At 38.0% G+C, this 121,890-nt stretch overlaps 10 protein-coding genes, 1 long non-coding RNA gene and 6 pseudogenes across 16 annotated transcripts; 12 read left to right on the forward strand and 5 right to left on the reverse strand.

Annotated features, from left to right (window-relative positions):
* Window positions 1-953: 953 nt before the first annotated feature.
* LOC137715595 (uncharacterized) lies at window positions 954-2,463 on the forward strand. Its single transcript, XM_068454936.1, has 3 exons — window positions 954-1,353; window positions 1,413-1,673; window positions 2,111-2,463. The coding sequence occupies exons 1-3, from the start codon at window positions 954-956 to the stop codon at window positions 2,461-2,463; spliced, it is 1,014 nt and encodes a 337-aa protein (XP_068311037.1).
* Window positions 2,464-4,733: 2,270 nt separating this feature from the next.
* On the reverse strand, window positions 4,734-11,396 carry LOC137715176 (putative disease resistance RPP13-like protein 1; annotated as a pseudogene).
* A 7,618-nt stretch (window positions 11,397-19,014) lies between these two features.
* Window positions 19,015-21,328, reverse strand: LOC137715179 (uncharacterized). Of its 2 annotated transcripts, none has more exons than XR_011065544.1 (6): window positions 21,239-21,328; window positions 21,045-21,113; window positions 20,809-20,934; window positions 20,396-20,593; window positions 20,160-20,256; window positions 19,015-20,077 (listed from the first exon to the last, which is right to left on the reverse strand). It is a non-coding gene; the product is annotated as an uncharacterized lncRNA (long non-coding RNA). The 2 variants fall into 2 exon arrangements; XR_011065543.1 differs by having other exon boundaries at window positions 19,016-20,077; window positions 20,396-20,702.
* Window positions 21,329-21,382: 54 nt separating this feature from the next.
* Window positions 21,383-25,454, reverse strand: LOC137715178 (putative disease resistance RPP13-like protein 1). The gene is made up of 2 exons (XM_068454416.1): window positions 21,530-25,454; window positions 21,383-21,421 (listed from the first exon to the last, which is right to left on the reverse strand). Exon 1 carries the CDS (start codon window positions 25,338-25,340, stop codon window positions 21,564-21,566), a length of 3,777 nt encoding a protein of 1,258 aa, XP_068310517.1. The 5' UTR covers window positions 25,341-25,454; the 3' UTR covers window positions 21,383-21,421; window positions 21,530-21,563.
* A 2,420-nt stretch (window positions 25,455-27,874) lies between these two features.
* LOC137716386 (probable L-type lectin-domain containing receptor kinase S.7) lies at window positions 27,875-30,211 on the forward strand. The gene has a single exon (XM_068455833.1). It carries the CDS (start codon window positions 27,964-27,966, stop codon window positions 29,995-29,997), a length of 2,034 nt encoding a protein of 677 aa, XP_068311934.1. The 5' UTR covers window positions 27,875-27,963; the 3' UTR covers window positions 29,998-30,211.
* A 9,435-nt stretch (window positions 30,212-39,646) lies between these two features.
* On the reverse strand, window positions 39,647-44,056 carry LOC137716282 (poly(A)-specific ribonuclease PARN-like). 3 transcript variants are annotated; one of them, XM_068455709.1, is made up of 7 exons: window positions 43,643-44,056; window positions 43,026-43,156; window positions 42,572-42,897; window positions 42,140-42,253; window positions 41,674-41,800; window positions 41,327-41,597; window positions 39,647-40,841 (listed from the first exon to the last, which is right to left on the reverse strand). In XM_068455709.1, exons 1-7 carry the CDS (start codon window positions 44,002-44,004, stop codon window positions 40,001-40,003), a joined length of 2,172 nt encoding a protein of 723 aa, XP_068311810.1. In that variant the 5' UTR covers window positions 44,005-44,056; the 3' UTR covers window positions 39,647-40,000. The 3 variants fall into 3 exon arrangements, with proteins under 3 accessions (XP_068311810.1, XP_068311812.1, XP_068311811.1); XM_068455711.1 differs by having other exon boundaries at window positions 43,026-43,127; window positions 43,643-43,743; XM_068455710.1 differs by lacking the exon at window positions 43,026-43,156 and having other exon boundaries at window positions 42,572-42,878.
* A 435-nt stretch (window positions 44,057-44,491) lies between these two features.
* Window positions 44,492-49,934, reverse strand: LOC137715737 (uncharacterized). Of its 2 annotated transcripts, none has more exons than XR_011065579.1 (18): window positions 49,737-49,934; window positions 49,259-49,321; window positions 48,957-49,111; window positions 48,724-48,837; window positions 48,310-48,375; window positions 47,975-48,058; window positions 47,805-47,891; window positions 47,400-47,491; window positions 47,257-47,317; window positions 47,058-47,117; window positions 46,738-46,798; window positions 46,373-46,480; window positions 46,089-46,207; window positions 45,942-46,013; window positions 45,767-45,845; window positions 45,532-45,628; window positions 44,986-45,119; window positions 44,492-44,898 (listed from the first exon to the last, which is right to left on the reverse strand). XR_011065579.1 is itself a non-coding variant. In XM_068455079.1 (18 exons), the coding sequence occupies exons 1-17, from the start codon at window positions 49,864-49,866 to the stop codon at window positions 44,988-44,990; spliced, it is 1,587 nt and encodes a 528-aa protein (XP_068311180.1). In that variant the 5' UTR covers window positions 49,867-49,934; the 3' UTR covers window positions 44,492-44,898; window positions 44,986-44,987. The 2 variants fall into 2 exon arrangements, 1 of the variants encoding a protein (XP_068311180.1); XM_068455079.1 differs by having other exon boundaries at window positions 45,767-45,852.
* A 3,235-nt stretch (window positions 49,935-53,169) lies between these two features.
* Window positions 53,170-69,525, forward strand: LOC137714988 (E3 ubiquitin-protein ligase UPL1-like). 2 transcript variants are annotated; one of them, XM_068454181.1, is made up of 17 exons: window positions 53,170-53,478; window positions 55,070-55,165; window positions 55,247-55,453; window positions 55,722-63,174; window positions 63,283-63,644; window positions 63,725-64,042; window positions 64,424-64,625; window positions 64,721-65,007; window positions 65,436-65,707; window positions 65,921-67,046; window positions 67,140-67,286; window positions 67,487-67,567; window positions 67,779-68,004; window positions 68,094-68,233; window positions 68,630-68,736; window positions 68,857-69,029; window positions 69,145-69,525. In XM_068454181.1, exons 1-16 carry the CDS (start codon window positions 53,446-53,448, stop codon window positions 68,957-68,959), a joined length of 11,160 nt encoding a protein of 3,719 aa, XP_068310282.1. In that variant the 5' UTR covers window positions 53,170-53,445; the 3' UTR covers window positions 68,960-69,029; window positions 69,145-69,525. The 2 variants fall into 2 exon arrangements, with proteins under 2 accessions (XP_068310282.1, XP_068310283.1); XM_068454182.1 differs by having other exon boundaries at window positions 55,725-63,174.
* Window positions 69,526-74,909: 5,384 nt separating this feature from the next.
* On the forward strand, window positions 74,910-76,094 carry LOC137714836 (F-box/kelch-repeat protein At3g06240-like). The gene has a single exon (XM_068453967.1). It carries the CDS (start codon window positions 74,910-74,912, stop codon window positions 76,092-76,094), a length of 1,185 nt encoding a protein of 394 aa, XP_068310068.1.
* Window positions 76,095-77,936: 1,842 nt separating this feature from the next.
* Window positions 77,937-79,971, forward strand: LOC137714142 (F-box protein CPR1-like). Its single transcript, XM_068453422.1, has 2 exons — window positions 77,937-79,221; window positions 79,674-79,971. The coding sequence occupies exon 1, from the start codon at window positions 77,953-77,955 to the stop codon at window positions 79,207-79,209; it is 1,257 nt and encodes a 418-aa protein (XP_068309523.1). The 5' UTR covers window positions 77,937-77,952; the 3' UTR covers window positions 79,210-79,221; window positions 79,674-79,971.
* A 1,774-nt stretch (window positions 79,972-81,745) lies between these two features.
* On the forward strand, window positions 81,746-82,951 carry LOC137714907 (F-box/kelch-repeat protein At3g06240-like; annotated as a pseudogene).
* Window positions 82,952-85,528: 2,577 nt separating this feature from the next.
* Window positions 85,529-89,605, forward strand: LOC137714901 (F-box/kelch-repeat protein At3g23880-like; annotated as a pseudogene).
* A 3,249-nt stretch (window positions 89,606-92,854) lies between these two features.
* On the forward strand, window positions 92,855-94,054 carry LOC137715039 (F-box protein CPR1-like; annotated as a pseudogene).
* A 4,304-nt stretch (window positions 94,055-98,358) lies between these two features.
* LOC137715597 (F-box protein At4g22390-like) lies at window positions 98,359-105,145 on the forward strand (annotated as a pseudogene).
* A 3,809-nt stretch (window positions 105,146-108,954) lies between these two features.
* LOC137716350 (F-box protein CPR1-like) lies at window positions 108,955-111,506 on the forward strand. Its single transcript, XM_068455789.1, has 3 exons — window positions 108,955-109,075; window positions 109,387-110,619; window positions 111,105-111,506. The coding sequence occupies exon 2, from the start codon at window positions 109,411-109,413 to the stop codon at window positions 110,605-110,607; it is 1,197 nt and encodes a 398-aa protein (XP_068311890.1). The 5' UTR covers window positions 108,955-109,075; window positions 109,387-109,410; the 3' UTR covers window positions 110,608-110,619; window positions 111,105-111,506.
* A 1,574-nt stretch (window positions 111,507-113,080) lies between these two features.
* LOC137714992 (F-box/kelch-repeat protein At3g23880-like) lies at window positions 113,081-114,209 on the forward strand (annotated as a pseudogene).
* A 1,342-nt stretch (window positions 114,210-115,551) lies between these two features.
* On the forward strand, window positions 115,552-120,589 carry LOC137715935 (pentatricopeptide repeat-containing protein At5g55840). Its single transcript, XM_068455299.1, has 5 exons — window positions 115,552-115,731; window positions 116,136-119,616; window positions 119,736-120,003; window positions 120,093-120,154; window positions 120,260-120,589. The coding sequence occupies exons 1-2, from the start codon at window positions 115,575-115,577 to the stop codon at window positions 119,408-119,410; spliced, it is 3,432 nt and encodes a 1,143-aa protein (XP_068311400.1). The 5' UTR covers window positions 115,552-115,574; the 3' UTR covers window positions 119,411-119,616; window positions 119,736-120,003; window positions 120,093-120,154; window positions 120,260-120,589.
* The last annotated feature ends 1,301 nt before the right edge of the window (window positions 120,590-121,890 follow it).

Below are 121,890 nucleotides of genomic sequence, written 5' to 3' on the forward strand. Positions count from 1 at the left end.
TTTGTTACCCGATAAGCGCCTAGCATCCTTTAGAACCATGAGAATTAGTGTGTGTTTTTATTCAGTTTCATAAATAGTATATAATTTTGCGATAGTTTCAGCAATAGTGTGCATTATTTTTGAACCAAATCCAGAATTGGTGTGAGTTATTTTGTATTAGTTCCAGAAATAGTGTTTATTTTGTTATTTTTCATAAATAGTGTGAGTTATTTTACTTTAAAAAATAATACGAGTCATTATGATGTAGTTTCAAGAAATAGTGTGGATTATTTTAGTTCACTTTCAAAAGTAGTGTGGGTTATAATGTTGTGATTTCAGAAATAATGCAGGTTAGTTTTGTTCTCTTATATCAGACAGGTTGCTTGTCTACTTTTATTTGATCTTTTCTAATGCATAAGATTGTGTCTCACAGGGTAGAATCAGCTTGGGATGCGGGGATACAAGTGGTAATGCACCTTTCGTTTTCACGGATAAAGAATTTGAAGCTTCAATCCTAAGTTTGATGAAGCAGACTGGTATGATGGAGGAAACAGGAAGTCAATGCATGGAAGAGACTACTGTTTCACTAACTCGTGAGGATAATCTTACAACAGGAAATGCTGAACATTTGACTTGCGCTGGAAGAGCAATGCAGGAAATGAGATTTGATCTCGGAGGGACCAGCAATTTTGGATCTCCACATGGCCAATCCTTGGATTTGATTGGTTCGGATGATAGAACGCCTGAGCTTGAGGGGTTCGTTATGCAGACAGATGATGAACCAACAAGCATTGCTGGAAAGGGAATTAGCTTTGACGAGGGGAACCTTCCAAGCACTGCAATTGAACATGCCAGCATTCTGGAGCACCGTGCCAATCTGCTTGCATGCAAACCTTTCAAATAAGTTGCACAAAATTCCAAATCTCTACCAATCCGTTCCAACTGGGCTTCTAGAGGGTGTGGATATGAGGACCATGAATGATGCTGTCAGACAATTAAAGGATAGTCATAGTTACTCGAGTGAGGAAGTTGGCCAGGCGTTTTATGGAAGGTCCTATTCTGATTGCCTCTTAAATCATAGTGGTCAATCTGGTTGGGATACTAAGAAACCTTATCTGTCTCCAGTTGGGAAACTCTGGGATATAACTGGTTCAAGGACTAGCAGTTCAAGGAAGCGAGGAAGCTTAAATCTGGAGCTTCCCTGCATTAGTGAAGAAAATGAGAATGCAGATGAGGCAGCTGATACTTTCCAAGATGAAAGTGTTTCAAATGCATTAGATTGGTCAATACAAAGAGTACCACTTGCTGACATTACTGAGATTCCAAACCCTCCTGCATCAGTTTCTAAAGCTGAGCCATATGCAGATAGACTTGGTCTAGATTCCGTCAACACTGAATTCAGCTTAACAGGCACTCATAAGAGCTTCAAACAGAGGATTGGAATCCAAAACCGCAGCAAGAGAAGAATAACAATAAGGAGAACCTGAGCATGTCACGAGGAACAAACGATATTAAGAGGACCACTGGATCACTTCATAGCAGGTTCAGTAAACCAAAATTATCTGGAAAAACAAGTTTGAGAAAAGGTGGTTCAAGTTTATCAGAGCAGGAGCCGAAGCGTAACAATATTGTGTCCAGCATGACTTCTTTCATTCCACTTGTTCAACAGAAACAAGCAGCTGCAGTTGTAACAGGTAATTTCTTACTAGTAATCTTAATCTTTGAACTTTAGATGTTGCATTACATGTACATATTCCATATGATTGTTTTTCTGAGTGTGGATCATAATTGTATGTCTAAACTGGGTTACAGTATGGATGATGGTTTTATTTTTACTGAATTAGGGTATATTTTATTTGGAATGTAAATTAGCCATGAATGTCTGGGATCATCGAGTAAAAATTAAAGTGCATATTTGAAAGTCCCATGAAAACTGAATTGCCCCATTATCATCAATAAGTATTTTATAGGTGACTTCATCTTGTCATAAGGAGCTTGATAGTGATTCATTTGTTTTTTTTTATTGTATCATTGTCATTGTGAGCATTCTGGGATATATTTCTTCTCTTTGTTTCTTCTTTTTCTCCAATGACTTGATCCAGTATTTTGACCTATTTGTGCTTTCTTGCAGGGAAGAGGGACATCAAAGTGAAGGCCCTGGAGGCAGCTGAAGCTGCAAAGTGTCAGGCAGAAAAGAAAGAGAATGAACGCAAGATGAAGAAGGAAGCCTTGAAACTTGAGCGGTCAAGAATGGAGCAGGAGAATATCAAGCAGTTGGAGTTGCAGAAGAAAAAGAAGGAAGAAGAGAGGAAGAAAAAAGAGGCAGATATGGTATCAAAGAAGAGACAAAGGGAAGAGGAAGAAAGGAAGGAGAAGGAAAGAAAAAGAATGCGTATTGAAGCACGTAGAAACAAGAGAGAACATGAAGACAAGGTACCTGCAGAAAAGGTAGAGAAAGAAATGAAAACCCAGGCCATTGTATGATTCTTTATGGTCTGCCTCATTTCATTATATCTATCTTTTTGTAATGTTAGATATCACGTTGTATATTGGGCTGTCTTGTGTAGGATGGAAGAGGCCCTGGGGGTAAGGAATATAAGGATGAAATGGCAAGTAAGAAAATGGAGGAAGAAAAGGGTTATGACAATAACAGAAATATTTCGGAGACTAAGCCTAGTACTTCCAGGATTTCAATAAGCAATGCTGGAAAAGAAAGTATTGTCCACGAAGAGTTCCACGAGGCCTCGAGTAATTATGGATATAAAGCAGAGGTAAATGCAAATGATTTTTTAACAACCAATACCCACCATATCTTAAGATATGGTGAGTGCTTTTACTTGTGTAGGCTGGAGCAATTATGGATATAAAGCAGAGGATCTACTTGCATATGTTGAGTGCTTTTACTTGTGTAGGCTGGAGCATGGTGATAATCCTCTGTTATTGTAGTTTGCATGGGACCTTTAAACTTGTTGGGGTTTAACTATTATGAGGCCTTCACCTTTGCTGTCTTTATACCGCAATATAGGAAAGAAGGCTACACCAGTCTAATTGCAAGACTTATCTTCTGTTAAAACTACTAGTAGCTTATTGTAAACTCAAATATGAACCACCGTTAGAAAGTCTTCTTATGCATGATTAGCTCCATACTTTCGTTTCGTGCACTTTTACTTTCTTTGTGAAGCCTCGTGCTGACATTTCCTGTGATATTTAAGGTACTGAGCAATTCAGACAGAGCAATGAAGAATTCAGTTGCCATTACAAGTCAAGAACAGTCTTATGACATCTCACCATACAAAGAATCAGATGATGAGAATGACGATGACGACAATATCATACCAAATAATAAATTTATTCCTTCGTGGTCAAGGTATTTTTTTTTAAATTGTTGTTATAGATGGAATATGATCTTCAAATTATAGAGCATCGCAATAATCCTAGCGATGTGTATCTTAAGGAATGGCATATATTGCGTACCCTTTGGAACTGTCAACTCGGATGCACTTCTCTAAATTGGTTCTGTTTTGTACAGTAAAAACTGCCTGGCTTTCGCTGCTTCTTCCCAGAATAGAGCAGACCCAGAGACGATCTTCCCCCCGGAAAGCTTTTGCTGCATATCTGAAGGTACTTTTATGGTTTAAAGCCATGGTCTTAGTAGCTACTGCTTTGTCCTTTTGGCTAGTCAATGTTTAGGTACTGCTGGACTAAGTTCGAAAATGCTCATTTGCAGTCCTCTTGCCCCGAAAGCATCAATTGAACAACAGCGGAATGTGTTAATCTATGTTCAGTTATATTCTTCAGTCACCTAGAATATGAGCTTTCGGTCAAGAAGAGGTAATGTTACCTTCTCCTTTTCCCTTTCGGTCTCCTAAACTAAGTTTATGCTGGCAGTTTCGTTGTTAAAAGAGCAATTTTCCTTCTGCAAAATGTAAAATGCCTTCAGTTACCGCCTATCAAAACCAAAATACTTGTAATAATTGGTTTTCGTTTCTCCTTGCAGATTTTCAAAGTCTATTTGTGAACAGTTTCTTGAGCAGGCGACACCCCTTCAGGCCGAAATGTAGCTGAAATGCGCAGGGCTTTTTTCTTATGTATGGGATTCTGTCGTAATTGTTATGCCAGATAATTTGCAGATTGATTGTAGTTGAGAAGAGTAACAAGTTCCATTGGCAGAAGGGCAATCGCCTGAGCTACCGAGTAATTTGGTCAGCATCTCCTGCTGCTGCTGCATTTTTTGGCACCATACCTGGTTTTACTTTTAACCTCCCAATCATCTTCCTTAAGGATGAAATGTATATATTTTCGTATGGGCGTGTTGTAAGATTAAGTATAGCATATACAAATTTAACCATTACAAGATGGCTCAGTGGTTAGGAACGAATTTTAGATCCATATTTCACAAGACATGTTCTAAGTTCGATTTTTTATGCTGGTGAATCACACAATGATGGTCGGGGGAGGTCGAAACACCTTTGTGAGTCCTAGCCCCCGAAAGAGTGGACATGGCAAAGCCACTAGCTAGTTCCTCTTTTAATAAGATAAAAAATATATATACAAATTTGCTACACCAACTAGCATAGAGCAGTGTTCTTTCTCTTTTACACCCAAGTTCGAGTTTCTGTTTTTATATTCATAATTTAGATGAATTTAGTGTAGATTATCTTATCCTTTTTTTTTTAAATCCCGCTTCATAAATAATTTGATCTGCAATGTTTAAACTCAAAACTTGAGCGAAACACCGTGAATCGATTCGGAACTACCTCCACCACAAATCTTTAACAAAAACGATGGAAAAGAAAAGGTACAAACGTTTACACGAGAGAAATTGTAAGGACTTGGACAGTGAGGATCATCTCCACTTTGAAAGTAATAGCTGAAAGTTGGAAGTTCAGGCAGCCTAAACCATTCGCCATTGATGAACAGCTCCAAAGAGGGATAAACAGGGAAACCAGCCCTGCTGAAGGTTTTAAGTACAAAATTTAAAAAAAAAAAAAAAAAAAAAAAAAAAAAGCAGTTCAACGTTCTGACTTTGATTTCCATCAATTAAAGTTGCAAGGAATGTGAACCATATTGCCTCAATCTTTTCCATTCATATTCTTTGCACACCTCTTGTTCAGAGAAGAACAAACATTTTGGTGGTCCTCGAAAAAGAAAGAGATGGCGGCAAATCCTCTTCTGGCAGGAATGCAAGACAATCGATGATGCATTGCTGCTGTGGTCCTTCTCCGGGCAGGAATTCCGAGAGTACGTGGTGTTTTGATCCACAGATTTCAAACTTGATCGTCCAGACGGTGTGAGTGGAAGAGAGCCGCAGTTGTTTGAGCAATGTCTCCAACAGATCCTCACTTCCCCTGATCTGAAATTCTCCAAGGGGGACATAGCATAGTTCGATTCCACTGTTAAAAAAATACCCGATATTATAAATGCAAATATAGACAAGGCAAAATGAAGAAAGCAAAAGAAAAGGAAGGTAAATTACAATTTACAAATCATCAGTGTTCAACCGAAGATCGATATATCCTTGTGGGGAAATCTGTAGAGGAACAACCAGCATCCTTGTCAGCCTCCTTGTATAGTAACGCAATGTACTGGCATTCGTCCAAACACAGTTAAGTGGTGCTAAATACAGATAAGTGTCAAATTGACAATCAATTTAACATAGCAACAGATAAGTTGTACTAAATACGTACCTGGCTTTGTCTTGAGAGTTGAGAGTTGGAGAGAGTGAAATGAAGGCTCATATGGTCATTTCATCATCTATCTTTATGCAAGGAATGCGAGATATGTTTCTCCAATCTTTTCCCTTCTTGTTCCGATTCTTCAGAGATGGACAACCCCAGATGCTCAGATAAGAAAGAAATGCCGGCAAACCCTCTTCCGGCAGGAATTCGAGACTCTCGCAGCTTGAAATTTGTAGCTGTTGAAGAGAAGTGAGATGCTCAAGTCCCTTTAGTCCAAAGATTTCAGATTTGAAAGTATAGAGATCCAGAGATTGTGAAGAGTGGCAAGGAGCAGCTGTTCCCAGAGCAACATCTCCAACGGATCCTTGTTTCCTTGGACCCGAAATTCTGGGAGAGAGGCAAGTCCTTGCAATCCCCACTCCACTGAAGGCCTCAGTCTCTCACAATTTTCGATCCAAAATGTTCGTAGGTTGGGAGGCAAAACCCCTTGTGCAGGTGACCCCAGATTTGGAAGATTTTGTATCCACAAATGTTGAAGGGCGGTGAGGGTGTGCATTTGGGCCAGCAGCAACTTCAAATTCTCGCATTTGGCAGCACAGTCCAGCCAACAACAACTTCAACGCAGAATAATGCTTCTCCTTTTGCTACAGTCCTGCCAAAGATAGAGTGGAATTATATCCACTTCCATAGCAGCAGCCTCCAAATCAACCGCCATTGGCAGCCAACGACGTAGTGTCATGGCCTAAAATGTACATGGTAGAGAAAAATGAACCCCTGTGCGCGCACTTGGCTGCACAGGCAGCAACAAAGTGTGTGGCTGCATATGAATCAGAAAAACAATGAATGGACCCCTTAGCGACTGGGAAATCCTGCTATGTGCTATCATGTACAGGAAGCACTACCATGGTTGAGTTGGTACTTACCAAGAAGGTTTCTAAATTTGAGAGCTGGCTGCTCCAACTTTCACCATCAAACTTGGGTTAAGGCTTATCATCATCTATTTCTCCATGGCATCTTCCTCTAGAGCAGTTAACGAATCAAATGATTACCTGCATACATAGTGAGGACATCTGCAATGTTTAAATAATTTTTTTCTTCGTTTGTTAACTTGCTACATCACACACGCTAATATATAGAAAACAAACCTCCAAGTCCAGATGCAACTTTGAATATTCTCTTGATTGCTCATGAAATCCACAATGGTGAGAAGAATGCTAATATATAGAAAACAAGCCGACAAATATGTTAGTCCCATCGTGCTGTCCCGACTGATTGCATGGTTGAATTATATTGATCCATAAAGGAAGAACAAAAATTACGCTCAAGTGTTCAACTACTTACACTGAAATCTGTAGGCGCAGCAGCTGGCCACCAAGTCTATTTACACTGGCATTCTAGCAAGCGGTGCCAATAAGCCACGCTCTCTTCAACCATGGTGTTTGTAGACAAACATATGTATATATGCACCTACCACAAGATGACAGAGGCATTGAAAGATGAGTAAGCATTCCGCCATATGGAAACTGCAGCAGTATATATATACACAAGTACCTGCAGGAGAATCATATATATCGACCCCAAGTAGTTCCACAGTATCAGACTAGAAATAATTCACTCCCCTCGCACTCTCCTGTAATTTCATCGTAATTAGACTCTTAAGCTTTAATTTAAGCTGGAATATTGCCGAGGACAATCAATTTAAGAATAAATAATAAAAGTACCTGGTTTTTTTCTTGAGAGTTGAGAGTTAGAGAGTGAAATGAAAGCTCATATGATGGTGATTTCATCATTTATCTCTATGCAAGGAATGCGAGCTATGTTACTCCAATCTTTTCCCTTCTTCAAACAAGGGCAATCTCTGATGCTGACATTAGAAAGAGATGCCGGAAAACCCTCTTTTGGCAGGAATTCGAGACTCTCGCACATTTCAATTTGTAGGTGTTGAAGAGAAGTGAGGTGCTCAAATCCCTTTCCGTCCAAAGATTTCAGATTCGATACATATTCGATTTGGAGAGTGTGGAGAGTGGCAGGGAGCAGCTGTTCATTGAGCAACGTCTCCACCAGATCCTTGTTTCCTGAGATGTAAAATGATTGTAGGTTGGGAGGTAAACCCCCATTTGGAAGACGGTCTATCGACAAATGTTGAAGGGCGGTGAGGGTGTGCATTCGGTCCGGCAACAACTTCAAATTCTCGCAGACCAAGACTTGAAAGGAAGAGAGGTTGCGAGTGGGCAATCCCCCGTCGGGAAAAGAGACAAGATTTGGACATCCACAAATAAACAGGGAGTTGAGATGGCTGAGATTTTCATCTGCTCCTCCTTCAACGGAAAGGGATTCCAGATTCTGACAACCAACGATAGAAAGAGATGAAAGGTTGGGGAAAATGCCCAAAGGGAACGACCTCAGAGAATCACAGCTCGATTCAAGATCCAAAGACTGAAGGGAAGTCAATTTGGCCATCATCTCACGTGATAGGAATTCTAATTTCTTGCAATATGATATACGGAGTGACGTGAGCGTGGTGGGCAGACCATTTGTAGGGAACGACAAGAGTGAGGAACATCTATATAAACTCAAACTTTGAAGACGATTGCTGTTGTGCACCATTTGCGGCAACCACTCTCTCCCATCACAATAAATATCAAGCATCTGAAGCGACGGCAGCGTCTCCGTCGACTCTAGTAACAATGAGAGACCCGGGCATCCCTGTATTGTCAGTTTTTCAAGAGATCCTCGTAAGGACTCCGTGTTCAGGGTATTACTGGCCCTGTTTTCATGTAGAACCTCACAATAGATTACCTTAAGTATTTTCAAGGAAGGAAGATGAGTGGGCAAGTTTCCTCTCAGCTTCGGACAATTGCATAATGTCAACTCCTTAAGACAAGGAAAGTTTGGACTTTCACCTCCACTTGGACTTGGCTGCCATTCCTCCCACTCTGGCATATCCCCAAACACTAGCTTCTCTAAACATTGAAATTGTTGATTTCCCCCGTACAACTCAACACCAACACTCACAACTGATTTCATCCTTTCTACGTAGAGCTCTTTCAGAGCAGGTAGCTGACCAACTGGGGGCAATGAAATGCAATTACCACAACCAATGAGACGCATCACTTGTAAGTTGGAGAAGGAAGAGTCTCCCACCCAATTCGGGAAACTGGTTCCGCCATAACGCTTGATGGTTAGTTTCACCAAATTTACCCAAGGTTGTAGTCTTTCGAGTACATGTCTCTCTTTTACGGAATCATCGGAAACTTCAGGACCCCATGCCAACTGTACCTCTTTGAGATCTTTCTTATCCTTCAGCAAGGCATCAATTGCACCGACTGCATTTTGCAGATTCAAGATAGAAATTTTTCCTCCAAGGTGCGACAACTCCCTCAGTTCTGCAATGCTTGACCCAGTAGATTTCCCCAACACAAAAGCTGTCAGTGTTCTCAGACTTTTTAGTCTACCCATATGCACAGGCATCTCTTTTATGAAAGTTTCACCAATATCAAGATGACGCAAATGAATCAATCTCATCATCTCTGCAGGCAATTCAACAAGAGAAGAACAACCTTTCAACAACAGAGTTTGTAAATTGTAGAGGGAACACACTGTATCTGGTAACCTTTTAATTGTCGTATAAGAGAGATCAATGTAGCGCAAGTGTATGTGGTTACCAATGGAATCAGGTAAGTGAGTGATGTTTTTGTATCTTGACAATGAAAATGCCCGTAAATATTTTTGTGCTGGTAGTAAATCATCTAGAACCTTATTGCTTACATATCCATGACCCCAAGGATAATATGGTGCTAAAGATGCTGGAAAGAAGGTACGCAAACACTTGACTCCTTTTAATGGCTCAAATTTTGAAGATGTATCAAATTCTCCTCGCATATATGACAAGTGGCGAACTCTTTCAGGAACTTCATGCGAATTTTTCTGATCCAACCTAAAACAAAACTTTCGAGACACAAACATGGCCAAGTCATTGATAAGATCATGCATTGTGAACATTGGTTCATCCAATCTTGGTCTTTGAAATAGTGACCACGATAACAGTTCATCAAAGTATCTTCCACCAACCTCCTCCATAGCTTTCTCGTTCTCTGCATGTGGAATTAAACCTTCTGCCATCCATAGTAGAATTACATTTTCCTTTTCAAATTCATAGTCCTTCGGAAAAATTGAGCAATAAGCAAAGCATCGTTTCAAGTGAGCTGGAAGATAGTGGTAGCTCAATCTTAGAGAAGGAAGAACACTATCAGCATGTTGTAGATCCCAAAGATTGCTATTCAATATGTGATTCCATTCCTTGTAGTCTAGGTTGCAACTTAAGAGACCCCCTAGCGTTTTTGCAGCTAGAGGCAAACCATTACACTTACGTGCAATTTCCTTACCAATTTCAACCAAGTCTGGATGTGCACCAGGGTTTTCATTTCTAAATGCATGTTTTGCTAGTAACAACCAACAATCTCCATCCGACAACTTTTCTAAGTCGTGAATAATAGTATTGCACACGATGGCTGCAACACGTCTTTTCCTTGTTGTCACAATGACCTTGCTTCCCTTTGCCCCATGCGTGAAAAGAGTGCGTAGCCGATCCCAGTCACCATAGTTTTCATTCCAAAGGTCATCCAGGACAAATAAGAATCTCTTTCCCATCAATTGTTGCCTTAGTTGAACTTCAAGGGAATTCATCTCCAAATTGTCACAAGGCTTTTTCGTGATTTCCTCAATAAGGGTCTTAATAACCCTCAAAGCCTCATACTGTTCGGAAACACATACCCAGGCATTAGTATCAAAGAGCCCTTTAACTTGTTCATCGTTGTAAAGCAGTTGAGCAAGAGTCGTCTTGCCAACCCCACCCATTCCGACGACAGGGACTACAGAAAAATTACTGCTACTTTCATTGTCAGATAGCAGCAGCAGAGCTTTTAACTTTTCCTTATCTCCTTCCCTTCCGTAGGTACAAAATCCGTCCTCAACAACAGAAGTTGTGGGAGTTCTTTGTGAAACCTTGCCCACAACACCTCCCCTAAGACCGAGGATGTCTTTTTGTTTTGCAAGGTGTTCCAACTCGTTGAATAAATCTTTTATTCTACCATTCAAGCCTTTATAATGAAAAGGATTAAGAGAGGTAGAAAGGATGTCCCACACCTGGGTTTTCTTAGTCTGATCTTCCGCCTTGCAACGCAAAGCTTCCGCATCGATCTCATCCACCAAGTCCTCGGCATCGAACACAGCATGTTTGAGCTCGTCCAGCCACATCCCAACGTCAGGATTGACGATCTGCTTCTCCTCTGCATCGTTGAGCACTGCACGAAGGATCATCAACGTCGCCTTCAGTTTGCCCATGAGTGAATGGTCGAGTCTTGTTGCCCGGAAGAAGTCCACGAACTGTCCGGAGGCGATCTTGTCGCACAGCACCTGGATCGAACCGGAGAGCAAAGCCTCTCCAACCAAAGCCATTTTCTCTCTTCGTGGCCAAAGGATTAATTCTGATCAAGTATTTGAAGTTGGGAAGCTGAAAATTGTTCTTGGCAAAGGCTGTTAAGATTACTTCATGTTCATGACTGGTGAGACGACTTGATAATTTTTTGATCAATAATGCAGGGGACCACACACGGCAAACATAAAGTAGTAATTGGTGGAGTTCGGAAAAACACACTAAAAAGAATCACGCAATGCATTTGGATCTCAACATTTTTCCATATGATATGATCACATGTTCCCACCATCCTCTTGTCACATGGCATCGTCTTTTCACATGGCATCGTCTTGTCACCATCTTGTCATTATTTCTACTTCCAAGGGGAACGTCTTCGTGTGAAAAATAAAGTAAAAGTTTCGAGCATCTTTTCACATGGCGTCGTCTAATTCCAAGGGGAACATCTTCGCGTGGAAAATAAAGTAAAAGTTTCGGGCAGGACCTCAATGTCGGGTTCAATTTCTACAATTATTATTTACATTTTATACTTTTAATTTCTATAATTATTATTTACATTTTATACTTTTAATCTCGCTATGGAAAAAAAATTTTGAAAAGTTTCTTACTTTTTCTTGCTTTGCCTATATTTTCAACATTTATGGGACCATTCGTGTTTTGGATTTGCTTTGCCTGTATATTCAACATTCATGGGACCATTCTGCTTTGCCTATATTTTCTTGCGTTAACCAATTTTGAGTGAAGGTTAACATGTTTTTGCACAAAACTAATTAAGAACACACTCGAGCTGCACACTTATATTGTCAAATTATCGAATTTGATGCCGCATAATTATACAAAAGTATACGTTTATCGCTTCTTAATTTAGATTAACATTGCACTCCCTCTTTTACATATAAATTTGAACCTCTATTTTTATCTCTGTAATTTAATCAAATTGGTTAAAGTTGAGTGACCATTGCTCCAATTGGGTTAAAGTTAAATGATCATTTCTCCATTTGAATTAAAGCTAAAGGACCATAGCCGCAGGTTTTGATGGGTTGAGGGACCAATGGTAATGGATTTGTAGTTGAGAAACCATTGCTTCAATTGAGTTAAAGTTAAGAGATCATTGCTACAATTTACTCATAAATAAAACAAGGGCAATAAGAGATTTGAAATATTGCAGAAGAATTGTTATTGGCACTCTAAAAAAATCATTGTGCACTTGTGTAACGAAGTTATCAAGGATGGATTGAGTGCACGACAACTTTCCTTTGCTAATAGCAAATTCCTAAAGTGGATTTCATTAAAACTAAAGTTTTTTTGAACTTTTCGTTAGTTTTCCTTAAAATTAAATCAATCACAAAACCCTAATAGCAATTGATTAACATGAGATTAATAAATTTCATTGAAAATAAAATTAGATAATACCTTTAATTAACCACAAAAATAACAAAACTGCATCAAAATTCCAATTTTCAATTCCACTGCAGAGAGAAATTGAGTAGATCCCCAGATCCCCCAATAAAATGAAACATGCAAATGAGAATTCAATAATTACAACTCAAATTAAAAGCTTCTGCTTTCATTGACATTTGTTTTACTAGACATCTTCTTTCAAACGAGTGTGAGAGACTCATGTAGAACAAGGTATGGGTTAATTTCGACGACATGCATCACATGATAAACTATTAGAACTGGATATCTAATGTTCCCTCGGTTTGGCTCTAGGCTTTACCAAAACAATAATAATTGGATGTTGTTATTGGAACTGACAATCAAAATATAATTATCATTCATTTTTCTCTCTTCATGGCCAAAGGATTAATTCTGATCAAGTATTTGAAGTTGGAACTTTGTCCAAAAAAAAAAAAGTATTTGAAGTTGGGAAACTGAAAGTTGTTCTTAGCAAAGGCTATTAAGATTACTTCATAACTGGGGAGACGATTTAGGCCATTTCCAACCGAGAGCTGGCCAGAGGGCTCGTTTTAATCCTCTGACCCTCTAAAATATTAATATTTTAATGAATAGTACATGGTCATATTTGCCTCCGTCTCTAACTGAGGACCAGAGGGCTCGTTTTAGCCTTGTCACAAAAAACCGTCTCCAACCAAGGGCCATAAGGCCAAACATAATTTATTATTTAAAAACCACAACTTAAATGTTGTTTAAGTTTCATGTTGTAAAATGTTTTTTTTATGTTATATAATTTTTATGTTGGTTAATGTTATTAATGTTGTTTCATGTTACTTAATTTAATTTAGGGGTGTGATATCCACACACGCCATTTTACTTCTCATACACATTTTTAATATTCGGTCGTCGGATCGGATGAATTGAAGAAGATCAACGGACAAAAATTATCAAGGGGTGTGTGGATAGCACACCCCTTAATTTAATGTTGTATAATGACTTAGGAAATTATAGGAAAAAAATAGAATTAAAAAAATATATGAAACAAATTTTGTGAAATCGAAATTATAGGAAAAAAATAAAATTTAAAATAAAATGAAACAAATTTTGTGAAATAGAAATTATAGGAAAAAATGGAATTTAAAAAAAATATGAAACAAATTTTGTAAAATAAAAGTTATTGGAAAAAATAGAATTTAAAAAAAATGAAAAATAGAAGTTATAAGAAAAATTTTGTAAATAAAAAATAATAATAAAACTGTAAAAAAAAAAAATCAAAGCATTATTGTTGATTATAACAGACAGGATTTCCAGTTTTCCTGGCCAACCCTCCAGCCATTTGGCCTTTTTAGATTCTAGTGGGCCCTCTCAAATTCACAAGCCCTCTGGTATAGCCCTCGATTGGAGATGATTTTCGAACTATTTTCAATCTTCTGACTTTCTAAACCTTTCAGTTGAAGATGATCTTAATATTTTTTTGGTCAATAATACGGTGGACCACTCGAGGCAAACATAAAGTAGTAATTGGTGGTGTTTGGAAAAATACAGCAGAAAAAATCATGCAATATATTTGGATTTGACCATTTTTCCATATGATATTATCACATGGGCCCCACCATTCTCTTGTCACCTCCCTCTTGGCATCGTCTTGTCACCATCTTCTACGAAGATGGATTGTCTGCCCCTCTCCTTCCCATACCTTCCTCATGTTTTTCTGTTTTGTACGATCATCGTTAAATTACGTTAACATTTTATATTAAATTTTTTATAAAAATAATAAGACAAAAAATAAATGTTGACATGACTTAACCGTAATTGCATAAAATAAGAGGGCATGTAGAAAGTATGGGGAGAAGGGCAGACAATCCATCTCTATCTTCTACATATATACAGTCAAAAGGAAAAACAGGTGAAACATTTAATATTTCAAAATTACCCTTTCATTACATGTTATATATAAGTAAAAAAGTAAGGACATGATGGTAAAAGGAGGCAAGGAGAGAAAGTGGAGGAAAAAACTAGAACGTGCTTAGGGAAATAAATTGTATTTGAAGCATCCGCTTGGTTGCCCAGCCAAGAAAAGAAAAAATAACCACAATTAAATCTACAAACAACGGAAATTTGAAGCATGAAGTGCGAACCAATAGGTGGAAATGTGACATTGATGTTAGCAAACTTTATGGTCTTCAATCTTGATAATCTATGCGCCTTGGAATCCGTACTTAATATTTTACTTGTATTTGTTGATCTCTTGGCACATCTATACTAAAGGGATGTAGTCAAACTTGGATTTGAGAGGATTTTAAAAGATTTTAAAATTCTAGTGTAGTTAATTAAAAGATTTTAAAGGATTTTAGAATTCATTCAAATCTAGGTGTAGTCAATTAAAGAATTTTAGAATCCTTTAAAATCTAGGTGTAGTCAATTAAAAGATTTTAAAGGATTTTAAAATCCATCCAAATCCAAGCGTATTAAAAAAATTAAGATTTTGGAGGATTTCAATAAGTTGTGGATTTTGTAGAATTTGAGAGCCAAAAGTATATATAACCACTATTAAAAAGAATCCAACCTCACCCTCTAGGATTTCAAATCCTTCCACCACAATCCTTTCAAATTCTTTAAAAATCCATATGAATTTTGTAGTAGTCTTTAATCCTCTTAAATCCTATCAAATCTATCACTTTTAAAATCCTTTAAAATCTTAGTTTGACTACACTCTCCTAAATTGTTTGATATTAGCAGTTTTGTTTGATTCATATTTCAGTTTTGTAAGTAGCAAGAGTATCTTAGTAAATGAAAATATCAAAAATAAAATAAACATTTGTAAATAGTTCCAAGCGCATGTAATTATAAATTTGTAAGTCAAGCGTAGCACGCCTGATTAAAGACCTCTAATCCATGTACTATTGTTAGCACGCTTGATTAAATGCCTCTAATCCATGTACCAATTGTTAACAATGATAAATAACTAATGCGACACATTTTAGGGGTGGGTAACACCTATGATTAAAAAAAATACATAACGCGCATGCAGAGATGTTAGTTTAGAGTAAATAAAGAAGATTGTATACGCAAATGTGGAATAAACTAGGGGTGGATACGAACCAGGCCAGACTCAAAATTGAAGCAAACAGACCGAACCCGTTTGTAAATGAAATGTGGTGGGGCAGGACGGGTCCTGTTAGCTGAGAAATGAAATCGGACTTAACTTGGCTCGTTTGAAACGAGCCGATTCCTATAGGTCCACGGGTCTTTTTTTTTATATATAAATTTTTTGTTAATAAACTATGACTGTTGTGCTTGAAGTGAAAGCTGGTGTGCTTGAACAAAATAGCTGTTGTGCTCCAAGTAAAAGCACAATAAATTATAGTGGAGTAGCCTCCCATTACTTCAATTTTCATAAGTTCCCAGTGAGCCGAAGCCAAAGGCTAACAGTCAACCAAAATGCCCAGCTGAAAATATAACACAAACAGCAAGTTACAAAATGATTATCCTTTAAACCAAATCATGGTGACTGAAAATTGCCACAAACCAACTTGCAAATTTGAATTCTTCAAATCTAGAAGACAATCTTAACGCAACCTCCCTAATAAAATTAAATCAATCACAAAACCCTAATAGCAATTGATTAACATGAGATTAATAAATTTCATCGAAAATATAATTAAATAATACCTTTAAATTAACCACAAAAATAACAAAGACGCATCAAAATCCCAAATTTTAATTCCACTGCAGAGAGAAATCGAGTAGATCCCAAATCCCCCAATAAAATGAAAGGAAAATTAATGAAAATGGTTTGAAAACTTTGAGTTTAAAAAAAATAATAAAATAAAGGGTAAAGTGAATATTACCAAGATTGACTTTTTAGTGTAAAAATATGGTTTTTCGTTAAAGTAAACAGTAACATGAGTTTTTCGTTAAGAGAATTCAATAATTACAACTCAAATTAAAAGCTTCTGCTTTCATAGACATCTGAATTCTTGAAAATTTACCCATGTTGCCCCAATTAGTCGAAATTGATCAAGCATGAGAGATTTTCTTTCATAGACATTTGTTTTACTAGACATGTGCTTTCAAACGAGAGTGAGATACTCATGTAGAACAAGATATGAGTTAATTTCGACGACAAGCATCGCATGGTAAACTATTAGAATTGGATATCTACTTTTCCCTCGTTTTGGCTCTAAGCTTTACCAAAACAACAATAATTGAGTGTTGTTATTAGAACTCACAATCAAAATATAATTATCATTCGTTTTTCTCTCTTCGTGGCCAAAGGACTAATTTTGATCAAGTATTTGAAGTTGGGAAACTGAAAATTGTTCTTGGCAAAGGCTGTTAAGATTACTTCATGACTAGTGAGAACTCTGTAATTTTTCGGTCAATAATGCAGCGGACCACAAAATAAAGTAGTTCGTAGAGTTTGGACCACAGACTGCTTTTTCTCCTTACCATCCTCTTGTCACATGGCATCATCTTGTGAGATTACTTCATGACGGGTGAGTGGTGAGACGACTTGATATTTTTCTTGGTCAATAATGCAGTGGGACGACCACACACGGCAGACTTAAAGTAGAAATTGGTGGAGGTTGGAAAAATACAGTAGAAAAAAATCATGCAATATATTTGGATTTCACCATTTTTCCATATGATATTATCACATGGACCCCACCATTATCTTGTCACTACCCTTTTGGCATCGTATTGTCACCATCCTCCACCATCCTCTTGTCATTATTCTCCTCTAATGCCAAAACATCTACTTGTAAAAAAAATATAAAAAGATCAATTGCCACATCACGATGAAACATTCAATATCTCAAGATTGCCCCTTTTATTACAGATTATAAAATAAAAAATAAAAAAGTAAGGACATGATGGTGAAACGTGGCAAGGAGAGAAAGTGGAGGAAAGAAACTAGAACGTGCTTAAAGAAATAAAAGTGTATTTGAAGCAGTAGTCGTAGTAACATCTCATTCCAATATCACTTCTCCCTTGCGCTCCAACTTCTCCCGTTCCCTGCTTTCCTCCAGTTTCTCTCTATGGGTCTTACTTTTCCATACAAAAACGGAATCTTTACCTTCACCAAAATGGTTAATCTCACGAATTCAACATTGAGAACAATTAATGGGTTCGTTTCCCAAATTATAACTTCCCGTTCTCCGTTACCGAAACCCTTGTCCCGATTCCCAAACCGAAATTTTTGGGAATCCCAAATTCAATACCAATCCCAAACCAAATTTTCGGGAATCCCGAAATAATTTCGGGATTTCGGGACAAATCGGGAATCCCGAAATGTTTTTGGGCTTTTGGACTAAAATTTGACATATTATGTTTTTGGGCTAAAATTTGACATATTATGTTTTTGGGCTAAAATTAAGTTTCAATCTACCCACTACCCATTTGTGCACAAAGTTTTTGGGCTAATGCCATCTCACCCCACATTCCAACTTTGATTCCTCCTCCACATAATTGTAATTAAATGAAAATTTTGGCGGCGCCCATGTCTGAAAGAACAACTATATTATGTACTCGAAAACAAAAGAAAAAAATTTGAGCTCAACTAATTGCATGCCCTGTACCCACCTTGTCCGTGTATATATATACAATATATGTATACTGATATGTTCATGCATGCATAATGGTCTTTGCTCCTTTGTTTCCTTGATTTGCCTAGGTATGCAGGAAACTAATATCCACATATTAATCACACTAGTGGCTAGGTATGCAGGAAACTAATATCCAAAGATTAATCACATTAGTTGAGACAACTGGAATATAGAAACAAACAAATTGAACAAACAAACATTAGTTATTTAGTTGAGACAAAGATTAATCACACTAGTGGCTACCAATACCATTAATTAAAAAATAATTCTCTTATAATTAAAAAATAATATATATATATATAATATTTATTTCTATTCGGTATGGGAATACCGAAAAAATGGAGATGTAGTCCCGAATCCCATACCGAAAATTTCGGTTTGGTTCGGGATGACATACCGAAATTTTCGGGAATTTTGGTTTGGGATTTTTTTGGTTTGGGATCGGGATTTTTTTGGTTTGGTTTGGGATTTTTGGGATTTTTTTCCAGCCCTACGTTTGATTGTCCATAAAAGAAAAACAAAAAAAAAAGCGCTATTAAATCTACAAACAACGGAAATTTGAAATATGAAGTGCGAACCAATGGGTGGAAATGTGACACTGATGTTGGCAAACTTTATGGTCTTCAATCTTGATAATTTATGCACACATTGGAATCCATACTTCATATGTTCACTTATATTTGTTGATCTCTTGGCACATCTGTACTAAATTGTTTGGTATTAGTCATTTTGTTTGATTCATATTTCAATCTTGCAAGTAGCAAGAGTATCTTATTAAATAAAAATATCAAAAATAAAATAGAAATTGTAAACAATGCCAAGCACATGTCATTATAAATTTGTAAGTCACGCGTAACACGTCTAATTAAAAGCCTTAATCCTACCAATTGTTAACAATGATAAACAACTAACGCAACATATTTGAGGGGCGCGTAGCGCCCATGATTTAAAAATATCTCTCGCATAAAGTGAACATACCGTATCAAAATCCATGCAACCTCCTAATAAAATTAAGGAAGCTTTAATGAAAAGGATTTGGGGCTAAGCTATTATTTAACCAAAAACCACCATAAGCCATTATTTAACTAAAAAAAGTTTCATATTTAATCATAAAGACACACTAACTTATATTAGACCCTACAAACAGTAAAAGATATGGGCTGAATTAAAAGCCCAAAATGCAATAAATTTTTTTTTTCAGCCATTCATTCTGTCAGCCCAATTCCGTTGGAAATAAATTTTTCTTTATTTACAAGTATGCCACTACCTCATTAAAGCCTAAATATCATATGAAAATTTTAAAAGTTTCCAAGAATTCTCGTATCAGGACGTCCCTGATTGTAGCATCACACAATAGTAGCCAGGTGGAGGTCGAAACGTCTCTGTGAGTCCTAACCTCAGAAAGGTTGGACATGACAAAGCCACTAGCTAGTTTCTTTTTTAATAAGATAAAAAATATATATACAAATTTGCCACACCAACTAGTATAGAGCAGTGTGCTTTCTCTTTTACACCCAAGTTCGAATTTCCCTTTTTATATTCATAATTTAGATGAATTTAGTACAGATAATCTTATTGTTTTTTTTAAAATCCAATTTTATAAATAATTTGATTTGCAATGTTTAAAAGCAAAACTTGAGCGCAACACAATGAAACGATTCGAAACTACCTCCACCACAAATAAGCGGTTCAAAGTTCCGAGAAGAACAAACATTTTGGTGATCCTCGGAAAAGAAAGAGATGGCAGCAAATCCTCTTCCGGCAGGAATGCAAGACAATCGATGATGCATAGCTGCTGAGGTCCTTCTCCGGGCAGGAATTCCGAGAGTGTGTGGTGTTTTGATCCACAGATTTCAAACTTGATCGTCCAGATGGTGTGGGTGGAAGAGAGCCGCTGTCGTTTGAGCAATGTCCCCAACAGATCCTCACTTCCCCTGATCTGAAATTCTCCAAGGGGGGCATAGCATACTTCGATTCCACTATTAAAAAATACCCGATATTATAAATGCAAATATAGACAAGGTAAAATGAAGAAAGCAAAAGAAAAGGAAGGTAAATTACAATTTACAAATCATCAGTGTTCAACCGAAGATTGATATATCCTTGTGGTGAAATCTGTAGCGGAACAACCAGCCTCCTTGTATAGTAATGCAATGTACTGGCATTCATCCAAACACAGTTAAGTGGTGCTAAATACAGATAAGTGTCAAATTAAATTTGAAGACAATCAATTTTGTTGGAAAATTTGAGGACAATCAATTTAACATAGATACAGATAAGTGGTACTAAATACGTACCTGGCTTTGTCTTGAGAGTTGAGAGTTGGAGAGAGTGAAATGAAGGCTCATATGATGATTTCATCATCTATCTTTATGCAAGGAATGCAAGATATGTTTCTCCAATCTTTTCCCTTCTTGTTCCGATACCTCTTCTACAGTCCTGCCAAAGATAGAGTGGAATTATATCCACTTCCACAGCAGCAGCCTCCAAATCATCTGCCATCGGGAGCCAACGATGTAGTGTTATGGCCTAAAATGTACATGGTAGAGAAAAATGAACCCCCGTGCGCGCACTTGGCTGCACAAGCAGCAACAAAGTGTGTGGCTGCATATGAATCAGAAAAACAATGAATGGACCCCTTAGCAACTGGGAAATCCTGCTATGTGCTATCATGTACATGAAGCACTACCACGGTTGAGTTGCTACTTACCAAGAAGGTTTCTAAATTTGAGAGCCTGCTGCTAAAACTTTCACCATCAAACTTGGGTTAAGGTTTGTCATCATCTATTTCTCCACAGCATCTTCCTCTAGAGCAGTTAACGAATCAAATGATTACCTGCATATATAGTGAGCAAATCTTCAATGTTTAAATAATTTTTTTCTTCGTTTGTTAACTTGCTATGTGAGTCACACGACATCACACACGCTAATATATAGAAAACAAACCTCCAAGTCCAGATGCAACTTTGAATATTCTCTTGATTGCTCATGAAATCGAAAATGGTGAGAAGAATGCTAATATATAGAAAACAAGCCGACAAATACGTTAGTCCCATCGTGTTGTCCTGACTGATTGCACAGTTGAATTACATTGATCCATAAAGGAAGAATAAATTACAGTCAAGTGTTCAACTACTTACACTGAAATCCGTAGGCGCAGCAGCTAGCCACCAAGTGTATTTACACTGGCATTCTAGCAAGCGGTGCCAATAAGCCATGCTCTCTTCAACCATGGCGTTTGTAGACAAACATATGTATATATGCACCTACCACAAGATGACAATTTTGGTAATCCTATCTTTACAGGTTTGCTTGCTCGCTCGCTGCATCAATTAAACCGATATATCTGTTAGTACCATCACACCTACCAGAAGATTACAGTTATGTCGCAAACGAGACAAGTATGACAAAAGTATCATCCAGGGTTTTACCTCTTGTCATGCAGTAGAATCATATTAGAAAAGCTCATATGGTGATTTCATCATCTATCTCTATGCAAGGAATGCGAGCTATGTTTCTCCAATCTTTTCCCTTCTTGTTCCGATACCTCTTCTTCAGAGAAGGACAATCACAGATCCTCAGATAAGAAAGAGATGCCGGCAAACCCTCTTTTGGCAGGAATTTGAGACTCCTGCACCGTTCAATTTGTAGGTGTTGAAGAGAAGTGAGGTGCTCAAGTCCCTTTCCGTCCAAAGATTTCAGATTCCATACAGAAGAGATTTCGAGAGTGTGAAGAGTGGCAGGGAGCAGCTGTTCATTGAGCAACGTCTCCACCAGATCCTTGTTTCCTGAGATCCGAAATTGTTGAAGAGAGGCAAGTCCTCGCAATCTCCACTCCACTGAAGGCCTCAGTCTGTCACACCAGCTGATCCGAAATGATTGTAGGTTGGGAGGCAAACCCCCTTGTGCAAATGACACCACATTTGGAAGATCATGTATCTCCAAATCTTGAAGGGCGGTGAGGGTGTGCATTCGGTCCGGCAACAACTTCAAGGAGGTGAGGTTGGGAGTGGGCAATCCCCCGTCGGCAAAAGAGACAAGATTTGGACAATGCCAAATAGACAGGGAGTTGAGATGGCTGAGATTTTCATCTGCTCCTCCTTCAACGGAAAGGGATTCCAGATTCTGACAACATTGGATAAAAAGAGATGAAAGGTTGGGGAAAATGCCCAAAGGGAACGACCTCAGAGAATCACAGCTCCATTCAAGATCCAAAGACTGAAGGGAAGTCAATTTGGCCATCATCTCACGTGATAAGAATTCTAATTTCTCGCATTGTAGAATAGTGAGTGACGTCAGCGTGGTTGGCAGACCATTTGTAGGGAACGACAAGAGTGAGGAACATCCATATAAACTCAAACTTTGAAGACGATTGCATTTGTGCACCATTTCCAACAACCACTCTCTCCCACCAGGATCAGAAATATTAAACGTCTGAAGCGACGGCAGCGTCTCCGTCGACTCTAGTAACAATGAGAGACCCGGGCATCCAGCTGTTTTCAGTTCTTCAAGAGATCCTCGTAAAGATTCCGCGTTCAGGGTATTACTGGCCCTATTTTCATGTAGAACCTTACATCCATCGACCCGAAGGATTTTCAAGGAAGGAAGATGAGTGGGCAAGTTTCCTCTCAGCTTCGGACATCCAGATAAAGTCAACTCCTTAAGACGAGGAAAGTTTGGACTTTCACCTCCACTTGGACTTGGCTGCCATTCCTCCCACTCTGGCATATCCCAAAACTCTAGCTTCTCTAAACATTGAAATTGTTGATTTCCCCCGTACAACTCACCACCAACACTCACAACTGATTCCATGCTTTCTACGTAGAGCTCTTTCAGAGCAGGTAGCTGACCAACTGGTGGCAATGAACTGCAATTACCACAGCCACTGAGACGCATCACTTGTAAGTTGGAGAAGGACGAGTCTCCCACCCAATTCGGGAAACTGATCCCGCCATAACACCTGATGGTTAGTGTCACCAAATTTACCGAAGGTTGAAGCCTTTCAAGCACATGTCTCCCTTTTACAAAATCATCGGAAGCTTCAGGACCCCATGCCAACTCTACCTCCTTGAGATCTTTCTTATCCTTCAGCAAGGCATCAATAGCACCGACCACATTTTGCAGATTCAAGATAGAAAATTTTCCTCCAAGGTGCGACAACTCCCTCAGTTCTCCAATATTGGACCCAGTATATTTCCCCAGCACAAAATCTGTCAGTGTTCTCAAACTTTTTAGTCTACCCATATGCACAGGCATCTCTTTTATGTTGGTTCTACCAATATCAAGGTGACGCAAATGAATCAATTTCCTCATGTCTGCAGGCAATTCAACAAGAGAAGAACAACCTTTCAACAAGAGAGTTTGTAAATTGTAGAGGGTACACACTGTATCTGGTAACCTTTTAATTGCCGTATAAGAGAGATCAATGTAGCGCAAGTGTATGTGGTTACCAATGGAATCAGGTAAGTGGGTGATGTTTTGGTATATTGATAATGAAAATGCCCGTAAATATTTTTGTGCTGGTAGTAAATCATCTAGAACCTTATTGCTTACATATCCTTGATTCCAATAATATGGTGTTAAAGACACTGGAAAGAAGGTACGCAAAAACTTGACTCCTTCTATTGGCTCAAATTTTGGAGATGTATCAAATTTTCCTTGCATATACGACAAGTGGCGAACTCTTTCGGGAACTTCATGCGAATTTTTCTGACCCAACCTAAAACAAAACTCTCCAGACACAAACATAGCCAAGTCATTGATAAGATCATGCATTGTGAAACTTGGTCGATCCAATCTTGGCCCTTGAAATAGTGACCGCGATAACAGTTCATCAAAGTATCCTTCACCAACCTCCTCCATTGCTTTCTCGTTCTCTGCTTGTGGAATTAAACCTTCTGCCATCCATAGTAGAATTACATTTTCCTTTTCAAATTCATAGTCTTTTGGAAAAATTGAGCAATAGGCAAAGCATCGTTTCAAGTAAGTTGGAAGATAGTGGTAGCTCAATCTTAGAGAAGGAAGAACACTATCAGCATGTGGTGGATCCCAAAGATTGCTATTCAATATGTGATTCCACTCCTTGTAGTCTAGGTTGCAACTTAAGAGACCCCCTAGTGTTTTTGCAGCTAGAGGTAAACCATCGCACTTACGTGCAATTTGCTTACCAATTTCAACCAAGTCTGGATGTGCACCGGGGTTTTCATTTCTAAATGCATGTTTTGCTAGTAACAGCCAACAATCTTCATCCGACAATTTTTCTAAGTCATGAATAGGAATAGTATTGTGCACGATGGATGCAACACGTCTACTCCTTGTTGTTACAATGACCTTACTTCCCTTTGCCCCATACGTGAAAAGAGTACGTAGCCGATCCCAGTCACCATAGTTTTCATTCCAAATGTCATCCAGGACAAGTAAGAATCTCTTTCCCATCAATTGTTGCCTTAGTTGAACTTCAAGTAAATTCATCTCCAAATTGTCGCAAGGCTTTTTAGTGATTTCCTCAATAAGGGTCTTAATAACCCTCAAAGCCTCATACTGTTCGGAAACACAAACCCAGGCATTAGTATCAAAGAGCTCTTTAACTTGTTCATCGTTGTAAAGCAGTTGAGCAAGAGTCGTCTTACCAACCCCACCCATTCCGACGACAGGGACTACAGAAAAATTACTGCTACTTTCATTGTCAGATAGCAGCAGTAGAGCCTTTAACTTTTCTTTACATCCATCCCTTCCGTAGGTACAAAATCCGTCCTCAACAACAGAAGTTGTGGGAGTTCTTTGTGAAACCTTGCCCACTACACCTCCCCTGAGACCGAGGATGTCTTTTTGATTTGCAAGGTCTTCCAACTTGTTGAATAAAACTTCTATCCTACCATTCATGCCTTTATAATTAAAAGGTTTACGAGAGGTAGAAAGGAAGTTCCGCACCTGGGTTTTCATGGTCTGATCTTTCGCCTTGCGACGCGAAGCTTCAGTATCGATCTCATCCACCAAGTCCTCGGCATCGAACACAGCATGTTTGAGCTCGTCAAGCCACATCCCGACGGCACGGTTGACAATCTGCTTCTCCTCTGCGTCGTTGAGCACTGCATGGAGGGTCATCAACTTCACCTTCAGTCTGTCCACGAGTGAATGGTCGAGTCTTCTTGCCCGGAAGAAGTCCATGAACTGTCCGGAGGCAATCTTGTCGCACATCACCTTGATTGAACCGGAGAGCAAAGCCTCTCCAACCAAAGCCATTTTCTCTTCTTGGCCAAAGGACTAATTTTGATCAAGTATTTGGAGTTGAGAAACCGAAAATTATTCTTGGCAAAGCCTGTTATGATTACTTCATGACGAGAGAGACGACTTGATCTTTTTCTTGGTCAATAACGCAGTGGACCACACACGGCAAACATAAAGTAGAAATTGGTGGAGGTTGGAAAACGTTACCATCCAACATTAATTTATTATTTATTGAGCAATGATATTCATAATATATTTTTATACCACATTTCTATACGATGCAGCATTTAATGTGGACAACCACATCATTTGAAAAATTTGCAAAACCCAAGGAAATGAACGGGAAAAACTCCTCGTATACCATAATCATCATTTAATTAACCAGTTTTTCTTAATTATTAGTTTATTAAATAATGAACTAAATTTAAAATCTGATTAATTCAAATGATGTGGCTGTTCACATCAAATGCCACTTAAAATGGTATGAAAATGTGGTATAAAAATACAGTATGAACAACATTATTCATATTTATTTTCTTTGAGGAAAAATCATATTGGTTATGAATTAAATTACCAAACACATTCTTACAACAGGTGGGCCTTAGTGATTTCGGATTGGACAAAGTTCATGGATCACGACAAGAGCCCAGTTTCTATACAAACAGTTTGGGAGCTGGAAGTATAGAGTGTTTGATATGAAACCAAGAGCCCAAAAAAAAAACGGTTGAATTTATCTAAATCTTATTTAGTTAAATCTCAATGGTTAATTCCTGAAAAAACATGTTTCGAGTAGAATTTTTATTGAAACCAATAGCCCAAGCAAGTATTGATGGAGAGACGTAAAATAAAAAAATAAAAATAAAAATCATGCAGTATATTTGGATCTCAACATTTTTCCCTTGTCTTAATTAAAAGAATAGAAAACGTTGGGGTAAATTAGAGAAAAACTAATGTGGTTTGATAATTGATAAATAAATAAATGAAATGTATTTTGTGTACCTTCCAATCGTTGTAACGGCTACATTTGGATCTTTGAGCCATATGACATGATCACATGGCCTCCACTATCCTCTTGTCATGATTGAAATCTCCAAAACCACATCTTGGTACTACTATATGTATTCTACTCTAATTCCAAATGATCTATCTTCATCTTTGTGTATAAAAAAGTAAGAAAGTTTCGGGCGTGACTTTAATGTTATGTAGCACTTAGTATTATGTATTAGTTGTTAGATTTGATCTTCATAATTAGTGGCACATTCAGAATTCGGATTTTGGAAGGTCACGATGTTAAAGTACAAGTTTTTTTAGATAGAAACAGAGCGCGAAGTGCACAAACAACATTTCAATTTATCGATTGAGCGATTTCATTGGACACTTGGTTGGCTTGTTATCGTCAGCCAAATCATGTTACGCACATATCAACAGATATCGACATATGCCGAAGCAATATAATGAGTAACATTAAGAGAATTTGTCAAGTGTTATTGATTTAACCTGTCGAGATATGTCTAGCATATATTACATCAAACACTTGGTAGACATAAAAGACACTCATACCAAACATTTAGAGAATCCTCAAAAAATCTTGACATGTATATTTTCAAAATTCTAAGTGATCTTAAGACCACCTTAGTCTCAATGTACTTTTTCCTTGTTCACAACTATTATGTATTATATTTTCCGTCCAAACCGTTCATTTTGCTACTGAAGAAAAATTGAAAAGTTACTTGCATTATCTTGATTTGCCTATATATTCAACATTCACGGGACCCATTCATGTGTAGGACTTGGTTTGAACCAGCCATGCACTCATGATGAATCCAATCATGGGACCCTAAAATCCAAACAGGATCCTATCCGCATCCTTTTTAATGAGAATATTGAAAATTCGTAAATCGTATTCATTTATCGTACATTATGTGGTTATTTTTTATCAGATACTATTTGTATTTTATTTTAAATAAAAATATTTAAAATAATTTTTTACGGTCAATGTACGATATACGGATATGATTCACGAATCCCTGATACCCTCACAAAGAGAATACGGCAAGAATGAGTTTCTGTGTCAATTATGCCCCTTTTTCTTAGGGCTTACTTAATCTTTAATTTTCTTGGGTTAGACAATTTTGCGTCAAGGTTAACATGTTTTTGCACAAAACTAATTAAGAAAACACTCTAGTTACTTTGTTATATCAAAAATGTTATTCTTACCATGTTTTTATACTACATTTCTACATCATTTTAGGTTGGATCTGATGTGTATAGTACGAACAACATTACTTAGTTATATTGTTAAATTATCGACTTTGGTGCTACACAATTACACAAAATTATCCACCATAGAATTCCATGATATTGATGCACCCTATGATACGCTGTCGTTCTCCAAAAGTCCCTCATAACCGTTGCAAACCCTCTCAGCCTAAATATTCCTTTCAAACCGACCCACGCGCCCATTTTCCAACCGTTTAAACCCCACTCCCTGCCTCCCTCCCTCCCTCTCTCTAAACCTCCAAGAACTCTCTCTCTCTCTCTACATGTTCTCAATCATAATCTGCAAGTCCTCTGCTTTTGCAAAGAAAATCCAAAACCCATTTGTTTCCATCCATCTGAATTCGAAATCTCCGCATCCATGGCTCCAAGAAAGCTTCTTGTTTTCTGGGTCGTCGTCTTCTTCCTCATAGCCCTCTTCCTCCGCCGTGGCTCCGCCGAGAACGTCAACTTCTACTTCCCCACTTTCAACTTCCGAAACCTAACCTTCCTCGGCGACTCCCACATCCGAAACGGCGTCGTTGGCCTCACCCGTGAGCTCACGGTCCCCTCCTCCAGCGCCGGCGCCGTCATCTACAACAACCCAATTCGGTTCTTTGACCCGGAATCCAACATCACCGCTTCCTTCTCCACGAAGTTCACTTTCTCCATCGCCAACGTCAATCCGAGCTCTTACGGGGACGGCATGTCGTTTTTCCTCTCGACGGACAACCGGATGCTCGGCAGCCCCGGCGGCTATCTGGGTCTCGTCAATTCCTCCCAAGTGACCAAGAACAAGTTCGTCGCCATCGAATTCGACACGAAGCTCGATTTGCACTTCAACGATCCAAATGACCATCACGTCGGATTGGACATCGAGAGCCTCAATTCGATTAAGACCGCTGATCCAATCTTGCAGGGTGTCGATTTGAAGAGCGGCAGTTCGATTACTACTTGGATTGATTACAAGAATGACCAAGAAAAACTTAAAGTGTATCTAAGCTACTCGAATTTCAAGCCCGAAAAGCCGGTTTTGAGCGTAGATATCGATCTCTCCGAGCATCTGAAGGAGGTTATGTTCGTGGGTTTTTCGGCCTCGACGGAAGGGAGCACGGAGAAGCATTTGGTTGAGAATTGGAGCTTTCATACATTCGGGTTCGTTGCGAAAAGGCCGAAGCTGCAGCCCCACAATGTGTCTGATACTTATGTGGTGGTAAGTCCGAGAATTCCAGTGTCCGGTTCGGGGGATAAGCACCACAGGCGGCTCGGCTTAGGACTTGGTATTGCCGGGCCGGCGTTCTTTTGCGTGGCGCTGTTGGTTTTCGGGTATGTTTCTGTGACGAAATGGATGGAGGTGAGAAGACAGAAGAGCTTCAAAGCAGAGGTTGTGGCAGGGCCCAGAGAGTTCAGTTACAAGGAGCTGAAATCTGCCACAGGAAGGTTTCATTCCAGTAGGATTCTTGGGCATGGAGCTTTCGGGACTGTTTACAAGGCGTTTTTCGTGTCTTCGGGCACCATTTCTGCGGTGAAAAGATCCAAGCATTCCCATGAAGGTAAAACTGAATTTCTTTCTGAGTTGTCGATTATTGCTTGCTTGCGCCACAAGAATTTAGTTCACCTTCAAGGCTGGTGTGTTGACAAGGGTGAATTGCTTCTTGTTTACGATTTCATGCCTAATGGGAGCCTCGAAAAGGCACTGTACCAAGAACCCGGGCAAAGTACCTTGTTAGATTGGTCTCGGAGACTGAATGTTGCGGTTGGATTGGCGTCTGTTTTGACATATCTGCATCAGGAATGTGAGCAGCAGGTCATCCACAGGGACATAAAGACTGGCAATGTTTTGCTGGACGGGAATTTAAACGCGAAGCTCAGTGATTTCGGGTTGGCAAAGCTCATGGATCACGATAAAAGCCCTGTTTCCACACTGACAGCAGGAACAATGGGGTACCTTGCGCCTGAGTATCTTCAATACGGGAAAGCAACCGAAAAGACTGATGCTTTTAGCTATGGTGTGGTGATCCTTGAAGTGGCATGTGGAAGGAGACCAATAGAAAGAGAGCCAGGAAGTGAGAAGGCAGTGAATTTGGTTGATTGGGTTTGGGGGCTGCATTCCAAAGGGAAGATTATCGAGGCAGCTGACAAGCGGTTGAATGGGGAGTTTAACGTGGAAGAAATGAGGAAGCTGCTACTTGTCGGGTTAAGTTGCGCTAACCCTGATAGCGTGGAGAGGCCTACGATGAGGAGAGTTCTGCAGATTCTGAGTAACGAGGCAGAAGTTCAAGCCGTGCCAAGGGTGAAGCCAAGTCTGAGTTTCTCTAGCAGATTGCCTATGTCGCTTGATGAAATTGTTTCGGATTGTGATGAGGAGGATTGCGGCAGCCCCACCAGCTCTCTGCGTGAGATCATCATTCACTGAAGATTATATGTAGATTGCAGATAGTTGAATTATTTGATTCTTTTACGTTTTACCACTGCTTATTTTTTTATCCTGTAGTTTGAAGATTAGAGACCGTAGAGTTCGCTGGCCTGAGTTCAAAGCTTTCTGTTGAACTGTGTGGTCTCTGCTTTGTCCAGGACACAAAAAAAAAACGCTTCTTGCTTGAATATTTCAATTGTAATAGAAGATTTCTGACTGGTTTACGAGTTGAATGTTACATACGAACGATTTCTATACTATTCGATCATCTAATTCTGGCTAGACTGATTTAAACATTCCTAATAGTGAGATAGTGAGCAGTAGGTTGTGTGTAGAGTAATTCTTTTTGCACCCGTAAATCTGTTCGGCACGTCCGCTCCCTCCCTCAGGCTGGAGTAGCCATGGCAAAGGGAGAGGAGAACTAGGAAGCATTCATAAGGTATGTGTGTGTGTGTATGAAAGAAGAGAACTTTAAATGTCTGCTTTGCGAAAACTTTGACAATTTTGTCGATCACATTTGAGCACATATTATACATCGAAAACAGATTCCTCTTCGTGATATGGAACGGTATAAACTCCGTATCCAAAAGTGATGTACAGATAAAAACTGCGTACAAGGCAAATGCAAATCTGAACATTCTGCAAGTAAGATTTCCATGCTGGTTAGATGGTCTGTCAATCACGACACACACCATGCTTGTAGCTCCACTTCTTTATGATTGTTGCTGGCGCCTACCACATTTCAGTGAATTGTCATTAGCCCTTTTTGTGATCTCCCTCACCGATCCTGGTTTCGGATCTTTGTTTTGCAACATGTTGCAGGCTTTTCCTGTTCCTTTTGCATCGAGGATGAGCAAGAAGTATGGCACTTGACAAGTAGCCCTCAAAACAAAGTAGAAAACTGTATCATTCTATACAACAAGTCGTCGAAGCAGAAAAGAAAACTATGTCGATCACTAAGCAGTCACAGTTTACAACACCATTCTGTTGTGCTAGGATAGCACCAAATCTATTTTGGAACCAACTCAAGCTAACCCACAGGAAATATATCAAATAAAATGCAAGAACAAAATATAAAAGACACCAAGATTTTAACGAGGTTCCTCCACAGTCAGTGTAACTGGAGTACGTCCTCGGAGCAGTAGGAGCTCACCCAATAATCCACTATCAACCAAATGGGAGTTTACAAAGTGTTGACAATCTCTCAACCCAAAAGCCCAATACACCCAATAGCTCTCACACACCAAAGAAACAAATAGAGAAAGAAATATAATGAATAATTTCTTCTCTATACATATAGCTCTCGGCTATTACAACAACACCTACTTTGGTGGATGATTACTAACCAATTGAAGCAGCAACTTGTTCTTCTTTTTGGGCTGACTGCAAGACTCCCTTGCTCTCTGCAAAACTCTATCTTTTCTCTTTGCAAAAGGAGCTTTTTTTCTCTCACTTGTTTCCTACCAAAACCGAAATGAATGAACTCCCTTACTTTGAACCAATATTTCCTTTTCTTTTAGCCAACACTCACGGGTGTTTAAGAGACAACAAAACATCTTTTCCCATTTTCCTCCCCAAAATAAGGAAAGGTGTTTCCACCTTTGGATTGTTAATTCTAAAGAATGGCCACTTGGCCACTTATTCAACAATCTCCACCTTGGCCAAGTTCCGAAAAACGTCATGATAAGCCAAACAACACAATTAACACACAACATCACTCCCAATCACTAGCAAGAGAACAACTCATGCCGAGCCAATTCTCCAAAACTCCTACTGCTCAACGCCTTCTTTATATAGGCAAAATGTGAGCCAAGTTCAAGCAATGAACAAACTTGGCTACACCAACAACCTTAGTCAACATATCAGCGGGGTTGTCTTTAGTTGGAATCTTCTGGAGAATGATTTCTCCTTCACCAACAACTTCACGAACAAAGTGATAACGCACATCTATGTGCTTGGTCCTCGCATGATGAACCTGATACTTAGCCAAATAAATGGCACTCTGACTATCACAATGCACCTCCACCTGCTTCTGATCAACCCCCAAATCTCTAATCAGCCCATGTATCCAAATGGCCTCCTTTATAGCTTCAGCAACTGCCATATATTCAGCCTCTGTAGTAGACAAAGCAACAGACGACTGCAAAATGGACCTCCAACAAACTGGCCCTTTAGCCATAGTAAACACATAGCCTGTAGTAGACTTTCTTCCATCCAGATCACCTGCATAATCTGAATCAACATAACCAACAGCAAAATGACCAATACCAGAGTCATCCCTCTCAAAGCATAAACCAACATCTCGAGTACCATGGAGATACCTCAATATCCACTTAGCTGCATTCCAATGCTCTTTACCAGGATTATGCATATATCGACTCACCATGCCAACTGCATGAGCAATATCCGGTCTAGAGCATACCATTGCATACATCAAACTACCAACCAAATTTGCATATGGTATATTTTTCATTTGTAGCTTCTCTTGATCAGTTTTAGGACATTGTAGAGAACTCAATTTAAAATGAGGAGCCAAAGGGGTACTAACCGGTTTAGTTGAATCATGAACTCCAAACTTCCGAATCAACTTCTCAAGGTATTGTCTTTGATTCAAACAAACCAAACCCTTCTCTCTGTCTCTAGTGATCTCCATGCCAAGGATCTTCTTTGCTTCACCAAGATCCTTCATCTCGAACTCATTCTTCATTTGATTCTTCAATTTCTCAATCTCTTCAACATTCTTTGAGGCAATCAACATATCATCAACATATATCAACAAATAAATGAAAGACCCATCTTGCAACTTCTTGAAGTACACACAATGATCATATTGACTTCTAGAATAATTTTGGCCTCTCATAAATTTATCAAACCTCAAATACCATTGTCTTGGAGATTGCTTCAAGCCATAAAGTGATTTCTTCAACTTGCAAAACAAATTTTCTTTCCCTTTCACCATATATCCATCCGGTTGACACATATAGATCTCTTCATTCAAATCACCATGTAGGAAAGCCGTTTTCACATCGAGTTGCACAAGCTCAAGATCATATTGTGCAACAAGAGCTAACATAATACGAATTGAGGAGTGCTTCACAACTGGAGAAAATATTTCGTTGTAGTCAATGCCCTCCTTTTGTGCATACCCTTTAGCAACTAATCTTGCTTTGAATCTTACATTGCTTTTCTCATCAGCATCTTCCTTCTTGGCATACACCCATTTGCAACCAATAGCTTTCTTACCCTTAGGCAATTTAGCTAACTCCCAAGTTTTGTTCTTCAAGAGAGAATTCATCTCATCACCCATGGCATTGCACCACTTCTCCTTTTCCTCACTCTCAATGGCTTCCTCAAAATTGGATGGAATCTCATCAGTGATAATAGGAAGAGCAAAAGCAACATAGTCACTATACCGAGCTGGCTTGGTAATTTGTCTTTTTCCTCTGTTCTTGGCAATAGACTCTTGAGGTGAAACTTGCTCTTTCAACTTGAATAGAATCTTCAAGTTCAACTTCTTCAACATCCTCATGGTCTCCCACTTCTTCACTTGTAGTGGCTTCGACATCAGCGGAAATAGGATTTGAAGTACTAGAGGCAACTTTCTCAAGCTCCACCTGTTGGATATTTTTCACATTCTTTTCAGAGTCTCTGAACATATTTTCTTCATCAAATGTCACATCTCTGCTGATTACGAGTTTCTTCATCTCCGGGCACCATAACCTGTAACCTTTGACACCACTACTAAAACCAAGAAAGATAGCCTTTTTGGCTCTAGGATCAAGTTTATTTTCAGTTACATGAAAATAAGCAGGTGAACCAAAAATACGAATATAATTATAATCATTAGAAGGTTTTCCAGTCCATACCTCCATTGGCGTCTGACCCTGAATAGCAGCTGAGGGTAATCGGTTGATGATGTGACATGCATAAGTAACTGCCTCTGCCCAAAACGACTTGCTCAAACCCGACTGAGACAACATGCATCTAACCTTCTCAAGCAAGGTTCGATTCAATCTTTCTGCAACTCCATTTTGTTGTGGAGTTCCCTTGACACTGAAATGTCTTACAATCCCTTCTTCTTTGCAAACTTTAAAGAAAGGGTCGGATGTGTATTCACCACCATTATCCGATCTCAAAATCTTAATCTTTCTCCCAGTCTGGTTCTCAACCATTTTCTTCCAACCCAAGAAAATACTCAACACCTCACTCTTGTGCTTCATAGTGTAGACCCAAGACCTTCTTGAATAATCATCAACAAAGGTCACGAACCAATGTCTACCACTCAAAGAGGGAGTCTTTGTAGGACCCCAAACATCCGAATGCACATAATCAAGAATGCCCTTCGTCTGATGTACAGCAGTACCAAACTTCACTCTAGTTTGCTTTCCCAAGACACAATGCTCACAGAAATCAAGCTTACAAGTCGTGGCACCTTTTAGAAGACCTTGTTTCACAAGCCCTTGTAGAGCTTTCTCACCGGCATGGCCTAATCTCATATGCCACAATCTAGTAGTATCAGAATCGGATGTGCCCATATTTTCTGAGACTACAGATGCTTCACCTGTCACAGTGTTTCCTTGCAATAAATACAAATGGCCACTTCGAGGAGCTTTCATCACAACAAGTGCACCATAAGTCACCTTCAATGTCTGCCCATCTGAATGAAACCTGAAGCCCTTGGCTTCCAAAGTTCCCAAAGAAATAAGATTTTTCTTCAAATTCGGTACATACCGAACACCCGTCAACTCTTTAACCATGCCATCATGCAACTTCAAACGAACTGTACCAATCCCTTTTGTTGTGCAAGGATTGTCATCTCCCATGAACACAACACCACCATCAAACTCTTTCAAGCTTGAAAACCAATCCTTGTGAGGAGTCATATGATGAGTACAACCCGTATCCAACACCCACTTAGTAGCACAATCAAATGATGAGGAAGTGGTTAAAGCAAAATCAGAAAAATCTGTTTCAACCTCAGCAACATTAGCTTCAGAACTTTCTTTGCCTTTGGTCTTCAATCTAGGACAATCTTTCTTCCAATGGCCCTTATTACGACAAAAGGCACATTCATCCCTTTCCAAAGGTTTTCTACCTTTAGAGTTTCCTCTAGGTCGAGACTGTGATTTTTTTCTGCTAGAAGAGGATCTCCTCTCCGATGATCTACCTCTAACAAATAAAGCTTCAGAGGTACTATCATGATTTTTATCTCTATGCCTCATTTCATAATTCATCAAGGCATTTGACACATCTTCAAATTTCACAGTTTCTTTACCATGCATAATAGTGGTAACAAAATGCTCATAAGAGTCCGGCAAGGAATTCAACAATATTAAGGCCTTATCTTCATCCTTAATATCCTCATCTAAATTTAACAAGTCGGCAATCAACTTATTAAAAGCATCAAGGTGTCTAATCATTTTTGTACCTTCTTTGTATTGGAAGCGGTAGAGCTTTTTCTTCAAGTGTAGCCGGTTCTCTGCACTCTTCGTCATATACTTGTCTTCCAATTTTTGCCACAACACACTTGCCAAAGTCTCCTGCATCACAAAATACTTCTGAGTTTTTGCAAGGCACAACCGAATTGAAGAGCAAGCCCACAAATTTAATTTCTCCCATTCCAGTTTCGACATAGCTTCAGGCTTCTCTCCCAAGGCGGCAAGAAGATCTTGTTGAGCCAACACATCTTTAACCTCACATTGCCACATCCCGAAGTTGTTTGTGCCATCAAACTTTTCCACTTCGAACTTTGCATTTTGCACCGTAGTTCTTGCAAACCCGGAGCTGCTTCCAAAAGGATTCTCATCTTGCCCGTCTGACATCTTTGGCAACTAGACAGTACCCAAGAGCAACCAGTGCTCTGATACCAATTGTTGTGCTAGGATAGCACCAAATCTATTTTGGAACCAACTCAAGCTAACCCACAGGAAATATATCAAATAAAATGCAAGAACAAAATATAAAAGACACCAAGATTTTAACGAGGTTCCTCCACAGTCAGTGTAACTGGAGTACGTCCTCGGAGCAGTAGGAGCTCACCCAATAATCCACTATCAACCAAATGGGAGTTTACAAAGTGTTGACAATCTCTCAACCCAAAAGCCCAATACACCCAATAGCTCTCACACACCAAAGAAACAAATAGAGAAAGAAATATAATGAATAATTTCTTCTCTATACATATAGCTCTCGGCTATTACAACAACACCTACTTTGGTGGATGATTACTAACCAATTGAAGCAGCAACTTGTTCTTCTTTTTGGGCTGACTGCAAGACTCCCTTGCTCTCTGCAAAACTCTCTGCAAAACTCTATCTTTTCTCTTTGCAAAAGGAGCTTTTTTTCTCTCACTTGTTTCCTACCAAAACCGAAATGAATGAACTCCCTTGCTTTGAACCAATATTTCCTTTTCTTTTAGCCAACACTCACGGGTGTTTAAGAGACAACAAAACATCTTTTCCCATTTTCCTCCCCAAAATAAGGAAAGGTGTTTCCACCTTTGGATTGTTAATTCTAAAGAATGGCCACTTGGCCACTTATTCAACACATTCAAGTTTCTGAAGAACATTTGAATGCTGTACAAGTAGAAACCAAGATTAGTAGTAAACCAGCGTCGCTTATCAGTTGACTATAATAAATATTTGATCAAGAGCTGCAAAATAATTCGTAAAATTTATTCCTCCAAAAAATAATTCGGCTGGTTAATTACCGCTGCTACAAGAATCATCTGCGTAAGAAAGTTTCGCGGTTTTGCATACAAGTAATACTACACACACAAACACACAAGATCCACAAATTAAGTGATTTCCTTACTAGCTGTATATATTGTTGAACTATAAATTTGTATGTAACAATGCCCATGGTGAGAGAATACCTTAAATACTTTGAAGTTATAGATCGACAGAGATCAGACGGTGCTGAGGGCCGGGAATGTAAGAGATGATGACAGAAGAAAAGAGAGCACACTCCCAACAACGGAAAAGACTCTCTTTAGCCGATGGCGGGTTGTGCTCTCTCTCTTCTGTCAACACGATCTCTAACCTCATCCCAATCACATCCACCCTCGATGAGACAACTCATGCATTTATCCCTGCAGTGCAAGTTAACCATCAATTAATAGGCTTTAGATGTAATGAGATAATGCATTCAGGCTCATATAAATCTCATAAAATGTGTACAAATGCATATTAGCATGTTTTCCCTGTTGAAAGATTAACGCCAGCCCAAAGTCAGAGCATGGATTCTGCCAGAAAACTCTAGCAAAGTATAGCAGCAAGCGTGATAGGCGGTAGCTTCTATAGACTGCATTTTGGCCATGGTGCAGGAACGATAGATTTTTCTAGTTCAAACATGCAGAGATTTTGCTAGAGAATTCTAGCAAGCAATGGAAGTGGCCTTATGTTAGGTCGGCAGCTTCTAAAAGTGTCCGTCTCTTTTACCTTGCGTGTTGTAATATTAATACAAGTAATTTATTTATTAATTGTGTTTCTCCAACTCTTTTTGCCTTCCACGTATCTTTGATAAATTTTTATAATTTTTGTTCATTAATCTTTTGCAATAGATTGAATCTGACCGAAAAATGAGAATAAAAGTAAAAATAAATATGTGGCTAACACCCTTCTATTAGAATTGTGTACTGTAATTTTCTCTACATTCCCTTCACAATATATGCATATAATATATATATATATATATATATATATATATATATATTCCATACTCACCATATTATATAGATATATGCATTTACATATCCCTTAGTTCATTGTTATAAGTATATATAAGAAATTGCCTCAATAGCCAAAAGTTGACCATGATCTGGGATTATTTTAATCACCCAACTATTTTAATCACCAAACCAATAAAATTGTACAGACCATGAAAACAAACTGATGTCAATATCAAAATCCATGATCACGATGAAGGGGTAATTTGTGATGAAATAAATATAATTTACCATGACATTTTAATCAAATCACAGGCTAAAAATAGGGAGAGAGAGAGAGAGAGAGAGAGAGAGAGAGAGAGAGAGAGAGACTGAGAGAGAGTTTTACCCCACGGTTCTTCAACTTTGGCTTCCATATTAGAACTAAAAGCTTGCTGATCAAATATGAACTTTCACTGCAGTCTGCAGAAACTACTGGTTTCTCTTATCCTTCCATGAAAATTTAAGAGGAAATGAAAAATAAATAAAGAAAGAAATGGCTAGAAGCAGAGACCAAGTCTAAGAGTGAGATATACGTATAAGCTATAAATTCTACCTCAAATGTAATTATGTAACAGTTGCTGATGCGTAGCGTTCGTCTTATAGCGACCTGGCCACTGGCTATAACCGGTGACTTGTACACTATGACCGGCTAGGGAGGGTAGAATAGTAGTTTTATTTTTTTTTTTTAACAAAAAATATTTACACTAAAGAGAAGGGAGTGGGCCGATTAGCAATAATGTGGTTCAAATTCGTCTTTGGTAAAAATCGAATATAAAATCTCTCACTTATAAGTGAAATTAAATACCACTAAACCGTAATGCTAAGTGACGGGTGGAATAGTAGTTTTAACACATTGTTTTTACATCAGTCTGATGTAACAATCTTGTCAAACCTGATTAAATACCCTTCATTGTCAAGGACTCAAAGTCGTTGGAGCATCCCAAGTGGAAATGTCAAATACAAATTGTCAAAATTAAAAGTTCTTTCATTTTAGAGAGTGTTTTAAATGATTATTTTATTATATATTGTTCCACACTACTACAGTGTGTACGAGAAATATATATATTTTTTTGTCAAACGATAAATTTATTAGATTAGATGTTACATAAAGAGCCGATGCGGTTGAACTCACGCATTGATATAAGAGCAACATTCATCTTCATCAATATAATAGATGGCCACTTGAGAAAAATACAATTTAAAATAGTTAAAAGTTATAACATATTCTTAATTATGAACTTGACACTTTAAACAATAGAATTAATTTTATTTGTTGTTGAAAAAGACAACTATAAAACTAAGAGTCAGATGACTTGATTGCCAACTTGCTATGTCATTATGGCATCTCTTTAGTCGAGATTTTTTAGTTTGTAGGAAACTTGGAATAGACATTTGAAATTAAAAAAAAAACTTTTATTAATTATATAATAACATATAACGTACCGTTCATTGTTCCAAACTCATTGAAATATCTTTCCTTGAGAGAAACTTTTGATGTCAGTCCTAATTAACGTAATTAACAAGAGCAACCTCATAAATGGGTAACCAAAAATGGTAGGGAGGATGTTGACCGGCTATTTCAGGTCAGGTGGATCCAAGAAAGAAAGGGTCTGACTTTGATTCTCTCACCTGACATCACCCGTGATACCCAAAACCCTAAGCATTGTTTTCGTGACTGTGGAGAATATCTTGTCCGTTGAATGCTGACACGTGGAGGACATGCAGGGGAGGTAGGTTGTCTACCAGCTAGAGATTAATATACTATCTGAGGAATGTGAGCACCTCTGATTGGTCAATTCTCAATAGTTCATATTCTTGTAGATAAAACTGGAACAGGTCTTATTCAAATTCAAAGTTTCAAACGACAAAATATTATCTCACTATGTGGAGTTGTATGTATAAATTCTAAAATGCCAATGAACTCGATTTTGCACCAAGTCTTTTGTTAGCTACATTACGTTCGTAACAATATAATGTAATCTTATCCAACCAAGTACTAACAATATAATAGCTCCAAGTTCGTACTTGTCTTACGTTCCTAACAACATTAAAGCCTTATTCCACTAAATAGTGTCGACTGTATGAATTTTAAGTGCAGTTCATGTGCCAATACAGAAGAAGAAAAAATGGCTTTTCTGATGACAATTCCATTTTCTTCCTAATCTTGGGTTCCTAACCGTGTAATAAAATCTTAATGTAGAGAATCTACAGATTGCTTCAAGCCAATGTCTCAATAAGAAGAAGCTGTATGAATTAGCTTGAATCACTAAGTCAGCAAAACCCCAAATCCGGGCACTAATTAGTTCTCATTTGATCGCCTTCAGAAGCAATTAAGGTATCTATGATCTTGTATTGTGCGCGACGCCCACAGAACGGATCATTTTCTGCGGTGTCTGTGGTACTTCTTCTCAATTTTTCGGTCTTTGAAGCAGGATTCACTTCACTATTTTCATCGAGGCTCTCCCGTTTTAGGGTCTCTGATGCTTCCTTGGATTCAACCAATTTAGTTTTCCATTTAATACCAACTGCCTCAGCCTGATCCGCTAAAAAGCCCTTTGCGCTGGGTGAACTGCAGATTTCCTTGTAAGTTTCATAATTAGCAGCTCGGGTGCTTCCACCCTCCAAAAGTCCCGCGAGGGGGTGCAAAACTGAGACTGGACCATCACTTCTCTCTAATGTTTCCTTCAAAGCCAGAAATTCAGAGACAAATTTTTCCTTGCTAAACTGAACGAATACCGCAGTTTCATCCAAGTGGAAGACAGACGTAACAGAGGTTGAGCCAAAGACTTTTGAAATGCACTCCCTGATGTCTCGTGCCTTGAGTTTTGATGGGAATCCCCAGATTAAAGCAACGTTCTCAGACATAATCTGCGAGTACCTCTTTTTGTGGTTATTAGACCCCGAAGACATTGCATTCTTCTTACCAGTGGTTAAATCAATAATGTCTCCATTACTCCAACTGAGGTATAGATGGTTGATCTGCTTCTGGAGCTTCTCATTGTGGGCCAACTTTTCAGATGACGAACAGGCCTGAAAATCAATTCCGAGATGACTGCATGTCTGAGCAAAGACGCAGCCTGTCATAAAAGCATCATATCCCGCTTCATGTTTGGCTCCAGAATTCCAGTTGGAGGACCTGCAAATGGATAATCTTAATATGAAAAAACTTAATCCCTTCACCTTGCCTTTCATTTGTATATTAAACAGACACTTTTAGTTACATTACTTAAATTATCTTTCTCCATATGTAATAGTTTCTATAAGAGAGATCCATATGGTATGCACAAGTATATACATCTCGTAAGACAAGTAGAAATAGAAACAAAAGGGCAAACTTTTATGAACTTGTTCTCCAACAGATTTCTAAAGTTGGTTGCCTCTAAAGAATGTCATGCGTAATTAACCCCCGTCAACAAATGTCATGCTAGCCTAGTTGTATTCAGACAGATCTCTAAACGGCCTATGCCATTGATGAAAATTAATTGAAATGTTCTCCTTCATCTGTTGGGTTTCCGCTATATCCTTTTTCATTTGAATGTGACAATAGAAACCATTGGGACCAATTAAATGAATAAAGCACAACCGAGATATCATTATGGATAGGGAATGGAAGAAGCAAACCTCAAATCATCCACCTGAACTTCCACTTTGACACACATTTGGACTTCCGAATCAGTGCTTTTCTTCCCAAGAGCAATTTGTGGGCATAACAAGGCAAATGCTGACGAAAGTGATGTTCGGGATTTCTTCATCCGTTGTTGGAGCACATTATCCGTGTTTAATAGTACTTTGGTGTCAATGACGTGTGGAAAGTACTTGTTAACAGTAGAGACAAATTCTTCAGCAGTCGAAGGAAGAGGGCCGAGGAATTTGCTATATACATGGGCAATATCTGTATGACAAGAAGAAGACATATTAGTAATAAAATCAAATTGACCTTTATATGAAACTAACACCAATATTCGTACCAAGAAAGCAATTGTGACCAACAATCAACTTTTGTTCTGAGGAAAGAAGGTCAATAACATGACGAAACCCAACTGCAGCTTGAACTTTCACCTCTGCTTCCCTACGATGTTCATCCTTCACCTCTTTCTACAAATGATTTCATGCATAAAAATTTAATTCCTCCTGAGGTTGAGATAAACATCACATAATAACAAATACATTGACTTCCTTTTGTGAAAATTTCTGTTCTCCCTAATGCACCTACAGCATTACGCAAAATTATGCCCTAAGAGTAATTATAATAAACATTGTTGTTTGTTTATTAACCTTTAGGAAGTAATTTTTTTTTTTCAAACAAAATCAACTAAAATTCTAATTACTGAAAGACAGCAAAACCATATAACAAAGTAACATACCAAGTAGACTTTCACATTCAAGCGTTTGGAAATTTCACATCATATATACTGGAGGAAACAAAGTACTTACCAGAAGTAACTCTCTGTCATCCTTGGACTCTGTCCGCACAACTAGTTGCTGTTGACAGGACTTTTCACCATTTATCCGAACATAAAAGAGATCTTGGAAATGCCTTGTAATGACCTGCATGCATTCATTTTCTCATATTCAGCTTCACAAAGTCATGAGCGAGAAGAAAAATAAATCTTTACATCAATTTATAAATCCATATCAGCATATAATTATAAAAGTAAAACATAATACAAGAACAAAAAAATTGAAACCAGGTTTCAAGTTAAACTTCCTTGAACCAGCGAACCCAAGGTGAATCGATTAAATTTGATTATTTGACGCAATTACCAAAGACTACGTAACGATCGTGTCTGACCATATATCCAAAATTAACCAGTCATAAGTAAGAATCTTATTGTATAAGATCAAAATGTAAAAAACCAAAATTACCATTTGAATCAACTTAAGCTGATGAGAAGTGAATCCCCTCAGACTAAGAGCTGGACGCAACTTGAAGAAAATGGTTTGTAACTGTTGGGAGTCATTTGAGTCTCCCTGAAACTGGAATCCTCCCTTACTACTTCTTAACAAACCATCACGCCATTCAGTGAATGAGTTCTTCATCCGTTCAGCGAAGAGAGTGTCAGCCATCTTGACCACTGGCATGTGCATTGGTTCCTTCAAGTTTGAACATCTAGCCAATAACTCATCATCATATGCCAAACTCAAACGTCTCAGCGCCTCACTTTCCTGCTCTCTGGATAAATAAGATATTCCTGAGATAATACAACAGTTTAACTTTACAACTGAAAGCATCATATAAAAAAGCTAGATGAAGGTAACATTCCCACCATTTACGAAATCTTAACCATTAATTCAAAAAGCAATCAAACAAATGCACTACCTTCATGTATGCAGACATTAAAATCAAACTGGTATTTAGCTAAGAAATCGATCGATGTAGTCTGGCATAGAAACTCATATGGTGGGCCTGCAAGTGGAAGTTCTTGACGCGGAAAAATGTAGAAATTGTGCCTGTCAGCACACCCATATTTTTACACGACAAAAACCATATAAAAAGTTCAAAACGAAACGCCTTAGTTACACAAACTTATTCAATCTCAGAAATTGTGCGCCTTTGCATTAGCTTCAAACTATCCTAGCCAACAAACACATGCATAATATAACTTATAAACCCGGGAAAGTAACCAATTTTAAGCAAAACAAATCTTCATTTTTCTTTTTTAAAGTTCAATTTAACCTACATTTATCAGAAAAATCCAGAGATAAAGCTTTTCAATCCAAATACCATGATCAAAGCAAAAGACTCAAACTTTACATTTTCTTCTCCCAAAATTTCTCAGCAACCAAACACGTAAGTGTAACAAAAGCAAATTGCAATGTCCCATTAGCAAGAAAATCATGTCAATCCCTAACTTCTGTTATTTTATTTCTTCAACTTTCTAGGCAGCCAAACAGTACACAAACTAAAAGAAGAAATAAAAAAGCAAAGGTACGTACGGATGAGCAATGAAGGAGCGCTTGGAGGAGTCCCATCGGAAGGGGCAAACGCCAAACTGAAGCACGGCGAACTTCTCGGCCGAGTCCTTGACCTTAAGGTAGCAAACGTCGGCGCGGTCGAACTCCAGAGAGTCGCGCCATGGCGCACTGGAGATTCCGGTCATCTCGAGATCGATGGCCACGAAGTCTGCGGTGGCGACATGGCGGCGCAGGTCGGCCAGAGCCGGCTCGAAGTTCGATTTGGTCACGTTTTTCAGAGGAAAGGTCGAGGATTGCTGTTGTAATGACGAGGAGGAGGAGGAGTGGGATATGGCACGTGATATAGCACGTGACAGTGCACTCGCCGGGCGGTGAGTGTTCATCGTCTGAGCATTTGCCTGAGCTTTCGCCTTCGGGGTTTATGCAGAGAGTGAGTTTTCGGCACAAGGTGGAAGATGAAATGATATCGCTTACGACGTCGTTTCTGCAAGTTTTCAATAATCCATTCCTGGTAGAATCGAGTCGGGTAAGCCCATCTTGAAAGCTATAAGTTTCTTCTTCTATCTCGGAAAATGATTTCTACACGCCATTCTCTCTTTTTTTTTTCACACCTTCATTCAAACTATTGTATATTTTGTGTACTTTTGTTTTATTTTGTCTGTAACTAGAAGTGAATTCTTTATTTTAATTCCGATTACAAATAAGTAAACATGTCACGAATATTGTGATTTGTTACGTGTTGTTTTGAGTTCAAGAACAAAAATCATCCTCCACAACGGAATTTGATGAATTATAAATAATTATCATTGTCAACATTATTAGTTATAACTACAAGAAAATTGTGCCTTCTCCGAATTTGGTAACCATGTGACAATTTCAAATGCTCGCCTTACATGCATCAAATGTTTACAACAACAACAATCAAGACTTATCTCACGAAGTGGAATCTGCTGTATGAATCTCAAAACGCTACTGCGCTCGGTTTTGCGTCATGCATCAAATGTTTAGATTAGCATTAACGTTCTTCAACCACCAGCACAGAAACTATGACTTCATTCTCTCTTAAGCATATCGGAACGTTTTCCGCCACGCAAATAACCTTTCCGGTGAGTTCAGTTCCCACTGAAACAAAATTGTACCCTCCCAATCGCAACTCCCCGCGAAAAATGTAAAATTTGCATCAACATATTTCCAGAACCTGACTCCAGTTCAGGAAACAAAGAACTCGAACTAAATTTGCAGGATTTCTAGCTCCGAAGAAATTCTCTCCAATAAACCTGCAAGGATTTACGCGGTTACTGGCTTCATTGGAGGGGACTTCCAGATGCAGTAGCCAATTAAAACCAAAACATTGCTTTACTTACATTTATAAAGCTCGAGTTAAACGAGCAGCAAATGCCCCATCGAGGGAATGCTTTACAGGGTTGGAGAAATAGAAACCCTGTTCTGTTACAAATTCAGGTGGAACGTATCTGCCAACAGGATATATTTGAAATTCCTGAAAGACCAGAAATAATATTGAAAAAAAAGGTAAGATGGATGCAGAAGAATACGTATATAAATCTGCACATAACACCGCACACACACACTGATCTACAGTTTCACCAAGTAGAACCAAAGACCTGCAGAACTTTGGATTTCGTTTTTCTAAGAACGTGACTAACATTTTAACAGCACATTTATTTCCTACTTGGTAAAGTGCAAGCACCGGATTTTGTAGACCGGAGCTCAAAAAATAATATGCCGGTAAGTCAATAGTTCCCATTTGCAAGTTAAAAACATGAAATAGTCCATTCTTTCTGGTGAGCAAAAACTTTTAAGCAGTTCTTTACCATCGAAAGAGCATGTACTGAAAAACGAAATGGAATAAAGCGTTAAACAAAATTCAGGTTAGTCTTTAGACTCCTTACCGGATGCCTGAGAAGAAATGCAGCTATCCTCTCTTCATTCTCTTCAGGATCTATAGAGCAGGTACTGTATACCAAAACACCACCAGGCTTGACCAATCTGTAAATGTACGTTAAGGTCAGACTTGTGGTAAAATTAACGGGAAAATACAGTTGACCAATGAATTTATCTCTGCCTGGAAAAAAGTTTCATGTCGTCAAAAAGAAGAGAGCAAGAGAGTGGTGTTTTAGTATTTACAGAGAAGCTGCATCGAGAAGCTCATCCTGCAAACTTTTCAGCTGCTCCATATCCTCTAATTTCCTGTTCCAACGCAAGTCTGCTCTCTTCAAAAGTTAAAAGAAAAATAGCATCAAATAACAAAACGATTTTTCAGGAACAAATAAAAACAACACATGTCATCTTATACAATCACCTTCGAGAGAACGCCCAGTCCAGAACATGGAGCATCCAACAGAACTTTATCACACTTCGTACTATTGTTATCCTGGAGAAAATGATGATGAACACATAAGACATTTTGTGTCCCGGATAACAATGTTGTACAGGGTTGATGACTTACAGAAAAAGTACGGATGTCCGAATGCACATTAGTGATCACACCATCTACTTGGTGCAACTTAGCCGTCTCTTTAAGGATTCTCAACCGGCCTTCATTTATGTCAACTGCATATACCATACCTGAAACCCAATGGTAAATCTCTCCTGTTATTTATAGTTTCACAAAATTGACGATATAAGAAGATTAGAGCGTCTAACATCATCATCACTTCGTCCAATTTATCTGTACAATAATAAGACTTCTAGATATTCTTACACAAATATATAATCCGAGATAACGTATACCTTGGCCACTCAAAAGGGATGCCATGTAAAGTGTCTTTCCTCCAGGAGCAGCACAACAATCAATAATGCTTTCACCCGGTTGAGGATCTACAACTGAAACTACTAAACCTGCAACAAGATTGCACCATACAATTTGAGGAGATGCTAAAATAAAGGTCTAAATTTAAAGTGGAAAACTAGATCGAAATTCCGTATGCCGAGTACAGGAAAAACAGAATCAAGCTCCAGCGGAATGTTTCAATTTTCGTAGGCACACATGAAACCATGGACAAATGTGATTGTACAAAAAAAAATCATCTAATAGGCATCTGGCATGTGATTAGAAAATAGAAACGATACCATACTAAAATCAAGAGGAATTTGACCTGCACTTTCATCCTGAACTGAACATAAACCTTCTTTCAATAGACCCGCTTGTATGACCAACTGAATCAACAAAATTTAGGTAGTTAAGGACCTTTTGCAGTTCTCTAACAAGTACAGAATAGCCCACATCGAATGTTCATAAAACTAGGACAAGGCATCTATATTCGCATTTTAATTTGTTTTAAGAAAAGCTCGAAACTACAAAATGACATCTCCCGTCAGTATTTTCTGTAGAAATTAGAAAATATAGAAAGAATAGGATGGTACTCCATACATGAACAATGGGCTCATAGAAATGAACTACATGGTTAACTTATACCTGCAACCCTGTTTTCATACGGACAAAATCATTCAAATGCGAAGAGAGCTCATGTGGAACCTGAAGTTCAAGAAAAGAAATCAATAAACTGAGCAAGTAGCCATGATCATAGAGGCTTGGCCCGTAGATTATAGGAAGTCTACATTTTAAAGAAAAATCGACGTTGCCAAATTAAAAACTGAAAAGACTAATCAAGCACCTTTAAGACATTAAGCTTGGTCACAAGGTCAGCTCTCGAGAGACCTTTCCCGCTGTTTGCCCTGACATTAGCACCAGAAAAAAGTAAACAAGATATTCACATTCTATACTAGAAGGATAACAAAAAGGAAAGACACTTGAAACCTTAAGCTGAAACTAGGATCACTGTTATTCCACATCATCAATCTAATTGCTTCTTCTTGTCCAAGATGCTTTGTCCATCGCCTCACCATCCACTAAAAATTTGAATTTACTTTTAATAAGGAGGGGGGAACATCAAAGCAAAGTATTAAGGCCAGGCATACAAGGTTTTGTTACTCGAGTTTTGATTCCTCCAGAGGTAGAAATGTTAAAATTTCATGGAAATCTACAATTACTTAGCAGTATTGAATGCTTAGGAGTGGATTCTGGTGGTAAAACATATGTTATCGACAATAGTTCGTCAAATCAATAGATGTTAGCTATATGTTTTTAGCTCCATGGGGGTCCCAGATTATCCTATCCCAGTATTCAACAAAAGTATGAACATCATTACAATTATAATCTTACAACAGGATGAGAGTGCAAAGTGGCAAGAGCGCGTGCTTGTGCGCGGTCATCGCCCTCCAATTTGGGTAGAGGAAGAGAATCGGTTTCCTGCAAACCCATATTTGAAAACATTAGACGAATACCTCGGTATAATTACATGATTATAACATAAAAATAAAAAAATGGCATACCATGAGAAGAACAAGCTTCCGGAGAATCGCATTAACCAAGTTGCCAGCACCATGTCTAAGGGCAACTTTTGCAAGCCTCACATTCTGCAGTTTATGGAACAAATATGGCATTTAGAAAAATAACTCGATTACACAAAATGTTGAAAATGTTTGTAGGAATTTACTATAAAAATTTTGAACAACAAAAATATCTGAACCTAGTTGTGATGAATCATCATTGGCAGGCCAAAATCAGAATGGTCAGATCGAGATGATGATCGAGTCTCTTAGAAAACTCTCCAGCTACAACAGATGGTTGAGGTAAAATAGGATAAATTAAAAAGAGAGAAATTTACCTCATCTACAACAGCATATGGTGGCATATCCAGCTTAACAATCTCATAGAAACTAATTCGAAGAATCTGCACAGGTTGAGAGCACTAAACTTATCTACTTGGTTGCAAGGAAAGTAAAGTCACAGTCACAATTTCCAACCATTTAAAGTAACTAGATAATTAATTGCAATTCCTATTGCTGCAGTTCTAACCATTGATGCAATTGCAAATACGTCCATCCATCATTGAATTGCATCAAACTATCCACATAACTGAAGGACATTCCAATGGACCTACATAGGATCTGTCTTCCAACGCATTGCGGCAGGTGCAAGAGATTCTAGATATTTAAATAAAAGAATGGGACTTAACGGTTGAAAGTTAAATTGAGGCAGGTGCAAAATAGCATGTAATAAACATGTGAGAGTAAAATACCTGTAAAAGAAGTGGTTCCATCCTAGCAAATGTGTTTCCATCATTGCACAGTGAACTTATCAAATGATCAAGATATCTCTTCCAACGGATAGTGCCGCCAACAATATCAGTGACCTATAAAGTTGAAATTAATAGAAAATGCCAACACAAAAGAGAGAAATATTCAACTAAGACTTCAGTCCAAGATAACTTCCAACAAACAAGACAGTAGGAACTAGGAAGAGAGAGATAACCAATCTAAGATCACGATCCTCTAAATCCCGTGTACGAAACCCAAGAGTTCTTCCAACATATCCCATCTCATTTTCACCAGAACCTTTCCCTTTCTCATTGAGAAGATCAGCAAAAGCACCTCCCATCTCTATTCTCATCAATCTCACCGCCGAAACTGAGCAAGCAAAAGCAAACCCACATTACGAATTAACATTTACAAGAAAATGCAGCTCCCGTCTTCCTCTTGTGTGAAAATTTAATCACAGTAAAAGTAAAACCAGCCACTAATGCACATAAAGCAAACATCATAATCCAAACTTACCAGCTCTGTGAGGAGAAATCTCCAAATTCACCTTCTGGGTTTTGTGTGAGGGATTGAAATTACCTACAGAATCACACAACTTTTAGTGACAGTAACAAGTAACTCACTCCAGCATCAATTTGGAACCAAATTCACACTCCCAACTAAATTTACACACTCCCAAAACAGGAGTTCACTAATTTTCCAACAAAGATTACAACTTTTTCAGCGATCAAACTTACACACTCCCAAACTGTTTTGTCACTAATTTACCAATAAAGATTACAACTTCTTTTAGTGACAGTAAAATTGGAAGAAAATTCGGACTCCTGCTAAAATTACACACTCCCAAACTGTCTTTTTCACCGAAGACTGCAAATTTTTAATGCCAATGAAGCTCCACAAATGTAGGCCCTGTCGTCTGAACCAGAATCTCATATGATTATCCAGAAATTTTCTTTTCTGAGCATTTTCTAGGGAAACAAACAGAAAGTTTCACCTTTTCTAGGAGTAGAAACGGATGTTTTTGTTCTCTTATCAAACTTGAGTGACTTGGGGGAAGAAGAAGAAGAAGAAGGTCTTTTGGTGTCTGCAGAGAGAAGCAGGCGGAGAGAGAGTACGACCGCCATGGTTCGTTGGTGCTGTCTGCTGAGTCGCAACTCCCTGTTTCCCTCTGCTGTAAAGCAACTGGATAAAATTTGATTTGTTCGAAATAAAAAATAAACTTAATTTAGTTCCACTTCCGCCCCTCTACTCCCTATACTCTGTAGTTCTTCCCCTAATATTTTAGGAAAATGTTATTCTAACATTTATTTTTATAACTCATGCACCTTTGTTGATTTTTTATCATTCAACTTTTTTAATTCATTTGATTCGACGATTAAAAATTAAAAAGGGTGTGAGAAGTGAAATGGTTGTGTGAATAACACTACCATTTTTATTTATACAACACATCGTAATCAAAATTGTACATTTTTCTGTCATCTTCTAAAAATTATCTTTAAAAATTTCACTAAATTTATAGAGACAATTTAGTTACATGTATATGTCGATGTATATGTCGAATATATTGACAATTATAGTAACAAGTAGAATGCTCATGATGACTCATCAATTTTTTTTATTTATATGAATGACTAAACAGTCTCAGATAAAACGAAGTATTATTGATTATCGTTGAATGATGATAAAGAGAATAAACATTTCCAATTATAATATTTGTACAATAAAATGATGTTACGTTAACGAAAAATAAGGATTTTACTCGAAACGGAGAATGAGAGAAGTATTGTGAGTTAGAAAAAAAAAATAAATAAAAGTGACTAATAAAACATAAATTCAACAATTTGGTGTAAAGTGACCCAAAATTTTAAATTGGAAAGCTCAAAATCAAATTGAAAGTTCGATAGCAAATTGGAACAAGGTACTAAGTCCAAGAGAGAGGTTTACATAAATTAAAGATGTTAAAATGACGATATTTCAAATTAATTACGTGATATTATATGGAAAAAAAATTAAAACATGGTTTGGGCCCATTTTATTTATTGACACACGATCTAATTAAGACTCACTAGTTGCCCTATTAAAAATTGTGTTACCAAATGAATCGATTCTGTTGTCAAAATAACATTGCTTTATTCCGTTATGGATAAAAGCCAAGAACAAGGCAGTGCTAGAGCAAGTCCATAGGTTTTGAGGTTAATATATTGTATATGATAGGAATAATCTACTTTAATGGCATTATCCTTTTCTGTTCTCACTTTTTTCATTGTGATGAACCGCGCATTTTTGCTCATCATTTTATTTATTATCGTTACATAAGTTTAAATTTTGAGATTTGTATCTATCTACTATAAAAGTCTCGAAATTTAAACTCATCTAATAATTTTAAATAGAGTGATAAGCGTTACCATTACGTGAGGGTCGTGAACAAAAATATTTCCTATGACGAAGAGAAAAGATGTTCCGGGAATATCTTTCCTCAAAGTTAAAAAAGAAACTTGTGGTTGGGTTGTGAAAAAACTATACAATTCTTTTAAGGCCAACTATTTTTGTTAATGTATTTCTATCATAGCGTAATTTAACATGAAAATAAACTCATAATTAAGTGGTACGGCACCTATTCTTAATCTGCCGTCTTTTGTTTAATTTCCTTGTCTTTTGATAAAAACTCGTAATTCGTTAAGTGATATTTTACATTAATATATAACAAAGAGAAAACAGTTCGAACTCGAAACACAATAGGTTGAAAGATAAAAGTCTTTACCACTAAATCAATCACCACTTGCAGCAGTAATTCATTAGCAGTATCAATATTTTTATAACCTATACATGAGAAATGCTAAGGGGGAACTATCTCAAAGTGGCATTGTTCATGGATTATCTGTCACCTTATAATTTAAGGTTAATTTTCAAGCTAACATTATAAAATATTGTGAAAAAAAAATGAGACGACAAAGAGTTCATGAAAATTTTTACTTTTGAGATAATCTCTTTACTATATCTCATCTATACATGTACTCAAATTCATCCCCTTCTGTCTGTAATTGGTCATCATTCAACAAAGCCCCACACGATAACCCTCCAAATGTCACCACTTATCAAGGCCAAATTTTGTCCATGTTTCCAAGTTTACTTATTTTTCTTTCACCGAAATGAAAAAAAAAAAGAGAGCATATTTTCTGATAACAAAAAATGAAAAAGAAAAAAAAAAAAAAAGCATATTTGTTTTCAATGTTTTGGTTGCTCTTGGAATAAAGTTGTCGACCTCCAAAGTCCAAAGCTCTTTTCCTTCGGTATTAAGAAAGCCCCAAAAAGATAAGAGATCTTTAAGTGTGTCTGAAATACAGGCACATCAATATATGTTATTGTACAAGTAAATCGACATTTAAGGATAAAAAAAAATCTTTTTATTTATGTAATAACATATAATGTACTGCAACGCGTTATGAACATTAAATCAAAACATGCACCTACACAATACTAGTCACTCTACTACACACCAACCTCCGATTTACCAAGGAAACACAACTTTTCTTTTCTTCCCGGTATATAGGACGTATGATAGCCTATTTTCACCAATGCAAAACTTGATTGACACCATATGGTTATATGCTTAGGATTGAAGGCAAAATGTTATAAGGTCCACTTTGTATTATATTTCCATAATTCAACTGTTTATAATTTATTTGTTCGGTTGATAATAAGTAAGTTACCTAACAAGCCGAACAAAATCACAATTATACTTTTTGAACATGGAACAAGTTTCCAACAATAAAAAATATCGAGCAAGTTAAATAATAGAGACATTAGGCTATTTATCTAGAGTACTGTGCCGCTCTGTAACATTTAATTCAAATTATCTTATTCATAATGGAAAAACTTTCATAATACAAATATGCATTTGGTCAGTTATCTATGATATCGTGCCTATTTGTCGCGTCTAATTCAAATTATCTTAGTCGTGTGTGGATTTCATCATAAAGAGGTGCGTTAGGCCAATTATCTATAGTATTGTAGTGTTTTGTTGCATTCAACTCAAATTATCTTACTCATAAAAGATGAACTTTCATAATAGAGGCATGTATTTAATAAGTTATCTACATTATTGTGTTGCTTTGTTATATCCAATTCAAATTATCTTACTCGTAATAGGAGGAGAGTTTTCATGACACAAGTACATTGTCACATTGATGTCCCGTATTAATGATATTCTATAATCAGCTGACGTAACTTGATATTGTAAATGGGGAGCGAGATATAGTATATTTAATTTTTAATTTTCTCCTTTTATTTTATTATACAAAAAAGTATTTTATTTTTATCTCCTTTTGGCTTTTATATTTACCAAATTTTTCTGTAATTTCCTGCCCCCTCTATATATACCACCCTTTTAGCTTCTTTCTGAATAATCTATTTCTTCTCCAATTCTCTTATTCCCCTTCTCTCTCTGTGCGATCCCATCAAAACCCTAATTTTGATCGCTAAAAAGCTCAAATTCCCTCTGATTACTCTCTAAAATTCGAAGCTCGACGATCCGATCATCGTCAAACCGCCCATACAAAACCTTGCTCACTCCAAGTTTAGTTGCCGCAGAATTTTAATTTCCCCAATTCAGCCTCTGCTCTTCGATCAATTCTTGGTTTTCAGGGATTGATCGGGTTCCATTTCAAAGAGTTTCTCAATTGTGCAATGCTTTCAGTTCCAATATGAAGTTAAAAAGAAGGAGGGCGGTTGAAGTGGTCAGTATATTTCACCTATGGAATCGATTTGATTGTTTTATGCATATATGCGCATGATTTGTATGTGTACAAGAATAAAGTACTGGGTTTTCGCTATATTTTGATTTCGAGAAGTTGATGGTTTTGGGTTATGTTCTTTTTCCCCTTTTCTTTTGATTTATTTCTCTTGGTTGTTTAAATTATGATGTTTTCTCAATTCTCAGTGAGTGGCGCTTTTGTTGCAATTGCTTATTTGGTTGGTATTGGGTGTCTATCAATTTTTTGTTTTCGTTGGCTGTTTAACTAGGGATTGATACAAGATAAGAAAGTTTGAATTTTTTGCTCTTCTTATTGAATTGTATACACAATTCGGAGTACGAGAATGTAGAAATATTCAGCCTATTAAGTGAGATTTCTATTCTTGCATGACAATTGCAATCAATACTGGGAAGATTTTAGAGATGATTATTCATGACCAATCCAGTTGACTATATTAGTTTGATTATTGTTTTAGTGATCTTCTGCATCGAATATCCATCTGAATTTTATTTGTTTTTGTTGAAGTTGCTAATATTGAATTGTTGGGGGGGGGGGGGGGTGGTGTTTGGTCGGTCCGTCAGTCTCTCTCAGTGTGTTAACGTTCATGGAGCACATGTCATACATACATGACAGATTGTTATTGCGAAAAAGAAGTTTTAATCTTTTTATACGAAGGCAATATCTAAATGGAATAAGATTGATTGGTTTTGACATTTATGCTTTAATGGTGTGTAGAAAATATGTGGAAACTGGATAATTGTTACCGCAAGGTGAAGTTAGGAGCTAATCATTTTCTTTAAGATTTTCGCTATGCATTAAATTAAAATATGTGTGAAGTTAGGAGTTCGTTGTTTTCTGTGAGACTTTTGCTATGCATTGAAATATGTGAGACTTAGATTCATGAATTGTTTTGAAGTTATAAATCTAGTACATTCACATCACACAATAAAATTTTGCTCTAACAGATACTGCATTTAGCTAAAAGTGTGAGATGAAATTGTGAGTGCGTGAATGATCTTAATTCCTTGTAAGCATCTCTTTGAAGATGGCGCTCTTAACATTTTCAGTAAATAAACTATATTCAGTGAACTTAACCATATTATGTTGAGGTTCATTAAGGTCAATCCAAGCCACTTTTATCCATTCTTTAAAGGTACCACACAAGTGTGGCACTATTAACAACAAACCTTTTCCAGTGCCCTAGTTTTTTTTACATTAGTTTCAGTGTTGCTTATTTCCTGCAAGTAGTACGGAGATTTATAACAAAGTCATGGGGGGTAATGTGGGTTAAAACAAATTTCTCTAGGATGTGATCTTGTTTGCACTACGTTATATGTGCCCTTCTCATTATTTGCACTACGATGTATGTGCCCTTCTCATTGTTTGCACGCATTGTACATCCCTTCCTCATTGCACCTGAAGACCTTATTGTTTACAAATGATTCATCTCTTTCTGGTGTATTTGTTATGTCTCTGCTATAGTTGGGTACTAATTTTATATAAAAGCAATTTGGCGAGTCTGTAAAGTGCTAACAATTATTTGTACTTTTTGTTTGGTCTTGTTTTGTTTCAGCCTCCAAAAATTAGATCCTTCATCAATAGTGTTACTGCTGTTCCCTTTGAGATTATAGAGGAACCTCTGAAAGGTTTCATCTGGGAGTTTGATAAGGTGATTTTATAAACTTTAACTGTTGCATTGATACAGTTATTTACATGCAATATGATTTATATGCTTTTATTTCTGGTGCAGGGAGATTTCCATCATTGGGTTGATCTTTTCAACCATTTTGATTCATTTTTTGAGAAGCACGTAAAATCCAGGAAGGATTTGCAGCTTGATGATAATTTTCTAGAAAGTGATCCTCCTTTTCCGAGAGAAGCTGTTCTTCAAGTTCTCCGTGTAATAAGGATAATTTTGGAGAACTGCACAAATAAGCATTTCTACAGTTCTTATGAGGTAAAATTTCCATCATTCACCTCTCCGTCATTGGTGCGTAATTATTCCACCTAGATATATAATTATACCATTATTGCTTTTTGGGGTATTGTATATGAGATGAAGGCTTATTTTAGCTGGGTTGTGAATTTGTGATGATTAACAACTCTGATTATTGTGCATTTCATTGTGTTATTCTTTATTATATGCATGAGTCAATTTCATTTGTTTTCAATTCCTCCTTCTCGCATTCATTAATTTTATTTCTTTGTTTCATATGTTATTGCAGCAGCATCTTTCATCTCTGCTTGCTTGCACTGATGCGGATGTGGTTGAGGGTTGCCTGCAGACTTTGGCTGCTTTTGTAAAGAAAACAGTCGGAAAGTATTCCATTAGAGATGCTGCACTAAATTCAAAGTTATTCGCTCTTGCACAAGGTTGGGGGGGAAAAGAAGAGGGTCTTGGATTAATTGCTTGTGCAGTACAGAGTGGTTGTGACCCTGTTGCCTATGAGTTAGGTTCCACCCTTCATTTTGAGTTCTATGCATCCAATGATTCAACAGGTGACATCCCTGCTAACCAAGGATTACAAATCATTCACTTACCTAACATCAATACTCATCCAGAAACAGATCTTGAGCTTTTGCGTAAGTTAATTGCTGAGTACAAAGTACCCTCAAGCTTAAGATTTTCTTTATTGACAAGATTGCGGTTTGCAAGGGCTTTTGGTTCTGTAGCTACTCGGCAGCAGTATGCATGCATCCGCTTATATGCCTTCATCGTTCTTGTTCAAGCAAATAGTGATGCAGATGATCTTGTTTCTTTCTTCAACACTGAACCTGAGTTTATCAATGAATTAGTGTCATTGTTGAGCTTTGAGGATGTGGTTCCTGAGAAAATTCGAATTCTGTGTCTTCTTTCACTGGTTGCTCTTTGTCAAGATCGATCCCGGCAGCCTACTGTTTTGACTGCTGTCACATCTGGTGGTCATCGTGGAATCCTATCCAGTCTCATGCAGAAGGCCATTGATTTTGTCACCAAAGATACATCAAAGTGGTCTGTTGTTTTTGCTGAGGCTCTATTATCTCTTGTCACAGTTTTGGTGTCATCATCATCAGGTTGTTCAGCCATGCGTGAAGCTGGTTTTATCCCCACCCTTCTGCCTTTGCTTAAAGATACAAACCCACAACACCTTCATTTGGTCAGCACATCTGTGCACATTTTAGAAGCTTTTATGGATTACAGTAATCCTGCTGCTGCATTGTTTCGGGATTTGGGTGGTTTAGACGATACAATCTCTCGCCTACAGGTGGAAGTGTCTCATGTAGAAAATGGCTCAAAGCATCAAGATGATGATTCTGATATCATTGGGAGTAGTGCACAAGTAGTTGCAGGAACTTCCACAGAGTTAGACAACATGCAGCCTTTGTATTCAGAACCACTGGTTTCATATCACAGACGACTGCTTATGAAAGCTTTATTGCGTGCTATATCCCTGGGGACTTATGCCCCTGGAAATACTGCCCGTGTTTATGGCTCAGAGGAGAGTCTATTGCCGCAATGCTTATGCATTATATTTAAAAGGGCAAAGGATTTTGGTGGCGGGGTATTCTCACTGGCGGCAACTGTCATGAGTGATTTAATACACAAAGATCCTACCTGTTTTCCAGTCTTAGATGCAGCAGGCCTTCCTTCTGCCTTCTTGGATGCTATAATGGATGGTGTTCTTTGCTCTGCGGAAGCCATTACATGCATACCACAATGTCTGGATGCCCTATGTTTAAATACTACTGGTCTTCAGGCCATGAAAGATCGCAATGCTTTGAGGTGTTTTGTGAAGATATTTACTTCGAGAACTTATCTGCGTGCCCTGACCAGTGACACACCAGGCTCGTTATCTAGTGGATTGGATGAATTAATGCGCCATGCTTCCTCATTGCGTGGGCCTGGAGTGGATATGCTGATTGAGATCTTAAATGCCATTTCAAAAATTGGACATGGGGTTGATGCTCCTTACATGTCAATTGATCCTTTGGGCTCTTCTACTCCTGTTCCCATGGAAACAGATGGAGAAGAGAGGAATTTGGTCCTGTCTGATAACGGGGAATCATCCAAAATGGAGAGTTCAGAGCAGATTGTGGAACCACCTTCTGATTCGTCAGTGGGGAATGTTGAATTATTTCTTCCTGATTGTGTGAGCAATGCTGCACGTCTTCTTGAAACAATACTTCAGAATGTTGACACATGTCGTATATTTGTGGAGAAGAAGGGGGTTGAAGCTGTCCTGCAGTTATTTACCTTGCCCTTGATGCCTCTTTCTGTTTCAGTTGGCCAGAGTATTTCTGTTGCATTTAAGAACTTCTCACCACAACATTCTGCTTCTTTGGCTCGGGCAGTTTGTTCATTCTTGAGAGAGCATATGAAATCAACAAATGAACTCTTAGTTTCAGTTGGAGGGACTCAACTTGCTTTGGTGGAATCTGCGAAGCAAACTCAAGTTTTGAGACATCTTTCCAGTCTTGAAGCTATTCTATCTCTGTCTAATGTTCTGATGAAAGGGACCACTACTGTTGTGTCTGAACTGGGTGCAGCAGATGCAGATGTATTGAAAGATCTCGGGAGCACATATAGGGAAATAATTTGGCAAATCTCTCTGTGCAATGATGTCAAGTTAGATGAGAAGATCAATGCTGAACAAGAACCAGAGAGTGCTGAGGCAGGTCTGACTAATGTGTCTGGAAGGGAGAGTGATGATGATGCTAATATACCAATGGTGAGATATATGAACCCAGTTTCTATCAGGAATCAGCCCTTGTGGGGTGGAGAACGCGAGTTTCTTTCAGTTGTTCGCTCTGGTGAAGGTTTGCACCGTCGTAGTCGTCATGGGTTTACACGCATAAGGGGTGGAAGGACAAGCCGGCATTTGGAGGCTTTAAATGTTGATTCTGAATCTTCATCAACAATATCGGAGACATCTACTTCCCAGGATTTGAAAAAGAAAAGTCCTGATGTTCTTGTGATAGAAATCCTCAACAAGCTGGCTTCAACACTGCGTTCCTTCTTCACAGCTCTTGTCAAGGGATTCACATCACCAAATCGGCGTAGAGGTGACTCTGGGTCATTGAGTTTGGTTTCCAAGACTCTTGGAACTGCCCTAGCTAAAATATTTCTCGAGTCTCTTAGTTTCTCTGGGCATTCTACATCAGCTGGGCTTGATACTTCACTGTCAGTCAAGTGTCGATATCTTGGCAAAGTTGTCGATGATATGGTATCACTTACATTCGACAGCAGGCGGCGAACTTGTTATACTGCAACAGTAAATAATTTCTATGTGCATGGTACTTTTAAGGAGCTGCTTACAACATTTGAAGCTACTAGTCAGTTGTTGTGGACACTACCATACTCTGTGTCAGCATCAGGTATTGATCCTGAAAAGACAGGTGAAGGAAGTAAACTGTCCCACGGTTCATGGCTGCTTGATACTTTACAGAGCTATTGCCGTCTGCTCGAGTATTTTGTTAATTCTTCTTTACTCTTATCCACAACCTCTGCATCTCAGGCGCAGTTGCTTGTTCAGCCAGTTGCAGTTGGTTTGTCAATCGGGCTTTTCCCTGTGCCAAGGGACCCAGAAGTTTTTGTTCGTATGTTGCAATCTCAAGTTCTTGATGTGATACTTCCAGTCTGGAACCACCCTTTGTTTCCAAATTGTAGTCCAAGTTTCATTGCTTCTATTGTCTCGCTTGTCATGCATGTATATTCTGGTGTTGGAGATGTGAAGCAGAATCGCAGTGGCATTGCTGGAAATACAAACCAGCGATTGATACCCCCACCACTTGATGAAAATACTATTACCACCATTGTTGAGATGGGTTTTCCAAGAGCTAGAGCAGAGGAAGCTCTTAGGCGGGTGGAAACAAATAGCGTTGAAATGGCCATGGAGTGGCTCTTTAGTCATCCTGAGGATCCTGTGCAGGATGATGATGAACTGGCTCGGGCACTTGCTCTTTCACTAGGAAATTCATCAGATGCATCCAAAGCTGATAGTGTTGAAAAGTCTGTTGATGTGCTGGCAGAAGAGGGTTGTGTGAAAGCTCCTCCTGTTGATGATGTCCTTGCAGCGACGGTCAAATTGCTTCAAAGTAATGATACCATGGCATTCCCATTGACAGATTTGCTTGTGACGCTTAGCAACCGGAACAAAGGTGAAGACCGTCCAAGAGTTGTATCTTATCTTACTCAACAGCTAAAGAATTGTCCATTGGATTTTTCTAATGATACCAGTGCATTGAGTATGGTTTCACATGTTATTGCATTACTTCTTTCCGAGGATGGAAGCACAAGGGAAATCGCTGCAAGGTATGGTATTGTGTCTACTGCAACAGATATCTTGATGAACTTTAAGGGCAAAGATGAGTCAGGCAATGAGTTTCTTGTCCCAAAATGTATCAGTGCTCTTCTGCTTATTTTGGATAACATGTTGCAATCAAGGTCCAGAATTTCTGAAAAGGTTGAAGATACTCAAACGGGGCCTTTACCTGAATTATCTGGAGAGCTTGCGTCAATCCCTGCATCAGATACAGAGAAAAAACAGCCTATGGATGCCCATGAAAGAGATTCTGCCACGGCATTTGAGAAAATATTGGGGAAATCTACTGGTTATTTGACTATGGAAGAGAGTCATAAGGTGCTAGCAGTTGCTTGTGATTTGATAAAGCAGCATGTCCCAGCAATGATCATGCAGGCTGTTTTACAATTATGTGCTCGCTTGACAAAAACTCATGCTCTAGCATTAGAATTCCTTGAAAATGGAGGCCTGGCAGCTCTATTTGGCCTTCCAAGAAGTTGTTTTTTCCCTGGATATGATACTATTGCATCTGCTATCGTTCGCCATCTCCTTGAAGATCCACAAACACTGCAAACAGCAATGGAATTGGAGATTCGCCAAGCCCTGAGTGGAAACAGGCACGGTGGGCGCACTTCTGCACGAACATTCTTGACATCAATGGCACCTGTAATCTCCAGAGATCCAGTGGTTTTTATGAAAGCTGCTTCTGCAGTTTGCCAGTTGGAGACATCAGGAGGTAGGACCTTTGTTCTGTTATTGAAGGAAAAAGAGAAGGAAAAGGAAAAATCTAAAGCAGCAGGTGATGAGGCTGGATTATCTTCCAATGAGTGTGTGCGCATTTCTGAAAATAAGATACACGATGGATCTGGTAAATGCTCAAAAAGTCACAAGAAGATCCCTCCCAATCTCACTCAAGTGGTAGATCAGCTTCTTGAAATAGTCTTCAAATACCATTTCCCAAATAGCCAGGAAGACTCTGCGAATAACCCATCCGCAATGGAGGTAGATGAGCCCACTATGAAGGTGAAGGGTAAATCAAAGGTTGAAGAGATAAGGAAAGTGGAGTCTGAATCTGAAAGATCTGCAGGGTTGGCTAAAGTTACCTTTGTTCTCAAATTACTGAGTGATATTCTTCTTATGTATGTACATGCAGTTGGGGTTATACTTAAACGGGATTTAGAAATGACTCAATTGCGGGGATCTAATCAACCAGATGGTCTTGGACATGGTGGTATACTGCACCATGTAATTCATCGATTGCTTCCACTCACCATTGATAAATCTGCTGGACCCGATGAATGGAGAGACAAGTTGTCCGAAAAAGCTTCTTGGTTCCTGGTAGTTCTGTGTGGTCGTTCCAGTGAAGGGCGCAGACGAGTAATTATTGAACTTGTAAAGGCTTTATCCTTGGTTTCGAACTTGGATATTACTTCCACCTTATTACCTGATAAAAGGGTTTATGCGTTTGTTGATTTGGTGTATTCAATTCTGTCAAAAAATTCATCATCCAGCAACTTACCTGGTTCTGGATTTTCACCAGACATAGCAAAAAGCATGATAGATGGGGGAATGATTCAGTGTCTGACTGGTATCCTTCGGGTGATTGACTTAGACCATCCTGATGCTCCCAAAACTGTGAATTTGATACTCAAGGTGTTAGAAAGCCTAACAAGAGCTGCTAATGCTAGTGAGCAATACTTTAAATCTGATGAGACCAGCAAGAAAAAATCCACAGGGTTGAATGGAAGATCTGATGATCAGGTAACTGCCCCATCAGCTGATACAACTGTGGGGGATAATCAGAATGTAAGCAGTGAGCAGGGTGTGGGAGATATCGTACAGGTTGTTCAAGGGGATCAAGGAACTTCTCAAAGTGAAGCTAATCCTGATGGAAATCCAAACCAGTTGGTGGAACAAGATATGAGGATAGAAGTTGAAGGACCGCTAGCTTCTAATCCACCTATGGAGCTTGGGATGGATTTCATGCGTGAGGGGATGGATGAAGGTAATGTACTGCACAACACTGATCAAATTGAGATGACTTTTCGTGTTGAGAATAGGGCAGATGATGACATGGCTGATTTAGAAAATGACATGGGTGATGATGGCGAGGATGATGAGGATGATGACGAGGGAGAGGATGAGGATGAGGATATAGCAGAGGACGGTGGTGGCATGATGTCTCTCGCTGATACTGATGTGGAAGACCATGATGGTACCGGCTTGGGTGATGATTACAATGATGAAATGATTGATGAAGATGATGACGATTTTCATGAGAATCGTGTCATAGAAGTGAGATGGAGGGAAGCCCTTGATGGGCTTGACCATTTGCAGGTACTTGGACAACCGGGAGCTGCAAGTGGTCTCATTGATGTTGCTGCTGAACCTTTTGAAGGTGTTAATGTGGATGACTTGTTTGGTCTAAGAAGGCCGTTGGGTTTTGACCGCCGGCGTCAGACAAGTAGGTCTTCCTTTGAGCGATCTGTTACAGAAACAAATGGATTTCAACATCCTCTCCTTTTAAGACCATCCCAGTCTGGGGATTTGGTCTCAATGTGGTCAGCAGGTGGAAATTCATCCAGGGATTTAGAAGCCCTGTCATCAGGGAGCTTTGATGTAGCTCATTTCTACATGTTTGATGCTCCTGTTCTACCTTTTGATCATGTACCAGGCAATATTTTTGGTGACCGCTTGGGTGGTGCAGCACCCCCACCGTTGACTGATTATTCCGTAGGTATGGATTCATTGCAGTTATCGGGGCGAAGAGGGCCAGGTGATGGTCGATGGACCGATGATGGCCAGCCTCAAGCAGGTCCTCAAGCCGCTGCTATTGCACAAGCAGTGGAGGAACAGTTTATATCACAGTTACGCAGTCTTGCTCCAGCTGATATCCCTGCTGAACGACAGTCCCAGAACTCAGGAGTGCAGGAGAAACAGCCAGATCTCCCTCCTTTAAGTGATAGTCAAGTAGCAGTGGAGCGTGATGACAGCCATGAAAGAAATGAAGATCAGCATCAAGTTGGGGTTGATGAAACAACACATCAAGTTAACTCAATTTCTGACGCTGCTCCCTGTCAAGAACAAGTCAATCCAGAATCTGTAGTTGAAGGTGCAGGGGAGTTCTTACAGGTACCTGAACCAATGTCAATTATGCCACCTTCAACCAGCAGTACACCAAGCGATAGCATGGACATTGGTGATGGGAATGGTGCTGCTGGTGAGCAAGTAGGGTCAATGCCAGGTTCTGTCAACTCGTCTGCAGAAATAAGTGCTGGTTTACAATGTGAAGGGTTTTCTGCTGTGCCTCCTAATGCCCATGATGTTACAGTGGAGGCTGTGGGTTGTGATAGATCCTCAAGAACAGAGGGGCAGGTTGGTAATGTGCCTACTCCAGGTGATTCTCATACTTTTTTGGTGCCAACAAATATTGATGTTGATATGAATTACATTGGTGAAATAAATGAAATTGGCCATCCCGTGCCTGCTTTTGAAAATCGTACAGATGAACCATCAAGGGAAAACACAACTGTTGCTCAAGAAGCTAATCTGGCTGAACAAGATTTGAATAATGAGGCTAATGGTGCTAACGCAATTGATCCAACCTTCTTGGAAGCTCTACCTGAAGATTTGAGGGCCGAAGTTCTTGCTTCACAGCAAGTTCAGCCCGTTCAACCTCCATCTTATGTGTCACCTTCTGCAGATGACATTGATCCTGAGTTTTTAGCAGCCCTTCCTCCAGATATCCAAGCAGAAGTTTTGGATCAACAAAGAGCACAACGGGTTGCACAGCAGGCTGAGGGACAACCGGTTGACATGGACAACGCTTCAATAATTGCTACTTTTCCAGCTGATTTACGTGAAGAGGTTTTCATCTGGAACTGCATCTTTCATGACCTTGGTTGTAATGATTATTTGTCTTACATATGTAATTTTTCTCGGTCCAGGTGCTTCTAACTTCTTCAGAAGCAGTTCTGTCTGGATTGCCTTCTCCATTGCTCGCTGAAGCCCAAATGCTAAGAGACCAAGCAATGAGTCATTATCAGGCTCGCAGCCTTTTTGGGACGAGCCACAGGCTAAATAACCGGAGAAATGGATTGGGTTTTGACCGGCAGACGGTGATGGACAGAGGTGTTGGAGTCCCTATTGGCCGGAGGGCAGTTTCTGCTCTTGCAGACAGCTTAAGGGTTAAGGAAATTGAAGGAGAGCCGCTCCTGGATGCTGATGCATTGAAAGCCTTAATTAGGCTATTACGATTGGCGCAGGTAAATCCATATTCCAATTATGGGTAATTGGAATGCTTATAACTGGTTATGAAAGTTTTATGTTTATATATTAGTTGAAATATGAATTTTAGATTTTCTTTAAAAGAATTTATGTTTACTATTCAAGTGTGAAGCTTTTGTTGATGGGAATAATATTCTGTAAAGGACCTCACATGAAAAAATTTCGGTTTGTTGAAGAGTAGAAAAGTGAGTGGGATATATTTTCTCAATTTTTGCTTTGAAAGACTTCAAATATAACACATTATTTGAAAATCACATGTATACATGCATGTACTACATAGAGTCTCATACAATCATTCATTAAATGACTATCTTCTGCTAACATGAAGCTTTTTTTTTTTTTTTTTTGGGTGTGGTTAGCCCCTTGGTAAAGGACTCTTGCAGAGGCTCTTGTTGAACTTATGTACCCACAGTGTTACACGAGCAATCTTAGTTCGTCTTTTGCTCGATATGATCAAACCCAAGGCTGAGGGCTTAATCGGTGGATTAGCAGCTATTAATTCCCAAAGGCTTTACGGTTGCAATTCAAATGTTGTTTATGGTCGATCACAGTTGTTAGATGGTAAGTCATCTGACATGCCAACAGTTATCTGCAGTATATTTGTTTCTTCGATTTATGAACTAACAATTTGTTTGCTTTTTCTTCATTTTCAATAGGTCTTCCTCCCTTGGTGCTGCGTCGAATTCTTGAGATCTTGACTTATTTGGCCACAAATCATTCTGCTGTGGCAAATATGTTATTCTTCTTTGATTTCTCTGGTGTTCCTGAGTCATTAAGCCCCATGCATGTGGAAACCAAGAAGGACAAAGGCAAGGAGAAAATTGGAGAAGCAGGATCTTCAAAAACTTCTGGAAACACCCAGGATGCTGACATTCCCCTGATATTGTTCCTGAAGCTCCTGAACCGACCTCATTTTGTACACAGCACTGCTCATCTTGAGCAGGTACAACCTACTCTATGGTTAACCAGTTTAAAATGACCTCGAGCAGAGATTATTTTCTATTTGTATATTTAATTAAAAGTGTAAAGTCCCTTGTTAGTTGTTAGATATCCACATATCTTCAATGATGCATGAGACCTTATCTGAATTTTAAGATTGGAGTAATTCAATTGTTTGTAATGTCCGACTTGTCAACCATTCTGGACAAAACCTAGTACCTGCTCCATAACTTTTTCTCTTCTTAAAAATTTAGAAAATAACTAAGTATATGGTAGAGAACTGCGTACTGCATGCCATATCTCTTGTTGTACATGTGGAGTCATAATCTTGATTATTTTATTGCTAAATCATGTCCTACATCATGATCCGATTCCTTCTAAAAAAATTTATAGTTCAACACCATCTCATGTTTCTTTTTTTGGGTGCTACAGGTCATGGGCCTGCTTCAGGTTGTTGTGTATACTTCAGCTTCAACATTAGAGGGCCAGTCTCAATCTGAGGGGGCAGATAAGCCTGTTGGTGAAGCATCAGGAGATGGTCAAAAGGGTCCTCCTTTGGAATCAGAATCTGGTCAGGGAGATAAGCCTGTTAGTGGTGAATCATCAACTTCAGATCGAAAGAGGAGTACGGATACATATAATGTTTTCTTGAAGCTGCCAGAATCTGATCTGCAGAATCTTTGCAGCCTTATTGGTCGTGAGGGGTATTATTAGCTCTCTAATTCTTACAATTTTATTCTTTGAACGTTTGTGCAGTATTTTTGTAGATCAACCGTTGTGACTTTATACGAGTAGTTGCTCCCTTTTTATTTGCATGTCCTCTGCCAACGTATTAGACCCGCCACTCATTTGTTTGTCCTACAATATATGAACTATGTTTTTATGAGTGTCTAATCTGAGTCCATTTACTTGATTAGGCTTTCAGATAAACTTTATATGCTTGCTGGTGAGGTCTTGAAGAAGTTGGCCTCAGTTGCAGCGCCCCATCGAAAACTTTTTGTCTCAGCACTGTCAGAACTAGCTCATGGTTTGAGTGCCTCAGCTGTTGGGGAGCTTGTCACTCTCCGGAACACACATATGTTGGGTTTAAGTGCTGGATCAATGGCTGGGTCAGCAATCTTACGTGTATTACAAGCACTTTGCTCCCTCACTTCACCTAGGGCTAGTGAGAATTCAGGACTGGAGAATGATGCGGAGCAGGAGCATACCATCATGTGGAAGCTAAATGTTGCACTTGAGCCACTGTGGCAAGAATTAAGCAACTGTATAAGTGCGACTGAAACAGCTCTGGGTCAGAGTTCTTTCTGTCGAACCATGTCTATAGTAAATGTTGGAGACCATGCACAGGGTTCTTCATCTCCTCTCCCCCCTGGAACTCAGAGGCTCCTGCCTTTTATGGAGGCATTTTTTGTTTTATGTGAAAAGCTACAAGAGAACCACTCTACAATGCTGCAAGATCAGGCGAATATAACTGCAAGAGAAGTCAAAGAGTCCTCTGGAAACTCAGATCCTTCAACTACTAAGTGCCACAGTTATGGGGATTCTCAGAGAAAGCTTGATGGTGCTATTACATTTACAAAGTTCGCTGAGAAGCACCGCCGGCTTTTAAATGCTTTTATCAGACAGAATCCAGGTTTGTTGGAGAAATCCCTTACTATGATGCTGAAGGCACCAAGGCTAATTGATTTTGACAACAAGAGAGCGCATTTCCGGTCAAGAATTAGGCAACAGCATGAGCAACATCTCTCTGGTCCTCTGAGAATAAGTGTTCGGCGGGCTTATGTTTTGGAGGATTCTTATAATCAGTTGCGCATGCGGCCTACTCATGACATGAAGGGACGATTAAATGTCCAATTCCAGGGGGAAGAGGGTATTGATGCTGGAGGTCTGACACGAGAGTGGTATCAATTACTGTCGAGGGTCATATTTGACAAGGGGGCATTGCTTTTCACCACTGTAGGAAACAATGCAACTTTCCAGCCAAACCCTAATTCTGTCTACCAGACAGAACATCTGTCATATTTTAAATTTGTGGGCCGTGTGGTAATTCTTCTGGACTATTGACTTTTTGAAACCGGCTTTATAAATCTGTATTAAATTTCTCTTTAACATTTGCTGCTCTGATAATTCATTCAGGTTGCAAAGGCACTTTTTGATGGGCAACTTTTGGATGTTTATTTCACTCGATCCTTCTACAAGCATATACTTGGTGTAAAGGTGACTTACCATGATATAGAGGCTGTGGATCCTGATTACTACAAGAATTTAAAGTGGATGTTAGAGGTTAGTGTGCTTTTGATCACACACTGATTTTTAAGAGTTCCAAGGTTGGATTGGAATGGGTTTCGTTGTAGGTTCATATCTTGTTAACTGATCTAAGATGTAGTGGTATTCTAAACTTCTGTTTCTGCGTGGATTAAGACTCTCAGTTCCTTTATTGTGTACGTTTCTTTTAATTCTAATTTTTTTTCTCTCGTGTCCAGAATGACGTGAGTGACATTCCTGACCTGACGTTTAGCATGGATGCGGATGAAGAAAAGCATATCCTTTATGAGAAAAACCAGGTGTTTGAATGTCAACTTCTGATTTATATGTAACTTTTTATTTCTGTTTTTTCTTTTTGAAAGCTTATGGTTTTTCACGTAGTGTTATTATAGTCTTCCTTAGATGCTATCAGATTTTCATTCAGTGCTATAACATTAAATTGAGCTCATGGGTTTGACTAATGTTGTACTTGTTTGTTGTGTTGTCCCTTCTTTCTTCCTTCTTGAAAAGGTTACTGATTATGAGCTGAAACCTGGAGGAAGAAATATTCGGGTTACAGAAGAAACGAAGCACGAGTACGTTGACCTTGTAGCTGAACATATCTTGACAAATGCTATCCGTCCTCAAATTACTTCCTTCATGGATGGGTTTAAGGAATTGGTCCCGAGAGAGCTTATCTCTATTTTCAATGACAAGGAGCTTGAGCTACTCATCAGTGGTCTTCCAGAGATTGATTGTGAGTTGCATTTTAAATGAGCTTATAATTTAATAGATATGATATTTTGCTTCTGTTGTGGTATCTGAATGGTAACATTGTCGTTGCAGTGGCTGATTTGAAGGCCAACACCGAGTACACTGGCTACACATCAGCATCTGATGTTGTTAAATGGTTCTGGGACGTGGTTGAAAGTTTCGACAAGGAGGACATGGCGAGACTGCTGCAATTTGTGACTGGAACATCAAAGGTAACTGTTTGTACTACAAAAGAAATATGAAATAGTGTATATACTTCTCCATATCTGCTGGTTCACTACTAAAAGGGATATTATATGGGCTTTTGTACTTTCTGATAATGTACGACCCCCCTTTTCCCTTGGCCGATCCCCTTTTTCCAACAAACCAACCCCGCCCTTTATAATGTTCATAACATTTTTCACAAGTTCCGTTGAAAGGGTGACTTGCATTGTTTTTACCCTGTGCATTTAACCTTGATATCAGTTGTCTATAGACTCCATAGATCATTTTCATTTCCTGTGAACATGGTTTTTGACAATGCGCATATTGTCTCATTGAAATTTGCCATTGTATAATGATTGGAAATGGCTTGTGTAGCTGATGATTTAAATGTTTGCGATTTTCAGGTTCCATTGGAAGGTTTCAGGGCGTTGCAAGGTATATCTGGTGCTCAGAAATTTCAGATTCACAAGGCTTATGGAGCTCCTGACAGGCTGCCCTCCGCTCATACATGGTTAGTGTAAACATAATTTGCTTTGGTTCCGTCTTACCTTACAAAAAATGTTCATTTCTTTGTCCCCGTCACATTCTCGTCAAGCTCGATGTGTCTAATGTGTTCCTATGTCTTTTCCAGCTTTAACCAGCTAGACCTTCCCGAGTACACCACCAAAGAACAGCTTCATGAACGATTGTTACTTGCTATTCATGAAGCTAGTGAAGGATTTGGCTTTGGTTGACAGAAAAGAATCTCAGCAGATATTGTTTCCTCAGCGTTCCAGTCATCGGTGGTATAGTTAGCATGTACATGTCAGTTCGACATCCTTTTTCTTTCCTTGTTTCGAATCCCTTTGCTAATCTTTTCCAAAATCAACTCAATTTAATTTGTGATTTTCACTCTAATTCTCCCCCATTCTTCGCGCAGATGAAAGAACCGGTTCTGAATTTTAGCTTCCAGAATTACAGCAACTTTTGGAGAAATCGAATGATGGATTTTGTAAAGAATTCCGAAACCATTATCTTACCGGAGGCCGGTAAGCTCCTCGTTGACACAATGGATTGAAATTGTAGAAATTCTTTTGCGGATTCTTAACGTGTCGGATAATTGGGAGTCGGTACAGATGGATGTGGATGGAAAATCTGTTCTTTTTGGTGTTTATATTAGATCTCTATTTAGATTAGTCAGTTTTCTTCACTTTCTTTGACCTGAATGTTTGGTAATAAGCCTAGGAATATGTATATGTAATTCCAGATGGTTTCTTTTGGATTTTAATTTATTTGAAGGCGAGAAGGTGATTCCAATTTTGCGCTCAGTTTTATTTGTGCAAATGAACATGCCCTCTAGCCCGTCGTTTGCGGGAGAAATTTACTTGACGGTGGCAGTATCCCAAGCCAATCTGCATTTGACGTTTGCTATTGGCAATGCATGCGTGATTGGTTTAGGATACTGCAACAATGTCATCTCTTGCCTCAAAGTTGTTCTAATGATTAGTCGGGTTTGTAACCATTTTTCAACAATGCAATATGCAAATGGGACGATATCATGGCCTAACCGGTCTCACTCACTACACCATCCACTCTGTTTTAAGCCTTTTTGCCAATATTATCCGTAATTTTCGTTGATTTTTGTAGGAAATTCAAGTTATCTACTTAAAATGCTTGATTTTCCATTGATATTTGATTTGAAATAGAGAGTAAAGGAGGGTTGAGAGAAGAAGGATAACACAATGTCATCGTATCTTAATAATGGCTCGTTCAATAGTGCGTTTGGAGTGGAGAATAGTTGTTTCAAGTAACCAAAAATGTTTTAGGTAACGTTTGACAGAAAACTAGAAAGTGATTATGGATTATAAAATCGCTTTTTAGTACTTTTGGGAGAGTACTTCTAAATACTTTTTCATAAGAACTTGTATTTTTCATCAAGAAAATAACTCGTTCTCTCCTCTACTTCCACACCCCCTCTCTTTCTAGACTTAGAATTGAACAAATCAAATCATAAAAGAGATGATGAGAGATTTTTTCCAAAGTGGGGTTTTTTATACTCTCTGTCATCATACATTTTAACATTAATTTACGTGTCAATATTATAAAATATTGTAAAAAAAACATAAAGTGTCAAATAGTTCATGAAAAGTTTCACTTTAAGAGAGTCTTGTAACATTTCTCATTAGATGAAAACCAATGAAGAAAAAATAATTAGAAGAGCAAAAAGAATAATCGGGGAGTGCGAAAATTGCTATTTGAAAAATAATTTTGTCATATTTTAACAAAAGCCCAACTAGCTCATAAAAAAATCTCTTACAACTTTTAAAAATAACAATTTAATTAGATAAGAGCAAATTAGTAAAGTAATTTGAAATGAAAAAGAATTGTGAAAGGAATGACGTAGAGAAGTTGTTGCTTCTTCTTTTTGAGTGTTTTGAAATATTAATTACTGATTTCTTTTTGGTATAAAAAAAATATAAAAAAATTAATTATCACTCGTCTTAGCAGGTGGCGAGAGGTTAATAGATTATAATGAAGGGAAAAAAAATATAAAAACTTGCAGGTAAAGTAGTTTAAAATATAAACTTGCATGTCCTTACTCTTTTCATCTTTCTCTCTCCTCTATTTTTTACATTTCTTTTAAATCGGACGAGAATTCTGTAATTTCGAGTTTCGACATCGTTCGTACTCGGGATTTTCTACCCTGTGATGAATATCCCAAATGTATTGCTTGTACTTTTGAGTTTCAGACATCTATTGTACCAGGGATCTGCTGCTTTGTTCATCCTAAATGTATTGCTTCTACTTTTGAGTTTCGAATAGAGGTTGGCATGCCCCGATTAGATCGGTTATACACCAAAATCGTAATCGAACCAATTACAATAATATCGACTTGGTCCTTTTAGCAATTTATGTTTCAACAAATCAGTTTCAAGAGCGTCCAAAGTAAGTTGAAAATAATTGACTCAAAATTGACTGTGATGTATTGATTCGATCATATATTCAAAACATAATGACGTATCACTTTTATATTGACAACATAACGATGAAATATCGATTGCTAATTGAACATGGATTGTTTTAGCAATTGAAATGGGTAAATTTGATTTTTTTTTCTGTTGATTTCTTAAAAAAAAAAAAAAAAAAAAAAAAAAATCCATAAGCTTCCACTCATTTTTCCCTTTCTAAGACAATATAATTTAGTAACTTAAAAATTCTCTCAAACTTCAAATCTAACATCTTCAGTTATTTTAGGGCTTCTTCTTTCAGCCACTGCCTCTCAACCTCAAAGATTCTCCTATTTTTCTAGTCTAAATTAAAATAGTAATATCGGTTGTATAAGAAGAAAAAGTTGTCAACCTAGTTCTTTTTAAGCTAGTTCAAACGAATCAATTGGTTTGGACAATTTGGTGGATTGTCGTTCACCTCCAATTATCACAATGTATTAGTCTTTTGGGTTGAAAACTTTTATGAAAGTCTTACGAGACAAAGAGAAGAGCATAACTTAAATAGATCGGATACACCGTTACGATGACGTTCTGATTTAATAACACAATGTTATATAAAGTAAAATTAATTTATGTACAGCTCGTTCTGTTGCTATACTGAGACGCCATATTGATAGTTTGCCGATCCATCTAAGTTGTTCTCCAAAATGAGGTGTCAATTATAAATTAGTTATAGCCCCCAAAATGAAATCAATAAACCCTGTTTAAACCCGAGATGAAGCTTTTTAAATTTAATATGCAACGGCCATATAAATGGAGTCCTGAACCATTAGGGTTTTTGCCGATGCCTTTCTCTCACCACAATAACAATTACCGACAGAAATCGATGCCATAGAACCTTGAAAGCGTCCGCCAACGGAGCACAACAACGTGACTCGCTCCTCGGCTCCATTTTTCTGCTCATCGAATTTTGTGAGTTCCTGAACTTTTTTTTTCATTTAAAATTTTCCTTTTTGGGGGGTTTTTAAGATAATTTATCCTGTAAAAATGGAGGATTTGGATTTAGTTTTAGTTTTTTCAGATGGGTTTTGGTTTTTCTCGTATATAGAGTGGAGATGTTTGGTTTCATCTGCAATTTTTTTAGTTTTTGATATGAATGTTGCTCTGCTGTTAAAACAGTTGCTTCGATGAGATGGAAATTGCTCTGATATTAAATTATCTTAATAATTTGTCCTATAACAATTGAGGATTTGGATTTAGTGTTCGTTTTTTCAGATGGGTTTTTTATTTTTTTGATATGAATGTTGCTCTGCTGTTAAAACAGTTGCTTTGATCAGATAGAAATTGCAGCCTGGGAATTCAAAGTTTGAAACAATGGCTCACAATTTTCCTGACGAAATCATACATGATATCCTGTTTAGATATTTATATTAGTTTGTCTAGGCCTTGTGAGCAAGCAATGTACAAATCTTGGAATTCGTGGATATATATATTACTATGCTGAATCTTATGTTGAGAGCCTCGTCTTACTCGACAAGACCGATGCAGTTTCTTACTGAGGAAAAGAACAGGTAACGTGATAGCATTGGTTTTTCTTTGGTTTTCATTTACTTCTTGATATCACCGTTCGATTAACAAAGTATGTTATGCATTGGTTGCTCATTTACATTCATGAAATGGACATTGAACCGAAGTGGTGATTGATGATACTTCACCGATGTGGGACAACTAATGATAGCAGGACATACTAGTAGTGATAACTCTAATACTTGCTTGATAGTATATTATTTACATTTCGGATATACCTGCGTTGAACATTGGTTATTGTCCTCCGTTAAGCACGGCTTTGTGAAGCTTAATTGCATTCATTCATCCTCCATGCAGGAAGAAAATGCCGTCTCTGTAGCTGCTTAGTGCTAGCCTTGCTGCTTCTAATGCTAATTTGTTCCAAAGTGCATCAAGATTTGTTACCTTTCTTATATAACTCTCTGTAATTTCAAGTTTTGACTAGAAAAGGGACGTCGCTTGTACAAGGGATAATCTGCCGTGTGATGAATATCCCGTCGCTAAGTTTGCTATTGCTCGCACCTCTGATAGCCGATGAAAACTTTCGTAGCTCGAATATCTTCATCTCTTTCATCACGCTACTCTTTCCTTGTTTTAGTGTAATACTACTGCAAAAAGTAGTATCAATGACTTGAAAACCATGGGACCTGTTTGTGCCTTGTGGATGTTTGACCTTCGGTTTCTTCGTTAAATTGATGACTTGACAACCACGAGACCTGTTTATGGATCGATGTGGAAGTAATTTGCACCACATAGACCAAAAATAGTCATTACGAATCTTCAAGTTCTCTCGAAACGGCGAACGGTTGCACAATTTGGTCACAATGGTCCAAGTGTGGCTATGCAAAGCATTCTGTCAAAATCGAGGGTTTCTTGAGAAGCAATGCTGATCATTATGTGTTCATAAAAAGGAGAAACGAGGAAACTACTGTTATCCTAGTGTACTCAGTTTAGAACTCTAAATGAACTAAATTTATATATTAGTAAGAACTACAGCTAGTAAGTAAGTCGAGTAATACAACTATTATTAAGTCGAGCAAGCTTTCGCTAATACCAATCAAAACAAAAAGCTAAGGTCAAAATTCGCATGGAGATGATAGACGTTTACATCTCCTTGACCATCAATCTACTGGAGGTCTAGAAGGTTTAATAGACGATAAAATTAAATTGATAGGATTTCAAAACCTTGGTGTGCAAAAAATTAAAAGTTTGTAACCTGTTTTAAAAATCACCATAAATATGAAGGGTGTAATTAGCCCTAAAGTTTTGATTAATTATCTTCTCCAAGAAATACCTTTCTTGTGCTTATCCATAAAGCTAAACAAATGTTTTTTTTAGTACAACAATATCATTAAGGGGAGGGGAGAGTTTGGCCAAGCCACATAATGGGCAACCTAATTTGGTATTGAATTCGCAACATGAGATTAAATTAGTCCATAATCAGTATAATTGTTGTAAACTTCTTGTTTAAGTGTGATTGTGTAAATCCTATATTATATTTGATTCTAATTATCTTTTCCTATATGGACTTGTATTCCTTTGGAATGAAGGATTTGTTTTATCTTATTACTACAAATAAAGACACTGCGTAGGAGATAACACACACATTCCTCTACACAACCCTACAAACACATCTATTTTCTCTCCTGGCCGCCCGGCCCCCTCTCCTTGTCAATTAAATATAGGCCACAACAATAATAATGTTTTAAAAGACAATAGTACTTAATATTTAACGTAATATTTAAGCAAGAAAGAGTAACAAAAGAAGGGATGTCCTCGTTAGAATGCGACTCTGGTACTTTTACTTGAGGAGAGGTAATAATTTCAAAAGCGAACCTATAAATAGATGATGCATGAAGCTCATCCAACGCAATCAAACCCTAGCATCCAACACGCTTTCTTCTCTAACGCAACACAAGAACGAGACTCCGTTTTCTCAACTCCAATTTTCGGCTCATCGATCAAATCTTGTGAGTTCTTATTATCTTTTATCTTCTTCTTCTTCTTCTTTTTCAAGAGCAGGATTTTGTTTGTTCTCTTCTGTTTTAGTTTATGTTATAGCAACAGTTCCCCTGAATTTTAGTTTCTTCTTCTCAATTATATAGCTCGGATATTGTTTGTAATTATATATATTTCCTCACTCACTCGATCTCTATCGAATCTGCAGCCTGGGAATTCAAATTTTGAAACAATGGCTGACAATTTGCCTGAGCAAATCATGCAAGATATACTATATAGACTACCGCTGAAATCTTTGATCCTATGCACCTCGGTGTGCAAGCCATGGAACTCCATGATAAAAAATCCGAGCTTTATACGCACCCACCTCAACCGTACAATCGATCTTAACAACCAGTTTGGCACCCACCTCCTCCTTGTGTGCTGTACTCGTATAGATAAACAGTCTCGATTCTGCCATGGTGACCTTGAGTTATTGGAGCATTGCAATTTGCATTATGATAACCTTGCTTTTGATGAGTACTGCAAACTAGAATTTCCAGTTGTTCCCAAGGAAGAAGCGGGCAATAAAGTTTTAAAGGTGGTCGGGGTTTGTAATGGGCTGGTGCTTCTTACGGATTGTATATTTTTTTCAGGTAACACCGTCATGTTATGCAACCCGTCTACGAGAAAGTCAGTGACCCTTCCCAAGCCTCATTATACCTTCAAAGGAGTTCGCGGTTATTATGATTGTATTGGTTTTGGTTTTGACGCTGTGACTACTGACTATAAGGTTGTGAGAATTACCTTTGAACAATGGCCCAATCCGAGTGCTTTTTATGAGGTTTATTCACTGGCTGGAGGCTCATGGAGTGATCCTTGTTCTTTGGATCACGTAAACGGACTTAAAAGAACTTGCAAACCCGTTTTTGTTAATGGTGCTATTCACTGGAAGGCATACCACCGTTCGACAAATAGTGATTCTGAATATTTCATTTTGGCATTTGACGTGGGCAGCGACACATTTCGCAGGATATTGACTCCAGAGAATTTCAGAAGCTCATGCGGCGAGGACTTTTATATTTCAGGTTACGGGAAATCTATTGCTCTGTCCAAGCTTTATTATACTAATATTGGAGAGCATTGTGTTGATATATGGTTGATGAAAGAGTGTGGCATGGAAGAGTCATGGACCAAATTGACAACTCTATGTCCAAAAGGTCCGCAAACAGGAGTTTGCTACAGGCCATTATGTATTAGGAAGAGTGGTGATCTAGTGTTGGTACCGACTGATACTGGTAGGCATGAATTAATTTGTCTAGACCTTGTGAGCATGCAATCTAAAAATCTTGGAATTCATGGATATAGATATTACTATGCCGAATCTTATGTTGAGAGCCTCATCTTACTTGACAAGACCGATGCAGTTTCTTACTGAGAAGAAGAACAGGTAAGGTGATAGCATTGATTTTTCTTTGGTTTTCATTTTCTTATTCTTATGCATATACCTCTAAGGTCCCAACTTACTGACTTGATATGACCGTAAGATTCTGGCGTCGGAACAAAGTTTGTTATGGATTTGTTGCCTGAATTATTAATTATGGCCCTGTAATTGGTTGTTTATTTCACATTCATGAAATGGACATTGAACCGAAGTGGTGATTGATGATTCTTCAAAAACCACCAATGTGGGAGAATTAATGAAAGCAGGACATACGAGTAGTGATAACTCTAGTAAATGTTATTTGCCCGTGAAATCACGAGCAACTCATCATTCTACGTTGTTGCCTTTCAAGGTGCAGACCATGTAATACACTTGCTTGGAGGTACCATGTAATTGTTAACATCATTCATTCGTCCTCCATGCAGGTAGAAAATGGGGCAGATAACCTTCATTACGATGCCTTCTCTGTAGCTGCGTAGTGCTAGCCTTGCTGCTCCTGATGTTAAATTGTTCCAAAGTGTATCAAGATTTTCAATCTTTGATGAAACCGTACCTTTCTGTTTGCTAGGCGATCGTTTGGGATTTGGTACCTTTTCTTCAGAAGTTTACGAAGACTTATAATCTTTGATGAATTCGTGCTTTTCTGTTTGGTAGGAGATGATTGGGAATGCATGATTAGTTTAGGATACTGTAACAATGACATCTCTTGACTGAATATTCTTCTAATGAGTTGTCGGGTTTGTAACCATTTTTCAACAACGCAACATGCAAAGGGGACAATATCATGACCAACTAGTCTATGGTTAACCAATTTAAAATGATCTTATGTAGAGATTATTTGCTATTTGTCTATAGTTGTTAGATGTCCACATATTTAGTACTTCAACGATACGTGAAGAACTCATTTAAATTTAAGATTGGAGTACCTTGTGCGTAAAGTATAAACCCTCGAGACGACCCAAAAAAAAAGATAAAATCAATAATAAGGTACCCTACAACACAAATGAGTCAAACGATATAGGATTTTACTACGAAATATCTCAACCTTAGTCTCAAATTACTGCCAAAGAAAAATCCACGCTTATTACCTAACGAAGGCACACAAGTGATGTAATAAAGTAGCTACATTAATATGCTAGGTGTTGAGGTTCACTTCACTTTCTAATACTTGCCACGTAAAATTGTGCTAATTGCATCCATATCACATCTCAGTCCGTATAGTAAGATATTGTCCACTTTGGGGTATGCACTCACGAATTTGTTCTTGGATTTCCACCCAAAACATGTTTTATAGGGAGGTGGACATGTACATATAAAACACATCACCTTCTCTCCCCTGACCATGTGGGATCTCACATGCCAACATCGTAAGAGATTTCTACCGCTATCTTTAGAGGAACAAGCTGACACCTATTGCGAATTCAAAGCAAATGTGAATAGTGCGATGCGAACTATGCGTGGGTTCGTCCTGCGCCGGACCAGTTTTGAAAACATATAGTGGGTCATGTAGCAGAGCCCATAATTCAAGTTTTAAATTAGCAATTAAATAAATAGCCGAAAACGACGTCGTGTCGTTGCTCTTTTTCTCTCTCTCCCTCCCTCTCTTTCAGATTTTGTTTCCAATCAAGCAAAAGCCCTCGCTCGACCGAGACTCGCTTCCTCAGCTGCGTTTTCGGTCGGCTCATCGAATGCTGTGAGTTCCTGAACCTTGATTTTTTAATTTCTTTTTTTCTGGGGTTTATTATTTATCCTATAAAAAAAAAAAATGAGGATTTGGGTTTAAGTTCGTTTTTTTTCAGATGGGTTTTTGATTTTATATGCAAGTTTTAATTTTTTTTAGTTTTTGATATGAATGTTCAGATGGAAATTGCAGCCTGGGAATTCAAAGTTTGAACCAATGGCTCACAATTTTCCTGAGGAAATCATACTTGATATCCTGTTTAGATTACCTCCTAAAACATTGATCAGGTGCACCTCAGTGTGCAAGTCATGGAACTCCATGATAAAAAATCCCAGCTTTATACGCACCCACCTCAACCGTACAATCGATCTTAATAACCAGTTTGGCACCCACCTCCGCCTTGTGTACTGTGCTCGTATAGTTAAACGGTCTAGATTCCGCCATGGTGACCTTGAGTTATTGGAGGAGCAATGTAATTTGTATTCTGACAACCTTGCTTTTGATGAGTACTGCAAACTAGAATTTCCAATTGCTCCCAGGGAAGAACTGCGCAATAAAGTTTTAGACGTGGTCAGCGTTTGTAATGGGCTGGTGCTTCTTGCTGATAATAAAGTTTGTTCAGGTAACACCTTCATTTTATGCAACCCGTCTATGAGAAAGTCAGTGACCCTTCCTAAGCCTCATTATACCTTCAAAGGAGATCCCGGTTATTATTATTGTATGGGTTTTGGTTTTGACGCTGTAACCAATGACTACAAGGTTGTGAGAATTACCATTGATCATAGGGAGGATCAGGATCCGAGTACTTTTTATGAGGTTTATTCACTGGCTGGAGGCTCATGGAGTGATCCTTGTTTTTTGGATCACGTATTAGGACTTAACAATATTCGCAAACCCACTGCTTTTGTTAATGGTGTTATTCACTGGGATGGATGGCGCCGTTTGACAAATGGTGGTTCTGAATGTTTCATTTTGGCATTTGATGTGGGCAGCGACTCATTTCGCAGTATAGTGACACCAAAGGATTTCAGAAGGTTATACAGTGAGCATTTGTGTATTTCAGGTTATGGGAAATCTATTGCTCTGTCCCATTCTTATTATACTGAAATTATTGAGCCTCGTCTTGATATATGGGTGATGAAAGAGTATGGCCTGGAAGAGTCATGGACCAAGTTGATAACACTATGTCCACCAGGTCCAGAAGGACAATCTTTGTACCAACCATTATGGTTTAGGAAGAGTGGTGATGTAGTGTTGGTACTAACTAAAAGTTTTGTGAATGATGATAGTAGGCATGAATTAGTTTGTTTAGACCTTGTGAGCAAGCAATATACAAATCTTGGAATTCATGGATATAGATATTACTATGCTGAATCTTATGTTGAGAGCCTCGTCTTACTCGACAAGACTGATGCAGTTTCTTACTGAGGAAAAGAACAGGTAAGGTGATAGCATTAGTTTTTCTTTGGTTTTCATTTTCTGGTTCTAATGCATATACCTCCAAGTTTGTTATGCTTTTGTTGCTTGAATCATTATGGCCCTGTAATTGGTTGCTTATTTTACATTCATGAATGGACATTGAATTATTTTACATTCATGAAATGGACATTGAACCGAATTGCTGATTGATGATACTTCAAAAACCACCAATGTGGGAGAATTAATGAAAGCAGGACATACTAGGAGTGATAACTCTAATAAATGTTATTTTCCCGTGAAATCACGAGGAACACTTCAGTCTACGTTGTTGCCTTTCAAGGTGCAGGCCATGTAATACTTGCTGCTTGATAGTAGCATGTTCGTCTTTGGATATTTTTTTACATTTTGTACATATCTGCGTTGAACATTGGTTATTGTCCTCCGTTAAGCACATTCGTTTGTCCTCCATGCAGGTAGAAAATGGGGCAGATAACCTTCAAGACTCTTTCGGTGCCTTCTCTGTAGCTGCGTGGTGCTAGCCTTGCTGCTTCTGATGTTAAATTGTTCCAAGGTGTATCAAGATTTTCAATATTTGATGGAAGTGTACCTTTCTGTTTCCTAGGAGGTGTTTGGGATTTGGTACCTTTCTTATTTAACCATCTGTAATTTCGCGTTTCGACATCGCTTGTACTTGGGATTTATCATGTAAAAATGGAGGATTTGGATTTAGTTTAGTTTTTTTTCGGAAGGGTTTTAATTTTTCTATATATAGAGTGGAGATGTTTGGTTTCATCCGCAATTGTTTTGGTTTTTGACTTGAATGTTGTTCATAAGTTAGTTTTTGAGTTTAGGATACTGAAGAATGACATCTCTTGCTTGAAAAGTCTTCTAATGATTTGTCGGGTTTGTAACCATTTTTCGATAATTCAAAATGCAAAGGGAACAATATCATGGTCAACTGGTCGACTTATGTGTAGGAAGTTCAAGTTATGTGTACTTAAGAGATGTGTTGCACACTTGCCATTCAGTACTATGATTTGGTGGTTTTTCTTTTTATTTGGAAGTGAAATGTTTTAGGTTCGAATCTTGCAGATGGCAAATTCAATGCCAAATTAGGTTACCCATTGTGTAGCCCAACCAAACTCTCCCTCCTCTTAATGTAAAAAATATCGATGCACTAAAAAAAAAAAAATGCTGCACACTTAAAACCTTTATTAGTTTTTGCAAGTGGAGCAAAAATGCTTGATTTTTCATTGATATTTTATTTGAAATAAAGAGAAAAGGGAGGGTTGGTAAAGGAAGTATAACACACCGACACCGAATCTTAGTAAAGGCTTGTTAGACATTTGCGTTTAGAGCGGCTAATAGTTGTTTCAAGTAACCAAATATGTACGTTTGAAAGAAAACAAAAAAGTGGTTATATATGGATTATAAAAACGTTTTTTTAGTACTTTTTGAAGGGTACCTTGAAAGTAAAATGACAAATTTGGTGAAACATTCGTAACATAAAAAATGCCCCTTTTCTTACAACTTTTAAAAAGAATAATTTAACTAAATAAGAGCAAATTAGTAAAATAATTTGGAATTAAAAAAAAAGCCCCACGTAGAGAAGTAGCCATTGGTTTTGTTTTTTTGGTCAAAAACTATTTAAAATTATTAATTACTAATTTTTTTTTTTTGACAAACGATAAATTTTGTTAAATTAAATATTAGATTAACCATCGTCATAATTTAAACTCAACTGTCATGCAAAAACTTAACATTTCCACTACGATAATAAAAGACAACTTACTACTAATTTTTTTTTGGAAAAAAAAAATAAAATAAAAGAATCAATTATCACGCACGTTATTTGGCGGGAAGATGCTCGTAGATTATAATATGGAAACAAAAAGAATATGAAACTTGCGCGTAAAGATGAAGCCTACAATTCAAGCTTTTAAATGGGTCTATAGATAAATTAACATATTAAATTGGGTTTGCGAGGGTATTTTAAGTATTAAATTTGAATTTAAAGAGATATTGATAGTTTAATTAATAATAATATGGGTGTACAAAATAAATTGGGTATAAAAAGATATTACATGAGTCCAAATAAAATTTTTCATATCTTATTCAAGAAATACCTTTCTTGTGCTTATCCATAAAGATCCATAAAGCTAAAAAAAATGCTTTTAGAATCGAAGAAGCACTTAACCATTTAATTAGATGATGCAGGAAGCTCATCCAACGCAATCAAAACCCTAGCTTCCAACACGTTTTCTTCTCTAACACAAGAACGAGACTCCGTTTCCTCAACTCCAATTTTCGGCTCAGCGATCAAATATTGTGAGTTCATGTCTTTTTTTTTTTTTTTCCTTCGTTTTTCAAGAGCAGGATTACGTTGTTCTCTTCTGTTTTAGTTTTTGTTATAGCAACGGTTCCCTTGAATTTTAGTTTCTTCTTCTCAATTATAGCTAGGTTATTGTTTCGTAATTATATATATATTTCCTCACTCAGTCTGTCTCTATGAAATCTGCAGCCTGGGAATTGAAATTTTGAAACAATGGCTCACAATTTGCCTGAGGAAATCATACACGATATACTATATAGACTACCGCCGAAATCTTTGATCATATGCACCTCGGTGTGCAAGCCATGGAACTCCATGATAAAAAATCCGAGCTTTATACGCACCCACCTCAACCGTACAATCGATCTTAATAACCAGTTTGGCACCCACCTCCTCCTTGTGTACTGTGATCGTGTAGTTAAACATTTTAGCAACAGCAATGGTGAGATTGAAGAAGAGTTATTGGAGAAGCATTCCAATTTGCATTATGATAACCTTGCTTTTGATGAGTACTGCAAACTAGAATTTCCAATTGTTCCCAAGGACGAACTGCGCAATAAAGTTTTAAATGTGGTCGGCATTTGTAATGGGCTGGTGCTTCTTGCGGATTATAAATCTTGTTCAGGTAACACCGTCATGTTATGCAACCCGTCTACGAGAAAGTCAGTGACCCTTCCTAAGCCTCATTATACCTTCAAAGGATATCGCGGTTATCATGATTGTATCGGTTTTGGTTTTGACGCTGTGACTAATGACTACAATGTTGTGGTTATTACCGTTGATCAATGGGATGATCCGAGTGCTTTATATGAGGTTTATTCACTGGCGGCAGGCTCATGGAGTGATCCTTGTTCTTTGGATCACATAAGTTGACTTAAAAGAACTTGCCAAACAACTTTTGTTAATGGTGCTATTCACTGGCAGGCATTCAAGCGTTTGACATATGGTGGTTTTGAAGATTTCATTTTGGCATTTGACGTGGGCAGCGACTCATTTCGCAGGATAATGACACCAGAAAATTCGAGAAGCTCATGTGGCGAGCACTGGTATATTTCAGGTAACGGGAAATCTATTGCTCTGTCCAAGCCTTATTACAGTAATATTGGAGAGCCTTGTCTTGATATATGGGTGATGAAAGAGTATGGCGTGGAAGAGTCGTGGACCAAGACAACTCTATGTCCCGCAGGTCCACAAAGAGGAGTTAGGTACTTGCCATCATGTTCTAGGAAGAGTGGTGATGTAGTGTTGGAACCGATTGATGGTTGTTGGTATGATGATAAAAGTTATGAATTAGCTTGTGTAGACCTTGTGAGCAAGCGATTTAAAAGTCTTGGAATTCATGGATATGGACATTTCTATGTTGAATCTTATGTTGAGAGCCTCGTCTTATTCGACAAGACCGATGCAGTTTCTTACTGAGGAAAACAACAGGTAAGGTGGTACGACGGCTTCTGTGTAGCTGCCAGCTGATGACATAATATTCTTCAGAAGTTTTATGAAGACTTTGAATCTGTTGCCCTTCTTTCTGTTTGGTAGGATATGACTGGGAATTTGGCCCCTTTTTACCATTTGCATTTCCATTGAATAGAAGTTCTTTCTTGTTGTTTCCAAACAAAGCCCAAAGTAAGGAGAATCTCTTCAAAGTGAGATTCTCCACCACCTCATGTTTTTATGATTGTAATTACAATAACTTCAAAATTCTATTGGAAATAGAGAAATGCTAAGGAGACTCTTCAAAGTGGGACTCTCCACCACCTCATGTTTTTAGCACAATTTGCATGCCTGTTGCAGTCATATTTGGAATATGAATGTAATTGTGTAAATCCTAGTATATATAGGAGTATCTTTTATATTCCTTTTAGTAGCCTAATTTATATTAGAGTTGTAATCCTAAAAGGGTAAGGATTTAACCTATCATACTACTATAATAGGGTGATACAACACACACCTCACAATTAAATTTCTCTCCTCTCTCTCTATCTCTTAGATAGCTCAATTAAATAGGCCTACAACAATGTCAACATGATAAAACATTGTAGAAAAAATATAAGGTGGCGGGGAGTCATACTTTGAAAAAGTCTTCTTAGCAATTCTCTTGAAATATTTCACCACCCTCAAATGATAAACATAAACAATGTAGAAAAAAATATGAAGTGGCGGAGAGTTCATAGAGAGTCCTACTTTGAAAGAGTCTCTTTAGTATTTCTCTTGAAAATATCTTTGTTCACCACCCTCAACTGATGGTGATACTCATCACTCTATTTTTGTACTATTTGATGAGTTTAAATTTCAAAATTTGTGTAATAGATAATAAGTAGGATGATGAACATTATTAATACTTGATAGTAGTGAGCAAAAATACACACAGTTCTATTAATTTTCAAATTCAACATCTTATGTATTAGTCACGAATCTATCCAACTAAAACTAACAGAAACATATGTTGTCAGTCTTTAAGCGGTATATTCACATAATGGTTAAGGCCTTTTCCTTTTAGCCTCTACCTCTGAAGTTCAAACCTTCTCTCCTTTTCTAAGGGCAAATTAAAATATTAATATTGCTTGTATAAAAAAGAATAAAGTGGTCAGATTAGTTCTTTAAAGCCATTTTATAAGTTCGCCAAAGCTTCACCAAATCAATTATTACAGTCCGGTTTATTTTAGACTGTTTGACTTTATATGGTCAAATACACTTAAATTGGACACTATGAACAAATTCTACAGTGACATTCTAGTTCAATAACATAATATTATATGAAGTTAGATTAATATTTGATATTGTATCATCAGACCGAAATTAGTACCATTAGGCCAAAACTGGTGTCGTTAAACCGAGACGCCACATTGACTGCTTAAGGTCCATACATCTAAGATACCCTCCAAAATAGAGGGCCAAAGTAGAAGTTAGATAAATTAAAGCGGTAAAGTTTATCATTAATCCCTGTATAAACACAAGATGAAGGCCCTTAAATCTCCAACGGGCATATAAATAGAGAGAGGGAGATACACAGGATCTTCCTTCCACTAGGGTTTGTGCCGATGCCTTTCCCTCACCTACAGAAAGCAACGCCCTAGAACCCAGAAAGATGAAGGCCTTTAGGAATAATTATTGTAATATAATTCTGATTGTATTCCTGTTTTATAGAGATTATATACCTTTGAGCTATGAATATAATTATCAGATTATAATTTCTATCAGAAGGACAAGGCTCGCTTCCTTAATTCCAATTTTCGGCACATCGAATTTGTGAGTTTCTAAAGTCTTTTCTTCTTTTTTTCTGGTGTTTTTATTAGAAGAGCTTATTTCCTATAACAATGGTGTTTTTCTTCGTTTCTTCAGATGGATTTGGATATTTGGTTGCTCTACTGTTAAAACAGTTGCTTTGATCTTTACTGCATTTCAATTACATTTAACGTAATAGTTTCCAAAGCAAACCTAATGCAAGGATATTTGGTTGCTCTACTGTTAAAACAGCTAGCTGTTTGATCTTTGCTACTCCCCTTGTTGCCAATTGGTTTTATGGTGGAACCTCAACGTTCTTCATGGTCTCGGAGTAGGCTGTCTCACGTGTAAAGCCAAAAGGCCACAGGCGCTTCACGTCACCTCGTTGTGTTGTCCACGTGATAGGCTTGAAAATTTGCCACGTGAGGGGGCGTGTTGAGAATGAATTCCACATTGATGGGAGGAGGGATCTTGTATGGGCTTATAAGAGGTTGGACTACTCCCATATTGCCAATTGGTTTTATAGTGGAACATCAACCTTCTCCACAAATATTGTGTTTCCTAATGTCTCTTTTTTCTTTTGCTTTTTTTTTTTTTTTTTTTTTTCAAGAGAAGGATTTTGTAGTTCTCTTTTGTTTTAGGTTTTGTTATAACAACACTTCCCTTGAATTTTAGTTTCTTCTCAATTATATCTAGGTTATTGTTTTGTAATTATATATATTTCCTCACTTATCTCTATGAAATCTACAGCCTGGGAATTCAAATTTTGAAATAATGTCTCACAATTTGCCTGAGGAAATCGTACATGATATACTATATAGACTACCACCTAAATCTTTGATCAGGTGCACGATCAGTGTGCAAGCCATGGAACTCCATGATCAAAAATCCCAGCTTTATACGCACCCACCTCAACCGTACAATCTCTCTTAATAACCAGTTTGGCACCCAACTCCGCTTACTCCACTGTGTTCCTAGAGCTATTCTTTCCAGCAACGTCTGTTGGATAGTGGCCAAATTAGGCTAGGAAACAAAACAAAATTGATGAGGGAACATCATGATGAGGATTATGTTTCCTTGTTTTGTGGCTTGTTTTGTGGCTTATTTTGTGGCTTAATTTGCTCCTTGTTTTGTGGCTTTTTCAAAGCCATAATTATTTGGCTAGGATGAAGAAAAGCATAAAAAGAGATGGTGAGAGCATTTGGCTAAACAAGGGGGCACGGGTGAGAAAAAATCTAGAGAGCTAGAGTGAAAAATCTCTTGTGAAAGAACTCTTGGGGTAGAGTGAGACTCTTGGGGTAGAGTGAGACTCTTGGGAAAATTCTGTGAGAGGGTGTACAAGGGATATGGGATTGGGTTATGTCGATTTAACTCATGTGTAACTTGTACTGTTTTTCTCATAGTGAAGAGCAATATCTCTTCGAGGACGTAGGCAGGTTTTTGCCGAACCTCGTAAATTTCTCGGTGTCTTTATTTCTTGTATTTTAAACTATTCAACTGCGGGTTTGTATGTTGGTGAAGATAATCAGCCAAGGCACAACAATTGGTATCAGAGCTTTGTTGGAGGCTTTGGTTCATTGAAGGTTCAGATTTATTATTCACCATGATGACTACAAACATGTCGTTTTCAGTTGAGAAGTTTAATGGGAAGGACAGTTTTACTCTCTGGCAGATGAGAGTAAAGGATGTCTTGACTCAACAAGGCTTGGTTAGAGCTTTGAAGGGAAAAGATGGAAAGCCTAAAGAAATGACAGATGACCAGTGGGAGGAGCTGGAGTCGCGTTGTGTTAGCATGATTCGACACTGCATAGCTGATAACATTATCAACAATGTTATGGATGAAGATTCTGCGCCCGCATTGTGGGAGAAGTTGGAAAAACTCTATATTGCTAAGAGTTTGACCAACAAGTTACATCTGAAGAGGAAGCTGTACAAGCTGAAGATGGATGAAGGCGGGAATCTCATGGACCACATGAATGTGTTCAATGGATACTTGGATCAATTGAGGAAAGTTGATGTTAAGGTTGAGGAAGAAGATAAAGCCCTCTTACTTCTTACCTCACTTCCAGATTCGTATGAGAATCTTGTGACAACCTTATTGCATGGAAAAGATACAGTAAGTTTGGAGCAGGTGCAAGCTTCTTTGGTGTCTTATGATACACAAAAGAGGAAAACCATTGTTGATGGTGGGCACGAGACTGCTTTAGCTGTTCAAGGTTGGAATCATGGAAGAAAATTGGGAGGAGGATTTGAGAGAGACAGCAAGTTCAAATCAAGCTCCAAAGGCAAGGGACCACAATGCTATGACTGCAAAGAATTCGGGCATAAAAAGATAAATTGTCCTTTGAGAAAAAGAAAGGATGATCTTGGTCCAGGTAGCAGCAATTTTGTGGCGGAAGACTTCGAGTATGCCCTCTAGGTACTCGAAGCAACACATCTCCTGGTGATGTATAGTCTCAAGTGTTGCAGGGGTTTTGCAGCAGGTGGAGCTATGGGATTCACAGGTGATAAGATGGTCCTGAAGAATGAGAAGTGTGAGGAATGTTTGTCTGGCTCGACGGGTGTTGCTGGAAATGGGTGCACTAACAAGTTTCCAAGTTGCAGACAATGAAGATGAGGAAAACCTACTGGAGGAGACGAGGATGTGTCGAGATCCTGTCTGAAGCTAAATGTTTTTTTTTGCTTGCAGCAGCTGCACATGCATTAGCAGTGACTGAATCGGAACAGGACCAACGAGGTTGATTCAGAGTGTGCATGCTGGTACGTAAGGCCAATGGACTTTGGTACAATTTGGCCAAGGTGGAGATTGTTGGATAGTGGCCAAATTAGGCTAGGAAACAAAACAAAATTGATGAGGATTATGTTTCCTTGTTTTGTGGCTTGTTTTGTGGCTTATTTTGTGGCTTAATTTGCTCCTTGTTTTGTAACTTTTTTCAAAGCCATAATTATTTGGCTAGGATGAAGAAAAGCATAAAAAGAGATGGTGAGAGCATTTGGCTAAACAAGGGGGCATGGGTGAGAAAAAATCTAGAGAGCTAGAGTGAAAAATCTCTTGTGAAAGAACTCTTGGGGTAGAGTGAGGCTCTTGGGAAAATTCTGTGAGAGGGTGTACAAGGGATATGGGATTGGGTTATGTCGATTTAACTCATGTGTAACTTGTACTGTTTTTCTCATAGTGAAGAGCAATATCTCTCCGAGGACGTAGACAGGTTTTTGCCGAACCTCGTAAATTTCTCGGTGTCTTTATTTCTTGTATTTTAAACTATTCAACTGTGGGTTTGTATGTTGGTGAAGATAATCAGCCAAGGCACAACAACGTCAACATTTGCGCAGACGAACCAAGGGAGGAGCATTACAATTTGCACTATGACAACCATGCTTTTGATGAGTACTGCAAGCTAGAATTTCCAATTGTTCCCAAGATGAATAAATTTCTTCGCGTGGTTGGAATTTGTAATGGGCTGGTGTTCCTTACTGATGATACGGACCGTTTAGGTTACACGTTCATGTTATGCAACCCGTCTATAAGAAAGTCAGTGACACTCCCTAAGCCTCATCTATCCTTCGCGACAATTGACCCGTACTATGCTTGTATTGGTTTTGGTTTTGGTTTTGATGCTGTGACTAATGACTACAAGGTTGTGAGACTTGTCACTGATCTATGTGAGGATATGAATACTATTTATGAGGTTTATTCACTAGCTAGCTGGAGGCTCATGGAGTGATCCTCGTCCTTTGGATCTCGCACGTTTAGTTATGAATCCTCGAAAACCCCTTGCTTTTGTTAATGGGGCTATTCACTTTGAGGCATGGCGCCATTTGACAAACCATGGTTTTGAATATTTCATATTGGCATTTGACATGGGAAGCGATTCATTTCGCAGGATAATGGCACCGAAGAATTTCAGATGCCCAGCTGGGACCGCACACTTGTCTATTTCAGGCAACGGGAAATCTATTGCTCTGTCCAATCTTCGTTATACTTGTCTTGAGATATGGGTGATGAAAGAGTATGGCATGGAAGAGTCATGGATCAAACTGAAAACTCCAACTCCACCAGGTCCACAAGGAAAAGTTTTCTACAGGCCACTATGGTTTAGGAAGAGTGATGATCTAGTGTTGGTACGGACAGATGCTTGTTGGGGTGATGATGACAGCCTGACAGGTATGAATTAGTTTGTCTAGATCTTGTGAGCAAGCAATTTGAAAATCTTGGAATTCATGGATATGTATATTACCATGCTGAACCTTATGTAGAAAGCCTCGCCTTACTCGAGAATAACGATGCAGTTTCTTACTGAGGAAAATAACAGGTAAGGTGATAGCATTGATTTTCTTTGGTTTTCATTTTCTTCTTGTTCAAATGCATATACCTCCAAGGTTCCGAGCGTGACATGATATGATCATTCGATTAACAAAGTTTTTTATGCATTGGTTGCTCATTTTACGCTCATGAAATGGACATCGAACCATTCAATTAAAAAAAAAAAATCAGACTTATTTGGTAAAAAAAAAAATGAGCCAAAACAAAGTAGTAATTACCATTGTCATACCATGTCAACCGGACTATTTGGAATACTGAAATTTTGACACGGTAATGGTATATAGTTTGTCAAACCAAAAATTTGGTATGGTAATTGTTACGGTAACCGTACCGAACCCACCCTAGTAATACTTGGTTGATAGTAGCATGTTTGTCTTTGCAAATTATTTACATTTTTGATATACCTGCATTGAACATTGGTTATCGTCCACCGTTAAGCACAGCTCCCTGAAGCGTAATTGTGTTCATTCGTCCTCCATGCAGGTAGAGCAGATAACCGTCAAGACTTTTACGATGCCTTCTTTGTAGCTCTGTAGTGCTAGCCTTTCTGCTTCTAATGTTATATTGTTCCAAAGTATATCAAGATTTTTTATGAAAGTGTACCTTTCTGTTTGCTTGGAGATGTTTGGTATTTGGTACCTTTCTTATTTAACTATCTGTAATTTCGAGTTTCATCTTGATGTCCTTACTTGTGAAGATCGCCCCTTCGACAGCTGAGAAAAATTTTCATATCTTAGTTTCATAGCTCGAATATTTTCATCTCTTTCATCACACTACTCTTTCCTTCTGTAAGTGTAATAGTACTACAAAAGGTATTATCAATGGCTTGAAAACATGGGACTTTTTATGCCTTATGGATGTTTGACCTTTAGTTTCTTAGTTAAATTAATGACGTGACGACCACAAGACCTCCACATAGACCAAGAATAGTAATTGAGGAGCTTGAAGTTCTCTTGAAAGGACAAACAGTCGCACAATTTGGTCACAATGGTACAAGTGTTGCTTCAATCTATCATAAAAATCGTGTTCCATATCTGCTTGATCATCAATTTACTAGGTCCATAGGACAATAAAAATAAATTGATATTCAGAACTTTGGCGTGCAATGTAAAAAAACATGAAGGTTTGTAACCGATTTTAAAAATCACGATTCACGATAAATACGAAGGGTGTAGTTAGTGTTGGAAAATTAGTTATTATTTTATTATTGTTTATGGTTTTCTTGGGGGCTAAGGATATTAGAGTTTCTTGCTGTCAAGAATTAGGGTTTTGCTTTAGTTTTCACTTCTTGCTTTAGTTTTCACTATATATAGTAGTGATTGTATTAGTTTATTTTATCAAGTCAGTCAAGATGTAATCTCTTTAGTTCATGTAACATTCTTGGCAATTCTATTTATTAAAGTTTCATATTCAGTTTGTTCGTTTGTTTGTCTCGCACTCTGATATTCAACTTAGTATCAGAGCAAGTTTGATCCTTCTAGGTTGAATCTGTTCTTGGTAGCTAGTTTGTTTTGTCTTGTCACGTTCCTCTTCTTCGTTGTGGTTTGTCGTTGTGCCCTAGTTAGGGTTTTGTTGCTTAAAAAAAGGGAGAGAACAAAAAATTTGAATATGTTTGCTCCACTACGTCATCGTCTTCTTCTACACTCAGAACAACCGCCACGAACCCGCATCACCATCCACGCGTGCTGATCTGCAGAACCATCCACCACCGCTACCGTCCCGACAATCTCACCGCCGCTAATTGTGTCTAGCATGCCTGTTCCCTGCATGTTTTCTTGCTTGCCTGAATCAGGAACACAAACCACCACGACCTGCCGCTGCTGCCTGACCACCTTATGCCTTGTCGCCACTTGACCATTGCACCAGACCTTCACCATCCCGCTGCACCATACCTGCACCGTGACATCCCCACCCGTTCTCTGCCGCACCCATCATCCTGTCCACCTACCCAGGCCACGACTCCTGTTTCTTGAACAGTGAAGCCGCTGTCTATTGCGTCCTCGCTGAAAAGACTGCAAACACAACTCAGAGTTTGAGTTCGGAGTGTTGGTCTGCACTTGTTTTTGCGTCTAGTTTGCTACCGTGAATCAAAGAAAGAGAGAATGGAGTTGAAGCTTGGGCCTTCGTTGATTGAAGCTAATGTTGGGCCTGATTTGTTTAGAGGCCCACATGGTAGACCTAAGAATGGGTACTGTTGGGCTTGTATTGGTTGATTTGAATTCAGAATGAAGTTTGCTTGGCTATCACCCGAGTGATAAGTTTTGTTTTATTCGTTGGTTGCTGCAGTTGGGATATAGGAATCTAGTCTGTTTAGTGACGAAGTCCATACTCCCAACGTTTGGTTGCAGAATTTGTTGATTGCTAGAATTGCTTGTTCGCTCGCCTGTTTGCTTGAATTGTTCGTTTGCTCGTTTGAATTGCTTGCCTTGTTGTGTCCGCCTAAAGGAGTTTGCCTTGTCGTGTTTGCCTAACGGAGCTTGCATCCGCATCTGCTTGTTGGCAAACTCATGACGTGTACAGCCATGAGTTTGACGGGGGTGTTGGAAAATTAGTTATTATTTTATTATTGTTTATGGTTTTCTTATGGGCCAAGGATATTAGAGTTTCTTACCCGTCAAGGATTAGGGTTTTGCTTTAGTTTTCATTATATATAGTGATGATTGTATTAGTTTATTTTATCAAGTCAGTCAAGATGTAGTCTCTTTAGTTCATGTAGCCTTCTTGGCAATTTCGTTTATTAGAGTTTCATATTCAGTTTGTTCGTTTGTTCGTCTCGCACTATGATATTCAAGTGTTAGCACCTAAGTTTTTATTAAATATCTTCTTGAAGAAATACCTTTCATTTGCTTCTCCATAAAGTCAAAAAATGCTTTTAGAATCAACGAAGCACATTTAACTATATGGTCCCTAATCGGTAAATAATGTTTCAAAAAATATTTCGTAAGTTACGAAAGAAGGGATTTTTTTTATGTTTTTTTTTTTAACAAATGATATTATCTACACTAAGCGGGGTGGACTTAGCCACATAATGAATTAGCAATAAGAAGGTTCAAATTTGTCTTTGGCAATACTTAAACTTAAGACCTCTCACTTATAAGCGGGGAGGAATACCACTAGACCGTAGTACTAAATGACTAAACACCACGAGACGCTACTAGGAAAGGAAAGCTAAACACCGCAAGGGAAAGAGATCCCTCTGGATCTCTCCCTCCAAAGCCCAAGGATCAAGTAATTCCGGCTTTTGAAATTTGATCCAACGGTTTAAAATAGATAAGTTAGTAAAAACTTTTAAAATTTATAATAATTTTTAACCGTTTCATCAAATTTCAAAAGCTCAGATCACTTGATCCTTGGGCTTTGGAGGGAGAAATGCGGACAGGATCTCTTTCCCACCGCGGGAAACTAGGTAATAATTTCCAAATGAACCTATAAATAGATGATGCAGGAATTAAGCTCATCTAACGCAATCAAAACCCTAGCTTCCAGCACTGTTCTTCTCGAACACAGCACAAGAACGAGACTCGGTTTCTCAACTGCAATTTTCGGCTCGATTAAATAGTGTGAGTTCCTAAAGTTTTTTTTTCTTCTTTTTCTTTCAAGAGCAGGATTTTTTAGTTCTCTTCTGTTTTAGGTTTTGTTATAACAACAATTCCCTTGAATTTTAGTTTCTTCTTCTCAATTATATGTAGGTTATTGTTTTGTAATTATGTATATTTATTTCCTCACTCACTCTATCTCTATGAAATCTACAGCCTGGGCGTTCAAATTTTGAAATAATGGCTCACAACTTGCCTGAGGAAATCGTACATGATATACTATGTAGACTACCGCCTAAATCTTTGATCAGATGCACCTCAGTGTGCAAGCCATGGAACTCGATGATAAAAAATCCCAGCTTTATACGCACCCACCTCAACCGTACAATCTCTCTTAATAACCAGTTTTGCACCCACCTCTGCCTACTCCACTGTGTTCCTAGAGCTATTCTTTCCGGCGACGTCAATGTTCGCGCAGACGAGCCAAGGGAGGAGCATTACAATTTGCATTATGACAACCAAGCTTTTGATGAGTACTGCAAGCTAGAGTTTCCAATTGTTCCCAAGATGAATACATTTCTTCGCGTGGATGGAATTTGTAATGGCCTGGTGTTCCTTGCTGATGATAACGACCGTTTAGGTTTCACATTCATGTTATGCAACCCGTCTATAAGAAAGTCAGTGACACTTCCTAAGCCTCATCTGTCCTTCGAGCCAATTGGCCGGTACTATGCTTGTATTGATTTTGGTTTTGACGCTGTGACTAATGACTACAAGGTTGTGAGACTTATCTCTGAGAAATTTGAAGATCCAAATACTTTTTATGAGGTTTATTCACTAGCTGGAGGCTCATGGAGTGATCCTCGTTCTTTGGATTTCACACATTTATCTATGAGTCCTAGAAAATCCCATGCTTTTGTTAATGGGGCTATTCATTTTGAGGCATAGCGCCCTTTGACAAACGGTGATTATGAATATTCCATTTTGGCGTTTGACGTGGGAAGCGATTCATTTCGCAGGATAATGGCACCAAAGAATTTCAGCATCCCAGGGACCACGCAATTGTTTATTTCAGGCAACGGAAATTCCATTGCTCTGTTCCAGCCTTGGTTTACTAGTACCGGAGAGCTTTGTCTGGATATATGGGAAATGAAAGAGTATGGCATTGAAGAGTCATGGACCAAATTGACAACTCTAAGTCTACCAAGTCCACAAAGACGAGTTTTCTACAGGCCATTATGGTTCAGGAAGAGTGGTGATGTAGTGTTGGTTCCGATTACTATTTTATGGGACGATGATGATAGGTATGAATTAGTTTCTCTAGACCTTGTGAGCAAACAATTAAAAAATCTTGGAATTCAGGGATATAAATATTATTATGCTGAATCTTATGTTGTGAGCCTCGTCTTACTCGACAAGACCGATGCAGTTTCTTACTGATGAAAAGAACAGGTAAGGTGGTACGACGGCTTTTATGTAGCTGCGAAGTTATGATAATATAATTCAGAAGTTTATGAATACTTTGATCTATTGCTTCTCTTCCTGTGTTGGTAGGAGATGATTGGGAATTTGGCACCTTTTTACCATTTGCTTCTCTTTCTATTCAATGTGCCTGTAGTCACTCTTTCAATCTTGTATCTCCTGCATGGTTTATTTCAACAATCTCGCTTCTACTTTCGAGTTTCGACTAGATTAACGATATCCCAGTTTCATGGTTCTAAGTTTCTCTGTTTGTGATTATGCGGATTTGTTGTCGTTTCATGCAAGTTTTATTTCCCATAAGCAATGGTTTGTCAATATATTAATATTTCGAAACATACTATTTAAATTTGTGTCTTCAATGCGAAAGGAGCAAGATCTAAAAGAGGCAGCTTATTTTGGCAACAAAAAAAAAAAAAAAGAGAAGCTTTTGTTTTTTTTTTTCTTTTCGTTTTGTCAAACGATAGATTTTTATATTTGATGTTAGATTAAGGAATTGATAGAGTTCGAACCTACCTGTGATGCAAGGGTAACAGTTATCTCCGACTAAATAAAAGAAGTTGTTTTAATTAACGAAATACGTTCAATGTGCAATATCAAATCTATTCTTAAACCTAGCTAATTGGTTAATGGCAAAACCGAAGTTTTATTTTGTTTGGGAATTTTAATATCTACTACAACATTTTGTGGGTTGAAATTATTTCCTAGGTAATGCAAGGGAGAAATTTTTAAACCAAGTTTTGTAAACCAAATGATGTATGTTGATGATTGAATTATTATTTAAGCGTTGATTAACATGCTTATTTATTATTAATGACATATAATTTGATTTATAAATTTAGTCTCCCTAACATACTTTTTTTTCCAGTGGTTTGTGAAATCATGGTATGGGGACAAGGGCAATGGAGGGAGGGTGAGAGAAAAAGTTTTCCAATGATGTTCTGTTATTCCAAAAAAGAAATTATCCCGATAAATTAAAAGGTCTTCTGCAAATCCATCAAAATTTATAAATAAAGTCCATACAAATCCTTGAAAATTCATGTAAAAGTTCATACAAGTTCTCTCATGATTTAACGAATCCTATTAAATTTATCACTTTCGAAAAAATTTAAAATCCTAATTTAACTACATTCCCTTAATTTGAGACACTATAGTGTAGTATAATACTACCATGTGACAATGTCAAATAGTTGTACTTACCAAATAGTTGTACTTACTAATCAAATACAAACAAGGAATGCTAACTACCTTCCCCATTTGCCTTTTCCCATTTGCCTTGGGAACTATCTTCTCCATTTGTCTTTTCCTATTTACCTTTCTCATTCATCACTTGACATGTGTATTTTATTAACAAATTAAACCACATAATTAATGCATTAAAACCAAATTTTAATTTTCCACCTTAAAAGCATGAAGTATATACATAGTTTAATCTGTTAGTTGAATACATGATGAGTAAGAAAGATAAATACGAAAAGACAAATGAAAAAGGTAACTAGCATCATTTATACAAAAGTGTGGTGGAGTGAGATGTGAACTAAAAGACTTTTTAGTCAAAATGGTTATTGAGATTTTCATAACACATAACTTTAGTTCCTGAGATTTAAAATCAATAGAAGTGGTCATTGAGATTGTCCACCATCCATTATTTTGGTCATTCCGTTAAAAAACTCCGTTAAGTGGTCCCTGAGCCGTTTAACAGAATGATCAAAATGATGGATGATGGATAATCTCAGGGACCATTTTAGCTAAAAAGTCTAATGCTAATCATGTTGAAAACTTCATGTAATGGAACATGGTTCTCTTTTTGTTAATTCTATTGATTTAGCCTTGTATATGGATATACCATAGTTTGAACCGTTCATTTCATTATATTCAAGTGTGCAAACTGTACAGTTTTTTCCAAAAATTAACGAAAGGGAAAAAGTCAAGTACCGTTTGCGATGATTTACTTGAGTTTGATGCCAAATCGTTTTTAATAACAGTTGAAAAGTTGATATCACTGCCAAAATTAGCAACATAAGGGTGTTTTTTGAGAGAAATGAGAGAAAAATGATGAAAAAGCATGTGGAAAATTTGATTTGATAAAAATACCATCAACTTAATGGAATTTTTTAACGGAATGACCAGAATAACAGATGGTAGACAATTTCAAGAACCACTTATATTGATTTTAAATCTCGGAGACCAAAGTTATATGTTAAGCAAATCTCAGAAACCATTTTAATTAAAAAACCGAACTAAAATGAGTAATTAATATTTTATTAAAAATTTCACAGGGACGAAAGAAGGAAACTGATGAGCGTCCTCATCTGAATTCATTCTGACATTTGTCCCATTCTCTTTTCTACCCAAATAAATATTAATTTTATTGATGGATGAACTAATGAAGGCCAAGGCCTAAAAAAACGAGTGAATAAGATGAGACTGATGTAATTTCCGATTAGTACTCTGTCACCGGTGGAGCGCCAGTGACAGAGACGATATCACAAAATGAAGACAACATATAGGTAGAGAGAGAAGGAGGAAGAAGAATGAAGGGACGGTGTGATTTTTTTCCCGTGGGCCGATAGCGGACAGAGGATGTGGGGAGAAGGTAATATGGACAGTTAATGAAAATTTTAACAAAATACTAATTAACTATTTTAGTTGACAGCTCATTTCTCCACATGTTCATATTTGATTGGTAGTACCACCATTTGGCATTGCCACGTGGTAGTACTCTACTAAGAGCAGTTCCAGCCCACGCCCAATGGACCGGCATCAAGTGAAAAAAATAGTTTGGCACCCAGTCCACACCCTCCAGCCCTTGAAACAACCTGGCACCCAACCCAAGCCAGGCAGCAGCCCAGTCCATTTCGGACAGACTCAGAAGCCGGTCCATTTCCCTGGCGCGTGCACAACACGCTCTCCTGGCGCAAGTAGCCAACAGCAATTGCAGGTGGTGGGGCCTGCGTGCAGGGCAACTTGCGTTCGACCGGCTGAGGGCTACGTGGCCCTCCTCAGAGCTGTTGGATTTCCAAGGTAAAAAAAATTTAAATTTCACTTTTAAATTGGACCGTCCGATCACAGATCAATGGTCCACGTTTTTTTCACCAAAAATTTTAAAAAAAAAAAAAAGGGCCCAACGGTCAGAAATTTGACCGTTGGCCACATGGCAACGTGTTGGCTGTTGGATTTGATTATTTTTCAAATCCAACGGTCCAGATTAATTACAACATTAAAATTTATTAAAAATTAATTAAAAATTGTCAAAATTTTTTTAAAAAATACTGAAAAATTTTAAAAAATTAACTTTTTTTTTTTCTATAAATACCTAACCCTCATCTTCCACCTTACACCACATTTCAATATTTTCTACACTTTCTACACTTTCTACATTTGAATATTTTGTACACTTTGAGAGAAAAAAATGACTTCGTGGAAGCTCAGTGAAGATGTTACGTTGTGTGAATGTTGGGTTCGAACTACTCATGACCCGATTACGGGTAATGAGATGGATAAGCGAGAAATGTGGAGTAAAATTACGAAATCGTTTTGCGATGTACATGGAAAAGATGCCAGATCTAGTCAAGGTCTTCAAGGTCGTTGGAAAAAACTCAACGCATCATTTACTTGTTGGAAAAACACCCTCTCTCATGCTTCTGGTAATCTGCGTAGTGGGACAAGTTTAGTGGATGAGGTAACAATATTTTTATTTATTTATATGCATTCCACCCACATCAATATTTTAATTTATTTAATTTCTTATGTAATTTTTATGTAATATGCATTCCACGCCCATCAATATTTTATGTAATTTCTATGTAATTTCTTATGTAATTTATATGCATTCCACGTCCATCAATATTTTAATTTATTTATTTGTGTTACACCCGTATTTTTTAATACTATCTTATCCCATATTTTTATAGACACTACAAACACAAGCATTCTACAATGCAAAGAACCATAACAAATCATTCAACAAATGCGAATGTTGGCAAATTGTCAAAGATTGCCCTAGATACAAAATTGTGGCAACCGGTCCAGAAGTTGTCATGCACGGTATGGGTCTACACAGTTCGCCAGAAGCAGACACAACCGAACAAGAAGCCAACACATTTGAAGACACGGAAGGGACGCCTGAACAAGTGCCAGAGACCCAACCGACTCGTCAGTCCCTCAGGCCTCAAGGTAAAAAGGCATCAAAGAAAAAAGGTAGTTCTTCCAAAAATGACTACACTAAATATATGGAGGAACTTACTCGTCAAGGTGAACTGAACATGGCATGGGAAAAGGCTAGAGATGAGGAAAAAGCTATTGCTATGGCAGCAATTATTGCAGCTACTGAGGCTCGTGATGCGGCGGCTGAGAGACAAAGAGAAATAGTTAATCGAGAGAACGAGATGATTAGAGAAGCACTTCATCGAGAGAATGAGATGCTTAGAGAAGAAGGGATGGCTCAAACAAATCGTGACACTATGAACAAGTCTCTAGTAGGACTGTCTCCGAATTCAAAATATTTTTGGACATCAGAAAAAAGAGATGTCGTGCGAAGGATGTCACATCCCGGCCCGGGCGGGACCACTTCCCGGGCCCGACTCCACCACCGTAGCACGATATTGTCCGCTTTGGGTTTACCATTCCCTCACGGTTTTGTTTTTGGGAACTCACGAGCAACTTCCCAGTGGGTCACCCATCATGGGATTGCTCTAGCCCCCTTCACGCTTAACCTCGGAGTTCCTACGGAACCCGAAGCTAGTGAGCTCCCAAAAGGCCTCGTGCTAGGTAGGGATGGGAATATATATATACGAATCACTCCCCTGGACGATGTGGGATGTCACAATCCACCCCCCTTAGGGGCCCGACGTCCTCGTCGGCACACACGCGACCAGGGTTAGGCTCTGATACCAATTTGTCACATCCCGGCCCGGGCGGGACCATTTCCCGGGCCCGACTCCACCACCGTAGCACGATATTGTCCGCTTTGGGTTTACCATTCCCTCACGGTTTTGTTTTTGGGAACTCACGAGCAACTTCCCAGTGGGTCACCCATCATGGGATTGCTCTAGCCCCCTTCTCGCTTAACCTCGGAGTTCCTACGGAACCCGAAGCCAGTGAGCTCCCAAAAGGCCTCGTGCTAGGTAGGGATGGAAATATACATATAAGGATCACTCCCCTGGACGATGTGGGATGTCACAAAGGAGGCATGCAAGAGATGCCGAAACAAGTCAAGGGGGTTCCAGCTACAGAAATCCTAGCACCACATATCCTAACTCCACAGACTTTGTATAATTTCGCATTTATTTGTACTACTTTATTTAATTTCTTATGTAATTTCTTATTTACTTTTAGAACTTTATTTAATTTCTTATGTAATTTCTTATTTATTTTTAGAACTTTATTTAATTTCTTATGTAATTTCTTATTTATTTTTAGAACTTTATTTAATTTCTTATGTAATTTCTTATTTAATTTTAGAACTTTATTTAATTTCTTATGTAATTTCTTATTTATTTTTAGAACTTTATTTAATTTCTTATGTAATTTTTGTACTTTATTTAAATATTTGAATAAGATTACATAAACTCACCAAATAAACATTTAAAAAAAAAACACCAAATAAAATTACATAACCTCACCATTTAAACTTATATAAAAAAACAAACACACTAAATAAGATTACTTAAAAAACAATACACTTTATTCTTCAACCACGAGCCTTATTTTAATTATCTTCGCCTTCGTGCAATCTCTACTGATGGTCAATCAAGTCATTCTGGCAGGCTATGTGCCAGTATGGCTCTTACAATGAAGTGTATCGTTGAACGATCAATTCATTGTAACGTCCATCCCGTTCCAACGGCTCGTGTTGCACGGGATCTTCGGTCCGGTCATGAGCATAGTAGATTTGTGTTCTTGAGTTGTTCATCGAGTCCGGCTCGTATTCATCGACGGCATCATAATCATACTCGTCTTCAACAATCATGTTGTGGGGAATAATACACATCATCATGATGGATCGAAGAGCCTCGATATCAAACATTCTAGCTGCAGCCCTGACAATGGCCCAACGAGCTTGCAGGATACCAAAACAACGCTCGACATCCTTCCTACACCCTTCTTGACACTTTGCGAAGTGTTTCTCTTTTTCACTCTGCGGGTGTGGTACTGTTTTGACAAATGTTGACCACCTTAGGTAAATACCATCTGCAGGGTAGTATGGTCCTTCGTATTTATTACCATTAACCCAATATGTGCATCTCGGCCCACGCCCTTGTAGCAGTTCGTCAAACACTGGAGATTGGGCAAGGACATTTAGGTCATTCTGAGCTCCTGGAACACCAAAAAAAGCATGCCAAATCCATGTATCAAAAGAAGCTACCGCTTCCAGAATGATGCTTTTGGCTCATTTTCTGTCGCCATAAGCTCCTTGCCACGCACTTGGACAGTTTTTCCATGTCTAGTGCATGCAGTCGATGCTTCCAATCATGCCAGGGAAGCCTCGCATCTCACCCTTCCTCAGAAGCCTTCGCATGTCCCTTGTCGTAGGTTGCCGAAGGTACTCATTGGTGTAGAGGGCTTTAATTGCAGAGCAAAACCGCATCAGGGACTCCAGAACTGTTGTTTTTCCCATCCTTGCGATCTCATCCACTTGATCTGCAGATGCTCCATATGCAAGCATTCGCAAGGCAGCTATAATTTTTTGCTCAGGAAGAAGACCTAGAACATGAAAAGCATCCTCTTTTTGCACAAAATATGGATCATGGTTGCAAACATCACTCATGATTTTAGCGAACAAACTTCGTTGCATTCTAAAACGACGTCTAAAAACATGATCAGGGAAAACGCTGTTGGGAGTAAAATAATCTTCCAAGAGATCTTTACCTCGTCTTTCCCTTCTTCTAACGATGTTTGCCGCACGTTTGGGTTTGGCTATCTGACCCATAGCTTCCATGATACGGCGGGAATGTGAGGCCCTCCGCCTTCTATGGTGATCATCCTCATCCTCCTCCATTGCGAAGGCCTCATCTTCACCTCCACCTTGGTCAAGATTGACCAATTCTTCCTGTTGTGCCAACAACCTTTTCTGTTGCTCTTGCAACTGTTTATACGCTCTCCTTGAAGAAGACATTGTAAGAACTCAAGATTTGAAAGCGATAAAGAAGAATTCTGAGCTAAAAAAAAGGATTGAGTTTAGTGTGAGGATGGATGTAGGGATGTAGGGTTTATATGGACAAAAAAAATAGGTTCTGGACAATGCCACGTGGCACTACGTGATTGGTTGAAAATCTTATCGAATCTTGGCTAAATTATTGTAAATAGGAAGTGACACGTGGCGTGTCGGGATTGGTTGAAAATCTTAGCGGAAATCTATTAAAAAAATAGTACGTTCGGATAATGACACGTGGCGTGACGAGATTGGTTAAAAATCTTATCGAAATCTTGCCTAAATTATTGTAAACAGGAAGTGACACGTGGGTTGTCGGGATTGGTTGAAAATCTTAGCGGAAATCTATTCAAAAATAGTACGTTCGGATAATGACACGTGGCGTGACGAGATTGGTTAAAAATCCTATCCGAAATTAAAACTATTTTTTTTTTATTATTTTATAAAAAATTTATTTAATATTTTAAATGGACTGGGTGCCAGCGCATTTTGTAGGGGTGGAGATCGTTTGTGCCAGCGCATTTTTTGACTGGGTGCCAGCACATTTTTTTTGGGGTGGAGATGTTTTGGCCTATTACTGTTCAATTAAGTGGATAAATGGGCTGGGTGCTGGCGCAAAGTCTTTAGGGGTGGAGTTGCTCTAAATTATAATTTCTCAATCTACAACGGCAATATAAATACAGAGTCCTGAGAACATCTTCAGTGGAGTCCTTATACATGGACAATCATCGTATAAAATGAGTATAAAATAAATATAGGAATAAAATAAATCTCCAATGGATCGGAAAGTGAGTTCTTAAAGTATAGGGACTCGTCAGATACTTGATGTATGTACGCATATATAGGGACTCTATAAAGACTGAGATGGTGGACCCAATAGGACAATTTAAGTGGAAAAGCATGCGTGGGTTCCAATCACATGACCTTGCCTTTTTTTTTTCTTTTCTTTTCAACCATTTAAAATGGAGAGTCCAGATTGATTCTTGTTTTTCAAATTCTTTTGTTTTCTCTTTTCATAATGCATCCGTTGAAATATTAATATTTTCAATTTAGGTTACTCTTTCATATTGTTCTCTCATCATTCCTATAAATACCAAATTATCTAACCACAACTTCATTTATTATACTCAGTTCACCTGTACTCAATTTATTCATTCTAGTTACGTTTTTGTGAAGAAAAAAATTGGTGTCAGAATTTGAATAATTTTTGTTAAAATGTTTACAAAAATATTTTACGAAAACGTAATGTTAACATAAACAAAAAATGTGTACCTAATCAAATTATCACATTAAATTGTAAAAACCTCAAATTTACGGATTCTACTATAAGAACTCTCCCATTTGAGGCAATATTCCTATAGAGACACAAAGATTTTCTTTAAGTCCTTATATGAGTACTCAAAGGTGGTGGTAGGAGTTCCTAAATAAGGTACTCCCATTAGAAATGCTTTGTACCACTAAGATTTTTGCTGATGCATTTCTTGTTAGCTTTATATGGTTGTATGGTTAAAACACTATGCTGGTGATAATAAAATCAAGAGATTAAACCCTAACCTGCAGAAGCTCCAGTATGGTGATGATGATTCGAGAAGAAGAAACTGGGAGGAAAAACACCAAGCCTTCTGCAAACTCCTACCCTTATAACAATGCTCTATGGGATGGGAAGCTTAGAGCATCTCCAAAGAAAATGTCAAAACTGTTACATAGGCATACAACAATAAAAAAATGATAGCAAACTCTCTCCAACCAAGGGTTCAATTTCTTACATGACGTTGAGTAAGGCAAAATCTTTTGCTGTCAAATTTGACAGCAGATGTCAAATTTATTAAATAATTTTTTTAATAGATTAATATACTATATAATAAATAATGTTGTATTTTCAAGTATTTGATGGGTTGTCTCAATTATTGGACCTCACAAAAAGAGAAAATTTTTTATTGATTGGTTGCCTCAATCATTAGATCCCACAAAAAGATAAAAAAATTTATTGAATGACATTATTATTTAATATATCAGGTGGAGTAAAATATTGTGCAAAATGTCAAATTGCCACATAAGGTATCAAATATCATTTTGATGTTTGAAAATTGATAGCTTCCTTTAGAGATGCTCGTAGTTGCTGTGGTTCTAGGGTTTTTAGGAACTGATATTTATATAGCCAAAAAGTTAGAGTTTCCGTCCATAAAGGAAACCTAAAAGCCCTCTTTCTTAGTTTCCAAGTAGAATATCATAATCACATTCAATTGAGGACTCCATCAATCCTACTTAGAATATAAGACACTTGATCAAATCACAATCTACATTATTCTCATAGTATACATTCCTATTCAATACAGAGACCACTTAAAGGTTGATTCATATTGGATAAATCCGACATTTCGCTCACCACAATTACCTACAGAAACCGATGCCCTAGAGCCTAGAAAGCGTCCTCCAACGCAGCACAACAAAGTTACTCGCTTCCTCAGCTGCATTTTCCGGCTCACAACATATTGTAAGTTTCTGAAGCCTTTTTTTTATTTTTAAAAAAAAAAAAATTCCTTTTTGGGTTTTTCAGATGGGTTTTGATTTTTCTCATATATAAAGTGGAGATGTTTGGTTTCATCTGCAATTTTTTAAAATTAATGTTGCTCTGCTGTTAAAACACTTGCCTTGATTTTTACTTCTTTTCCATTTTAGATTATTTTTTTAATTAATTCCCTCTTATTTTATCTGTATGGAAATTGCAGCTTGGGATTTGAAAATTTGAAGCAATGATTCACAAATATCCTGAGGAACTCATTGATCAGATGCACCTCACTGTGCAAGCCATGGAACTCCATGATTAAAAATCCCAGCTTTATTCGCACCCAACTCAGCCGTACAATCAATCTTAATAACCAGTCTGACGCCCACCTCCTCCTTCTGTACTCTGTTCGTACAGCGCCAATCAAGGAGCATTGCAATTTGCGTTATGACAACCTTGCCTTCGATGAGTACTGCAAGCTGGAATTTCCAATTCTTCCCAGGGAAGAACTGTACAATAAATTTCTACGTGTGGTCGGTGTTTGTAATGGGCTGGTGTTCCTTGCTGATGATAAGGACTATTTAGGTTACACATTCATGTTTTGGAACCCGTCTATAAGAAAGTCAGTGACCCTTCCTAACCCTCATCTTACCTTCGAGACAATTAGCAAGTATTATGCTTGTATTGGTTTTGGTTTCGACGCTGTGACTAATGACTACAAGGTTGTGAGACTTATCACTGAGCAATGTGAGGATCCGAATATTTTCTATGAGGTTTATTCACTAGCTGGAGGCTCATGGAGTGATCCTCGTTGTCTGGATTTCGCATGTGAAGTTGTGAGTCGTCCCAAACCTCAGGCTTTTGTTAATGGTGCTATTCACTGGGAGGCATTCTGCCGTTTGACAGACGGTGGTTTTGAATGTTTCATTTGGCGTTTGACGTGGGCAGCAATTCATTTCGCAGGATAATGGCACCAAAGAATTTCATAACCTTGTGCTCAACGCAACTGTTTATTTCAGGTGACGGGAAATCTATTGCTCTATCCAAGATTTATTCTACTAATACTGGAGAGTTATATCTTGATGTATGGGTGATGAAAGACAGAAAGAGTATGGCATGGAAGAGTCATGGATCAAATTGACAACTCTCTGTCCACCAGATATACAAAGAGAAGTTCCTTACAAGCCATTATGTTTTAGGAAAAGTGGTGATGTAGTGTTGAATTCCGACTGATAGTATTTTTTATTATGGTGATAGGTGTGAATTTGTTTGTCTAGACCTTGTGAGCAAGCAATTTAAAAGTTTTGGAATTCATGGATATGAATATTACTATGCTGAATCTTATGTTGAGAGCCTCACCTTACTCGACAAGACCGATGCATTTTCTTACTGAGGAAGAGAATAGGTAAGGTGGTACGACGGCTTTTGTTTAGCTGCGAAGCGAGGACATCGTCGCGCATAATATTCTTCAGAATTTTATGAAGACTTTGAATCTATTGCTTTTTTTCCTATTTGGTAGGAGATGATTGGGAATTTGGCACCTTTTTATCATTTACTTCTCTTTGATCTGTTATTTATGTCTGTAGTAACTCCTTCAATCTAGCATCTGCTGCCTGGTTTATTTCAACAATCTCGCTTCGACTTTCGAGTTTCAACTAGATTAAGGATATTCCGGTTTCATAGTTCTAGTTTCTCTGTTTGTAGTGATTATGTGGATTTCTTGTAGTTTCATGTGGCCTGTCACTATACTAATATTTCGAAACATATACTATTAAATTCGTGTCTTCAACACGAAAGAAGCAAGATCTAAAAGAGGAAGCGCATTTTTGACAACTAAATAAAAAGAATTTTGAAAGTCTTTATTCGCGAAGTACATTCAATGTGCTTCTCCAAATCATACTTAATGTTTAGGGTTTAAGATTTCGATTGATTTTACTCTAAAACTGCAATGTGACAATTTCAATAGAATGGTTTGGTTCAATCGGTTATACAAAAGTCATTGAGCCATATTACAGCTGAGCATTATGCAAGGGATAATCCCTCTAGCTTGTTAGTTTTTGAGAGAAACTTGTCCACCCAAAGGAAGAAGAAAACAATTTGATTTGAGAACCAACAAAACAAATGACATTTAGTATCACTGGAGGTGGGCATGCCACGAACAGATCGGTTATACTTAAACAACGAAAGTGCAAGCTTGAACCAATTATAATAATATAAATTTAGTGTAGATAACGCTTTATCACAGTGTCAGAAAACTATATTATATCTGCAAACCATTCTCCCTTCTAACAACTACAATTTAACCCACTAAGTGCAACCTTGGTGTAGGTTCGTTTCCAACCAATCTCTGTCCTAACAACTAACAATTTAACCCACTAACGCTACCATTTGTAAAAAATAAAAAATAAAAAAAAAATATAAATTTGATCTTTTTAGTAATTTATTTGTAAAAGTAATTTCTGCAAACCATTTTTAGTAGCGTCCAAGGTAAATAGAAAATAATTGACTCGAGAATTAACCATGATATATCAATTCGATCATACATTGAAGACACATATACCATGTATTGACGACATTTCACTTTTAGATTAACAATATAACAATAAATATCAATCCCAAACTAAAAATTGATTGTTTCAACAATAGTGATAAATTGTCATGGTAGTTAAGATCTTTCTCTTCCAGCCACTCAGGCCATCTCCAACAGAGGGCTGACCAGAGGGCTCATTTTAGCTCTCTGGTCCTCCAAGATATTAATATTTTAATGAACAGTACATGGGTATATTTGCCTCCATCTCCAACTGATGACCAAATGGCCATATGGCTCATTTTAGCCATGTCACAAAAATCTGTCTCCAACCGAGGGTCAAAGGGCCATAGAGCCAAACATAATTTATTATTTAAAAACTACAACTTAAATTCAAATCCAATGGCTAAGTGACGTCAACATGAAACAAGTTTGTAAAATAGAAGTTATAGAAAAAAAATAGAATTTAAAAAAAGTATGAAACAAATTTTGTAAAATAGAAGTTATAGGAAAAAATATATAAAACAAATTTTGTAAAATAGAAGTTATAGGAAAAAAATTGTGTACAAAATAAAAAATAAAAAATAAACCTATAAAATAAATAAAATAAAAAAATAACGGCTAGCTGACATCAGCTAGCTGTTGCATTTGAAAATTGGCTTAGAATTCCTGTCGGTTATATCTAATAGAAATGCTATAATTTTTGGCCAACCCGGGGTTGGTTGGCTGGCTGGATTGAGCTAGCCCTTTGGCCTTTTGGCCCTTTTAGATTCTGTGGGGCCCATGAGCTCTCAGACGTAACCCTCAGTTGGAGACGATTTTCAGATTATTTTCGACCCTAGCCCTCTGGACCATTCGTTTGGAGATGGCCTCAAGTTTAAACCTTCTCTTATTTTTAGTGTAATTTTTTTTATTTACCTTATTTGATATTTTATTTTTGAACAAATGATATTATCTACACTAAGGGAAAGAGAGTGAACTTAGTCTCACAATGGGCTAGTGATAATGTAGTTTAAATTCACCTTTTAGCAAAAATCGAACTTAAAACCTCTCATTTATAAGTAAAAAAAAAATATCACTAGATCGTAATACTAAATAATTTTTTTTAGTGTAAATTAAAATAGTAATCTTGCTCGTACTAAAAAAGGTCAGCCTAATTCTTTTTAGGGAGTATAAGTTCTCCAAATCTCAACCAAATCAATTATTACAGTCTGGTTTATTTTAGACCATTTGACTCTTCTATCATCAAAATAGACTCAAACCGGCCACTACGAACCAATTAGTTTGGATGGTTCAGTCAGATTGTTGCTCACCCTTTGCGAAAGTCGTACCCGTCAGAAAGAAAAATGACTTGGATGGATCGGGCAGTACTATAGTGGCATTATGATTCAAAACACAATATTTATGATGTAAGATTAATTGAGATATTGTGTCATTAGACCGAGACGCCACAGATTGTTTACCGGTACATCCATCTAAGTTACGGGAAAAGGATCCTCACTGGATCTTTTTTTTCTGGAGATCCAAGGAATTCTAACACGCTCCGATCCCGATGTTCATGAAACATCGGAATGATCACATGTTGGTTGACATCCTAGGATGACGAAAGTCATTTATTGAAAACATGAGAACTAAAATATGAATAAGATAAAAGAATTTAAATATAATTCATATGCAAATGAGGAACTTGTTCAAAACATATAACTAACTACAACACTAAAAGAAATAATATAAAATTGAATGAATAAAAGAATGGGTCCTACACCAAGAAGACTCGAAGATGCCGATGCAGAAGTGTCTTGACGCTAGGATTGTACGCCTCGATTCTAAGTCTTGAGGGGGGTGCAAAACATACATGAGTGGATCAAGTTGATATACATATAATACTGAAATAGTTATAAACATACTAACCCCCAAAGCTTAATGACAACTAATAGCATAATATGTAATAGGTTTCCGAAATCCTAGCATGCCATAAAACCCTTTCATAAAACATATATCATATATAGTGTGCTAGATTAGTTATATGTTCTGAACACGTTTCTCAATTGCATGCTCAATGTGATTTAATTTGTAAGTATTTATTTATATTCGTTGTTCTCATGCATCCTAATATGGCTACGTCACCTTCGAGTGTCAACCAGCACGTACCTACTTTGGTGTTCTGGGAATATCAAGGTATCTTTATGAATTCATTGTTGACAGTTGAATATTATTTTATTATATTAGTTTTCGTATGAACTTATATGCATGTTTTTCCATGTTCTTGGCATTTGCATTAATTAAATGACTTTGTCACCTTTGGATGTTGGCCAGCACGTGACCATCTCGATGTTCGTGGGACATCGGGATCGGGGCATGTCAGATTTTATGATCATGTCCGTTCATTGTACATCTTACGGTTAGAAATCATTTTAAATTTAAAATTAAATATAAATAATACCTAACGAAAACTGACCGTACGATGTATAATAAACGAACATAAGCACGGAATCCGGATCCTCAGGGCCGGATCCTTTTCCTAAGTTACGCTCCAAAATAAGGGGCCAAAGCTGAAATAAGATGAATTATTAGCGCTAAAACTAATCGTTAAACCCTGTATAAACACAAGATAAGCATGAAGCCTTTAAATCTCCAACGGGCATATAAATACAGATAGTGAGATACAGACTACAGAGGATCCTTCCTTCCACTAGGGTTTGTGCCGATGCCTTTCCCTCACCTAAAGAAAGCAACGCCCTAGAACCTAGAAAGCCTCCACATTTTTTCGGCTCAGCAACGCCGCAGAAGAACGAGGTTCGCTTCCTTAACTCCAATTTTCTGCTTATCGAATTTATGAGTTTCTACAGTCTTTTGTTTTCTTCTATTTTTTTTTCTGGCCTTTTTTAAGAGCTTATTTCCTATAACAATGGTGGATTTGGATTTAGTGTTCGTTTTTTCAGATGGGTTTTGATATTTGGTTTCATCTGCAATTTTTTTATATGAATGTTGCACTGCTGTTAAAACAATTGCCTTGATTTTTTTTTTACTTCTTTTCAATTTTAGGTTTTTTTTTTTTTTTTTTGGTAATTAAATTCACTGTTATTCTATCCATATGGAAACTGCAGCTTGGGATTTGAAAGTTTGAAGCAATGATTCACAAATTTCCTGAGGAAATCATACATGATATCCTGTTTAGATTACCTTCTAAAACGTTGATCAGATGCACATCAGTGTGCAAGCCATGGAACTCCATGATAAAAAATCCCAGCTTCATACAAACTCACCTCAACCGTACAATCAATCTTAATAACCAGTTTGGCACCCACCTCCGCCTACTCCACTGTGTTCCTGGAGCTATTCTTTCCGGCGACGTCAATGTTCGCGCAGACGAGCCAAGGGAGGAGCAGTTCTATTTGCATTATGACAACCATGCTTTTGATGAGTACTGCAAGCTGGAATTTCCAATTTTTCCCAGGGAAGAAATGCACAATAAATTTCTTCGGGTGGTCGGCATTTGTAATGGACTGGTGTTCCTTGCTGATGATAAGGATTGTTTAGGCTACACCTTCATGTTATGCAACCCGTCTATGAGAAAGTCAGTGACCGTACCTAAGCCTCATCTTACCTTCAACACAATTGGCCCTTATTATGCTTGTATTGGTTTTGGTTTTGACGCTGCGACTAATGACTACAAGGTTGTGAGACTTATCACCGATCAATGTGTGGATCCAAATACTTTTTATGAGGTTTATTCACTTGCTGGTGGCTCATGGAGTGAGCCTCGTTCTTTGGATCATGTATGTGAAGTTAAAGATCCTCGTAAACCCCAGGCTTTTGTTAATGGAGCCATTCATTGGGAGGCATGTCGCCGTTTGAAAAATGGTGATTATGAAGATTTCATTTTGGCATATGACTTGGGCAGCGATTCATTTCGTGGGATAATGGCACCAAAGAGTTTCCATAGCTCATGGACCTCGCAGTTGTCTGTTTCAGGTGACGGGAAATCCATTGCTTTGTTTCAGCCTTATTTGACTAATACCGAAAAGCGTTGTGTTGATATATGGGTGATGAAAGAATATGGCAAGGAAGAGTCATGGACCAAATTGACAACTCTAAGTCGATCAGGTCCACAAAGAGGAGTTCGCTACAGGCCATTATGTTTTACGAAGTGTGGTGATGTAGTGTTGGTACCAATTTATGGTTTATGGGAGTGTGAATTACTTTGTCTCGACCTTATGAGCAAGCAATTTAAAAATCTTGGAATTCATGGATATATATATTACTATGCTGAATCTTATGTTGAGAGCCTCGTCTTACTTGACAAGACCAATGCAGTTTCTTACTGAGGAGAAGAGCAGGTAAGGTGATAGCATTGGTTTTTCTTTGGTTTTCATTTTCTTCTTGTTTTTAACGCTTATACCTCCAAACTCCAACTGACTGTGACATGATATGACCATTAACAAAGTTTGTTATGCATTTGTTGCTTGAATTATTCTTGCCCTGTAATTGGTTGCTTATTTTACATTCATGAAATGGACGTTGAACCAAAGTGGTGATTGAAGATGCTTCAAAAACCACCAATGTGGGACGATTAATGATAGCAGGACATACTAGTAGTGATAACTCTAATAAATGTTATTTGCCCATGAAATCACGAGCAACTCTTCTTTCTATATTGTTACCTTTCAAGGTGCAGACCATGTAATACTTGCTGCTTGATAGTAGCATGTTTATCCTTGCAAATTATTTACGTTTTGGATATACCTATATTGAACATTGGTTATTGTCGTCCATCAAGCACAGCTCGTTGAAGCATAATTGTATTCATTCGTCCTCCATGTAGGTCGAAAATGGGGCAGATAACCTTCATGACTTTTACGATGTCTTCTCAGTAGCTGCGTAGTGCTAGCCTTGCTGTGTAGTGCTAGCCTTTCAAGTGAATGAAGGTGTATCTTTCTGCTTGCTAGGAGATGTTTGGGATTTGGTAACCTTCTTATTTAACTATCTGTAATTTTGAGTTTCGACTAGAAAAAGGACATCGCTTGTAATCGGGATGTTCTGCCGCCCCTTACTGATGAATATCCTGTCACTAAATATGCTATTGGTTAGAAATAACCTTTGTTTCCCTTTAATTTGTTCGGTTTACACTGGTAGAAAAGTTGCTTATTACATTCTGCAAAGATTTGATGTTGTTTTGATCCCCTTGTTAACCCCAGCTCCGTGCTTTGGATATGTTGGTGACAAATATTTTGAGTGCATTATATCCTTTTCTTGATTACAAACCTTCATCTTGATGTCCTTTCTTGTGAAGCTTGCACCTCCGATCGCCCAGAAAAACCTTCATATCTCGATATCGTAGCTTGAATGTTCTCCATCTCTACTCTTTCCTTCAGTAAGTGTAATACTACTCCAAAAGGTATTATCAATAACTTGAAAACCACGAGACTTGTTTATGCCCAATAGATGTTTGATCTTCAGTTTCTTAGGGTTCAATTGGAAGTGCTTTTAAAATGATTGAAAGCGTTTTTAGTGAAAATGTTTTTGAAATCAATCATTGGTAAAAATATAAGGAAACCTAATAAACATTTTGCAATAAGCATATGACTGGTGATTCTTCCAGGAAGTACTTTTAAGTATTTTTGAAACGTAATTTTTTTTTTCTCTAAAAGTACTTTTAGTCATTTTATGAATACTTCCAAACGAGTCTTTAATTAAATTGAGGACGTGACAACCACGAGACCTACACATAGACCAACAACAGTCATTATGGAGCTTCAAGTTCTCTTGCAATGACAGTTGCACAATTTGGTCACAATGGTAAGTGTGGCTTCCATGTATCATAAAAACTGGGTTCCACATCTGCTTGATCATTAGTCTACGGGAGGACCAGAGGGTCTAATAGACAATATAAATTGAATGTTTGTTACCCATTTTAAAAATCACGATTCACCATAAATATGAAGGATGTAGTTAACCCTAAAGTTTTTATTAATTATCTTCTTCAAAAAAATACCTTTCATATGCTTTACCATAAAGCTAAAAAAAATGCTTTTAGAATCAAAGAAGCACTTCTAACTGATTAGTCCCTAATCAGTATAATAATGTTTCAAACGATAATATTACGTAATATTAAGCAAGAAAGGGTTACAAAAGAAGGGATGGCCTCATTAGAATTTTGAATGGTGCTTTCACTTGAGTTGCAAGAAAGGAAAATTAAACACCATGAAAAACTAGGTCATATTTTTCAAAGTGAACCTATAAATAGAACAAAGATCCTCTTTCGATCTCATTGCCAAGAGTCCAGAGATTAGGCAATCCGGATCACTCAAATTAAATCTAATTGTCCCCATTAATTCATTTTGCTGGACCACTCACACAAACCAAGGACTCCAATCTCTCTTTCACATAAACTAAGGGCTTGGATTTCCTACTCTTTAGAAGGTGGATCCATATTCTTATAAACAGATGATGCAGGAATATCATCCAACGCAATCAAAACCCTAGCTTGCGGCACGCTTCTTCTCTAACACAACACAATAACGAGACTCGAGGTTTCCTCAACTCCTATTTTTGCCTCGTCGATCAAATATTGTGAGTTCTTTATGCATTATTTTTTTCTTCTTTTTCAAGAGTAGGATTTTGTTCTTCTCTTCTGTTTTAGTTTTTGTTGTAGCGACAGTTAGTTTCGTCTTCTCAATTATTGCTAGGTTATTGTTTTGTAATATATTTCCTCACTTACTGGTTACTGCTAGGTTATATAATTCCTGACTCGGTCTATCTCTATGAAATCTGCAGCCTGGGAACTGAAAATTTGAAACAATGGCTCACAATTTGCCTGAGGAAATCATACATGATATACTATCTAGACTACCGCCTAAATCTTTGATCAGATGCACCATGGTGTGCAAGGCATGGAGGTCCACGAAAAAACAATCCCAGCTTTATTCCCTCCCGCCTCAACCGTACAATCTCTCTTAATAACCAGTTTGGCACCCACCTCCTCCTACTCCACTGTGTTCCTAGAGCTATTCTTTGCAACAGCGTTAACGTTCAGCTTGACGAGCCAAGGGAGAAGCATTGCAATTTGCACTATGACAACCATGCTTTTGATGAGTACTGCAAGCTAGAATTTCCAATCGTTCCCAAGATGAATAAATATCTTCGCGTGGTTGGAGTTTGTAATGGGCTGGTGTGCCTTGCTGTTGATAACGACTGTTTAGGTTACACATTCATGTTATGCAACCCGTCTATAAGAAAGACAGTGACACTTCCGAAGCCTCATCTATCCTTCGACACCATTGGCCCGTACGATGCTTGTATTGGTTTTGGTTTTGACGCTGTGACTAATGACTACAAGGTTGTGAGACTTATCACTGAGCAAAGTGAAGAGCCGAATACTTTTTATGAGGTTTATTCACTAGCTGGAGGCTCATGGAGTGATCCTTGTTCTTTCGAACACGTATGTGAAGTTACAGATCCTCGTAAACCCCAGGCTTTTGTTAATGGTGCTATTCATTTTGAGGCATTCTACCGTTCGACAAATGGTGGTTTTGAATGGTTCATTTTGGCGTTTGACGTGGGCAGCAATACATTTCGCAGGATAATGGCACCGACGGATTTCGCAGCCTCAGGGTCAACGCAATTGTCTATATCAGGTGACGGGAAATCTATTGCTCTATTCAACCTTTATCAGTCATATCTTGATGGCTCATATCTTGATATATGGGTGATGAAAGAGTATGGCATGGAAGAGTCATGGACCAAACTGACAACTCTATGTCCGCATGGTCATGCTATTTATTATGGTGATCCATATGGAATAGTTTCTCTAGACCCTGTGAGCAAGCAATTCAAAAGTCTTGGATTTCTTGATTGCGAATATTACTATGCTGAATCTTATGTTGAGAGCCTCGTCTTACTCGACAAGACCGATGCAGTTTCTTACTGAGGAAAATAACGGTAAGGTGGTACGACGGCTTTTGTGTGGCTGCCAAGTGATGACATAATGTTCTTCAGAAGTTTATCAAAGACAGATGAATCTGTTGCTTCTCTTTTCGAGTTTCGACTAGATTAAGGATATCCTGGTTTCATATTTCTAGTTTCTCTGTTTGTGATCATGTGGATTTGTTGTTGTTTCATGTAAGGTTTTTTTTTTTTTTTTTTTTTTTTTTTTTTTTTTTTTCCCACTGTGGCGTGTCAGTATCTTAATATTTCGAAACATTACCATTTAAAATTTTGTCTTCAATGCGAAAAGAGCAAGATCTAAAAGAGGAAGCTTATGCTTGACAACTAAATAAATACAAGTTTAAAAATCCCTAATTAACTTAGTACGTTCATTGTGCTTCATCAAATCATTCTTAATTTTTAGGTTTAGGGTATAAGATTTTTATCCTAAAGACTAATTATGGCCAAACGAGGGTTTTTAAGTTTTTCAATTTTTAATTTTGCAATTCACCTGAATCGTCCCATCTATCCTCCTGAGTAGAAGTTTGGTTCAAACCCGAGGACGCACAGGAGAACATATTTACAAGCTTTATCTGAGACTAAGCCGAAAGAGTTGAAGTCACTTCAACCAAAAGCTCGATCTCATTCCACAAACGAGGTAATATTAGCTTGGCCTTGAAGAAATCATTTGAGTCGAGCTTGACCGTATACGAGCTTTATTCGAGATTGAGCCGAGTTTGAATTTGAGTAATAGGATTCGAACTGAACTTCAGGATTTTGATATTCGGCTTAGCTCAACTCATTTACACCCACGTAAGAAAGTCGAGAAGAATCATAACTACAATAGTTAAACCGAAAATATTGAAGCAATGCTCACTGAGCTTTGGCCCAATTGGAGTTTTGGTTCTTGAACTAAAAATCTGTTATCCCTAAACTTGTTATAATTGTTAAACCGATAAACTTGGAGCAATTGTTCTTGATCCTTGCCGAATTTGAGCTTTGATCCATAAACTAAAAATCCGTGACTATTGATCCTGAACTCTATAAGTACTTCCATTCAAAATAAATGGTTTTAAAGAGATAAAAAAATTAGATGAAAATTCAAACGGAATTAGTCAAAAAAACTATTGTGCCATATTATAAAAAATTCCGTGATCAATACTCACAAATTTTTAATTCACACAAGAAGGCTCCAATTATCTCTTAGCCTATAAACGGTTCGCGTGTAATATACTTCAGCCGTTGGATGTAATAATCCAACGGTTTCTGTCACTCGCGCTCACCGGCGCCCAAAAGATAGGCACTTTCGGTCAGCTCTTTGGTTTTCCAGTGAAGGAGGAAGAAAAGGCGCCACTGAAGTAAATTCCCAATGTTGTCCTCAACGGCTAGGCCGAAGCAATTCTCTCTAGTTTCCCACGCAGTTTCAAAGCTCAGAACTTTCCATGCTTTCTCCCAGAAAAATCCCAATCCGAATTTTGGAGCCGACGGCGCAAAAAGCATCGCTCGCGAAAATCCACAAGCCTCCGGTACGTAACTTTCTGTGGGCCTTTTTCGAGATTGAATTTTTTATTTTGGTGCACGATTAGACTTTTTTGGGGGGATGAACTGTTGAAATTTGGGAAATCATGGCAGTTTCTTTGTGTCTCTCCGTTTTGAGATTAAAGTTTTGATTTTTGGCCGCATTTCAAACTGTTAACATTTGGGGGATTCAGGTTGAAATTTGTGTGTTTTCTTTCACTGTTTTGTTTTGCTTTGAGATTAAAGTTTTGATTTTGGGTACTGTGTGTTTGTTTTCGAAACTCGGTCACTTGTTCCCTCAGAAACTCATGAATTTTTAGGTGAGGGACCCAACCCAAGTGCTGAGTTTTGAAGACTTACGAGACCATTTGCGATAAAAACCCGCTAAACTGTTGAAATTTGGGAACTGCAGGTTCAGAAATGGAGAAGAGCATATATGCAATTCTGACCATTGATCGTTGGGTGTCACTGAACCACATGGAGTATAGGATGGCTTCTCTCAGACCGGTTCATGGAAAGCTGGCTTTGAAGTTTCTAAATTGGGTCATCAAACAACCTGGTTTGGAACTCAACCATTTGACTCGTATACTTTCTGTCACAACCCATATACTTGTTCGAGCTAGAATGTATGATTCTGCCAAATCAGTTTTGGGGCATTTGTTGCAAATGGATTTTGGCCCGAAATCTGTTTTCAGTGCTCTAATGGACACTTACCCGCTTTGCAACTCAAACCCTTCAGTTTTTGACCTTCTAATTAGAGTATATTTGAGGGAAGGAATGGCTGGTTGTGCTGTAGAGGCTTCGTATTTGATGGGTTTGAGGGGATTTAGACCGTCTACTTGTACTTGTAATATGATCCTAGCTTTGTTGGCAAAGGACCAGAAAGCGGCATCAGTATGGTCTTTTTTCAAAGAAATGCTTGCTCAGAAGGTATGCCCTGATGTTGCTACTTTTAATATATTGATTGGTGTTTTATGTGCGGAAGGGAAGCTTAAGAGAGCTAGTTATCTTTTGAGAAAGATGGAAAAGAGTGGGTATGCTCCAAACACAGTTACTTATAACACTTTGCTCAATTGGTACTGCAAAAAGGGGAGGTATAAAGCAGCCTTTGAGCTTATTGATCACATGGGTTCAAAGGGTATAGAAGCAGATGTGTGTACATATAACATGCTTATTGGCGATTTATGTAGAAATAATAGAAGTGCAAAAAGTTATCTGCTGTTGAAGAAAATGAGAAGGAAGAAGTTATCTCCAAACGAGGTTACTTACAATACTCTTATTAATGGGTTTGTTAAGGAGGGGAAAATTGATATTGCTACCAGGGTTTTTGATGAGATGTCTAGGTTTAATCTATCACCAAATTCTGTTACTTTCAATGCTTTGATTAATGGCCTCTCTCAAAATGGTAAGCTTGATGAAGCTTTCAGACTTTTTGACATGATGGAAGCAACGGGAATAAGACCTACTGAAGTCAGCTATGGGGCTCTTTTGAATGGGCTGTGTAAACATGCCAAGTTTGATTTAGCAAGAAGTCTTTTTGAGAAAATGCGGATGGATGGGATTGCTGTTAGTTGTATTATGTATACAGAGATCATGGATGGGTTATGCAAAAATGGGTTGCTTGATGAAGCTATGAAATTCTTTAATATGATGGTCCAGGATGGCGTGAATCCCGATATTGTAGCATTTTCGGTGCTTATAAATGGACTTTGCAGAGCTGGGAAGATGAAACATGCGAAGGAGATGGTATGTAAAATCTATAAAGCTGGCCTTTCACTGAATAGAATAATATATTCTACTTTAATCTATAACTCTTGCAAGATGGGTAACATAGCAGAAGCATGTAACATTTATGCAGCTATGAACTGCACCGGTCATGGTGCTGACCATTTCACATGTAATCTATTGGTTGGTTCCCTTTGTGAAGCTGGAAAGCTGGGAGTGGCAGAAGATTTCATGCGTCATATGAGCAGTATCGGTCTTGATCCCAATTCTGTTACTTTCGATTGTCTAATAAATGGCTACGGAAGCATGGGTAATGGGTTGAAAGCATTTTCTATATTTGATGAAATGATTAAATCAGGGCATCATCCAAGCCCATTCACATATGGAAGTATACTGAAAGGGCTATGCAAGGGTGGAAATTTGGGGGAGGCGAAGAAATTTTTGAAGAAACTCCATGGCATTCCATATGTTGTTGATACTGTTGTGTACAATACGATACTACATGAGACATGTAAATCTGGAAATCTGCATGAGGCTGTTGCCCTTCTTGATGAGATGGTTGAGAATAATGTTCTGCCTGATAATTATACGTATGGTAGCCTTCTTGCTGGGTTATGTTGGAAGGGAAAAATTGTTGCTGCCATCCTGTTGTTCGGGAAAGTGATGGAAAGGGTAACTCTCTCACAAAGTGCAACGATGTATACCTGTCTAGTTGATGGCCTTTTCAAGACCGGCCAGTCAAAGGTTGCTTCATATCTCTTTGAAGAGATGGAAAACAAAGGTTTATACTCAGATACTATTGCTTGCAATGTAATGATAGATGGATACTCAAGGATGGGAAAAATGATGAAGGCAAAAGAACTCTTTTCAACTATGGGGAGTCAAAGATTGGCCCCTAATTTGGATACATATAATATTCTCTTGCATGGATACTCGAAAAACCGGGACCTCTTGACATGCTCTGGTTTATACAAGAAAATGATCCGGGCCGGATTATATCCTGATAAATTGACATTCCACTCTCTTATTCTGGGATTATGTGAGTCCGGTATGTTGGATATTGGCCGCAAAATGTTGAATAAGATGATAATGGAAGGTGCTGCAGCTGATCAGTTAACATTTAACATGCTTATTAGAAAGTTTTCTGAGACTGGTAAGGTGGGGAAGGCCTGTGATCTTGTTGGGGTCATGGATATGTTAGGAGTTTCTGCTAATATAGAAACCCATGGTGCAATCTTGAATGGATTATTTAGATGCTCGAATTTCCAAGCATCCTGTGTTCTTCTTTATGAAATGTTGGCCAAAGGTTTCACTCCTGAGCATACACATTATATCACCCTAATTAATGGTATGTGTAGAGTGGGAGATATACAAGGAGCATTTGAGCTAAAAGATCATATGGGAACTCTTGGTGTCACTTCATGTGACATTGCTGAGAGTGCTATGGTTAGAGGGCTTGCAAAATGTGGGAAGATTGAAGATGCCATGCTCGTTTTTGATCACATGCTTCGGATGAAACTCATTCCAACGACTGCTACTTTTACTACTTTGATGCACATGTTCTGTAAAGAAGCCAACCTTGAAGAGGCTCTAAAACTGAGGGGCGTAATGGAACGTTGTGGTCTGAAGCTTGATGTTCCAGTGTTTAATGTTCTGATTTCAGGCCTTTGTGCTAATGGCGATGTTGTGGCTGCATTTGATCTTTATAAGGAGATGAAACAAAGAGGGCTGCTGCCCAATGTGACAACATATACTCTGCTCGTTGGGGCTGTTTCTGCCGAAAATAATCTTATCGAAGGTGAACAGCTTTTGGAAGATTTATGTGAAAGGGGATTGATATCTGGAAATTGGGATGGAAACGCCCTAACACTACATGAGGTTTTGATGATTGCAATGCAAAAACTCAATTCTTTGAGGCGCATAAAAGGAACCAATACTAAGACGTGTAGTGAATCAACATAATTTGATTGGGAGTTGTGACTTCGGCGGGCTCTCAGTACTTAAACCAAGTTTTGATGTATACAATTCTACTGGAGATCTGGTGGTCTGTAGGGAGATGGAAATCCAATGGGCTCTCTCTCTCTCTCTCTATCTCTCTTTATCGATGGGAGATGAGTGCGATGGCTCTCATCACTTGCCCAAGCTATGATACAACATGACCTTCTGAGGTAGGCTGCATTCTTCAATTCCTTTTTCTTTCCTTTTTTTGAATTTTACCTTCTTAACATATATTCTTATTATTATATTTATACCGTAATATATTTTCTGCTACTTGGGTGAAATGCAGTCTACCTAATGCTTGGATGCCATGTTTCTTGATATGATATGTGTTCTGCCAAAATGTATCACGCCACACGCTATGTAAGTTCCAACTTTTGCCTACGTGCATTTACAAGTCCTTGTTTTCTTTCATGATCAAGGCCGTACGAGGTTCAGTTTCCCATTTTAACACCAATATTCTGTTAACACTCTTTTAAGTAGCTGAGGCTACTTTCAGGCAACAGTTACCTGAATGCCGAGGATGCTCTCCTATAATACATAAGGTTCGCTGATAGGTAATACCGTACTATGCCATTATCTGGTTTAGTTACTTCTCTCTTTCATATCGGTGTCTGAATACGTTGTTATGCTGCAACTATTAAAGAGAGAGGTCTCTTGATCTCCACAAATGCGCAAGAGTTTCTGAGCACGGTCATTCGGCTAGCTGTAAGTTGTGTTTTGCCTGAAATACATTTCTGGAAACCTTTCCGTAATCCGTTAAACTTTCTCGTTTTGTATCAAATCTAAATTCTGCATTTTTTTCTTTTCGAGTGAGCGAATATAATCCATCCCGGCGCCAGGAATACCCAGATTTTTTCGGAAGACGCATAACATGGCAACAAAGGTGGAGGGAAACAGATCTTTGGTAGAGAAGGGAGTTGGCTACTGAGGAGGGAACCAAATGCAGCGAATGGGGTTCTCTGTATCTGGATCTCCATGTATTTTAGGGTTCTCTATATGCAAAATGTGATGCCATGCTAATTGCATGGCAGACAGAATCTAGCAAAATGTACATGGGAAAATTGCATCTGTTGACTTTGTGTAATTTATGATATGCCTATTATTTTTGTTTGTATTAATGCATTCTCTTTGTCTCTCAGATTCCTCTAGGTTCTAGGATTTTAATTCAATCTGTTTTTGGCTTTTTAGCGAAAATGATATTGATATTGGCGTAACTCTGCACTTTGGTTCTTGACAATGAAAATCGATAGAAGTGGTTCATGAGTTTTTCTATTGTAAATCATTTTGGTTATTCTGTGAAAAATCTGTGCATATCAAAATGATTCACATTGAACAAACTCAAGAACATTTCTACCGATTTTCGTTGTTAGAGACAAAAATAAGTAGTTATGCCAATCTCAATGACCATTTTGTATAAAAAGTCTTTATTTTATTTTTTTTCCCCCCAAAATCTACAAGTTTTGAAATTGAGATTTTATGTGATATAGGATGACTCTAAAACCAATATTGTTGCTAGGGGCTAGTCGCTCAAGTAATTAAAAATATTTACTCTAAACTCAAGTTTTACGTTTGAATTTTCTCACATTATTGTTTGTATCAAAGAAACTGGTAGTGTTAAATTTTGTAAGGATATAGTATAGTGAAGCCATATACAATTCTAGCATACAATTTACGATTTCTCACTCACGATCTAAACCAAGTGTTTACAATTTTTGCATCTTATCTCTACGTCACTTCAATTAGGTCTCGTGGATGCTTATCGACCTTTCTCAAAACACAAATGTTAACTGATCGGTGTTTGTACTCGCGAATAAAATAATACATTTTTCTTTCATTAATGGAAACAAAAACTTTGATCTAAACTAATTGACGATTAATTAAGTGATTAATTAATTAATTAATTTGATGGCAAGTGACGAGACATGGAGACGCCCAACCGTTTTGAAATTTTAGAGACATGGAATGCCAGCAAGGCAATGTGCTGTTTGCTTCCGTGTAACCCAACAGCTACTTCTTTACTTCCTCACTCCGTCTGCCAGCTCACCATCCCGTTCCATTATTACTTTTCTTTTGGATTAAATTACACAAATGCCTCTACAGTATTATTATTAAACAAAACAATAACAAAATCTTATCTCATTAAATGAGGTCGTTCGTACAAATTGTAGAAAATTATTGTGCTCAATTTTACGGCAAGTTTTCTGTGACTCTATGCCTTAACTAATTTGTAATTCAAATTGGTGAAGATTGATACATTCACATAAAAACATTGGGCTTAGGGAAATATTTGCTTATGTTTGGGTGGTAGACACACCTAATAGTAGGAGAGCAACTTGTATAGCACATGTACACTGTACACTGCAACAGTGATGTCTCATAGATACAAGGTCGCATGGAAAGAAAACTAGTAAACGTTTTTATGTTACATTTACACATGTGCT

This window comes from Pyrus communis, chromosome 14 (genome assembly GCF_963583255.1).
Source record: "Pyrus communis chromosome 14, drPyrComm1.1, whole genome shotgun sequence".
NCBI lineage: Eukaryota > Viridiplantae > Streptophyta > Magnoliopsida > Rosales > Rosaceae > Pyrus > Pyrus communis.

Bases quoted from the DNA above. Each gene is read 5' to 3' on its own strand.
- LOC137715595 (XM_068454936.1), top strand. From the start codon at position 954: ATGAATGATGCTGTCAGACAATTAAAGGATAGTCATAGTTACTCGAGT. The intron at 1,354-1,412 runs GTCTAGATTCCG...AGCTTCAAACAG, and splicing joins GCCATATGCAGATAGACTTG to AGGATTGGAATCCAAAACCG. The intron at 1,674-2,110 runs GTAATTTCTTAC...GCTTTCTTGCAG, and splicing joins AGCAGCTGCAGTTGTAACAG to GGAAGAGGGACATCAAAGTG.
- LOC137715178 (XM_068454416.1), bottom strand. From the start codon at position 25,340: ATGGCTTTGGTTGGAGAGGCTTTGCTCTCCGGTTCAATCAAGGTGATG.
- LOC137716386 (XM_068455833.1), top strand. From the start codon at position 27,964: ATGGCTCCAAGAAAGCTTCTTGTTTTCTGGGTCGTCGTCTTCTTCCTC.
- LOC137716282 (XM_068455709.1), bottom strand. From the start codon at position 44,004: ATGAACACTCACCGCCCGGCGAGTGCACTGTCACGTGCTATATCACGT. The intron at 43,157-43,642 runs GTACGTACCTTT...GTGTGCTGACAG, and splicing joins CGCTCCTTCATTGCTCATCC to GCACAATTTCTACATTTTTC. The intron at 42,898-43,025 runs GTAGTGCATTTG...GTATTATCTCAG, and splicing joins TAATGTCTGCATACATGAAG to GAATATCTTATTTATCCAGA.
- LOC137715737 (XM_068455079.1), bottom strand. From the start codon at position 49,866: ATGGCGGTCGTACTCTCTCTCCGCCTGCTTCTCTCTGCAGACACCAAA. The intron at 48,376-48,723 runs GTATTTTACTCT...CAACCTGTGCAG, and splicing joins TGGAACCACTTCTTTTACAG to ATTCTTCGAATTAGTTTCTA. The intron at 45,853-45,941 runs GTGATTGTATAA...TAACTTTTGAAG, and splicing joins GACTGGGCGTTCTCTCGAAG to AGAGCAGACTTGCGTTGGAA.
- LOC137714988 (XM_068454181.1), top strand. From the start codon at position 53,446: ATGAAGTTAAAAAGAAGGAGGGCGGTTGAAGTG. The intron at 63,645-63,724 runs GTTTTCATCTGG...TTCTCGGTCCAG, and splicing joins CAGCTGATTTACGTGAAGAG to GTGCTTCTAACTTCTTCAGA. The intron at 67,287-67,486 runs GTTAGTGTGCTT...TCTCGTGTCCAG, and splicing joins ATTTAAAGTGGATGTTAGAG to AATGACGTGAGTGACATTCC.
- LOC137714836 (XM_068453967.1), top strand. From the start codon at position 74,910: ATGGCTGACAATTTGCCTGAGCAAATCATGCAAGATATACTATATAGA.
- LOC137714142 (XM_068453422.1), top strand. From the start codon at position 77,953: ATGTTCAGATGGAAATTGCAGCCTGGGAATTCAAAGTTTGAACCAATG.
- LOC137716350 (XM_068455789.1), top strand. From the start codon at position 109,411: ATGATTCACAAATTTCCTGAGGAAATCATACATGATATCCTGTTTAGA.
- LOC137715935 (XM_068455299.1), top strand. From the start codon at position 115,575: ATGTTGTCCTCAACGGCTAGGCCGAAGCAATTCTCTCTAGTTTCCCAC. The intron at 115,732-116,135 runs GTACGTAACTTT...TGGGAACTGCAG, and splicing joins CGAAAATCCACAAGCCTCCG to GTTCAGAAATGGAGAAGAGC.